General features: G+C 39.4%; 3 protein-coding genes across 13 annotated transcripts in view; 1 reads left to right on the top strand and 2 right to left on the bottom strand.

The window, feature by feature from the left end:
* Positions 1–595, top strand: part of SLC6A4 (solute carrier family 6 member 4) — a 50,744-nt gene extending 50,149 nt beyond the window's left edge. For all 6 annotated transcript variants that reach the window (XM_060204091.1, XM_060204089.1, XM_060204090.1 and 3 more), the window contains one exon: positions 1–595. This exon is cut by the window's left edge and continues 44 nt beyond it. In XM_060204091.1, the coding sequence (XP_060060074.1) occupies positions 1–31 (31 nt within the window). In that variant the 3' untranslated portion in view covers positions 32–595.
* A 3,526-nt stretch (positions 596–4,121) lies between these two features.
* NSRP1 (nuclear speckle splicing regulatory protein 1) lies at positions 4,122–23,721 on the bottom strand. Of its 5 annotated transcripts, none has more exons than XM_060204087.1 (8): positions 23,670–23,687; positions 22,349–22,442; positions 18,699–18,844; positions 9,778–9,834; positions 8,517–8,645; positions 6,796–7,003; positions 6,061–6,169; positions 4,122–5,660 (listed from the first exon to the last, which is right to left on the bottom strand). In XM_060204087.1, exons 4-8 carry the CDS (start codon positions 9,784–9,786, stop codon positions 4,619–4,621), a joined length of 1,497 nt encoding a protein of 498 aa, XP_060060070.1. In that variant the 5' UTR covers positions 9,787–9,834; positions 18,699–18,844; positions 22,349–22,442; positions 23,670–23,687; the 3' UTR covers positions 4,122–4,618. The 5 variants fall into 5 exon arrangements, with proteins under 5 accessions (XP_060060070.1, XP_060060068.1, XP_007520494.3 ...); XM_060204085.1 differs by lacking the exon at positions 23,670–23,687 and adding an exon at positions 23,199–23,440; XM_007520432.3 differs by lacking the exon at positions 18,699–18,844 and having other exon boundaries at positions 23,670–23,721.
* A 7,607-nt stretch (positions 23,722–31,328) lies between these two features.
* EFCAB5 (EF-hand calcium binding domain 5) lies at positions 31,329–135,967 on the bottom strand. Of its 2 annotated transcripts, XM_060204082.1 has the most exons (23): positions 135,783–135,967; positions 134,986–135,048; positions 131,909–131,993; positions 116,589–117,162; positions 101,555–101,711; positions 99,285–99,333; positions 89,765–89,835; positions 81,939–82,094; positions 77,561–77,660; positions 73,944–74,795; positions 70,566–70,643; positions 70,371–70,463; positions 66,382–66,596; positions 65,000–65,156; positions 63,647–63,936; positions 61,001–61,170; positions 60,354–60,579; positions 56,882–57,034; positions 50,883–50,986; positions 47,645–47,898; positions 44,896–45,152; positions 40,978–41,074; positions 31,329–31,907 (listed from the first exon to the last, which is right to left on the bottom strand). In XM_060204082.1, exons 1-23 carry the CDS (start codon positions 135,822–135,824, stop codon positions 31,726–31,728), a joined length of 4,425 nt encoding a protein of 1,474 aa, XP_060060065.1. In that variant the 5' UTR covers positions 135,825–135,967; the 3' UTR covers positions 31,329–31,725. The 2 variants fall into 2 exon arrangements, with proteins under 2 accessions (XP_060060065.1, XP_060060066.1); XM_060204083.1 differs by lacking the exons at positions 116,589–117,162; positions 134,986–135,048; positions 135,783–135,967 and having other exon boundaries at positions 131,909–131,992.
* Between the last annotated feature and the right edge of the window lie 8,212 nt (positions 135,968–144,179).

Genomic DNA, 144,179 nt, shown 5'->3' with positions numbered 1-144,179 from the left:
CTGTGGGGACATGCGCCTGAACGCTGTGTGAAATGTTTTCCCCCAGAAAGAAATGGCTTCCCAAACACAGTCTTCTTCTGGTTCTGAGAAGTTACACCTCACCTTCTCCCCTCTAAATTAATGAGTTTCCAGCTAAGCCTGACAATGAAAGAAACTTCTTCATAAGAGACACAATCCTGAAAGACTATGAGGCCCAGATTCCTGTGGCCTCCTGCCATTTTCTGTGAAATCTCCAGGACATGTTACCATGTTAGACTCTGTGATGAAGCTGGACTGGCCCATTTTGGATGTGTAAGGCTGTGTAAGGGATAGTGAATACCGCCATATAATCAGAATTAGGTTTAGAATCAAGTCTGTGAAAAGTCTCCTGTATCATTTCTTGTAATGATCATTGGTATTTGACATCTGTTTGCTTCTCAAGCATTAACTGTTCATGAATGCATGGATCATGTAGGAGAAAACAGGGATGCTTCTCACTAGCCATATATTTTTTGAATAGCATAGAATTCTATAGCTGGAATCTACTATAACCCTCGACTCTGTGTGCTGCTGTGGAATCAGGAGAGAAAGAAGATAAATAATGTGTACATGTGAACATGTGTGTCTGTGTGTACTGGTGTTTTCAGTGTATCCTTATTTCCATTACAGTTTTGGGTCAACTATAAAATGATACATATTTCCTTTAGTTTTTCCTACTTTAGCAAATTCTACCTACTAAACGGTGTATGTTATTATTTGAAGGATATAGTTATACTACAACCTTCTCCTTTTCCAGTGACACTTTAGCCAACATATCTCCTGAGGACCAGCCTTCAGCAGTTGCCATACTTCAGTGGTGTCTTGTCTTTCTCTATAAATAGTCCAGATAATATTGTACGGGCACATCTGGGCTACTGCATTAGTCACTAAGGCTTGACTATGAACTAACTACTTTGAAGATGGGTGTTTTTAAAAAAAGCATCTTGAGGGGGCCTGGCGGTGGTGCACCTGGTTAAGCGCACACACTACAGTGCGCAAGGAACCAGGTTCAAGCCCCTAGTCCCCACCTGCAGGGGGAAAGCTTCACATGTGGTGAAGCAGGGCTGCAGGTGTCTCTCTCTCACCCTCTCTATCACCCCTTCCCTTCAATTTCTCTCTGTCTCTGTCTAATAAAAAATAAAAAAAATAAAAAATAAAAAAAGCATCTTGGATGGGGGCTGAGTTAAGTACACATGGTGCGAAGAGCAAGAACTAATATAAGGATCTGGGTTCAAGCCCCCACAACCCCACCTGTGGGGGGGGGGTCTCTTCACAAGCGGTGAAACAAGCCTGCAGCTTCTCGTTTTCTCCTCCTCTGTCTTCCCCTTCTATTTCTTTCTGTCCTATCCAACAACAATCACAATAATTGCAACAACAAAAACAACAACAAAAAAATGGAAATAATGGCCTCCAGGAGCAATGAATTCATAGTACAAGCAATGAGCCCCAACAATAACTCTGGAGGCAAAAGAAAAAAAGCATCTTTTGTGTTTAGTTTACTATCCGGTTTAAACTCTGTGCATTTCAAGTGATTGAGTTTGACCATTTAGACTATTTAGCTGAAGTGAGGGAAAAATTTAGCTCTCTCAGATGTATAGATACTTGACCTACATCAAGCTCATCCTCAATTCAAGTAACTGGACAGTCCTGGTTAGCCTTAAATGGACCTCCCTAATCCCTACATGCTTCCTGATAGTCCTGTGGGTCCTCGGATTATTTTTAAGAGTCTAAGACTGATTGAAAAAGGGCTAGTTAAGCGAAGAACCCTTTCACTCCATGTAAAGCCCTTAACACACGAGTAAATTTGGCCCTTGGTGGCTTGTGATTCTCAGAAGCATAGCATAGGTAGAGAATCAAATTTTACCTTGCAGTGTAAGATTTCCTTATCAAAATCTTCAAGGAAATAAAGCTTAGTCAATTATATCTCTCAGTTTACTACATAAGTCAAATCCAATCCTAACAACCTTGTAAAAAAACTTTCACATGGGAGCCCTGGCTCCCCACCTGCAGGGGTGTCGCTTCACAAGCGGTGAAGCAGGTCTGCAGGTGTCTATCTTTCTCTCCCTCTCTCTGTCTTCCCCCTCCCCTCTCCATTTCTCTCTGTCTTATCCAACAAAAATGACAACAATAATAACTACAACAATAAAACAACAAGGGCAACAAAAGGGAATAAATAAAAATAAATATTAAAAAATATTTAAAAAAAAACAAAAAAAAACTTTCACATAATGGAGGCCAGTTTTCAGCCAATTATAGCTCTTCCTCTCTTGACTTTTTTCCCCTCAACAATTTCTGCCTGTCTGTCTTTCGATTTCTGACTGCTTTTCTTCACAGTGTATTTCCTTTATAGATGTTAAGAAATTTGTCAAATATCAAAGGAAAAAGAGGAGGGGGGAAGTTTAAATGTCCCTAATTGACCCACCTTCATAGTTCTCACTCTTTCCTTCCTTCTTCAACCATATTTCCGTTCTAATTGCTTTCTAGCATGCTGAAAGATCACAGAAATGGCACCATATTTAAGGACAAGTGACTTCTAAAATTTTAAGAACTTGCTTGGTAAAGATATCCAGATAAGGCATTCTCCAAAGATATCCTAACTAGGGACTGGGAGATGGCTCTGTAGTAAGGAGCACCCCTTGTATGTGAAGCTCTGAGCTGAATCCTATGCACCACATGAGGAGACCATGAACAGCACCAAGGGAAAGAAACTCCTTGGGGAAGGGTGCCGTACTTTGGTATCGCTCCCCTCCTTCCCCCAATTATATGAAAAGTGCCGAAGACTTTTTTAAAAACGGTTTTTTTAAGTATTTATTTATTTTCCCTTTTGTTGCCCTTGTTGGATAGGACAGAGAGAAATGGAGAGAGGAGGGGAAGACAGAGGGGGAGAGAAAGATAGATCAAGAGAGAAGGGAGAAAGACAGACACCTGCAGACCTGCTTCACTGCTTGTGAAGTGACTCCCCTGCAGGTGGGGAGCCGGAGGCTCAAACTAGGATCCTTACACCGGTCCTTGTGCTTCGCTACACTAGAGCCCGACTCCCAAGTATGTCAAAATTCTTATTCAACCAACTTTATTCTTATAAAAATAACATGGTAACTCTTTATTAGAAAGTATGACATAATAGCACTTTCCTAACAGGATGACCTATTATGGAACTATTTTCTTCATATCATTCATCTTTTTCTTGTGAATTATTTATAATATATGGCTTTAAATGGTAAATTTCAAAGTTTTAGTACAGAAATTCTAGTTTCATTTTGATACATGATGGAAACTATGAGCTGGTTTTTAGGAGCATAAAAATATGTCCATAAATGGGTTAAGTGCATGTGGTGCAAAGTGCAAGGACCGGCATAAGGATCCTGGTTCGAGCCCCTGGCTCCCCACCTGCAGGGGAGTCACTTCACAGGCGGTGAAGCAGGTCTGCAGGTGTCTATCTTTCTCTCCCCCCCCTCTGTCTTCCCCTCCTCTCTCCACTTCTCTCTGTCCTATCCAACGATGGCGATGACAATGATGACATCAATAACAACTACAACAACAAAAAAAAAAAAGGGGGGCAACAGGTCACCTGGGTCTTTAGGTTGATTTCATTTAGATTAAATCGTCTCTAGATTTTCAGTTTTAGCTCAGCTGGCTTATATAGATATCCAATTTACTATCTTGTTAGGGTTTCAAAATAATTATTTAAATGACCTTTTTAATTTTTTTTTTTTTTTTCTGAAAGTGAGACCAGAGTACTGCTCTGCTATTTATGTGGTCCTGGGAATAAAGCCCAAGGCCTCAAGCATACACTCTAAGCTGAGCCACCTCCCTGACCCCTGAAGTGATTAATTAAAAACAAAAACAGGAATTAGCATAAATATGGAACACAATTTTTATTCTTGCAGAGCTGGGACTTTATAATGTATGCATGATTCCACTGCTCCCAGGTCAACTTTGTTCATTTAGAGAGACAGTGAAAGAGATATCAGTACTTGAGTTTCCCGCAGTGCCCTGATACTCTCAAATGGTGCCAGGGCTTGAACCTGGGATTCACGTGTCAAGGCACGCACCCTATATGGTGAGCTATCTAGTTACAACACTGTAGATAAAACACAAGCATGAATAGTACAACACATCACTATTTATTTATATTCAAGTCATTATACCATGAGCTAAAAAGTTAAGAGACCTGTCATCCATATTTACATTTTAATACAAATTTCAGAACATAAAGTACAATAGCATTCTCTCCACTCCATTGTCCAACTCTACATTTCCCCTGATACAGAATACTTAGACAATAAATAGCTTCTGAAACAAAGCCAACAGGGAAGCTATTAAATTATTTAATGATTATAGTGAAACCAATTTTCTTCAAATAACTACTATAGTACTTTTTATACTGCTTGAATATAAAACACAGCACTGATAAGCAAATATTATATATCAATTCAGTCAATAATTCAAGATAAAAGGACTTTTACTTAATTTAAGCAAAAAAAGATTTTGCAAATGTTTTTAAAAATATCTTCTGAAACAGTTAGCATACCTCTTCATGAACACAGCATGTGGCAGGAGTTAATTTCTATTTCTACAGATCCTCCTACTAGGTCAGTCATCAATCATCTTCTTTCTCAATATATGTCTTTGCATTAACCCGTGCCATCTGCCTGGCCAAGTATCGGTCTCTAGCTGACATTACAGTTTCTTCATTGCTCCGTTTTGCAAATTTATTTACTGTCTCATGTGGCCTCTCTTGCTCTTTGCTCATTTCCTGGTTTTCCTCTGTGATTCTGTGTTTTGCGTCCAGTGATATTTCAGAACTAGAGGGCTTCTCTGGCTTGCTTTCTTTGTCCTTTCCCACGTGTCTCATTTTATTGGACCTATCTTGGCCATGAAACTCGTCCTTTGTCCTAGTATTTGGGCAGCTTTCCTTTCTTTCTGAAGATTGAATGCTTACTTCTTTATCTCTGTATTTATCACTGTTTTCGTATCTTTCTTTCCTATGTTCTTCCTTTTCTTTGCTTTTTTCTTCCTTTTCTTCTCTCATACTGTGCTGGTGATATTCATTTCGTTGTTTATCTCTTTCTTGTTCTCTTGGGGTATATTTTTCTCTGTCTTTCTCCCTTTTTGAGTCTCTGTCATTTCTTTCTCTCTGGCTTCTTCCCCTCAGTTTATCTTCCTGTTCATGCCGCTTCCAGTGGGAATCTCTATGACTTGCCTCTCTGTGTCTATGGGAATCCTTTTCTCTTTGATAATCATGTTCAGTGTAATAGTTTTCCTGGCCCCTGGATTGCCTCTGTTGGTACCGATCATCCCTTTTGTCATCACTTTTGTCATGTCCTCTTGATCTGGAACTTTTTGTGTGTCGTTTGCTGTCATGCTCTCTTTCTTCACTAGATGAGCGTGAGTGGGTTTGATTCCTGTGATGTTTAGAATTCTTCTCAGAGGTCTCTGTGCCCCTTTCCCTTCTGCAATTCACTTGATAATTTTCTTCCACTTCATCATCCTCACTGTCCTTAGCATCAAAGTCACTGTCTGCATCTGGGTTATCCTCTACTTTCACAACAGCGTGGAGAGTGGATTTCTCATGTGGTATTTTCTTCTCTGAACTTACTTCATCAGAATAACCCCTTGGTTTCTCTTCCTTTATCTCAGACCTTAAAAAAAAAAATAGCATAACACAAAATGCCACATTATCAATTATACTGAACAAATCAAATACCTAATTTTTTTTCAATACTTATACAGATAGTTATATGTATTTCCTTTGCAACTCCACTGCTGTTCATGGGACTTCCCATATGGTGTGAAGTGTTTGGAACCTAGGAATCCTGTGCATATAAAGGTGAACACTCTACTGGGTGACTACCTCTCAGCCCTAAATCTGTCAGCCTTTAATCTAAGAATCATATTCCTAGCTATTAATGCAATTACATCAGGTTTGGCTGACAACACAATGTGCAATCCCTGCAACTGTCCATCTTTCAGAGAGTTAAAATGATTTCAGTCACAAATCATAAATAGTATCCTTTAAATATTCCATATGCCATGTCTCACCTGGCTTCACGAAAGCTACAAGTTGGTACTTCCTCTTCACCAACTGCTTGATTTAACAAATGCCTGTAAAATCCACTGAGGTCTTTCTGCTTGGTTACATCTAATTGTGCTGAGAGAGAAAAAGCAAAAGAGAGAATATATTCAGTCTTACAGGCAGAGTATATAACATATACAGTATGCAAACTATTTTCCAGGCCAGAAGCTGGCCAACTATAACCTACCCACCAAATCTGCTGTTATTTTTTATACGTATTTACTGGAACACAATCTTGTTTTTAAAATCTCTATTCTCTCAATATATATTATGTATAAAATATATATAGCATGTATATCTGTCCTTACATTACTTTGATCTCGTATATACAAATTATGACCCCAACATTGTCATTCATAAGTTCAGTGATGGGACTAGGAGAGAGCTCACCCAGTAGACCTCACATTCTATCACAAGTGAGGTCCTGGGGTTAAACCCTAGCATGCTGGTTGGCGGGAAGCTCTATATATATGGTAGAGAAATGTAACGGCGAATCTCTTTCTAAAAACTTTCTTACTCTCTAAATGAAGGAAAGGGTGGGGTCTGGGAGGCTGCTCAGTGGTGCAACTCACATGTGCAACTCTCTGGATTCATTCCCAATACCATATCCAGAAAGAAAGCTCAATGACTAAGTAAAGGCTAAACAGATCCGAATTCTACTACTACTGTTTGCTTCTATCCTTCTCCCTCTTTCATTTCACCTTCAAGTGCTGCAGCCCTTTTTTCTCTTTCTTCCTCTTCTGCTCTTTCCTGTAGTTTTTTCTTATATGCAGATGTCACGAATGCCTCTTTATCATCAAATTCTCCCTTTTCCATTTCTCGTTCTCTCTGTATTTTCTTTTCCATTCTTTTCTCTTGTTCCTTTTTCCTGATCTCAACTGCTTTTAGTAAGTTGTGAATATACTTGGGCTAGGTGGGAAAACAAGAAATAAATAAAAATAATTGTTAATATTCTATTTTTAATATGGATTTAACAGGAAATAGCTAACCCAAAATTTGTTGTCTTAAAATTCACTAGCAATAATGAAGGCAGACTATACTAAAATTAAATGTAAAGCACTTATTCAGAATGCTATTTTGCTTTTTTAAAATCTCAAACTAAACAGTAACCAAATTTTCTAGTGTTCTCCTTATCCTTTACTATTATCTTAATATTTGCAAATATATAAATTGAAGAGGCTTCTACTAGTTTTTTATATTAGCTGAAATATTATTTAAAATAGTAGCTTTAATGTATATTTTTATAGCACTACTTTACCTATAGATACTATAGGAGACTACTTCTCTCTCATTAGTAATCTTTAAAAAAAAAAAAAAAATCAATCTGTGCTTGTGAAACAGCTCCTGCCCAATTCTCTTTCAAACTAGGAACATCATATTTAGCTATGTACCAAGCCTTAGCAAGGTAACTAAATGATACAGATGAATATAAATGAGCCAGTTATCTAGATAGGAAGCAATAACAAGATGATAAATCTCTAAGAAACTTGCAGCCCAGGAAGTGGATCAGTGGGTGGAACACTGGACTCAAAGACATGAGGGCCCCCATCAATCGCTAGCATCGCACATGCCAGAGTGATACCCTGTCTCCCTCTCTCCTTTTTCTCACAAATAAAACAATTTTCTTTCTTTCTTTTTTTATTTCTTTATTGAGGAATTAATGTTTTACATTCAACAGTAAATACAATAGTTTGTACATGCATAACATTTCCAAGTTTTCCATATAACAATACAACCCCCATAGGCAAATAAAACATTTAAAAAAAAAACTCCAATAAACATGAATTAAAAAAAAAAGGCAAAGAGACAAAGAAACTATAGAACTGAAGTTCCCTGTAATGTGATGGGGGCAAGACTCAAGCATAGGTCATGTACATGGCAAAGCAGTGCACTATCCAAAAGAGCTATTTTATCAGCCCAAACATGAATTTTTAAAAATGTTTTAATTTTATTTATTTATTTATTTTATAGAGACCATCAGAAATTGAAAGGGAAGGGGGGAGATAGAGAGATACCTATAGTACTGCTTCACCACTTATGAAAATTTCCCTCTGTAGGTAGGGACTAGGGGCTTGAACCTGGGTCCTTGTATATTATAACAGGTGTGCTCCATCAGGTGTGCCACCACCCAACCCGCCAAACAAGAATTTTTTAAGAAACAAACAAACAAAAACCTCAAAATATTATTTGTAAAGATTTAAGAGCAAAAACCAAAATTTATAAAACTATTAAGGTAATTCACTTGATTCTGTTAGGATATTAAATATATGACTTCTTGGGTTCTAAATCTAATTTGTAATATCTGGAACTATGAGGTTTTCACACTTCAAATACCTTATCTGTCAATACTCAACGCTGAAACAAGGTTAAGATACAAAGTAAAGGTGAAAGTCAAAGAAAATTTGCATTTTCAGCTACAAACCTTTCGATCTTTTCCCAAAAGCAATTTAGGGTTATTTTCTTCCTTCTTTTTCTGCATTTCATCATAAATACTGTCATACTCATATACAGTAGAATCTTCTGCAAGGGCCTTCTGGATTTCTAGTTTGGTCTTTAAAAAAAAGTTTTAAAAACATGAGCCAGTTGATATCATAAAGTTTAATTTCTTAAAAAGAGAATGATAAAACAGAAATATATCATTAAGATGGTGTTAATCATATTTTAGACAGAAAGTATGATCAATTTTCATGAGAGCATTTATGTTACAGAACCAGGCTTTTTTGGGTATGTAAATTCAGCAATTTTGAGGCTACTGGGCTTCACGTATTAGTTCATGATAATTCTGTGCCCAATTCCCAGGGATGCAGTATAACAGCAGCTACAAGCTTAAGCTGGAAACGTAAAAAAAGTAGAAAAACTAGCAAATCTTCAGGCAAAATTTGTAATTAGATGTTTGATCTCAAGGAGTAATTGACCTCTTAAAAGTTTCAGATTTCTTAGCACTACAAGCAGGTTTGTGAGAACTAAACAAACACCTGATGGAAATGTTAAAAGCAACATCCAAAATACATGGTGGAGCAACTTTACTGAAAATTATCTGATAATCCTTAGTAGATGAACTTCAAATAATTATAAACTGTGAAATCATTTTGGTTTGACTTTTTTTATTTTTAACAAATTCACTAGAAGAAATTATTAAACCAAATAACCCACTGTCAGAATACATACTGACTCATTAACAACCAAGAGTTTTCATCCACAACACAGTAAAGAAGAGCTAATTCAGGGGCTGGGGAGACAGCATAATGGTTATGCAAGACTTTCATGCTTGAGACTCCAAAGTCACAGGATCAATCCCCAGTACCACCATATGCCAGAGTTGAGCAGTGTTCTAGTAGCTCTCTCTGTGTCTCTCTGTCATTAAAAAATAAAGAAACAGGGCTGGGGACACAGCATAATGGCTATGTAAAAGAATTTCATGCATGAGGCTCTGAACTCCCAGGTTCAATCCCTAGGTACCACCATAAACCAGCGCTGAGCAGTGCTCTGATCTTTCTTTGTCTCACTCTCTCACTAAAATAAAATAAATAAAAGATCTAATTCACTGTGCTTCCTCTTTAAAATGTATATACCAAGTTGAAATCTCTATAAATCAAGAACATTTTATACATTTTCTAAAAAGAAAGGGTCAAGATAAATCTGATACTTGAAATACTTCACCAAACGCATTTAACCCCCCTTACCTGTTTCATTGCTTGCTTCTTTGCAGCTTCCCTCTGAAGGCTTTCACTCACGGAGGTCTATAAAGAGAAAAGCTATTACTGTTCAGGCAAATCAGAAGTTTCTTTTCCAGTACTGCAACTGGTGACTGGTTCCTTACTTAAAGATAGGAGGCAGGGAAGTGATTTAGGCAAGTATAGTGCAGGCATGCCTTGCACCACGCCTGAGATCCTGCATTAGATCCCTAGTGCCATATGGAAGCACCCAGTGCCGTGGAGGGTGGAATGATACTTTCATATCTCATTCTTTCTCTCTCTAAAAATATAAAATAAAAATTGGGAAAAGGAGGCAGATCAGTAGTATCACATAAGTAGCAAGGCCCCAGGTTCATTCTCTGGCAACATATTAAGGAAAAAAGGGAAAATATTAAAATCAACATTCATTCATTTACTTTTTATTTTTATTTTACCAGAGTACTATTCAACTCCGGCTTCAGGTGGTACTGGGCTTTGAAGCTGAGATCTGGAAGTCTCCGACATGAAGGTCTTTTGTATAAGCCATGCTATCTCCCAATCCTAAATTAACATCTTCAGGGTATATTCCCTAAGCCTTAGGAAATATGAATTCTCACTATAAACCACATAAGTTGTGAAAGGATAGAATGCTACCGAAAAAACTGAGGTAGTGTGTGTTTTAAGCCCCAATTTTGCTGCTAAACTATTCGATTTTTGCGGATTTAAATTTGCTTTGTGTGTGCATGTGAATCTGAGTGTTAGGTAAGGGAAGATGAAATCTATTTTAGGTCTCTATTGGAACATTTCAATATTTCACATTCCTTTTAACACCAAAATGGTATTAATTCCTAGCAACATATATATAGCTTTAACATTCAGCATGGTCTTTTTTTTTTAAATATTAATTTATTCACTTTTGTTACCCTTGTTGTTTTATTGTTATAGTTACTATTATTGTTGTTGTATAGGACAGAGAGAAATGGAGAGAGGAGGGGAAAACAGAGAGGGAGAGAAAGACAGACACCTGCAGACCTGCTTCACCACCTGTGAAGCAACTCCTCTGCAGGTGGGGAGTCTGAGGCTCCATCTGGGATCCTTATACTGGTCTTTGTGCTTTGCACTACCTGCATTTAACCCATTGCGCTATACCGCCCGACTCCCCAGCATGGTCTTTAACACATTAAGCTCTTTGTATATGTTTTGCATACCGGACTCTTGCTTTTTTTTTTTTTCCCCCTTCTTCTTTTCCTACCTTTTCTCAATCTGGGCACTGCTGTTACTTTAAAGTTGGTTACTTCAATCTAATTTACTGAACTTGAAAAAAATAAAACATAAGGCTATTTTATTTATAGAACAAACAGACTGAGGGTCTCTTGAATGCAAAGTGTATATACTTTTTTCATGTTTACAGCTCTTTAGAAGCCATCATTTACAATGCAGTAACACAATAAAGGAAGTGTACCAGTTTTATTATCCTATTCTCAGACTTACATCTCTACCACTGCAATAGCACCAGTGGACAAAGGAGTGACTGAACCTAAGCCCATAATGTCATAATGCTTTATTAAAGCTCCTGTGGTTCTCAGACTTCTACCCAAAGGAACTCCAATAATGTCTATTAAAAGTGATGACTAAAACACCAGTAACTTGTTTAGACATACAGTCCTCAACTTCAGTTTATACCACAAAGCAATAGTAATCAAAACAGCATGGTACTGTAATGAAAATGGACACCTGGATCAATGGAGTAGATTGAAAGCCCAGAAACGAGTCCCCATATATACAACCACCTAATATATGACAAAGGAGCCAAAACCATTCAACGGGGTAAAAAAGGTCTCCAGCAAGGGTGCTGGGAAAACTGGAAAAAAGTAAAACTAGACCACCACTTTACACCATACGTTAAAGGCAAATCAAAAAGAATGATCTAGATATTAGATCAGAAACTCTAATTTTACAGCAGAAAACATCAGTGAAACTTTGAAGGATCTTTACATCAAAAATGTATTTGGAGACTCCACCCCCTAGGCCTAGGAAATGAAAACAAGAGTAACTAAATGGGATTACATGAAGCTAAAAGAGCTTCTACATAAGGGTAACCAGGGAACCCAGCAAATGGAAGTTATTTGCACATCACACATCCAATAAGTGGCCAATAACAAACATCTATACAGAATTGGTACAGATCTATAAAAGATGCAAAAATACACTTATTTAAAAATTGGACCATGGCTGTGTGGTGGCATAACTAGTTGAGTGTATACATTACAAGTGTGCAAGGGCCCAGGTTCAAACCCCAGGTCCCCACATGCAGGGGGAAGCAGTGCTGCAGGTGTCCCTCTCCTCTTGATCCTCCCCCACCCCTCTCTATTTCTTTTACATTGATCTAACCTTGGATCCTCACCTCACACTCCTCTTTATGAACTGTCCCTGAATTTCCTGGGCTGAAAACTGGCTCTTCCTAAAAATGCCTTTCCTTTTGACATTGCTCATGGCACATACATATTATATATTAGGAAGATATTACTTCTTCTTGACTGCACTGCTATACACATTAGGTTTTAAAAAAAAAAAATCCTGCTTTGAAGCTTATGTCACAATTGTTACCCAGACTCTCTTCTCTCAATTAATCTTATGAATAGTCTTAATCCTTTGATTCAACTACTCATTTCAATAATTTTTTTTCATTGCCACCAGTGTGACTGTTGGGGCCTCAATGCCTGCATGACAAATCCACTACTCCTGGCAGCCATCTACTTAGCCATCTACTTTCCTTTTCTATTAGATAGGACAGAGAGAAATTGAGAGAGGTGGGGGAAATAAGAAAGGGAGAGAGAGACACTTGCAGTATTGCTTCACCAATCACAAAGCTTCCCTATCCCCTGCTTTAAAATGCATGAGGCCTTGGGTTCAATCCTTGGCGTCCCCTAAGAGCAACAAAGAGGAATAGAGTTGAATAGAGTTGCATGATTTAGAGGCAGTGCTTTCGTCCTGATTTTACTGTCTCATAAGAAAAAAAAAAAAAAAAAGCACTCAATGTTTGACTAAAAAAAAAAAATCTATAAAATAACCAAAAGATTAAAATAAAGGACAAGTAATCAAACAGAGACTAAATTAACAAAATACTAAAAGATAGACAAAATAAAAATCAGATTTTTAGAAAATGCTGATATGATAAATACCACCAAGAAATGATGCTCACTAATGCATTTCAAAATGCTACAGTATGTTCAAAATACTACAGGAGAACCAGGAGATAGCTCACCAGTAAAATCACGTATCTTCCAAGTGTGAGATCAAGTCCAGGTATACCTGGTAGCACCACTGTTGGCACCAAGGGACTCTCCATGAATGATAAAGAGGTGTTTCTCCTCTGTCTACCTACCTCTTCCACCCTCTCCTCTCTTAAGAAAGAAAGAATAAAAAACTTGAAACAAAACAAAACACAACTGGAGAACACGACTAATACAATTAAACAGGAAGGAAAAAAGGTAAAAGGATTAGAAGCGGTAAAGCAGATGGTGTAGACATTTAAATTCAGTAAATTAGTTTAGAAAAACTACCAGATATAAAATCAATAGCCTTGTTCCACACTAGAATAATCAACTGGAAAATATGCTTGAAAATAAGGTGCAATTCATAATAGCAACAAAAAGTTTCAAGGTACATTGGGTAAGGTACAGAACCTAAGAGAGTAAAAGATTATCTCACAACAGTCTAAATGAATGCAGAACTGTATACACCACATTCTTCTTTCAAGAGCACTCTACAAACTGAAGGCAGTTTTAATAAATTAGGAGTTTTACTTAAATTTCCAAGAAATTTCACAAACTAAAATGTCTGTAAACAGAACTACAGATAGCTCAGTCAAGTTAGAAAAATAATAATTTAAGAACCTTTATTTAAAAGATATAAATCTGGGGGCAGGGCAATCGCACACCCAGTAGACTGCAAGTTACTACATGCAGGGGTTCAGGCTCCCAGTCCCAACTTGCAGGAGAGAAATTCCATGAGCCATGAAGTAGAGCTACAGGTGTCTCTATCTCTGCTCACCTTCTCAATTTCTTCTGTCTCTATCCAAAATAAATTAGGGGGCAGGCAGTAGCACACTGGGTTAAGTACACATGCCACCAAAATAAATTAAATTAAAAATACATAAAACAAGAGTTTTTGTGCAGACTGATACTGTCCACTGTATGTTTGACAATTTTCTTCATTGTCAAATTCCAGACAGATGTATAGATGCAGTTTTGAAGTAACTATTTGTTTTGTGTCATAAGTTCTTTGTAATGAAAAGATAAAGCAGGGGTCAGGGAGGTAGTTAAGCAATAGACCACCTGTCTTGCATGTCTGAAATAAGGTCTGAGTCTGATTTCTGATACCACATCAGAACAAAGACATAAAAATAGACATTTAGTGGATGGTGAGATACTCTGTATACTCTCTTAAAATATAAAGACAAAACAAGAAGTAAAAAATAAATAAATAAAAGGAGTGGAGAAAGGAAGATAATTTGAGGCTATAAAGCAAAGAGGAAGATACGGTTAAAAAAAGCTGTGAATATGGTTTTCAATGTTATGTTGCATTAGTCAAAAACAGGTGGAAACGAAAATATTCACTAAGCTTTAGTGAGAACAGTCATAATTAATAGGCAGGGAAGAGTGAGCATAATGGTTTTGCAAACAGACTCTTATGCTTGAGGCTCTACGTTCCCAGGTTCAATCCCCACACCATTACAAGCCAGAGCTGAGCAGTACTCTGATGAAACCACATTTTGTTCCACTGAGAAAAGCAAAACTCACTGTCCAAAGGAAGACCATTAAGCATATTGATAACTAGCAAAATAATACTCAACAGTAAAAGTTTTTGTGATGCTCCTTACACAGATCAAATTTTAATGAAATACACTTAGTAATGCACCTTCCACCCTCCAAGACAAACAACTGAGTACCTAATATTGATACAATCACAGTGACCAAGTCAGGTGTGCAGCATTTGCAGTATAAACTTTATTAGAGTTCAGTTATAAACACACTTTCTCTTGACATTGAAGATGTAGTTCTAGCAGATAAGCCCAAAGGCAGGAAATGAGTCTCCTCCCAAATGCTGCCTCTTATCTTTAAAGTAACCTCAAATTATTACTAAACTAATAAAGTAATTTTGTTTCACAAAGTGATCTGATCTACTTTATTTTCAGCTTTTGATAAATCGAAGAATGAGATGGAGAATTATTGCTTTTTGTCTGACTACACACAATGAAATACAACATGAAAATAAAAGGAAAATTTTTCATGCTAACACTGGAACAGGCAATATCAGCCTGTCAGTATATGATTTTGGAAAAACAAAACTAATCTTATTTAAATTTGGAAGTAAAATTTCTACTATCTTCTAGTTAGAAAGTATTAATTGCAAAAGGATAAAGAGAATAGGCATAATGAGGGATTATTGCATTATTTTTCCTAATAAAGAATCTTTAAAATTAATGAGTTTTTCTAATAAAATGATTCCTTAGCTAGTGGTCAAAACCTAAATTATGTATCAAGACTGTGGAGGTCACCAAAAAGCCAGCTAGCTATCAAATACAACCATTATACACAAAGCAGGATGGAGACAGCATAAGAAACTGCCAGATGATTAATGATCAGGTTAGTGTGCCATGGAGAAAACTTGTTCTTATAATAGCAATCTATCTACCATTTATTATATTCTTATGTACCACGCACTGTTCTAGGCAGTTAAGATATACTATTTTCAATCAATCCTTATAATGAACTTTTAGTAACTACTATAAAAAATCAACACATGCTGTAGCCCCCTCCTTCTTTAGTCAAATTCCTTGAATTGACAAGAAGGAAATTCATCATCAAGCAAGAAAACAAACAACATTACCTTCAGTGAACCAAAAACCTGAGGGACATAGAAGAAACCAAGTTGCCTGTTGGGACTGATTTCTAAAGAACTGGAAAATGGTATGAAGTAAGGGGTACAAAGAGTGGAAGACAAAGAAGATGGACTAATTATAGGTTCTGGGTTAGAAGCAGGTGGGTCCTTATATAATGGCTCCTTTAGAAAATGCTCCTAACAGAGCATTCGAACCTGTTCTTGGTTGGAAACTGTAAACAGAAGTTTGAGTCTTAGGAGCTAGGCAGTAGCGTAGCAGGTTAAGTGCACACAGCACAAAGCACAAGGGCTGGTGAAAGGATCCCTGTCTGAGCCCCCGGCTCCCCACCTGCAGGGAGGGGTTCCCTTCACAAGCAGTGAAGCAAGTCTGCAGGTATCTATCTTTCTCTCTTCCCCTCCTTTCTCTTATCCAACAACAACAATAGTTATGACAACAAGAAAAACTACAAGCACAAGGGCAACAAATGGCCTCCAGGAGCAGTGGATTTTTAGAGCAGGCACCGAGCCCCAGTGATAAGTCTGGAGGCAAAAAAAAAAAAAAAGTATGAGTTTCAATTTATATATACACACATACGTAAGCATCAGATGATAAGTCTCAGCGACACTCGGAAAAAAAAAAAAAAGGAACTTTGTTCATAAAGTCTGCAGTGTGCTCAGCCCTGCAACACATTCCCATCCTTTCCTGATAAGCAGGCAACAGTAGTAAGAGCAAGGAGCTAGATCTCAAATAAAAAGATGAACAAACCAAAAATTCTCATTCATTAAATATTAATAAAATGTAAAGAGGTAAAAAACTTAATTGGAATTATCCTCTCAGAGATAACATTTTGTGATGCTCTGGTTGTCTCTTTTGCAATTTCTCAGTAATAAAAAAGTGAAAAAAAAAATCTTAAAAAGAAAAATTATCAACTAGCTCACCCAGGAAAGTGCATACTTTATTATACACAAGCTGCATGGCAAGGTGTGCAATGACTTCTTAAGCACAGATAGTAAAAAGTAGGCAAATTGAGATTCATGAAAATTAAAAAAATGTGCATCAAAGAACAGTTAACAACAGAATAAAAAGAGAGCCCACAGAATGGGAGATAGCATTCTAGGTTATTTTCAGGGGCCAAGTTAAGCACACAAAGTACAAAGCAAAGCACTGGTGTCAGGGTCCTGGTTCAAGTCCCAGCTTCCCACCTGCAGGCGGGATGCCTCAAAAAGCAATGAAGCAGGTCTACAGGTGTCTATCCTTCTCTCTCCCTCTCTATCTTACCTATCCCTCTCAATTTCTCTGTCCTACCCAAAAAAATATAATAATAGCCACAGGAGCAGTGGATTCATAGTGCAAGCACTGAGCCCCAGTGATAACCCTGAAGGCAAAAAAATAATAAACCATGTCTGACATGGGGCGTATATTCAAAATAAGTTCCCACAACCCAACAAGGCCTTACTGTTCCTGGTTTAACCCCTAGCACAACCATAAATGAGAGTGAAGCAGTGTTTGTGTGTTAAAAATAATATTTAGGGGGGTCGGGCGGTGGCGCAATGGGTTAAGCACATGTGGTGCAAAGCGCAAGGACCAGCATAAGGATCCCGGTTCAAGCCCCCAGCTCCCCACCTGCAAGGGAGTCGCTTCACAGGCGGTGAAGCAGGTCTGCAGGTGTCTATCTTTCTCACATCAATTACTACAACAATAAAACAAGGGCAACAAAAGAGAATAAATATTAAAAAATAATGATCTTTAACAAAATGTAAGAAACAAACCTTGAATTACAGTTCTTTCTTCTTTTTTTTTTTTTTTTTTTACTAAGGGCTAAGAACAGATGTTTCTCTCAAATAGATAAACTAGTGGCTGTAAGTTTATGGAAATGTGCTAAAAAAAAAGGTGTTGGGAGTCAGGCAGTAGCACAGTAGGTAAAGCGCATGCGGCGCAAAGTGCAGACTGGCATAAGGATTCCGGTTCAAGCCCCCGGCTCCCCACCTGCAGGGGAGCCACTTCACAAGCTTCCTCCTCTCTCCATTTCTCTCTGTTCTATCCAACAACAATGACATCAGTAACAACAACAATAATAACTACAACAAGGGCAACACAAGGGAATGAATAAATAAATATTTAAAAAATAATAATTAAAAAAATGTGGTCAACATCATTAGTTACTAGGTAAATGCAACTAAACCCACAGAGAAATACCAATTAGCGGCCATTAAAGTGGTTATCTTTTATAAAATAGTAATGAGTTTTGACAAGCATATGAAGAAATCAGAACTGCTATATACTGCTAGTAGAAATGTAAAATGGCAGTCATTGAAATGTAATGCTGTGGTTCCTCAAAAATTCAAAGAATTAGCACATAACCATGAAATTCCACTTAGGTATATACTCAAAATAAGTGTCAAGTTAGGACAGTGTGGGAGGTGGCACAATCACTGAAGTACTAGACTTGAAAGCATAGATCATTGAAGCACTAGACTTGAAAGCATAGCTCAAGTCCAAGCACTGCATGTGCCACAGTGATACCATGGGTTTTCTCTTTCTGATATAGATTAATTAATTAATTAAAGAGAAGACTGTAAGCAGAAGCTCTTCCCCTCTTTTTGAACAGAGCATGGCTTAAGTTTGGCTTACTTGGACACAAATAGTCACAGCAACAGAAGTAACAATAATCAAAAGATGAAAACAACCAAATGCCCATCAACCGCAGAGCAGATAAACAAAAATACACTGTATATGCACAACAGAGTATTTCTGGAAGAAAGTTCTGATACATGCTACAATCTTAGATGTATGTATCACTGGTTAAAAGTCGAGGACGGTATGCTTAATGACAAATAAACCAGTCAGTTGCAGAAGACAAAAACTGTATGATTCCTTTTGTATGAGTCACTTAGAATAGTCAAATTCACAGGAAATAGAATATTAACCAACAGATTCTGGAATAAGGAAAAAAGGAATTATTGTTCAATGGTACAGCTTCAATTTGGAAAGATGACAATGATTACACAAGGTGAATATACATAACGTCACACTTTTAAATGCTTACATGGGAACTGGGAGATAGCTCATCTGGTAGAGTACACACTTCATCATTCACAAGGTCTCAGGCTTGATTCCTGGCACTACTTGGAAGCACCTGAGCACTAGGGAAAGTCCCACAGATGATGAGCAGTACCATAAACTCTCTTTTCTCTAAAATAAAAAGAATGAAAGCCAGGGATAGCTTATTGAACAGATGCTTTGCCCTGCATGCATCTCAGGCACTATAATGGCATAACATGGCAGTGGGGGAAAATCAAGCACCACACTCACTAAACGGGGTGGAGTGGACCAGTCTAGAAACAGTGAAATCACGTGGGTTTGTTCTCCACAAAATAAAATTAAACAAATGAAAATGCTGGCTTGGGAACAGTAGAATCATGTATGCATAAGGTTCTAGGATTACCAAAATCAAAACAACAACAACAACAAAAATATTTCCTTCACATAAAAGAACAAAAATTCTGGTAATTTCATCTTCATAACCTAGGTTATCTCAGCTATAGATGTAATACTCTGGGACCGGGTGGTGGCTAACCTGACATTACAGTGTGCAAGCCCCTGGTCCCCACTTGCAGGGGGAAAGCTTCACAAGTGGTGAAGCAGGTCTGCAGGTGTCTCTCTTCTCTCCCCTCTCAATTTGTCTCTACCCAATAAAAAAAAAAAAGAATTTTAAAAAGATAAATATGCCACAATTTAAAAAATACCAAAAAAAAAAAAAAAAAAGAAATAATACTCTTACCCTACTGGTAGATAAGACAGAGGTAGTAAGGATTTTTAAATATATTTTTTATTTTCCTCTTTTATTTATTTTTTTTTAATTGGATAGAGACAGAGAAAATTTGAGAGGAGGAGGGAAATAGAGATGGAAAGAGTCAGAGAGACCTTGCAAGTCTACTTCATCACTTGTGATGCTTTCACCCTGCAGGTGGGACCAGGGGCTTGAACCCAGGTCCTTGCTCTTAGTCATGAGAGCCACTGCCTGGCCCCAATAATAAGAATTTTCTAGCCATCTCTCTAAACCCTAAAAGAATACTGATTAATTGGTGTTATTTTCTCTCTTGCAATTTTACTTGTTTCTGTTTCAGTACTACAGAACAGGTCAAGGAATAAAGAACTAGCAAAACAGCACAATTACTTTAAAACATTCACTGATAATACATGATAGTACATGTATTCAGTATTGTCAATTAACTTGAAATTCAGTTCAGGAGCATACAACAAGCAGAAAAAAAATGCCTAGCTAACACTAAAATAACCTAAGTATTCCTGTTATTTTCACAAGGTGCTTTGTCATGTCTATATAAAACTGTAATTTTATCTAACTATAACTGACTATATCCAGAGAAATAGGAAATTATATATGATTATAACTGATGGAAAACCACACTCAAAACATGTTATTGATTCAGATGTTCAATAATGTTGAGATTGATTAAAATCTTAACTTTTCTTACCATTACTAAGTCAAACAGGCTTCCAGTTAAAATAAAATTATTTTTTCATTAGAAAAATGGACCTATGAAGGTTACATTTTTTAAAAAAGAAAACATTTTTTAAAAGATTGTAATTAAAGTAGGAAGAGAAATAGTAAATAAAAATAATGAAAGTAAACTGTGTAATCAGTAAATTGCTATAATAAAATGCTGTAATTACTATCATGCTTATCTTTTTTTAAAACCGCAATGCCAAGAAGTGAACACAGGGTCCTTTTTCTTTTTTTAATATATTAATTACCACATGGGGTGTGTGGGGAGTGAACAAGAGAACCCACTCTGGCAAATGTAATGCAAGAAACCAAACTCAGGACTTGAACATGGGGTCTTTGTACCTGCACTCTACCAGTGAATGACCCTGGTGCAATTCACTGCTCAATTTTATAAAGGAGAAAGAATAAGCGAGAGATCAAACTACTGCCTCACCATCCATGAAGTTCCACTGTCTCTGTCCTTGGTGCTTTCATACAGTGGGATGGAACTTGGAGTTCTCATGCACAGAAGGCATGCACTTTTTACTCGAGCCACCTCCCTAACCACTGTGGCTTTAGTCTTATTTTAAGAGCTCTCCTCTCCTTCAAATTTCACAAAACATAATAACCTACTTAAAAAAATTATACTATTGTTCCAAAATAATCATATTCATTCACAGTTTATATAAAAATAGCTGTGCACAACCTAACATTTTCCTTTGTTTACTTCATGTTTCTAGGTAATTCTAATTCATACACTCGTTCTCATTATGTCTTCTACCAAATGAAATTTACTGTGATTTATACTTTAATATGCCTTGGAAGCTAAATATCTTACAGAAAATCCTGAAAATTTACCATGTATGTTTCTTTGAAAAAATTTTCAGTAGGGGGCCAGGACAGTGGCACAGCACACCTAGCAGTACGTACACATTACCATGCAAGAGTGGGTTCAAGCCCTAGTCCCCACCTATGGGGGAAGCTTCATGAACAGTGTAACAGTACTGCAGGTGTCTCCCTTCTCTCTCTCTCTCTCTCCCCCCCATTAAAAAAAAAAAGACACCAGGAACAGTGGAACCCTGCAGATAGAGCGTCAACAATACTGTTGGTGGTAAAATAAATAATGAATAAAGAAAATGGGTGCCAGGGAAGTTGTTCAGCTACATGCATTAGGCCCTGTGTTCAGGTTTAATGACAGTAACACATAAAAACAAGACAGACATAAATAACAGAATTGGCAGACCAGTACTTTGATCTCAGTCTTTGGTCTTGCTCATAAAAAGAGAAAATTACTAAATTATTATATAAGCACACATTTGAGGTTATGTTATAAATTTTGGACTTCACAAGATCACATTATGTATGTTGCTACAATAAAATACTTCACATTAGATGTTACTGTCATAGTATGATCATGAATAACTTTCTGTACTACTCCAAGTATTACTGGGAAATTACATTTCGCAGACATCCAATAACCATAAAAGTTGTCTTGTAAGAAACTGCTGTGACCCCAGAGGTGGTGCCTTGGATGAAGCGCTGAAACCTCGCATGAGATCTCAGTCAAATCTCATGATATTCAAGCTCAATCAAATCTCATAATTGCCAGATGCTCTAGCTTTCCCTCTCATAAATAAATCTAAAAAGAAAAAAAAGCCAGTACTTTTTTTTTTTTTGCCACTATGGTTATCACTTGGGTGTGGCACCTGCAGAATTCCACTGATGTTGCTGATGGCCTTTTAGTTGTTTTTTATACAGAGAAGTACTGAAGAGACACCTGTGTGCCTACTTCACTAGTCATGAGGCTTCTGCCTTGCAGGTGAAGGGGCTTGAGCCTGGTCCTCACAGCCAGGACATCTAATTGCTCATTTTCAGGAATTTTTACAATTTCATTACATCAGTAATAATTATGACAAGATTTGTGTAACTCCTTAAAATAACGTTAAGTTGACAACTTCAGAAAATAATTCCTAGATTATCCATGAATCACTTATAAAGAAATAAAACATTGGTAGAATTTCTACAAACACTCCCTTTGGTAATCCTACTCCAGATATATTGTACTGACGAGTAACTAAGGCAAGTAAAGACATCAATTTCATAACGAGTAACTAAGGCAAGTAAAGACATCAATTTCATGACTTTAAAAATAGTTTCAACAATGCAGTAGAAAAACATAGGTCCCTTACCTCATCTTCATCATCAGAGTCATTTCCAAACACTGATGGTTTTGGCAAAACAGGGTGCAACCGCTGTGCTTTCTTTGGCAAAATAAGGCCATACCTGCATTTTTTTTGTTTTTGAAATAGAAATCACACCATAAATGTTAATATATATATATATATATATATATATATATATATATATATATATATAAATACGCTCACTACCTGTGTCATATGAAGCTACCAAGACATGTCAATTATCTCAAAACTACAAAATGCCATAAGCTTTTATGATCCCTCTAGGTGGTTATTTGTGGACATAGGCCAAACTCAAAATATCATTTTAACAAAGAGAAGTAACTGAGAACAAAAATGTGTTAGGTGGTGAAATGATATCAACGTTTTTTTAAAAAAAAAAGTTATTGGAAAGTTCAGTTCAAGTCCACTGAAATTTTCAAGAAGAAATCAACAACAACCTGTGAATTGTCCTGGGAATCTAACAAGAGTCAAGACCATCACTGGCTATCTCCCCCCCACCCCAAGTACTTACACATTTTAAAAGAGGTTACTGGGTGAGGCTGTCACCCACCCACCCAAACATTTTCTTTCATTAACTGAGAAACCCAAGTCGCTATGGGGTAAATTCCCATTCCACTATATTAAGCTCACTTGCTTTGTCTCGGCACATTCCACCCCATCAGATCCGATACATTTAGTTTCTCTCTCTCTTTTTTTTTTTTTTTTTTTGTCTTTTAACATCATCATCATCCCGGGAAACCGCATTCAAAGTTTATACATCAAAGGTTCAAACTTCCAAGCACATATAAACGTCTCTTTGGCAATAGCGGACGCCCCCGATTCCCTATATGCCTACCCTTTTCTGTGGCTTCACAACACAACATTCCTAAAGCGAAAAAGGAAGGCGGGAACCAGGACTTGAGCTGCCAAGAACAAGGCCCTCTAAGGACACCAGGAATTGTCTCTCTTCTCATTGCCCCTGAAAGCATCCAACCGGGGAGAAACTCAAGCGCGGGGTAGGAAGCAAGACTGAGGGGCCTCAGACCGAGCTTTTGGAAAATAGAAAAGTCTCGCTCTCTGCCCCTCAGCCTAACTTCCTTTATTTCCTCACAAGTTTCTCCCTCAAACTTCGGGCTTCCATCCTGGAAAAAGGGGCGGGTGGGGGGAGGTTAGGGAATACATGTTCCTTGGGGTGTCTCGCTTTTCCTGGTTTCTATCACTGACGAAACAGCCCCTCCGCTTCCAGCGCACTTTTGCTTCTCAGTCAAACACACAATCGCCGTGGTTTCTCATTTCCCAAGCGGACCCTAACTCCCGGATCACTCACTGCCTGCCCGGAATCGCCATCTTGCTCCCGTCTCCGCCGAACGTGGCGGACGCTCGCGTAACGCTGACGCAGACGTCATCACGTAAACTCTCGCGAGGTTTTAAGGAGCCTAAAGCCTGCCCCGCCTCTGGATACCTCCTTAGAGTTGCTTCCACATTTCTGAATTGTTCAGAAACCCATTGGGTCTCCAGAGACACCCTTGAAAAGAAAGGGACGACAAAATTCTAGTTCTGTGTTTCCCACAGTGTGATCCTCGGGCTAGTAGCATTACATCACCTGAGAATTTGTTAGAAATATTTTTCAGGCCCAACCGCGGAGGAGTGGAACTGTACACATCTGAATGTTAGCGAGCCTGCCGGGTAATTCAGATACCCATTCGAATGTGAAAAGCACAGACGTAGGCCACCCAGTTCATTTAATCCTTTATGAGGTGTTCAGTGAGTATATCTAATTCCACGTAATTTTGCAAAAGGTGAACGTTTATATGCTTGTAAAGCTTCATTCTGAGACCAGAACTGTTAAAAAAAAAAAAAAAGAAAAAGTGCTGTTCACAGTACTACTGGGTATAGGATGCAAAATCATATATATAGTACTTAAAAAAAAATCTGGTCACCCATTTCGTATTGGCTCATTTCAAACTGGCCTCATACCAGTCAGATAGATCTTTTCATTTACTAACTTAAGTTTAAAAAGTTACTATAAGGTAGGGGAAATAGCAAAATGGTTATGCAAAAAAAACCAATGACTGGTGCCTGAGGCTTCCTGACTCCAGGTTCAACCCCCTTGCACCCTCATAAACCAGAGCTGAGCAATGGTCTGGTAAAAATTTATTAGTAATAATATGTTTAGTTTAAAAAACTGAAAGGAAAAGATATAGCTTTGGATTTTGGAGGGTTTGTTTGTTTGTTTGCTTTTTTTTTTTTCCCCCCCCAGGGTTATTGCTGGGGCTCAGTGCCTGCACCACAAATCCATTGCTTTTAGAGACCATTTTTTTCCCTTTTGTTGCTCTTGTTGTTCTATCATTGTTGTGGTTATTATTATTATTGTTGTTGCTGCTGTTGTTGGATAGGACAGGGAGAAATCGAGAGAGGACGGGAAGACAAGAGAGGGGGAGAGAAAGACACCTGCAGACCTACTTCACCACCTGTGAAGTGACTCCGTGTAGGTGGGGAGCCGGGACTCGAACAGGGATTCTTTCGCTGGTCCTTGCGCTTTGCGCCACGTGCGCTTAACCCGCTATACTACCGCCAGACTCCCTGGATTTTGAAGTTCTATTATTAGCTATATTGGCGCTTAGTATTGCTGTCCTCTTTCATTGACTCCTGCCCTTTAAGAAATGACCAGCATTGGACAGGGGAGGTAGTACAATGGTTATGCAGAGACTCCGTTCCCTTAAGGCTCAAAAGTCACAGGTTCAATTCCCTGTATCATCATAAACCAGAGCTGAGTAGTGCTCTGGTAAGAAAAAAAATAATTAAGCTAGCTAGCATAGTATCCTCTTTTGTCATTTCACCTTGGACCTATGTTAGTTACTTTCTTTCAAAATCATGTTAGCATTTTGAACCTAATAACTCAGCTGTGATTTATGGTGATGAACTTGATTTATTGTGGTTGAACTTGGAACTTTGGACCTTCAGATATGAGAGTCTCTTTGCATAACCATTATGCTATCTACCCCCACCCTTATTTATTTATTTATTTAACCAAAGAACTAGTCAGCTCTCAGTTAGTGGTATCAGGAATTGAGTTTGAGGCATAAAAATGTTTTGCATAACATTACTACAACTTAACTAGTTATTAACTATTTCTTTGCTTGGCTATTTCTTAGGTGTTTTTCAGGGTTTAGGGTTTAGTCTTTGACTTACTTGCCACATTATATACAGTATGAAAGCATTAAAATAGTGTATTACCACTTTCCTTTCACATTTTATTCTATTTTTGTTATAAATATACAGTTCAGGGGGACGATGTGAGAGATCACCTGGTTAAGTGCTCATGTTACCATGCTCAAGGACCTAGATTCAAGCCCCCGTGCCCCACCTGCAGAGGGAAAGCTTTATAAGTGGTGAAGCAGGTCTGAAGATGCCTCTCTGTCTCCATCTCCCACTGTATCCCCCTTCCCTCATAATTTATCTTTGTCCTAGCAAATTAAATAAAGTTTTTTAAAAAAATCTATAAATAGATAAGCACAATTTTGTTTTGTTTTCAAATGGTCAGCTTTCTTCCAAAAATATTTTTAAAGGGCTGTGATGTACCTGCTAAAGCTCACACATTAACCATGTGTGGGCCAACAAAACAGCTCAGTTGCATAGCCTGTTGCTTTGCCATATGTCTGACCCAAGTTTCACCATGGCACCACATATACCTATTACATCAAATAAATTGGAAGGAAGCTTCAAGAGTAGTGGAACAGTGCACTTTCTCTTTCTCCCTTTTTTCTATTTCTTTTTGTCTCTATTAGATTTTTTTTTCTCCACCCAGGCTTATCACTGGGGTATGGTACCTGCACCATGACTACACTGCTCCTGGAGGCCATTTTGTCCTTTTTCTTTGAAAGAGTATTTGTTGTTAATATTTCGGAGGCTCTTGTCGGCCAGGTTGGCTTCGCAGTGGTGAACAGAGACGCGGAGACAACGGCTGGGCAGGGAAGCTGTATTTCTTTATTCAGGAACAACGATTCACAAACTAAGACAAACTAATCACCAAACAGAACTCTGCTGTCTCTTTGCGGCGGCGCAAGCACTCTTTCCTTTTCTGTAACTCGGGAACTCTCCAACTCTGGAACTCTGGAACTCTCGTACTGGGGAACCCTCTGAAACTCTTCCACTGTGGAACTCTCTCTTACTCTGTAACTATGAAACTCTTGAACTCAGGAACTCAGGAACTCTCAGACTCAGGAACCCTCTCTCGGGGTTCCTTGGGGCGGGGCCAAGCAGGCCTGCGAAATTAACAGGACTGATCCAATTCTCTTGGCGGGGGAGGGCTAGAACAAACCAATGTAAAGCATACGACAATTCCCCCTTTTCTTTTTAACTAAATGGCTACAGTATCAAGTGTGTGGGGTGAACAGAAACCTATATCGTACAGGCATTTTTTAAAAAAGAAACTGGCACAAACTAAACTTTATCAGCTTAAAAAAACATTTCTTGCCTCTGGGGGGCGTACTTTCTTCGACGGGCATTTGCATGGGGTGGGGAACGGCCTAGAGTCCCACAGGCAGCTGGCTGTAACTTACTTACTATGAAACAAAACTTGTTATCAGCATATCTACTGCACGATCCAACGTTTCTAATAGAGAAGGAATTTGAGACTTTTACATATCAACAACGTCTTTTAACCTTTTGTTACACCCATTCAAGATGGAGACACTCCCTAGGTGTGGGCTGGAGAGGAAACCTCAGGCATGAGAATAATTAGCATAGCCATTGTGCGATCTACCATTTCTAATAGAGAAGGCAGTGGAGAGTTTTACATATCAACAAGTCTATTTAACCTTTTGTTTAGCCTAACTTAGTTAAAATATATTGATTGTTAACTAATTTTTACCTCAGACTTTAAATGTAAGTTAATTTTATCTTTATGAGAATTATGTTGAAAACCTTTTTCATTTAACTTTGACTAGTAAGAATTTAGCCTTAAAGTTACTGTTTACCAAACTTTAAACATACACATAAACATGGTCATTAATACACAAGGAGAGAAACCTTTGTTACGAAGACATGTCATTTTAAACACAAATTTAAATCTATACTGTCTTAGTTGTTGCGGGGGGGGGGGGTTTCACCATCCGGAGGTGGCTTCCCGCGCAGCTTCACTTTTAGGAATTGCAGGTTGCGATATCTGCACAAATCTCTGCGTACTCCAGCTTGTCTGCCTTCAGACCGGACCGGCGGCTGGAGATCTCGTGTGCCCAGTTTTGGCAGGGAGCCCGGGGTTCCGGGAGGCCCGGGATGGTTCCAGAATTTATAGAAAGAGGGCAGGCAGGCCAGTTTTGTAGAAGGCGTGGGCCTAGGTGCCCAGGGGTGGCGGCCATGATAGGCCACCGCGGCCCTGCCCCATAGCCCTGACATGTCTGCTGCCCTGTTTGCAGTGGCCGAGCAGCGTGGAGGGATCACACGTCCAGTGCCCTGCGCCACGCGGTGGAGAGCCGGCTCCTGTGGGCTGGCCTCGGGCTCTTGCGTGTTGGCCTCGGGCTCCAGGGGCTCTTGTGTGCTGGCGTCGGCTTCCTGCGGGCTGCGGGGCTGCGGGTGCGGTGCGCGGGGTTGTCTGGGCGCAGCCGGCTGGCTGGCTGTTTAACCAGGTGGAAACAGCAGCTCCGCGCCTCGCCTCCCTCCCGCTGGCTCTTCCCGCTGGCTGTTCTGAGTTCGCCCGAGCGAGTGGAAACCACAGAGTGGTCCAGAGATAAATGTTCCAGAAACAGCAAAACAGTCTCGTGAAGAAAGAGCAGAGGCCTTTGGAGATCTCTTCACAAGCAGAAGAGAAGGCCATAGTGCATAGGTAGCCAAATTGTCTTTACTTATCTGAGAGATGCGCAGGTCAGGTCCATGTGGGCGCCATTTGTTGTTAAAATTTCGGAAGGCTCTTGCCGGGCCGGCTAGCTTCACAGCGGGTAACAGAGACGCGGAGACAACGGCTGGGCAGGGAAGCTGTATTTCTTTATTCAGGAACAACGATTCATAAACTAAGACAAACTAATCACCAAACAGAACTCTGCTGTCTCTTTGCGGCGGCACAAGCACTCCCTCTTACTCTGTAACTCGGGAACTCTCCAACTCTGGAACTCTCGTACTGGGGAACCCTCTGAAACTCTTCCACTGTGGAACTCTCTCTTACTCTGTAACTCAGGAACTCTCGGACTCAGGAACCCTCTCTCGGGGTTCCTTGGGGCGGGGCCAAGCAGGCCCGCGAAATTAACAGGACTGATCCAATTCTCTTGGCGGGGGAGGGCTAGAACAAACCAATGTAAAGCATACGACAAGTATTAAAGATAGAGGGAGGGAGGGAGGGAGACCTGTAGCACTGCTGCACCAATCGTGAGGCTGCCTCCTGCCTGCAGGTGGGAACCAGGAACTTGAACCCAGGCATTTGTGCTTGGAAATGTGTGTGCTTTACTGGTGTGCCACCTCCCAACCTGCCTCTATTACAATGCTGGAGCCCCAGCACCACATGTGAATGCCATGCAACCAGGGAAAGATCTAGTGCTATAATGTCTTTCCTATCTATGTGTCTCTGTATATGTGATCTAAAAATTAATGGAAAAGTTGGTCAGTAAGTAATGATATCACACATGCATAGGACCTGGGAATGCACAAACAAAAAAGCATACAGTTCAACAATGGGGGGAGAGGAGGTGAATGGGGGACACACTGGGTAGAGCACCAGCCTTGTGTGCATGGGATCCTGAGTTCAGTCTTTCAATCCCTGGTACTACATATGCCAAAATGATGGTTGGTTCTTTCCTTCTCATAAATAAATAGATATATAAATAAGTTTTTAAAATAATAAAGTATATAGTTAAGTAGTTTTTAGTATATTCAGGGAGTTGTGCTGTCATCATAGCAATACTCCCAAAAGAAAGCATTAATTGGGGGCCAGGTGCTGGCACTTTGGGTTGAGTGCACATATTACTATGCTCAAGGACCTCAGTTCAATCCCCTGCTGCCCACCGGTAGAGGGATGCTTCAATAGTAGGGAAGCAGGTCTGCAGGTGTCTTTCTCTCTCCTTCTTTATCTCCCTCTCCCCTCTCAATTTCTTTCTGTCATATCAAATAAAATAGAGAGGAGGAGGAGGAGAAGGAAAAAATGGCTGCTAAGAGCTATGAGTTGGTAATGCTCAAAATAGGCCCAAGCCTCAAAAATTTTTGAGGCCCAAGCCTCAAAAATAGTCCTGGTCACAGAAAAACAAACAAACAAAACATTAATCGCTTCCATTTTCCCAAAGCCTACCAAGTTCAGGAAGCCACTAGTCTACTTCTGCATCCATAGATTTGCAGTTCTATCAATTTTTATTTCACATATTTTGAAACTCTATTATAAGGTATACAAGTGCTTTAATATGCTTTTTAAATTAATTGACCCCTTTTCACTATGAAATGATCACCCTTATCATGGTAATAACCTTAGCTTTGAAATCTACTTTGTGTGATATTATTATAGCCACTCTAGCTACTTCAAAAGTTTTCTTTTGACATTAACTTCAGGAAAGGAAAATAAATATAATTTAGCATACATAGCCACAGTAATGCAAACATTGAACATTGATCTAATCTAAATCACAGTAATAAACAGTTAATAATAATAAACAGTTAAATAGTTAAATGGATTTTATCATAAATCCTTACTTAAACTTGTATCAAGTATAAATAACATCCTCTTCAATAAGAGTAAACCTCTGGTGTTAAGGAATAACACTTTACTTGAATGATAGTTAAATATATTCAAACCAATCTCCCTTGCTGGTTACTAATTTTCAAGTAGTTTCCAAGAGACAGGACAACATGGTCATTGGCACTGTAAAGGCTGAAAATTGCTGGCAAGAATAGTAAGCTGGAAAGTAGGACACATAGATACTAGACCCACCATGTTTCTAACTAGCTTTTGTGATCTAGACAGCTCACTGTTTGAGTCTGTTTCCTTTTATATAAAATGGAGACAATAATATTGACTCTGCCTATCTTGCAAGTTTATTGGGAGGATAAAATGGAATGTGAAAATGCCTCAAACAAATTAAAGTGCCACACAGGTATATGATATTTGCTATCATTACGCTAGGTGCCATTTAGCTAATTTCCATGATAATGTTTTAAATGCTAGCATTTATGGTCCAGGCAGTGGTGCACCTAGCTGAGTGCACACATTATAGTGTGAAAGGGCCCCAGTTCAAACCCCCTGGTCCCTACTTGCAGTGGTGAAGCTTCACTTATGGTGAAGCAGTGCTGCAGGTATATCTCTCTTTCTCCCTATCACCCCCTTCCCTCTCAATTTTTCTCCGTCTCTGTCCAAAATAAGTAAATAAATAAAGTAGCATTCTGCAAAGTTTTCCCCTAAAATGCCATCTCTATTCAAAGTGAAGTCTTTAGAAACTTGTTTTGAAGCCATCAGGATATGTATCTGTCAGTTTAATATTGTCAAGGACATTTTTCCTAGAAATGTGGCTGCAAACGCCTTGACAAATCTTTTTCCAAATATCAAACTGACTTATAGGTTAAAACTGGCCATACAATCAATATGGCCATCTTATCAGAAAAGGTTAAAAGGGACCTCCAATCTCAAATTATAATGTGTTTGGAACACATCACATTTTGTCACCCAAATAAAGAAAATGAAGTTTAATTTCCCAAAATTTTATTAAAAAATAGACTCTTGTCATCAGATATCTTATTGCAAAGATGAAATCTCACCAAAGAGCAGTAAAGCTTGCTGTAATAACAAGCTTTAAACAAGTACAAGTTCTTCTGCAATTTTTGAACTTGAGAATTTTTTCACACACATGTTCCCTGCTCCCCTATTATGCCTGCCTCCCCCCAATCATAGGCAGACATTTTTCCCACAAAAATTTCTTTTCATTAATGTGACATTTAAATTGTTAAGGTAAATGTGGAATAGAGGATGAGTTGATATTCATACAAGTCTTTGAAAAATGAAGAAAACAGTTTCCAGTTCATTTTTTAAAAGCTTTATTACTTGGTACTCTTTTGATGTAGAAACTATCATGTTTTTCTAAATCCTCAGTCTTATCTTTACTTTGTGCCCTCAACATATCAAAATTGCACAGCCATTCATAGTAGTCCCATGGAAGATACAAAGTTAAAACTAAAAGGAAACCTTGAAATATATTTTATAACATACATTTTTAAATCTCAATTCAAACTGGATATATTTTTTAAGATGAAATTTCACCTTATAGCACTTTTGATTTTAGTCAGTGCCGAGGTAAAGTTTAGGAACAGAAAATGCACATAGCACTTCTTTAGAAGTCAGAGTGTTTTAAAGTAAACAAAGAAAACCAAACATGACAAAGCATAATAAATACAATCCCAAGTACACAAGAATCATCCTACGTGCTTTCTGTTGGCATTTTTGCATACATGCAGGAATCAGTCTTGGAGGGCAGTGGGGGTGTGATGGCACTATTCAGTTTCCTAGTAAGCTCAGTGAGAGCTAAACAAATGTGTACCCAGTGGTATAGATATTCAATGATACTATCGCCAAATTCCCACACTTCAGTTCGAGTATGATCTGCATCAAGAAATAGAAATGTTTAATGAGAATTGTTTTGTATTACTATTATTAAAATATAAGTTCTAGTATAATGGCAAAATTTAATTAGATATATTTTGAGTCACCATATCAGAATGCTATTTAATATGTTTTTATAGACAAATGGTAAACAAATTTTGGTATGTTACAGCATGTAACCAAGTAGAGCTACTGATATCATTATGGTAAATCTCAAAACAGTGTTGAGAGCAAAAAGTAAATTGTAGAGTAATAGTTTTGGTATACTTCAAAAACCTACAAGTGACATATTTTTATAAATTTATAAGCATGTCATGAAAATATATCATACATGTCACTCTTAGACATCAGATTTATAATGCATCTTTTAGGGTGGAGTAAAAGAGAATGCAATCAGGGCAGGGTAGAAAGTCTCACTTGCTTCTGTAATACTTTGCTTCTTTAAAAAAATATTTATTGGGGAAGCAATTACAGAAGCCAGACCTTCCACCCTCTGCAACCCATAACGACCCTGGATCCATACTCCCAGAGAGATAGAGAATGGGGAGGCTATCAGGGGAGGGGGTGGGATGTGGAGATCGGGTTATGGGAATTGTGCGGAATTGTACCCCTTTTATTCAATGGTTTTTGTTAATGTCTCCTTTCTTAAATAAATAAAATTAAAACAAATTATTTATTTCTAAAAGATAACCAGAGCATCACTCTGGTACACGCAGTGCTGGGGACCACACTTGGGAATTCATGTATCCCAGTTTATCGTTCTGTCCACCGTGTGCAATCCAGGTTGAAGCCAACTGCCACAGCACTGGAGGAAGCTTTAGTGCTGTGGTCTCTCATTCTCTCACTCTTTCTCTCTCTCTGCTTCTCGGTCTCTAAAAGAAGTCTGACTCAAACATGTATAATGTTTAGGCTGTGCATACATGATTTATAATGATGTAACTAAAAATGTGTTAGTCTCTAACTTACTTTTGAAAAAAATTTTTTAAAGATTTTATTTATTTATGAGAAAGATAGGAGGAGAGAGAAAGAACCAGATATCACTCTGGTACATGTGCTGCTGGGGATCGAACTCGGGACCTCATGCTTGAGAGTCCAAAACTTTATCACTGCGCCACCTCCCGGACCACTGAAATATTTTCTTAAAAAAGGCAGAGATAGGTCTGGAAAGACAACACAGTAGGAGCACATCAGGCGTGTGTGACTGACGCCTGGGAGGTCCCCAACTGATCTCTGGAAACACCATCTGCCAGAACTGAGTAGTGCTCTTGTCTCTCTCTTTCTCTCGTGAAAATAAACTTTTAAATTGTATTTATTTATTTATTTATTTTTTGTTGCCCTTGTTGTTTTATTGTTGTAGTTATTGATGTCAGAGAGAAATGGAGAGAGGAGGGGAAGACAGAGAAGGGGAGAGAAAGATAGACACACCTGCAAACCTGCTTCACCGCTTGTGAAGCGACCCCCCTGCAGGTGGGGAGCTGGGGGCTCGAACCAGGATCCTTATGCCGGTCCTTGCACTTTGAGCCATTTGCACTTAACCCAAAAATAAACTTTTTAAAAAAAAAAATTCAGAGAAATGAGGAGAGGGAGGTGGGGAGGGGAGGGAGACAGAGACCACAGCACCAAAAACCTCCTTCAATACAGTGGGGGCTAGGCTAAAAAATTTAATTCGGGGGGGGGGGGGGAGTCAGGCGGTATCGTAGCAGGTTAAGCACACATGGCACGAAGAGCAGGGACCCCGTGTAAGGATCCCAGTCCACCCCCCAGCTCCCCTGCTGTGGGGTCACTTCACGGGTAGTGAAGCAGGTCTGCAGGTGTCTATCTTTCTCTCCCCCTCCTCTCTCCATCTCTCACTGTCCTATCCAATAGCAATGACAACAACAAAGGCAACAAAATGGGAAAAATGGCCTCCAGGAGCAGTGGATTCGTAGTGCAGGCACCGAGCCTCAGCAATAACTTTGGAGGGGAAAAAAAAATTAAAAAAAGAATTATTTCTGGAGCTGGGTGGTGGCTCACTTGGTTAAGCGCACACATTGCAATGTGCAAGGGCCTGGGTTCAAGCCTCCGTTCCCCACCTGCAGGGGGAAATCTTTGCATGTAGTGAAGCAGTGAAGCAGTGCTATAGGTCTCTCTGTCTCTCTCCCTTTCTATCTCCCCCTGCCCTCTCAAATTCTGGCTGTGTGTATCTGTCCAATAAATAAAGATAATAATAAAATAATAAAAAGATTTATTTCTGCCAGGGACATGGTGTCATATAGGCAGCACAATAAACACTGATGGCCATAGCACCTAAGGTTCCACATTCATTTCCCAGCACCACAAGCCAGAACTGATCTGGCCTCTCTTTCTCTCACTGATATATTACAGATTAAAAAGAGATATGTGTATTTTTTACCTCGCTGCCCATCTAGTGGCTAGCTCTTTCATCTAAGTGCCAATAGCTTCTCATAGAAAAATAAATGTTTGAGGGGACGGGCGGTAGCGCAGCGGGTTAAGCGCACGTGGCTTGAAATGCGAGGACCCTCAGAAGAATTTCCTTTTGAGCCCCTAGCTCCCCACCTGCAGGGGAGTCGCTTCACCTGCGGTGAAGCAGGTCTGCAGGTGTCTGTCTTTCTCTCCCCCTCTGTCTCTCCCTCCTCTCTCCACTTCTCTCTGTCCTATCCAACAACAAACGACATCAACAACAACAGTAATAACCACAACAAGGCCACAACAACAAGGGCAACAAAAGGGAGAAAAAAGTGGCCTCCAGAAGCAGTGGATTCATGGTGCAGGCATTGAACCCCAGCAATAACCCTGGAGGCAAAGAAAAAAAATGTTTTCTAATTAGAAATTATTTTTTAAATATATAGGCATTATATACCAGTTTAATGTATTAAGTTGTAAGTTATTAAATTGCCATTCATAAAATTTACTTTAAAAAAAGAATTTATTTATTTATTCATGAGAAAGACAGGCAGTGTGAGAGAGAAAGAACCAGACATCACTCTGGTACATGTGCTGCTGGGGATTGAACTCAAAATCTCGTGGTTGAGAATCCGATGTTTTATCCGCTGTGCCACCTCCCAGACCACAAAGTTACTTAAATTTTTTTTTATTTATTATCTGTATTTATTGGATAGAGACAGCCAGAAATCAAGAGGGAGGGGGGTAAAAGAAAGGGAGAGAGACGAGCAGGGGAGTAGCTTCACAGGTGGTGAAGCAGGTCTGCAGGTGTCTATCTTTCTCTCCCCCTCTCTGTCTTCCTCTCCTCTCTCCATTTCTCTCTGTCCTATGCAACAACGACAACATCAATAACAACAACAATAATAACAACTATAAAAAACAAGGGCAACAAAAGGTAATAATTTTTTTTAAAAAAGGTTTATTTATCCATTTAAATGAAGACAGAGAGAGAGAGAGAGAGACACCAGAGCACTGCTCATTTCTGGTTTATAGTGGTGCCAGGCCTGAACCTGGGACTTCTGAGCACAAAAAGTCTTGTGCAATGCTGTTGTACTATCTTCTTGGCCCTAAAACCCTACCTTTCAACGCAAACATGCTTACACACACACAGAAGTACTGTTTTTTCCTTCAATTATAAGTGTCCAATAAATGTGAAATTGAAGCAACATTAAATTGTGGAATTTAGATTTTTCAAATCCTGAAAGTCTTTTCAGATTATGCCTCATTAACATTAGTAACAATTATGAATAAACACAAAAACAGATACTGGTCATAAGAACAGATTTAAAAATACCCGATTTGTTTCATGTTATGAGCAATTTAAAACCCATCAGCATATCAACATATACATTTAAAATATTGAAGTGAATTTGTTATAATTGATCCTTTTTTGTATTATTTCCCTGAAATATTTTCATGATAATGCTGTAGAATGCAAGGATTACTTCATTTATCATAATGTTTTGACAGTATAAACCCAAATTAAATAAGTTAGGGGCAGGGGTAGATAGCATAATGGTTATGCAAAGAGACTCTCATGCCTTAGTCTCCAAAGTCCCAGGTTCAATCCCCTACACCACCATAAGCCAGAGCTGAGCAGTGCTCTGGTAAAGAAAAATAAATAAATAAATAAAGCTAGGAACACCCCTAAAATTAGTTTTAACCAATTTTCTCAGCTGTGACAACTCTGCTGTTCTCCACATGCTTTTATTCTGTTATTTCACAGTTGCATTAAGAACCCTGTCCCACTGATGCCTGCCACAGTTTTTTTTTTTTGCATCCTAATGAACAGGCTTCTATCTGCAGCCATTATTAAGCTTGCAGGCCATCTCCATGGTAATTCAAGGTCAGGAGGATGGGGAGATCACTCCTTTTCACAAGCCCGTGTTGCTTATTTCCTGTCTTATTGTTACTGGGGAAAGAAGCTCTGAACCTGTCTGGGCCAAGGTTCTTGTTTCCCTGCCTTTTCCTATGAGAAATTGAAGCATTAACAATTTGATTTCTCTAATGAAGACGCCATAGTGCGAATGGTTATGCACTACTGCCCTCTTGTGGTGAATATATGGCAGCTCTTAGCAATTTAGCAGACAACAAAGCTAGTTTGAAGCTTTAAGCATATTTAAGACTTTTATTTCTTCTCTAACTATAAGAAATTTTGCTTTTTTTCACTCCATCTTTGTGAAAGTCTAATTAAATTGTTTTCAGACACATGAGATATAAAGAATTTCTAGGTTAACCTTTGAATATAATTGAATTCTACTCGGAAACATTTCACAGTATTTATTTTTTTAGTTACAGGAATGCATTGTGCCAAAAGCACTTTAATACAGGATTTTTATAAATATTTTATTTAACAAATATATGTGTTTATATCTGTATTTGTTATTAATATATATAGTGGGTAGAGAGAGAGAGAGCCAGAACATCACTCTGGAACATGGAATGCTGGGGCCTGAACTCAAGACCTCATGCTTCCTAGTTCAGTGCCCTACTCAGTGCACCACCTCCCAGGCCCACTATAAGACTTTCATAAATATTTTATTTATGGATCTCTGCTTTAATATCATTTATTATTATTATTATGCTGCTTCCTGGCATGTCAAGAAAAACTGTTAAAAATGGAGGCAAAAATGTAGTTTTCCTTAACTAAGCTTGAGTGGGACTTTGATCCAGCCTAAACATTGAATTCTTACAATTATCAATATGTTAGGTGTTTATGTATATGGTGCTAGGACCTCCTACATATGGGATCCCACTGCTCCCATCCCAGAACAACTTTCTTATTCCTTTTATTTCAGAGAGAGTCAGACGGAGAGAGACACCACAGTACCACTACACCATCTGTGGATTTTCCCTCTCATGCACCTCTTCACCCTATAGGGCAGCTCTGTACAGTGCACAGACTGCACAGCCCAAAGTAGCAGCTTTGATGCTGTGGATGAAAGTATCCAGGACGTAAGGACCTGAGCTTCACCAGTGAGAGTCCCAGCGAGTGTTCATATCAAAGGATGAAAATGGACTCATACTAAGGCACATCACTGTGAAATTCCACTATCTTGGGAACAAAGGGGTGACTTATTTATTTTATTTTGCCTCCAGGTAATCTCTGGGACTGGTGCCTCTCTGCTGGCCTTTCCCCTTCCTTCCTTCCTTCCTTTCTTTCTCACTTTCATTCTTTCTCTCTCTCTTTCTTTCTTTCTTTCTTTTTTGATAGGACAGAGGGAAAATGAGAAGGGAGGAGGAGGAGGTGTCAGAGTGGGAGAGAGAAAGAGATGCCTGCAGCATGAACTGCTTCACCACTTGTGTAGCCTCTCCCCTGCAGGTGGGGACTTGGGACTTGAACCTAGGTCCTTGCACATGGTAATGTGTGTACCACGACCCAGCCCCATAAAGTGATGATTCTGTAGCTCTTGGAGAAAAAAATTTTTGCCCACCTTCTATTACTCTATCCAGAATACTCTGCCTAAAGTCACCTGAAAACCCATGACCACTTTCTCAAATATATGCTATCCATACTCCTCTTTGGGTCTCTACTGCTCTTAGGCCCTCACTGAGTCTTTCTGTAGGGTACCCCCTAACTTCTCTGTGTCCCCATCCCGCAGGGCTTACATAGCTACAACCTACCAAGAGATGTTCTCAGACCGACAGGAAAGAAGAGTTAGCTCCTATTACAAGTGTGATCAGAATCACTATGCTTTGTAAAATGTTCATTGTTATCAAATGGCCATAATTCCTCCCCATGTAAATCTAAGGGTCTATAAATCCATAGACAGTGGTCTCAGCAGGAGTTGCTCAGGTCCTTCACTTTTCCTTCAAGAGCCCCAGGGCTCATTCTCTTCCAAAGAAAGTAGGATGTAAGAGTGATCTGGCAGAGACATCTATCACCCCACTGATTGCCAGGGTTGATTCTGTTGATTGGGTCAAGGGTATAGGAGTAGCTGCGCTCTCCTACTAGAACTTCCAAACAAGCTCTCAAAGAAACCAGAGCAGTCTTTATAGTGCTATGACTGTCTATAAAGAAACTCATCAACTTCTTCAATAAAATACCACCTCCAAGGATGACAGCAGAGGGTGATGCCCATTTATCAGTGTGTGGAGGGGGGGAGGAGGGAGGGCTGTTGGATTCACAGCTGTAGTTCTCAAGATTCACTTTTCCCCAATAGGATCTTTCCCTAGAAATTTGCTACTGCCACCACCGAGGTGGCTCCAGCAAGTATTGTTGACTGCCCTTCTCCATTCCAGAAGTGGGACAAGACTCTTTCCTTCACTCCTGATTGCACAATTGAGGTTAATTCCACCAACCGTACACAAATAACAAATGTGCATGAAGCACTGAATGTAACCTGCAACTTCTTCCTTTTAGCTGAATCAAAGTCAACTAGGCAGCAAGATATTAAGGGCATTCTTTTGCCCTATCACTATGGACCCTCTTCACAGTATCAGGAGCCTGTATTGGTTATACTTCACCACCTTTTTGTAATCATTAATCCCAGCTGAAACTTGTAGAAAAAAGCAAAACACTGCTATCACAGTTAGTGTTAGTATTAAATTATAATTTAGTTATAATTAATTAATTAATTGTAACAGAGCACTACTCAGCTCTGGCTTACAGTGATGCAGGGGACTGAACCTGAGGCTTTGGTGCCTCAGGCATGAAAGTCTTTCTGCATAACCATTATGCTATCTACCTACGGGAAAACTAGGGTGTACCATTTATGAACTGCTAACACATTTCAGACTTTGGAGGAGGAAATCTACATTCAGCTGTAAAATAAATTCCCTTTATACTGGCAGGAGCCGCTTTAGTTAAAATACTAGATTTAATAAAATACAAAGTTTTAGATATATTACTTTAGATAAAATATTAGATATAATAAAATAAAAGCAATCACATCACTGTGGGAAATTATTTTGGAGATGTAGGATTTGGCCTGAGTTTTAGACCCATTTCCCATGCAACCAGACTCCCATTTTCAATCTAAGTTGTCTGAAGGGAAGAAACAAAAAAGAAAATAATAATAAAATCAATTATATTTCAATTCCTTGTTACATTTTTTTAGATTTTAAAGTTTTTCAACAGTAGTTATTGAGCTAAAAAAACTAGAAATGTGTTCATTTGTCTAGTTAGTACAACTGTTGTTTTGACAAGTGACAAAAGCTATTAAAACTTAGTTTAGGGCTGGGAGACAGCTCTGCTTGTAGAGCACATACCCTAAGTAGCATGGGGTTTAAGGTTAATGTGTTTAACTTCTTGAAAAAATGGTTTCACTGTCAGAAGAAACTTGGGAACTTCTAAGATTACTGTTGAGAAAAAATCTGAAATCTTTTATGATTTCTGATTCAATGCAGGTGAACTTTTTGAATTTTTTTTTGTTTTTGTTTTTCTCCAAGAGCTACAGAATCATCACTTTATGGGGCTGGGTCGTGGTACACACATTACCATGTGCAAGGACCTAGGTTCAAGTCCCAAGTCCCCACCTGCAGGGGAGAGGCTACACAAGTGGTGAAGCAGTTCATGCTGCAGGCATCTCTTTCTCTCTCCCACTCTGACACCTCCTCCTCCTCCCTTCTCATTTTCCCTCTGTCCTATCAAAAAAGAAAGAAAGAAAGAAAGAGAGAGAGAAAGAATGAAAGTGAGAAAGAAAGGAAGGAAGGAAGGAAGGGGAAAGGCCAGCAGAGAGGCACCAGTCCCAGAGATTACCTGGAGGCAAAATAAAATAAATAAGTCACCCCTTTGTTCCCAAGATAGTGGAATTTCACAGTGATGTGCCTTAGTATGAGTCCATTTTCATCCTTTGATATGAACACTCACTGGGACTCTCACTGGTGAAGCTCAGGTCCTTACGTCCTGGATACTTTCATTCACAGCATCAAAGATGCTACTTTGGGCTGTGCAGTCTGTGCACTGCACAGAGCTGCCCTATAGGGTGAAGAGGTGCATGAGAGGGAAACTCCACAGATGGTGTAGTGGTACTGTGGTGTCTCTCTCTGTCTGACTCTCTCTGAAATAAAAGGAATAAGAAAGTTGTTCTGGGATGGGAGCAGTGGGATTCCATATGTAGGAGGTCCTAGCACCATATACATAAACACCTAACATATTGATAATTGTAAGAATTCAATGTTTAGGCTGGATCAAAGTCCCACTCAAGCTTAGTTAAGGAAAACTACGTTTTTACCTCCATTTTTAACACTGAGTTTTTCTTGACATGCCAGGAAACAGCACTCTCTCCAGAGCCTTCTTCTTCTTACCCCCCACCCCCCCTGCCAGAGCACTGCTCATTTCTGCCTTGTGAAGGGACTGAACCAGGGACTTTGGAGCCTCAAGCATGAAGTCTTTTTGTATAACTATTATGCTACCTCCCCTGTCTCTACCACTTACTTTATTATAATAAAAAATTGAAACTATGTATTATTATTATTATTTTTTAATAAGGATTTTATTTCTTTCTGGAGAAGATAGGTGGAAAGAGAGAACCAGTTATCACTCTGGTACATGTGCTGCCAGGGATCGAACTTGGGACCTCATGCTTGAGAGTCCAATGTTTTATCCACTGTATCACCTCCTGGCCCACCTATGTGTTATGTTTCTGCTGGTATAGATTTAGACCATAATTAAGTGGAAACTTACCTTTGATACATCCATATATGAGCTGTAAATTAGCTTTCCTGTTTTTAGCAGTTGGATCGTAGGTACAGATATTCTCTATAAAATGGCTGTCAACATACTGTGAACAAAGCACAAAAGTTGAAAGGGAAGTGTCCAGTTCACCAAATTACAATTCCACTTAAATACATTTTATAGCAGTCAAAACGTATCTGTGATGTCAGACATTAGGATTATGGCCATCCTGGAGTTGAATATATGTGTGTGTGGGGAAGTGAATCGCAATATAATCAGACAGTTTTGGGGATGTCACTAATGCTCTGTTTCTTGGTAGCCTTAAGAGTCAATGTGGGAGGCCAAGAAATAGCTCAGCCAGCAATGTACATACTTTTATCATTTGTGAATATCTCGGTCCAAGCCCCTAGTCATCACATGAGAGCACACTTGCATGGCAAAAGCTTCATGAGTAGTGTTGGGGTTTCTCTCCTCTTTTTTTTTCTTTAAAAATTTTTAAAATTCATCTTTATTTATTGAATAGAAACAACCAGAAATCTAGAGGGTAGGGGGAGATAGAGAGGGAGACAGAGAGATACCCGCAGTACTGCTTGATCACTCCCAAAGCTTTCCCTCTGCATGTGGGGACCTGGGGCTTGAACCTGAGTCCTTGTGCATGGTAACATGCACCACCACCTGGCTTCTCCTCTCCTCTGTCTCCCTCTCTGCCTTTTGTGCTCTAAAATAAAATTTAAAAATCCTACCACCTCATTAAGATATCATTTTTAATATTCCAAGTGGGTTAGTAGCTGCTTCAACCAATATAATGGAATTTATGTCATTATCATGTTCACTTTCTGGAGCTGCCATAAAAATATGACTGACATAGATTAAATTATAGAAGTTTATATTTTTTGTTTTTTATGATTTTGGAGGCAGAAGCTTAATTCAAGGTGCCAATAAAAGTTTTCCCTGAGTCCTCTCTCAGCACATCAACACCTTTCTCACTCGAGTCTTCCAGTGGGACTTTCTGCATTTGGCGGCTTGCCTGGCTTTCTTATAAGAACAATCCCACTGAGATGGGGGATAAGGAGTCTACAATAATATGTTATACTGACCACATATCATTGGATTTGTGTTGCTATTAAACCCCTCTACTATTCAGTTACTGAATTTATATATGAAAACCTGCTTATAGTTACTTATGATTATTTGCTAATATAACCAAATGACAGTTTTGAGTTAATTATTTACTGTAATGAAAGAATTGTTTTGATAACCTCTCAGTTCTGTTTACTTTTTTTTTGAGATTTAAAGTAAAAGATATGTAAAAGTGTGTAAGTTTAACTTTAACATTGATTTGATACATCTGTATGATGTGATGTGGTTACCGACTTAGCATTAGCTCACACCTCTTTAATTTCTCACAATTATACATACATATGTTTATGTATATATAAATTATATATTATTCTGTGGTGAGAACAAGTTAGACCTATTTTCTCAGCAACTTTGCTTTAGTCATTACCTCTTTCCCTACCCTTGTTACTGCAGTAGAATACATGTGTACCTTGTCACTACTAAGAGCATCAGTCATCCACTTTTTTAAAAGAAATCTGTTAAGGATTTTAATAAAACTAAGTTGGTATTATTTACTAGTTTATGCCTCGATCCAGCTTTCTCCATTTGTTAGTTTTTCTTTCTTCTTAAGGAAGTACCATCAACTTAGTTGACAAAGCACTTAGAACTAGAGTGATGAATGAGTAATATTAACACCAGTTAATATGTTTAAGCAATTCTTCTTGGCTGCTATCAAACAAATAGGCAAATTCAAGTGAAGAAACTGTTTTCAGAGAGAAACAAGGAACATTCTTTATTTTCACCCCCCCCTTTTGTGTTTCTTGGTTTTAGGAGAAGTTATTTCATTACTATTAAATCTGTAAATCATAGATGAACTGCTTTTTGGATTTTTTTTTCTGGCAAGGCTGTCTTTACTGGCCTGGTAAGAAAAAAGGGGTCACTCACTAGAGAATTTGAAAGTGAAGTTTAGTGAATGCTATTGATTTTGAAAGTTCCTTCTTTTTTTAGGAGTCATTATACACAATAGTCCTAGTTTCTAGGGGATTAGAGAAATGATGGTCTTCCAGCACATTACAAACTCAATGCTGAGAATCTGGTCTATGCTCATTTCTTTTTAAAAAAATTTATTTATTTAATACCTTTTGTTGCCCTTGTTGTTTTTTATTGTTGTAGTTATTATTGTTGTTGTTGTTGATGTTGTCGTTGTTAGGACAGAGAGAAGTCGAGAAAGGGGGTGAGAAAGATAGACACCTGCAGACCTGCTTCACCGCTTGTGAAGTGACCCCCCTGCAGGTGGGGAACTGGGGGCTCGAACTGGGATCCTTAGGGTCTTTGCACTTTGTGTCACTGGCGCTTAACCTGCTGCAGTACCACCCGACTCCTGGTTTATGTTCATTTCTAAAAATCATAACAAACAGGCCAAGGCAAGCTCATAAGAGTGCATGTCTTATTACTGGAGAAGAGAGACCCACCTATAAGGGTTTTGGCAAATTAAGTGAACTTTATGAACTTCTAAATGTCATCCCCCCCTTTCTGCTTGGGCTGGTTCTAGGAAAATTAAATGCATTTGAAAGAATTTTTACTTCCAGGTAAATAAATGCCATCCCCACAGATTAATAAAATGAAGAATTGTTAGGGGTTGGGCGGTAGCGCAGTGGGTAAGGCACACATGGCACAAAGCACAAGGACCGACATAAGGATCCCGGTTCTAGCCCCTAGCTGCCCAGGGGAGTCGCTTCACAAGCGGTGAAGCAGGTCTGCGGGTGTTTATCTTTCTCATCCCCTCTCTGTCTTCCCCTCCTCTCTCCATTTCTCTCTGTACTATCCAACAACAATGGCATCTACAACAACAATAATAATAACCACAACAAGGGCAACAAAGGGGAAAAAAAACAGCCTCCAGGAGCAGTGGATTCGTGGTGCAGGCACCGAGCCCCAGCAATAACCCTGGAGACCAAAATAATAATAATAATAATAAAATGAAGAATTGTATGATTGTGACTGCTCATTAAAAGTGAAGCACCTGTGAATTAAATAAAGAAAAATCATATTATCTTTTTTTATCAGGTGGAAAACCTCAGTTTTCTACTTTGAACAGATTTTCAGACATTATGCAGTCCTATTTTTGACTGAGTTGGGAACATTTAACCTAAATGTAAAGAAGATGTATTTGCAAAATTAGTATTTTACATATACTGGAGGTAATTACAATATTGAGACTATATGACACAGATGGTCTACAAATGGGTAATTTAGTAATTGTCAGTGGGATCAATGAATTGCGATATTTTTATGTTGATGATAAGACTTTCTCAAATACAATAAAAATACATATCTTGTATTGCTTCTTAAAAAAATATCCTACCACCACTTCTCCACTACCACCACCTCCACTATAAAAATTTAAAAATGGGAGTCTGCCAGGAGCAGTGAAATCATGTAGCTGTGGAGTCCCTGGTGGCAAAATAAAAGTATATTATGTCAGATTTCTTGAATTTGAATTATTTGATTTGTACAATTATAAGTTGCATATGTAAACCCATGTATAATACTCTTCAGCATTTTTTTTTTCTTTTTTCTTTCATTAGCCATCAGTGTTTTTGCTGGGTCTTGGTGTCTGCAATGCAAATGCACTGCTCACAGCAGCCTTTTTTTTTTTTTTTTTAGAGGGAGACAGAAATTGAGAGAGAAGTGAGACATAGAGAGTGAGAGAGACACCTGCAGCACTGCTTCACTACTTGTGAAGCTTCCCACCTGCAGATGGGGGCTTGGAGTTTGAATCCAGGTCCTTGCACATAGCGATGTGCGTGCTCTAGCAGGTGCCTCACTGCCAGGCTTCAGGCTGTGTTTGTTCTGTTTTTGTCTTACCATTTTACATATATCCCAGTCTGATTCTTCCAAATCTGGATGAAAGAACAAGATGATCCCTTTCAGGATGTCATGAACTAGTTTTTCATGGGTTTCCGACACCATCCTGCTGTTTGGCCTTATGATGTTACGATCATAGAGCAGCAGTGTTATAATGTCCATGGGGTTCAGTAGTCTGAAGTTTTCCTGCAGTTCTTGCAGCATGATTCGGAAAAAGAGAATTCCTGCCCGCTGGACTTCTCCTACATGTTCAATCTCTGGAATAACAGAATGCCATCCCATATGCATTACTATTTAATACAATTATGAGTATAATGTAGTAAATTTTTTTTTCAGGAAATTAAAGGCCCTATCCTATGGTTTTAAGCAATCTTGGTTTCTCTAGTCATGAAATAATGAAAAGGTAGCTAACTGCACCTGGTGAGAGTCATAAGGAGATGTTTTGAGGAAATTTGGGCCTAGATCTTAGTCTGAATACCTGTTCTCCCCCTTATTAGTTTGATCATTTATATGAACTTCCTTTTCTCTTTCTGTGAGAGTAGATTGATCCCTCCTTTTGTGAAGAACCGTGGTAATTAAGTGAGACATATATGTAAAAGTGTTTGACTAAAACCTTCCACATAGTGGACACTCAAAAGGCATGGTACTCTCTATTCCTTCCTTCCTCTACTTTCCCTTCCTTCCTTCCTTCCTTCCTTCCTTCCTTCCTTCCTTCCTTCCTTCCTTCCTTCCTTCCTTATTTTTCTTTCTTCTTTCTACCAAAGCACTGCTCTGTTGGTATGCTTCTAAATTCTGCTTCTAAGACCCCTTCTGTTTCATTGGTTTAATCCCCCCTGCTTAACACTGTATTCTATTTACATAACCACTGTTAACTAAGCACCGCCCTGCCTCCAGAGCACTGATTTAATCCTCACTGTTTTGCACGCTTTTTCCTTCTCCCCACCCCCTATCCTACATACATCCTCTTCCGACCTGACAGTTCCACCTCAGGATATATAAGGACAGGATTGTGATTAGAGATAGCTTAGATTGCGCTGCATTCCACATGAATAAAGACTGAACTGTGTACCACTCAGCCATGAGTCACTGGTCGTCTCTCTCTCCTGCCCGCGAAGCTAGCCTGGCACTGCTCAACCTTGGCTTATGGTGGTGCTGGAAATTGAATATAGGTCTTTGGTGCCTCCGGCATGAAAGTCTTTTTGCATAACCATTATGCTATCTCCTCAGTCCTCTTTTCTCTTTGTATCCCAACCTATGTAATAACTAGGAACCTTGGCTTAGTTTTACTCGTGAAACACTTCAATTCATTCTGGCTTGGCAAAGGTTCCCAAGCTTCCTTCTTCTCAGATTGTTGTGTTAAGAAAAATATAGTGTAGGGAGTTGGGCGGTAGCACAGTGGGTTAAACATGTGGCACAAAGCACAAGGATGGGGTAAGGATTCTGGTTGGAATCCCCAGCTCCCCACCTGCGGGGGAGTCGCTTCACAGGCAATGAAGCAAGTCTGCAGGTGTCTTTCTCTCCCCCTCTCTGTCTTCCCCTCCTTTCTCCATTTCTTTTTGTCCTATTTACCAACGAGACATCAACAACAACAACTACTACAACAACAACAATGAAAAACAAGGGCAACAAAAGGGAAAATAAATAAATATTAGAAAAAAAGAAAAATACAGTGCATGTAGAATCACTATAGAAATCTAGTCTTGGTCTTGCCACTGGCTTACAATTAATTTTTTTTTTTTGACTCCAGGGTTATCAATGTGGCTCGGTGCCTGCACTAAGAATCCACTGCTCCTGGAGGCCATTTTTTCCATTTTGTTGCCCTTGTTGTTTATTATTGTTGTTGTTATTGCTATCATTGTTGTTGGATAGGACAGAGAAAAGTCGAGAGAGGAGGGGAAGACAGAGGGGGAGAGAAAGATAGACACCTGCAGACCTGCTTCACCGCTTGCGAAGCAATCCCCCTGTAGGTGGAGAGCTGGGGTCACAAACCAGGGTCCTTAGCTGACCCTTCGTGCTTTGCACCATATGCACTTAACCCACTGCGCTACCACCCAGCTCCTTACAATTGAGCTTTTACATTGATGGGCTTTGACTTTTTTATTTTTAAAATGATTTGTTTTGATGAGTTAATGTCACATAATATAGTGGAAAGAGCACTCAAAGTGTGGTGCAAATCCAGCCATCATCACTTCTTAATTTCATGATTTGGTGCAAGTTGTTTTGTTTCTCTAACTTTACTTTCCTTGCCTGTAAAATGAGTTATCACCTCAAAAGCATGCAAGGAGCAATTGAAATAGTATATTTATTTCCTTATTCAAAAGATTCATTTATTTATTCATGAGAACAAAAGAGAGGAGAGAGAAGCACATGTGGCATTGAGGATCAAACTCAGGACCTCATGCTGGCGAGTCCAGTTCTTATCTACTGCATCCCTCCTAGGCCATGAGACAGTATATGAAAGTATTTGACACATGATGGGACATTTAGTGAAGTTTTATATTCCCTTTATGAGAATCTCCAGTTCTTAAACAGTATGCTTCTAGCTAAGAATATGTGATTCCAGATGCTTTTCTTTATTGTATAGGTCATGCTCATCAGCCCAGGACTGTTCAGGGGATTCCTCTCACTTGGAAAGATCTGCATATTGCAATGCTATTTTTTTTTAAATGTGTCCTTTGTTGCATTGTTAGTAATTTCCCCCAAAACTTATTAAGACCATAAATCCAGACTGTTGGAACATTTATAATACCTAAGACATACTTCCTCTTTACTTCTCCAGATAATTCACCGAGTATTTCATAGCAGGCAGCCTGGATCACTTTCATCATTTTCTGTAGATCTTTAAATTCTCTATACAGCAACATCCTATTCTTGCCAAAGTTAAAGTCAAGAACTCCCAAAGCCTCTCCTGTTTTCTCACGAAGTGGGATGACCATGTGAGTTTCTCCACAGATAGAAGTTAAAACAACTTCTGAACTGTCTACACACTTAAAGAGGAAATCTCTGAAACCAAAAATAGGCATAAGTATGTAAGACACCATTCTCTTACAACATTCCACCTAAACATGTTGAGTAACTCACTTTGGTCCCTACTGTACTCTAACCACACTGATTTTCGTTGCTCTTTCACCTGCCTGGGCCACCTTACTCTTGATTTCATAGGTATCCTCCTGCACTCACGCATCTCCTCATAGAGAAGCCTTCTCTGGCCATGTAATAAAGAGACAGTCCTTGTGTCACTTTCCATCATGATACTCTTCTTTATAACCTTTACTGTACTGACACTCACTTGAAGGTATTTTTTGTTTGTTTATGTATTTCCCAAAGTAATGGTTAAATGCCCAAAGTTCAGGTTTCCTAGAAATGTTTATACAAGTGATTTTGAAGTTATGCTATCAGGAGAAATCTATAAAGGCCTGAGGAAAGTATTGACTAGAATAGGGAAGAGGGAAGAATAAGATTTCAGAAGTCTAGTTTCATCTTGGTTCCAAAGGGGACTCTGGGAGGCAAATTGTGTCCCTCCTTGAGGAAAGGGAAACAGAGGCCTTTTGTCAGTGATTCTAAACTGCTCTGAAGGGGACTGTTTGTATAACTTAGACACCTTCTAGTGAAGGGCTCCCACATATGAATGGTACTTCTCCAAAGAGGTACACTCTACGAGTAGTAGTAAGCAGTGGTACCTGCAGCAGCTACAAAAAGGTATACTGGGGCCTGGGATGGACAACAGCAGCATCCACTTCAGTCGGGGAGTTGAGATTTTCATAGGATTTTCATAGCTTCTTTTGTATAGTGAATATGTATTTTTCTCATCGCTTTCTTTCCCCATGTGTGCATTGACATTGAGGTGTTCCATTAAGGTACTTATAAAAACATCAGCGCTTTGCATGGCCTCAAAAGGGCACATTTAAAGTTCGTTGTGTCAGTTTTATAAAGGAAGTTTAAAATCATGTCTTTTTGCTCCCTTCCTGGTGCTGAGCAACCACTTTGTGTCTTTATGGTAACCATAGTAATAATGCTAAGCTTTCTGGACATAATGATAAAGTTGATTGGTCAACAGAGTTCCTTAAAAAGGCGCCTGCTCTGTTACACACAAGAATCCAAGGTTGTAAGTCGAAGTGTTACATGGACATCCATTACAGTCTTGAAAAACACAAGGAATGATATGGGGGAAATAGCTTAAAATGGATTGAATACTATGATTTGAGACCAGACTAATATTTAATTAACACTGGCACTTAAATGTCAGTTTTATTTATTTTCCCCCTTTTTATTGATTTAATAATGATTGACAAGACCATTGGAAAAGGGGGGTATAATTCCACACAATTCCCACCACCAGAGTTCCCATCCCATCCCCTCCATTAGAAGCTTCCCTATTCTTTATCCCTCTGGGAGTATGGATCCCGGATCATTAAGGGGTGCAGAAGGTGGAAGGTCTGGCTTCTGTAATTGCTTATCTGCTGGACATTATTTTTTTAAGAATTTTTTTTACTTACCTTTACTTATTTGTTGGATAGGACAGCCAAAAATTAGGAGGTAAGGGGTGATAGAAAGGGAGAGAGACAGAAAGACACCTGCAGCACTGCTTCCGTTTTATCTATAGTCTGAGATTTACTGCTGCTTACTCAGCTACATTCATCCTCTAAGATGCAATTGGCCCCTTCTGAAAGAGGTGTGTTCTCAGTTCCTATATGTTTTATTTCTGTCCATAATTTAAAATCACTTCTTGATTCTGCAGGTAAGAGACATCCAAAGTACTCTTGTACTAGGTACATATTAAAGACAACATTCTCTGTTTCTCTTCCCTGTATTTGTCTCAGCCTGCCTTCTTTATTTTTTTGAAGTCTGTCTCTTTAAATAAAAAATACATATCTACAGACTAGTTGACATTAAAATGACTCTGATAGGTGCTGTAGATATGTTTCTCATAATCATGGTGGAGTTTTCTTGAATTCTGTGTTTATAAGAAACTCACAAAACATTATTGGGTGTTGGACAGTAGCGCAGTGGGTTAAGCATATGTGGTGCAAAGTGCAAGGAGCTGCATAAAGATCGTAGTTCGAGCCCCCGGCTCCCCACCTGCAGGGGAGTCACTTCACAGGTGGTGAAGCAGGTCTGCAGGTGTCTATCTTTCTCTCCCCCTCTCTGTCTTCCCCTCCTCTCTCCATTTCTTTCTGTCTTATTCAACAATGACGACAACAATAATAGTAACACCACCACCAATAAACAACAAGGGCAACAAAAGGGGAAAAAAATGGCCTCCAGGAGCAATGGATTTGTAGTGTAGGCACTGAGCCCCAGCAATAACCCTGGAGGCAAAAAAAAATTATTATTATTATTATTATTATTATTATTATTATTATTATTTACCAGAGCACTGCTCAACTCTGGCTTATTGTGGGACAGGGGACTGAATTTGGGACTATGGAGCCTCAGGCTAGAGATTCTCTTTGCACAACCATTATGCTGCCTACCCCCACCCTGCAATTTTAATACAAAATATCAACAAGGAGCCAGGAGGTAGTTCACCCACTAGTGTCCACGGAGAACACCCAGCATGGTAACGTACACACAGCCATAGGCTACAGACCCTTGCTCAAGCCCTAGGACTGAATGGAGACATCATGGATGAAGCAGAGAAAGTTGCATGGATGGTGCTGCTGAGGTGTCTTTCTTTCTCTCCTCTCACTCTACTTGTCTCTTCCTTCCTTTCTCTGACCTGCTCTAATATAAAGAATAAAAATAGCCAGGGGCAGTCACTCAGTAGTGGATGCCCTGAGTTCATTACCTGAAGCACCCCCCACCAAGGATTTGAGGAGGAAAAATGTTACTATGTCCCACACAGACAGGATTTTTCCCTTTAAAATTCTGTAAGAGTCAGTGTTTACTAGTAATGGGCCCTAAGTAGACCCCTCAAATCTACCATCACATTAGGGGTATGTGTTCTGGAATTTAAATAAAACAGACATGGAAGATTCGTCTCATACTTGAAAATGCATGACTTCCTGGAGATGGTTGGAGGATTTCTGTGGATTTCAGTCAGACCCTGTTGTCCTGTAACCATCATTTTGCGTAGAACATATTCTGAGTTCTTAAAAAGAAGTGGAAATTTCATTATAGAAAGCAACAGTTATATTTATACTCTCAAATAAATTTGGAGGAAAATAGAACAGTTTAGGTTAAAAACTCTAACTTTTCTTGTAAGCCATTATTAATCATTAAAATAAATAAATAGTCAGATGCAGAGAGTAGATTGGTTGTAGCCTGGGCCTGGAAGCATAAGTTGATTATTACTGTTGACATACTAGTTTCTACTAGGCAAGATGGATAAGTTCTAGAAAGCTAGCTATAGTTAACAATGCAGTGTTGAGGGGCTGTGCTGTGGTGCACCTGGATAAGCGCATATATCACCATGTGTAAGGACCCAGGTTAAAGCCCCTGCTTTCCAACTGCAAGAGGGACACCCCGTGAGTGGTGAAGCAGATCTGCAGGTGCCTATCTTTTTCTCTCCCTCTCTATCTTCCCTCTCCTCTCAATTCCTCTCTGCCCTATCAAATAAAATAGAAAGGGAAAAAATGGAAAAAATTACCACCTGGAGCATTGTGGATTCACAGTGCTGGCACCAAACCCCAATTATAATCCTGGTGGCAATTAAAACATATACACACACACACACACACACACACACACACACACACACACACACACAAACAGTACAGTACTGAGTACTTTACAATAATTCGAGAGGCTAGATTTCTTGTTAAATGTTTGAAGGAAAAACAAACAACAAATTCTGCTAAACTATAGAACACATGGAAAATTGGGAGGTGATGAGTATGGTTAGTACCTTGATTGTGGTGAAGGTATTTGCAAAACAAACAAGCAAAAAGCCCTCTATCTTTTTTTAAAATCATTTTATTATCTTTATTTATTAATTAGATAGAGACAGTCAGTAATTGAGAAGGAAGGGGGTGATAGAGAGGGAGAGAGACAGAGACACCTGCAGCAATGCTTCACCACTTGCAAAGCTTTCCCCCTTCACATAAGGACCAGGGGCTTGAACCTGGCTCCTTGTGCACTGATGTGTGTGTGCACTCAGCCAAGTATGCCACCACCCAGCTCCAAAACCCTCTATCTTTAAATATGTAAAAAATAAGAAACTCAACAATATGCCTGAAAATGAATTTATTTTCTTTTTCATGTAAGTTTACCTGGACCAAGACACTAGCATCTCAATTCAGTAGTGAGAATCACTTTTTTTTAAATTTTCAATTGACAGGACAGAGGAAAACTGAGAGGAAAGGGAACACAGAGAAGAAGAGAGACAGAGAGATACCTGCAATACTGCTTTACCACTTATAAAGCTTCTCCACTGTAGGTAGGGACTAGGGGGCTTGAACTTGGGCACTTGCACATGGTAGCATACACACTCAACTGGGTACACCACCACTTGGCTCCCATGAGAATTACTCTTACTTAAAATTTCCTAGGAAACCACTTAGTCAGTCAGTTGCAATTATATCTTATTTCTTTTGTTTTTAGTTACTTTTCCCCTTTATCTTCCCAATATCTATTCATGTGCATCTTTCTCATTACATGTTATTAATCTTCAGTCTTTATACTCTCTTACTTTTTCACCTTTGAGAAACTGAATTTTTAATTAATTAATTAATTTATTTTTGGAGCCTGAGCTGACTTTTTATTCAGATAGGCAGAGAGAGCAGGAATGAGAGGAAGGGAGAGGGAGAGAGAGAGAGAGCCCACAGCACCAGTGCACCCTTTGTTGCTGTGGTGCTTCCATGTCTCATGGTTTTAAATGTCATTTATTTATTAATTTGAACTTATATGCTCAATTGCCTATTTGATATCTAACAGACATTTCACATAATAGTTTTAAAATACTAGTAGGTACAAGTTATTTTTTGTTTTACTTTCTATTCATTATGAAAACAATGGAACTTCTTTTCTAGTTATTTATATGAAAGAATTTTCCCCAAGAGTCTAGACCTTGAACATGTGCAATTTGACTTCTCCAGGCCACATTATAATTCAGATAGAGATAGAGGGGGAGACACCATTAACACCAGAGTTTCCTCCAGTGCCATAGCATCTTCCATGTGGTGTGGGCGTTTGAATATGTGAATATATATATATATATCTATTTTCACACACACACATTCACACAGAGATATTTATCTACTCACATCATACAACACTTAGATTATTTCTGTATCTTGGTTATTGGAAATAACACAGCAGGGGGTTTCTGGGCAGTGGCACACCTGGTTAAACACACACATTACCATGGGCAAAGACCCAGTTTGAGTCCCCACGCCCCATGTGCAGAGGGGAAGCATCACATGTTGTGAAACAAGTACTACAAGTGTTTCTCTGTCTCTCTCCCTGTCTATCTTCCCCTCTCAATTTCTCTCTGTCTTATCAAGTAAGGGAAAAATTACTACTGGGAGTGGTGGATTTGTTATGCAGGCACAGAGACCCAGTAATAATCCTGGCAGTAATAATAATAATAATAATAATAATAATAATACTCCTCTCCTTTCTCCATTTATTGATTTGAATCCCCTTGTTAATGGTGTTGGGAAAATTGGGTTGAAACATGCAGAAGAATGAAAATGAACTAGTACTTTTCCCTATATACAAAAGTAAATTACAAATGAATCAAGGACATGGATATTAAACTACACACTATCAAATACTTAGAGGAAAATATTGGCAGAACTCTTTTCCATCTTTGCTTTTTAGGCATCTTCAATGACACAAGTCCAATTGCAAGGAAGAAAAAACAAAAACAAACCAATGGCATTACATAAAATTGAAAAGCTTCTGCACAGAAAAACAAACACCCAAACAAAGAGACTCCTTACAGAATGGGGGAAGATCTTTACATGCCATACATCAGACCAGATTCTAATAACCAAAATATACAAAAAGCTCACCAAATTCAGTAACAACAACAACAAAAATGACTCCATCCAAAAGTGGGGAGAGGATATGAATAGAATATTCTCCATAAAAGAGATCCCAAAGCCCAACAGACATATGAAAAAAACGCTCCAAATTATTGTCAGAGAAATACAAATAAAGACAACTTTGCTCCTGTGATAATGTCATACACCAGAAAGTATAATTAACAACAAATTCTGGAGAGGTTTCAGAGGTAAAGGAACCCTCCTGCACTGCTAATGGGGATGTAAATTGGTCCAACTCCTGTGAAGAGCAGTCTGGAGAACTCTCAGAAGCTAGAAGTGGACATACCCTATGACCCTGTAATTCCTCTTCTGGGGATATATCCCAAGGAATCAAACACACCCATCCAAAAAGATCTATGTATACCTGTGTTCATAACGGCACAATTTGTATTAGCAAAAACTTGGAAGCAACCTATACATCCAACAACAGATAAGTATCTAAGAAAGTTGTGATATATATAAACAATGTAAGTAATACTACTCGGCTATTAAAATAATGAATTCACCCTTTTAACCTCATCTTGGATAGAGCTTGAAAGAATCATGTTAAGTGAGATAAGCCAGAAAAAGAACGATGAATACTGTATGATCTCACTCATGGACAGAAGCTGAGAAATAAGAACTGAAAGGGGAAACACAAAGTCAGAGTTGGACTGGGTTTGGTGTACTGTACCAAAAGTCAAGGACTCTGGAGGGGAGGTCCCTTCAGGACCTGATGCATGATAGTGGAGGAGGATCTAGGTAGGCGGTGAATGTGTTTTACAGAAAATTGAGAATTTTTACACATTTATCAATAACTGTATTTACTTTTAACCATTAATCCCCCAATATAAAGAACAAAATAATCACAATAAGAAATAACACTGCAGTGAACATATATGTGCATGTATTTTACAGATTACTGGTTTTTAAAAAATTATTGTTGTTACTTGAACTGATACCTAGGAGTGGAATTCTAGATCATATGGTAAGATATAGCTTTGATAATTTAAAAAATCTCCATACTGTTTTTCCATGGAGGCTAAACCAATTTACGTTTCTACCAGCTATGTCCAAGAGTTCCTTTTTCTACACATCCTGACCAACAGTTGCTATTTCTGGCTTTTTATTTTTTTATCACAGGGGCTTCAGCACTCCAAGGTGACTTTTCAAATAGAGACAGAGAGGGTGATCTTTTTTATATAAGCCATTTTCACATGCATAACTATCATAAAATAATAGTTCATTCTTATCATGACTTGTATTTACCTGGTGATAATGAACATTTGAAAAATATTTATTTATTCCCTTTTGTTGCCCTTGTTGTTTTTATTGTTGTAGTTATTGATGTTATCATTGTTGTATAGGACAGAGAGAAATGGAGAGAGGAGGGGAAGACAGAGAGGGGTAGAGAAAGATAGACACCTGCAGACCTGCTTCACCGCCTGTGAAGCAACTCCCCTGCAGGTGGAGAGCCGGGGGCTTGAACCGGGATCCTTATGCCGGTCCTTGCACTTTGCTCCACCTGTGCTTAACCCGCTGTGCTACTGCCCGACTCCCGATAATGAACATTTTATGGGCTTGTTGCTCATCGTTGTGTTTTCTTTGATGCAGTGTCTGTTCAGTTCTTCCCTCCATTTTTCAATGGAGTTGTTTGTTTTGTTAAGTTTTGTGAGTTCCTTAGTTATATCTTGTGAATTCCTTATCTACTTTTTGTCAGGAGTATGTAGTGCAAATATTTTCTCCCATTCAGTAGGATGTGGTTTTATTTTATTTTTTAGATTTTTAATTATATTTTTATTTATTATTGGATAGAAACAGAAATTAAGAGGGGAGAGGGAGATAGAAAGGGAAAGAGTCAGAAAAATACCTGCAGCCCTGCTCTACCACTTGTGAACTTTTTCCCCTGCAGGTGGGGACCACCAGGAGCTTGAACTTGGGGCCTTGTGCACTGTAATGTGTGTGTTTAACCAGAAGCACCACAATCTGGCCCATGATGTCTTTTTATTTTAATATTAGTTTATTTTGATGTGCAGCAATTTTTTTTAGTTTGGTGTAATTTATTTATTTTTGTTTGTTTCTCTTGCTGTTAGAATCAAGAATTCAAAGATATCCCTAAGGCCAATATCACTGAATATTTTACCTATTTATTAATTAGATTGAGACAAATAGGCAAAAAAGCAGAGGGAGAGTAAAAGAGACTATAACATTGAAGCTTCGTTCAATGAGAAGGGGGTCCGGGCTCAAAATTGGGTCATACACATTATCCAAGTGAGCTATTTCACCAGCTCTATCTGATTTAATGTTGTTAAATGCTTACAATCCAGTATTTAATCCATGCTGAGTTAACTTTGTGCATGCTGTGAAATTGTGATCCGGTCTCATTCTTCTGTATGTGGCTATCCAGTTTTTTTTTTTTTTTTTTTTTTTAATTTAAGAAAGGATTAGTGAACAAAAGCATAAGGTAGGAGGGGTACAACTCCACACAATTCCCAACACCCAATCCCCATAACCCACCCCCTCCCCTGATAGCTTTCCCATTCTCTATCCCTCTGGGAGCATGGACCCAGGGTCGTTGAGGGTTGCAGAAGGTAGAAGGTCTGGCTTCTGTAATTGCTTCCCCGCTGAACATGGGCGTTGACTGGTCGGTCCATACCCCCAGTCTGCCTCTCTCTTTCCCTAGTAGGGTGTGACTCTGGGGAAGCTGAGCTCCAGGACACATTGGTGGGGTCTTCAATCCAGTTTTATAACACCATTTAGTGAAAGGATTTTCCTGTCTCCATTTTCTGCCCCTGCCCTTTCTTCATTTTGGTCACACAACCATATTAATTTCCCTTTCTGCCTACAGCAGTTTGAAATGGATTACTGTCATTCAGATAAGAAAAGTCTCAAGTAAGGGTCATGAGGAATATGTACATTATTAATTAGCCTAATAGCTGACTAAATGTGGTTTTAAAATATTAGTAATACCTATCATAGAAGGAGTTACCCTGTTAAACAAACACAGTCTTGCTTACCTGCTCTGAACTTGGTTCAACAAAGTATGTAGTGATGGCAGTGATGGTGGGCGCTATGTTTTGGAGCCAGCTGATGCCCGTGATCACAACGTGCAGGATGTGCTCCCGACCATGGACAAAGTGATAGGCAGTGCTGAAAACATTAGAGACACCCTGTAGAGACAGAAAACTTTAATTGTATTTTCTTTCCTTTTTTTGCCTTCAGGGTTATTGCTGGGGCTTGGAGCCTGCACCATGAATCCACTGCTACTGAAGGCTATTTTTTCCTTTTTGTTGCCCTTGTTGATTTATGGCTCTTGTGGTTATAACTGTTGTTGTTGGATAGAACAGAGAGAAATCGAGAGAGGAGGGGAAGACAGAGAGGGGGAGAGAAAGACCAGGATTCTTACACAGGTCCTTGCACTTGTGCCATGTGCACTACCGTCCAACCCACCCTTTCCTTTTTTATTTTAAAGCAAAATAGTAATATCAGTTGGATTATACTTAATCTATGCTAACCTATTTCCTAAAAATACTTATTTCTCAAAAGGTGACAAGGGACCGGGCAATAGCGCACTGGGTTAACACACATAGTACGAAGCGCAAGGACTGCGAAAGGATCCCCACCTGCAGGGGGATCACTTCGCAGGCAGTGAAACAAGTCTGTCTACAGATGTTAATCTTTCTCTCTCATCTCAATCACCCCCCCCCCCACTACCTTTCAATTTCTCTCTGTCCTGTCAAAAAAATGGCCACAGGCGCAGTGGATTCATAATGCAGGCGCCAAGCCCCAGAGGGGGGAAAAAAAAAAGGTGGCAATACAGACTCTACTAAGAAAAAGTTATCAAGAAGTTAAAGGCAGGGCAGAGGAGGTAGCATAAAGTTTATGCAAAGAAACTCTTGTCTCAGGTTAAGTCATCCACACCACCATAAGCCACAGCTGAGCACTGCTCTAGGGAAAAAAAAGTATAAGGCATGCTCAAGCCACATAACTTCTATTTCATAATAGAAAGTTGGGATGTGAGCTATCAGTGAATAGTATCAGAAAAATAAGACAAGTTTTGAAGTAATAAAAAAGCAAAAACTAAAGCCAGTCTTGGGCAAATGGGGAAGAGTTGTCCTCATCTGATGTAAGTATAGAATGTGATGTGTTCCAATGCCTGTATCATGCTAGATTACATGGGCTTCTTTATTCATTTATTGATGAGAGAGGAGGGGGGTGGAGGGTATCACTCTTGCACATGCAGTACTGGGGATTGAACTTGAGACCTCATAGTATTACACAGGCTTCTTCTCCTTCCCCTTCCTCATCCCCCTCCCCCTCCTCCTCCCCTTTCCCCTTTTCTATCCCCATCCCCTTCCCTCCCCCTTTCTCTTCCCCATCCCCTTCCCCTCTTTCCCTTCCTCATCCCCTTCCCCTACCCCTTCCCCTTCCCCTTCTCTTTCTTCTTTTTAGCATAGACTTCTTATAGTAAAAAAAAAAAAAGTGTACAGAGAAGAAATGGGAAGTCCTTCAAATACTTCTTACGTTTCTATCAAGAAATTTTAGGTGCCACAGATTCTTCAAAAACTATTCTTACTTTATGGTTCCTGTTTATTGTTCACTTTTATTCTTTTGTCTTGCTTTGTATCTTGCCGCCTTTCAGCCACTAAATTGCAGATGCTGCTATGATTCTGTCCTGAGTTTCCTGGGCAGAAAAACTTCACGAGTGGTGAAGCAGGTCTGCAGGTGTCTATCTTTCTCTCTCTGTCTCTGTCTCTCCCCCTCTAAGTTTCACCCTCTAGGTTGACTTTTTCAGAGAGAAGGAGCCAAAGCTTCACCTGATATGATAGGGGATAGGCTCAAACCTGGGTCATGTGAATTGCAAAGCAGGTACCTTTTTAGGTGAGCTATTTAACCAGCCCACCTTCTTATTATCCTTAATTCTAGTAAGCCTGTCTTATTACCTAAAATGTTTGGAAAACAAGATTCTACCATTTTATTCAGTTACACATACAGTAAATGGGAAGAGAAAAAAAAATACTATTAAATAGACAGAGTCAGGGACTTATAGGGAACAAATAATAAGAGCCTATTAAGTTTCTGATCGCTACTACATTCCAGTCAAGTGTCTCCTTAATAGCTTTCAGGCTGGTCCCCAGGTTCAATCCTGGCACCACCATAAGCCAAAATTGAACAGTGCTCTGGTCAAAAAATTAGGAGTTTTATAAAGGCCTTCAGTCTTCCTTCATTGAAATTTCTACTCATGAAATTTAAATGCTTCTAGAAATGCTCTATTTTTTTATAGTATTAAAAGTGTCTATCCTTTTTGTGACCTAATTTGAAACGTTAATACTTGAGGAACATATCCTTCATCATAAAAATTATAACTATGGGGCTGGGAAATAGATAGTTCAACCAGTAGAGTACAAATCTTACTATTCACAAGAACTCAGGTTCAAGCCCATGGCCACCACATACAAAGGGAAAACTTCACCAGTAGCGGAGCAGTGCTACGGTGTCTTTCCTTTCTTTATCTCTCTTCTTCTGTTTTTCTCTCCCTCTGTCTCTCACCCTATAAAGATCCATCTCTCCTCTGGACTTAACCAACACCTATGAAACCCAGATAAAACTCTGGCCAGCAAAAAGGAACATATATATTCTTCTTTCAAGAGTTCTGGGAATTCTAAAAATGTTTATAATGCCAACATTTGCTAGAGAGCAAAGGCTTTCTAGATTCTACTATTAACTAAAGAGAATGAGGTTAAGTCCTTCCAAGATGAACAGGAAACCTCTCCAAACACTGATACTCAGAGGTAATAAGAACAAGTATGATGACATCTCTATTACATAGAACTTTATTCTCATGTGATTTCAGGTTTTGCTTTTATTATTAAATTTTAAAATATCTGTGTATTGGGTAGAAGCAGAGAGAAATCAAGAGGGAAAGAGCAGAGAGGGATGGAGAAAGAGAGATACCTGCAGACTTGCTTCACCACTCATGAAGATTCCCCCCTGAAGTAGGGACCAAACGCTTAAATCCAGCTCCTTGCACACTGTAATGAGTGCAGTCAGCCTGGGCTGGGTGGTGACACACTGAATTAATGCACATAGTAAGAAGCACAAGGACATGTTCAAGGTTTCTGGTTCAAGACCCTGGCTCCCCACCAGCAGGAGGGTTAGCTTTACAAGTGGTGAAGCAGGTCTGCAGATGTCTGTCTTTCTCTGTCCTTCTCTATCTTTCCCTTCCCCCTCAATTTCTCTCTGTCTTATCCCCATCCCCAAAAAAAATTTGGAAAAGAAAAACGGCCACAGAAGCAGTAGATTCACAGTGCAGGCACTGAGCCCCAGTGATAATCCTGGAAGCAATGAAAAAAAAAAAAACAACAAACAAACACTGAAAAAAAAATGAGTTCACTCAACCAAGTGTACTGTCGCATGGCCTCCAGGTTTTGCTTTAAACTATGTGAAGCCATTCTGTCATTGTTCTTGAAGAATTCTCCTGTGACGCACCTGGTAGAATCTAATCTCATGAGGTAGGAAGATGTTTATTTTATGGGGATCTCTTAGAGTGTCAACAGCCAAGACTCCAAAGATCCTCATATGTGCATCCTGAAGAGGCAGAGCCAGGAATGATCCATTGTGATCAGTCTTACAGGAATGATTCCAGAAAAAGATGTTTCCATGGTGCTGAACCTGGGGGACATGGATTGGCTTCCCTTCATCCACTACTGTAAAACTGAGGAATAGGATAGGAGAAAAACAGGAGGATTTCAGATTAAATTATACAGGAATATGAGTGAATTCTTCATTTGTATTGCCAGAGAAGATACAATGGCCAGTTTGGAGAGTAACTTGTCAAAAAACCGGTTGAGAATATTACAGAGAAAACATATAAATGGGTTGCAGGAAATATAATTTAAAGAGCAAGCAGAATAATTGAGCTGATATTGTGAATCCCTACATGGTGAAGTAGGTAAGAGTGAACTCTGGAAATGATCAGAAGAAACCATCCAACACTGGAAACCCACCCACTTTAGCATCATTGCTGACTTGAGACATTTCTCTCCTGGGCAGCTAATCGGGATTTCAGTATGAGTTTACTTCAGAAAGGGAATTGCTCTTTAGAACAGTGAAATTAACCTCCAAAAAATTCTTACCTGATCCCCTTCATGTCCCTGTAGAGCACACCATTCAGTACATACGGAGCATCATCCAGAGTACAGGCTACATTCCTCAAGAGAACATTCCCTCTAGAAGGAAGGCGTAGGTTTTCTTCTAAGAGGGATATATGAGCACTGATTTTCTTATTTCCATGGGCTTCAGCATCCTATAACAAAGTCTCTTTTACTATGTATTTTCCAGTAGTCAGAGCTATTCTCCTAATGATGTCTCCTAATGGTCAGCTTGTGTGTCTGACTCTAGTAATTTCATTTTACTGAATAAATGACACAGGTCCTAGCATTAATGGACAGTGAGGGAAAAGGTGACACCACAGAAGTCCCCAAATCTGAGTTTTAGTGATTGGAATGGACACATTTTATGGTTTAGGAACAAAGGAAAGGAAGTAGGGGAGAGAGAAAGAAAGGAAGGAAGGAAGGAAGGAAGGAAGGAAGGAAGGAAGAAAGGAAGAGAGGGACAGAGAGTGAAGGGAGAGGAAAAGAAAAGGGAAGAGTGGGGGATGAAGAAAGCGAGCCCTTAAGTCTGCTCCAATGTAAAGCTTTAGAATTTGGGTCCCTGAACCATAGTCATACTGGGCTTTAGTTAAAGCAGACTAGAGTGTAAAGGTATTTATGGCAGAGAAAAAGGGGAACAGACTTCGTTGTACTCATATTTCCTGACCATCTACTAAGGTGTGAATGTGAAAAAATGTTCTCCAGGAATTCTTAGTACAGTTTAATGAATACACTTGATTTATGTCATTTCAGGAAAAAAATTTCTTTAGGCCAATAAAATATAAACTATATGCAATTACTATTTCTAATTAAAATATCTGAAGTCTCTGTACCTAAAACATTGTTATTAACAATATTATGTGTTAATACATCAATTGAACATGTCCATAAAATGGGAACATGAGAGGGACCAGATGTTGGCACGCCTAGTTAAGCACACACAGTGTGAAGTACAAAGACTTGCTCAAGGATCCTGGTTTGAGCCCCTGGCTCCCCACCTGCAGGAGGGCTGCTGCACATACAGTAAAGCAGGGTCTCAGGTGTTTCTCCCCCCCTCTGTCTTCCCCTCCCTTCTCAATTTCTCTCTGTCCTATCCAAAAAAAAAAAATCAAAAAAGTGGCCACAGGAACAGTGGATTCATAGTGCAGACACCAAGCCCCAGCAATAACCCTAGAGGCAAATAAATAAATAAATAAAATAAAAATAAAATGGGAACATTTGACACTTTTCTTACTATTTGTATCTATTCTCTCTCTCTCTCTCTCTCTCTCTCTCTCTCTCTCTCTCAACCAGTGGAAAAGTCAGCCTGAGAGTAGTAGAATTACACACATCTGACATTCTGGAACCCTCCCCCCCAAAAAAATCTACTGGACACCTACTAGTCCTGCCTGCCTGCCTTTACAGAGTAGGGGGTCTCACACATGCAAAATTTCATCCTTTCCAAACCAATTTTTTTCACTCAGATAGAGGCACCAAAACTTCCTCTGGTGTTGCACTTCCATGAGGTACTGAAGGCAAACCCAGACTATATGTATATCTTACCAGGTTTTTTTTTTTCCTCCAGGGTTATTGCTGGAACTCGGTACCTGCACTATGAATCCACTGCTCCTGGAGACCATTTTTCTCCATTTTGTTGCCCATGTTGTTGTTATTGCTCTTGTTGTTGGATAGGACAGAGAGAAATCGAAAGAAAAGGGAACGACAGAGAGGGGGAGAGATAGACATCTGAAGACCTGCTTCACCGCTTGTGAAGCACCCCCCCCCCCCCCCCGCCATGTGCACTTAACCTGCTGCAGTACAGCCTGGCCCACACCAGGGTTATTTTTTTAACTGCCACCAGCAGTATATTGGAACTCGGTGCTGGCACTTAAATCCACCACCATTTTTTGCTTGTTTTTTTAAATATATATTTTTTAATTTTATTGATTTATTTATTAGATAGAAACAGCCAGAAATTGAGAGGGAAGGGGGTGATAGAGAAAGAGAGAGAGACACCTGCAGTCCTGCCTCACCACTTGTGAAGCTTTCCCCTGCAGGTGGGGACTGGAGGCTTGAACCTGGGTCCTTATGCACCGTAATGTGTGCACTCAACCAGGTGTGCCACCCCACCCGGCCCCCATTTTTTGCTTTTTAAAATTTGTTTTGTTTTATATTGTATTTGACAGGTCAGAAAGAAATTGGAAGGGAGAGGAAGAGACAGAAAAGGAGAGAGAAAGCTGGACACTTTTAGCCCTGTTTCATTGCTCCTGAAGTCTGCCCTGCAGGGCTTAAACACAAGTCCTTGTGCTTGGTAATACATGCACTCAACTGGGTGTACTACTTTAGGCCTGGCTTCCTTGGATATTTTTGATATTAGTTTACTGTCTGTTGTAAATTTATTTGACTCTTAGCACAAGTGCAATTAGGAATCCCATGACATAATTCTGTCATTTATACCTTTCCTCTCTATTTGCCAACCTGTAAATCATTCCAATTGTATTTCTCTTAGACTTTGAGCCATTGTATTGTGTTACAGTGTTGCAGTGCCCAGTGAGTTTTCAAAAGAATTTGGTATTCTCTACTCTTGTAACCATTAAACATCAACTACTATGAGGAGAATTTTCCTCTTATGTTTCATGTTAGAAAACACACCTGGGTGAGGGCCTTAAAAGTCTCACTGTACACGGGCTCCAAGGAGACTCCACTTGTCTCAGCAGCATACTGGATTTGGTGCAGCCACTTGCGTCTGGCACAATTCCTCAGACTCTCAACATGGGTTCTTTCTAAAGCATTCATCAGGAACTCCACGAGACTTTCCAAAACAAGATCTTCATTGCCCCTGAGTTCAGCTACCACCAATTCTATGTATTTCTGAAATTGTTTTGAAGATAACTTCACTTCATAACCATGGTGTGGTTTAGGGAATGGGAAGTGTAGTTTAGCTAAAAAACATAAACACAAAAGCAAGAACTTACCAAAACTTTATTTATCTGTGAGAGGAACTTTCATTCCCCCTTTTACAGAAAATTGAAGTTCTTGAAAATGCTCCCCAGGGAAACCTTAGTGTATTAAAAGGCATCTCTAAGCAAGCAAACTGCTCATAAGACTTATGAGAACTATGGTGGTTATCTTTGGGAGGTGTGTGTGGAGATACAGAACTCTGGTTGTGGGTGTGGTATGGGACTACAAATTGTAATCTCACAATCTTATAACAAACTATTAATAATAATAAAAGCATCTATAGACTGAGCAGAACATCTTACAGTCACTTCCTATGCTGATGCTATATTATATATTTGAAAGTTGCCAACAGAGTTGATCTTTTTTTTTTTTTTTTTTTTTTTTTTGCCTCCAGGGTTATTGCTGGGGCTCGGAGCCTGCACCATGAATCCACTGCTCCTGAAGGCTTTTTTTTTTTTCCTTTTGTTGCTCTTGTTGTTTTATCGTTATTGTGGTCATTATTATTGCTGTTATTGATGCCGTTGTTGCTGGATAGGACAGAGAGAAATGGAGAGAAAGGAAGACAGAGAGAGGGAGAGAAAGATAGACACTTGCAAGCCTGCTTCACTGCTTGTGAAGCGACCCCCTTGCAGGTGGGGAGCCGGAAGCTAGAACCAGGATTCTTCCGCTGGTCCTTGAGCTTAGCACCATGTGCACTTAACCTGCTGTGCTACTGCCCGACTCCCAGATCTTCTATTTTCTTACTGCATGGAGGAAATGGTAATTACATATCATGATGCAGTTATTAACTGGTGCTAGTATGGCGAGTATTTTGTAACATGTAAGTGTAGAAAAATCCACATGTTGAATACCATAAACTTACACAATGGCATATGCTTATTATTTATTAATAAATATAAAAACTATATACCCATTCTAGTTGGTGTGAAGTAATATCTCATGATTTACCTCATGATTTGAGCACAACTAGTGTTGTAGCTATACACTTCATAGTACTGGGAAACTTAAAGACACAACTTAATAGAAAACCTTTTATATTTTTACCTTTTTTCATAGATTCTTTTTCCATTCCTTCCTTGTATGTGTACAAGAGTTGATCAACTTCCTTTAGATCCAGGAAACCTGAGCCATCATTGTCCCACTTCTGAAAGAGGGCTTCCAGAAGAAGTCCCCGTAGGGTGCAGGAAGCCTTGAGTCTAGCCTATGGTACAAAGAGAATAACAAGTCCCAGAAAACACACTGTTCATTGTGCTAGCTGGAACCCTGTATTTATTCCTGCCAAGGCAGTAGTTTTCATAAAAACAGCTTTACTTTAGGATTAATCATGGTATCAGTTGGAAAGGAACATTTAATCCTCTTAAATACCATCTCTCTGTTTTGAACTTTAGACCAAAATTCACTGTTATACCACACTGAATCCGAAAGGGAACTACATTCCCTAAGAGACTTTGTGTGTATGTGGAGAGTCTTGGATTCAATCCTTTCCACTCTTGCTGATTGTTCAGGATGTGAAAACACATGACATGTTCTGCCTGGTTTCTTTGTGAGATGTGTTTTGTAGTAAAGGAGGAATAAATGACAGTATTAAAACACTAAAAAAAATGACTTTGCTCAAAAATTCTTTTTAATATTTCACATACACCTAATTGACATTTATTTTATTTACCTTCTAGGCTTTACTAGGTTGACTTTTATCAATTAGATAATTTAATTATTTTATGCTATCTAGATAGATCTAATTGCCAAAGAAAGTGATATATACCACTTGACTCACAGGCAAAAGGATAGCAACTTCAGAATTAGATTAAGAAGACTCAGAGCTAATGAAATTACTGACCATGGTGGGTGAGTCTACTTTAAGGCTCCCCCCACCCCTCTATTGTTTCTTTACCAAAGCACTGCTCAGCTTTGGTTTATGCTGGTGTGGGAGGACTGAACCTGGGATTTTGGAGCCTCAGGGATGAGTCTTTATACTACCTTCAATACTTTATGTATTTTATAAAAAAAAAAAAAGCACAGAGGTTGTTGATACCAGCTCTATATATGCATTTATTAGCATCCGGTGTACAATTCTACCACTCCCAAGCATTATTTATTTATTTACTAGAGCATTGCTCAGCTCTAGCTTATGATGGTGATGGGGATTGTCAGTGAGGTACAGAGGGATGGATGGATGGATGGATGGATAGATAGATGACAGATAGATAGACAAACTGACTCAACCAGAGAGAGGCTCATCTCTGACTTATAGTGATGCTAGAGGTTGATCCTGAGACTTTAGAGCCTGAAGCATAAAGTCTTTTGCATTACCACTATGCTACCTCCCCAGCCTCACTTGTAACTTTTTAAAGATGAGTCATACAGCTGAGGCTGAAAGATTTATTTACAATGGTGACCTCATTTGTTTCATTGATAATGTTACATACCTGTTCTAAGTCATTTATTTTCTCTTCTTTTGTTTCAGCATAATGCTTCCTAAAAAAGGAAGTGAGAGACTCACTGACACTCAGAGGAGTAGCTTCACCAATGAACATCTCCAGCAGTTGCACAAATTGGAGCAGATTGAAGGACTCTCTATTGAAGGCGCTCCTACATTTTGCTTTCTTGTAAGACTGAATATTTCTGATAATTGAGTGTAGCTCTGTCAAGCAGGAAATACACAAAACAGTAAGGCAGGTTATTTTCTCAAGAGGTAGGGAAAATGTTTGGACACTTATTGTAATAAACAATTGCTACTTTTTCCCCCTTTAGGAATCTATGTTCCCTTGATGAGGACAATACTTTCCCCCAACCTTTTATTTAATTTTAAAAATTGCTGCCAGGAGCAGTGGATTAGAGTTTTGTTGTTGTTGTTGTTGTTTACCTCCAGGGTTACTGGTGCCTGCACTATGAATCCACTGTTCCTGTGGCCATTTTTTTTTTTTTATAAGACAGAGAGAAATTGAGAGAGGAGGAGGGATAGGGAGAAAGGTAGACACACTTGCAGATCTGCTTCACCACTTGTAAAGCAACCTCTCTGCAGGTGGGGAGCTAGGGGCTCATACCAGGATCCTTACACAGGTCCTTGCACTTTGTACTATGTGCACTTAACCTGGTGTGCCACCACCTGGCTCCCTCCTTTTTTAATTCAATAAAACATCTCTCTCACTATCAGTTTAGATAAAGTCCAGCCAATTACTCATACATGATCATAATGTAAACCATTATAGGTCAGTGATCAATAGCCCCAGAATTTTGAGGGGAACTGTAGGGGAAGAATCACTCTTTCTTCTGATATCAGACGAGATCAGGCGTGTTCAGGATGGTATGGCCGTAGACAGAATCACTCTTTATACTCAGATTGCTGAACTTGCAGGTTATTGATTTAGTGATGCTCTCATGGACCGAGGCTGTGTAATGAGTGCCTATATTACCATGTGCAAGGACATGGGTTCAAACTTTCCCTTCTCATCTGCAAGGAGAAGCTTTACCAGTAGTGAAGTAGGTCTGCATGTGTCTATCTTTCTCTATCCCTTCCCAAATTCTCTCTGATCTATCAAGTAAAATAGAAATGAAAGAAATGGGAGAGAGAGGAGGGGGAGGGAGAGAAGAGGGAGAGAAAGAGAAAGACATGGCCTCTAGGAGCCATCTCTTCGTAGTGCTGGCTCTGAGCCCCAGTGGTAATCCTGGTGGCAAAGAAAGAGAAGAGAAGAGAAGAGAAGAGAAGAGAAGAGAAGAGAAGAGAAGAGAAGAGAAGAGAAGAGAAGAGAGGAGAGAAGATCCTCTCATGGATGTTTTTGCAATGATATGGAGAAAACTGCCTAAAACTGAAATTACACAGTGAAGAACAGGACTAAAAGATAGAGAGACATGTTGAGTTTATACATTGAGTTCTTGGCTTTAGCTGTGTCTGAAGTCAGCTACAGTGTGGCTTTATTTAAATAACTCTGTAAATCCCATCACTGAAACCTCTCCCCCAAAGAGTCTTGGCTATTGTCTTTATCATGAAGCTCAATGTTATTATATGAAGCAAGTTTATAAAATGTTAGTCCAGTGACTTGTGTTTATTTGCTAGATCAGTCATTTGTGACCTTATGATTTCCATATGCAATCTAACATGACTTTAAAGTGATCACACATGAAAATGTTTAACTGTAAAACAAACATGAAAGAAAGAAATAAGAGTAGGGAAAAGAAGAACATGAACTACCAAGTCACAAAAGTTTGACTTTTCAAGAAAATATTTTGTTATTAGAAAAAAATTTATTTGACCCAGGTTTAATGGAAGAAAACATTACTAGTAAGAAATAAATGTTGGTATGATTAGTTCTACTACTTTTTTTAAAAAAATATATTTATTTATTGGATAGAGACAGGTAGAAATTGAGAGGGAAGGGGATGATAGGGAGGGAGAGAGACAGAGAGACACCTGCAGCCCTGCTTCATCACTTGTGAAGCTTTCCCCCTGCAGGTGGGAACCAGGGGATCAAACCTGAGTCCTTGCACATTGTAACATGTGCGCTCAGCCAGGTGCACCACCACCTGGCCCCAGTTCTACTACTTATTGATGAAAGAAAATAATAACAACTCTGAAGTAAAGTAAAAGTATCTGCTATGTTACCCTGGTTCAAGTCCAGCCTTCACTTCATTGAAAGACACTTCAGTGCTGTGTTCTCTTTCACTCTGTTTCTCTCTGTGTGTCCTTTTGTCTCTGTCTCAATCTGAAAAAGTCACCCTGAAGCAATGAAACCCCAGACAAATCAAAATATAACAATATAATATAAGTACTTGTTGGAGTAATCATTAGATACACAGTCTGAGAGCTAGAAGCTCCTCTGTTCTCTCTGTTAAGTAGATATTTCTTTTTTGTTAATTGTATGTTTCCATTTTTTCCTTTTATTTGATAGAACAGAAAAAAATTGAGAGGGAAGGTAGAGAGGGAGTAAGGGAGAGAGAGAGAGAGAGAGAGAGAGAGGCAGAGGGAGAGGGAGAGGGGGAGAGGGGGAGAGGGGGAGAGGGAGAGGGAGAGAGAGAGAGACTAACTTCTTTTTTTAAATTTTTTTAATATTTATTTTATTTATTTATTCCCTTTTGTTACCCTTGTTTTATTGTTGTAGTTATTACTGTTGTTGTCATTGTTGGATAGGACAGAGAGAAATGGAGAGAGGAGGGGAAGACAGAGAGGAGGAGAGAAAGATAGACACCTGCAGACCTGCTTCACCGCCTGTGAAGCGACTCCCCTGCAGGTGGGGAGGAGACTAACTTCTATAGGCCTGTTTCACTAATTGTGAAGATTGCCCTCTGCAGGTTGGGGCCAGAGGCTTGAACCTGAGTTCTTGCACACAGTAGTTTGTGCATTCAACTGGTATGCCACCATCTGGCCCCAGTAGATATTTCTTTAAAAGCAAAACTAAATAAAACAGAAAACATTTGTTGATATGCCAATAAGAAATGAACTGAGGACCTCCCATATATCTTATATTGTTAAGCAGCCTCCAGGTTTCTTTTTCTTTAATTGGGGTGGAGGAGGTGGAAAAAGGCATACAATGAGACAGCACAGCTTTACCATTCCTGAAGTTCCCTCAGTGCTGTCTGTGTTGCTCCCACATGGTTCTAGGACTTCTGCATGGCAGTCGCTCTACCCTGTAAAAAACCTCGTGCCCCCCTCCTCTTTCTCTGTCTCTCTCTCCTCCAGAGTTATTGCTGGGGCTTGGTGCAATAACTCCTGGAGACCATTTTTCCTTTTATTTCTATATTATTTGGTAGGGCAGAGGGAAATTGAGAGGGGAGAGAGAAACAGAGGGAGAGAGAAAGATAGACACCTGCGGAAGTGCTTTACTGCTCATGAAGCATCCCAGCTGCAGGTGGGAGTGGGGGCTCAAACCTGGGTCCTTGCACAGGTTTTTGTGCCTAATATTATGTGTACTTAACTGGGTGTGCCACCACCCAGCCCCAGTGTTTCTATTTTAAAAATACATTTTATTTATTGTAATATGTGCACTCAACTGCATGCACCACCACCTGACCCCATAGCTGTTTCCTTATAGGTCATCAGAAACAGAATAGGTTCTCATATATTTGGGTGCAGAATTAACAAGGAAAGCAATAGTTTATATTGACTTCTAATATCTACTATCTGATTCCCATTGTATATACTTGGGTCATAGGTTTGGGGAGAAAAGATTGTAGTGACAGAGTTTAATAATGCACATGCTTTAAAACCAAATAGCATTCAGCAATAGCACATGCTTACAAGTACACTTTCACCAAAAAAAAAAAAAAATCCATATTGCATATGTTTAGATCCACCAGCTCAAGTGGTGAAGACAGAATCCCCCTGGAATTGTGTCTTGGCTAAGTCCATTTTTTTTGTCAAGAGGTACCACAATAAATAACATTCACCTGTTGAACTACCATCTTTGTTATTAATATGTACCTGTGAGTCTGGGGTTGTTATAGATTAAATTTGCTTGTTCCTCATCTTCACAATTGAGATATTTTTCCTTCCAATTACAAGATAAAAGGTCACCTATGAAATACACATTTCATAATATTCAATACTTCAATTTAACTTCACTTTCACACAGTTTTTACTTCAGAGAATAAATTAAATGAAGGTTAAATGACTCACCCGACCATGGCTTTCCTTCTATTGTTTTACCTTTGGGTTCACAGGCTTTGTCTTTCTGATTTTTCTGTTCTGTAGTTTCTAAAAGGTACAAAAAATACTTACAAATGGAATATTATATATCTGACTACATATTCTAAAGTTAAATAATATGAGAAATTTTCTCGCATGTAGAACACCAGAAACTTTTTTTCAGATACTTTCCCATATATACTGTGCCATAATTAACCCACAAAGAAATAACTTAGTACCTCTTTAAAAAGCATTTATTTATTCATTAATGACAGAGAGAAGAGGAGGAAAAAGATAAAGCCCGAGCATCACTCTGGCATATGTGATGTTAGGGGTCTACTTCAAGTCTTCATACTTGAGTCCATCATTTCATCCACTGTGTCACCTCCTGGGCTACCACTGAATATCTTTAGTTGTTGATAGTAATTCTGCTACAAAAGCTATTTGTTATCCAAATTTGGCCAGGCAAAATGAGAGCTACATTTCGTAGCTTCCCTCACAGCTAGGATTCATTATATGCCTCTATTCTGCCCAATCCATATGCAATATGGATTTTTTTTTTTTGATGGAAGAGAAGTGATATTATAGCCACATCTTCTCCTTACCTACCAGTTAGAATGTGGACACAGTGCTGAAGCCTTTGAACTATGTGGTTAGAGAAAACACAAGATTGAAGGAGTATAGATTTCATGGCACTGAGATTCACATAAGTTTTGACTATTATATATGAAAGAAACTCCTATCATATATACATATATATATGTATATATACATACATACATACATATATATATAGTTTTGTTTTTAAGGATTTTGGGGGGAGATACCAGGACCTCTCATATATGTGTTTCAATATAAATAAATAAAAAATCTAGGGGAGTCGGGCGGTAGCGCAGCGGGTTAAGCGAATGTGGCGTGAAGCACAAGGACTGACATACGGATCCTGGTTCGAGCCCCCGGCTCCCCACCTGCAGGGGAGTCGCTTCATAAGTTGTGGGGCAGGTCTGCAGGCGCCTATCCTTCTCTTCCCTCTCTGTCTTCTCCTCCTCTCTCCACTTCTCTCTGTCCTACCCAACAACAAAAATAATAATTACAACAATAAAACAACAAGGGCAACAAAAAGGAAAATAAATAAATATTAAAAATTTTTTTTAAAAAAATCTGGACCCTGAAGGCTGCTCATTACATGCTCAAAGCACTGAGTTCACTTCCTGGTGCCATACACATTTAAAAAATTGAAACTTTTTCAGAATATAGTCTTTCCTTCCTTCCTCCCTTCCTTCCTTCCTTCCTTGCTTCTTTCCTTGCTTGCTGATTAATTTTCCTTTTTTTTTTTTATTTCAGATAAACAAGTAAAAACAAGATGCCACAGTACTGCCGCACACCCATTAAAATTCACCTAATATGTGGTGGTGCTCCCATGTAGTATAAAGTCTCAACTTAGGACGCTGCATGTGTTAAAGTGCGTACTCTAAAAGGTGAGCTATGTCCCAGTCCATGGTGTGTGTGTGTGTGTGTTTCCGCAATACCACTATTTCTTCTGTTTTTATTTTTTAGGACACTTATTTGGGAATCACTGTTAGATACCATCATACAGCCAAACTTAAGTCCTCACTAATATACCATCTGATTGAATAGCAGCTTCTCAAATTTTTATTTGGTACTCCTACTAGTAAGGAGAGCCAGCTTCTTGTTATTGATGTTGTCGTTGTTGGATAGGACAGAGAGAAATGGAGAGAGATAGGGAAGACAGAGAGGGGGAGAGAAAGATAGACACCTGCAGGCCTGCTTCACTGCTTGTGAAGCGACTCCCCTGCAGGTGGGGAGCCAGGGGCTCAAACTGGGATCCTTGCGCTCGACCTTGTGTTGTGCGCCACCCGTGCTTAACCCGCTGCCCGACTCCCATGCTTAGATTTCCACTGCAGTTCTGTGACAGAAGTTCTAGCTAACAACAGACACATTCTAGTTTACAGTGACTGGTTGTTTAATGTCTAGTTTTATGCTTTGTAGCACAATCCTCTTGAGGTTTGCATGACCTCATATATCAGAAATGAGCCTAATTTAAATGTATATTTTTCTGGGGCCAGGTGATGGTTAACCTGGGTAAGAATACATGTTACCATGCTTAAGGACCTGGGTTCCAGCCCTCAATCCATAGGTGGGAAGCTTCACAAATGGTGAGGCAGTGCTACAAGTATTTCTCCCTCCCCACCCCAATTTCTCTCTTTCCTATCAAATAAAAGAAATAAAATGGCTACAGATAGTGGTGGATCATGACAAACAATGAACTCCAGAGATAAAGCTTGTGGCAATAACAGAAAAGAAAGCAAGCAACGAAAGAAATGACTATTATCTGTAAAGGTTTCATTTTTTTTTTCAAATGTGTATGGCACCACGGAGTGAACTCAGTGCTTTGAGCACGTACAGTACAGATGAGCAGCCTTCCCAGTCCAGCTTTTTTATTTTCTATCCCACACTCCACCACTGCCCTCATTTTTTCAATAATGAGAAAGAAGGAAAGACACCACAGTGTCAGAGATTCTTCCAGTGCAGTGAGGGCTGGGCTCCAACCTGGGTTACATGTATGGAAAAACAAGAACACTATTCAGGTAAGCTATTTTGCTGGCTCAGCCCAATTTTGCTTTCTTTCCTTCCTTCCTTTCTTTTTTGGAGGGGGAAGGATGGAGGAAGAGGGAGAGAGAAATAGACAGAGAGAAAGAGAGAGGAGAAACATATAATACTATTCCATCATCCATAGTACTTGCAAGGTGTTATTTATGATGCTCCCACTGCAAGACTCAAACTTAGTACCTCAAGTACGGTTAGTTGTACATTTTACCCAGTAAGCTATCTTCTGCCTCCAAGAAGAGAATTTAAAAACCACTCTACAAAGTTATTTGGAAAAATAAAAAGAGGCTGGGTGGTAGTTTCCCTGGTAGATGACACATGTTACCACATAGATGACACATGTTACCACGTATGAAGACCAGGGAGGGGTGTATCATAAGCAGAGGAGCAGTATTTCAGGTCTCTTTCCTTCGCTTTCTCTCTCTGTCTCTCCTCTCTTCATCTCTCTCTATCAAAAAAAGGAGGGAAGACTGCTGGAAGTGGTGGATTTTTGAGGTACAGAGCCCAAGCAATAATCCTGGTGATAGAGAAGGAAGGAAGGAAGGAAGGAAGGAAGGAAGGAAGGAAGGAAGGAAGGATGGAAGGAAGGAAAGAAGGAAGGAAGGGAAGGAAGAAAGGGGAGAAGGAAAGAAGGGGAGAAAAAGAAAGAAAAAGAGAAAGGAAGAAGGAAGAGAAAAGGAACTATTTTTTAAAAAACTTTACAAAGTAGAATATATATTTTATAGAGAAATGTATTACTACCTGATAAAGAATCTTTTCTGCTTAATGCTGAAGCTTTCTTTTCAATTGCAGGACTCAGGAATATTTCCTTTTCATGTATTTGCTCCTGAGTTCTCTGTTCTTGAGGAGGGATTTCCATGTGCTCAAAGGGAATATCCTCCCTAGATTTCTCACTTTCTCTCAAAATACTATCTTTTTCTGATTTTGAAGTTGAGTCTATATCCTGTTGTTCTTCTGGGACTACCTCTCTTTGTGGTTCTTGTTCTGCAGTTGATTCTTCATATGAGTTTTGTTTTATTTCTGACGTGCGCCTTGAGGATACTTGTTCTGCACTTGACTGTCTCTGAGGTTCCTCATTGATTATTAACTCACTGCTTGATCTTTGTTTTGCATCTGACCCTCTTTGTAGTTCTAGTGTTGATATTGATGTTCTGTTAAGTTCTTCTTCTGTTGACTTGGGGGTTACTTGTTTTGAAATTGACAGTCTTTCTAATTCTTCTTGTTCTGATATAATCGATTTTAGTTCTGGAGTTAACCATAACTGTGAGCTTTCTTCTATGCTCTCTTTGTACTGTTCTTGTTCTCCAGCTGACTCTCTATCTTCTGGTTCTAGGACTGAAATCATTACTGTTTCTTGTTCTTCAGTCATCCTAAGTTGCTGTTCTGATGAACTTGATTTCCTATTTTCATCAAGTTTATCTGGATCTTCTGAATTTTCTAAAAATGTACTTAGGGTTTTGCTAGGATATTTTTCAGCAAGTAATAAATTAATTTCTAAGAGCGTTTTGTCAAAATCTTCATAAATGTGTTTTTGATTATCCATGTCTCCCCAGAACTCAGACAAGTCTATCTCTTCAAATTCAATAAATGGCCCTAATGCAGAAAACAATTAACTAAATAATTGACCTTATAATGCAGAACTAGAAGTATTAAGTGAATTCAAGCACTTACTGAACACAGCGATTAGAGTATAAGACTATTGCTTCAACTAAATAATTACTCTTCTCTATACACACACACACACACACACACACACACACACACACACACACACACATTAAAAAGCAAACATTTCCAAGGGAACATAAAAGATGTTCACTACTGAAAATTAGAAACCAAACTCTTCCTAAAGGGTATAGTTTTTGGAAATGGACACATTTGCTTCTGATAGAGCTGTTTGAACCTAACTAAATGCAAATAGAATTTATTTTCTACTTTAATTTTTCTGAGTTAAACATAGAAGAGAATGGGGGCCACCACACATGTCTTTCCTGTCAAATATCTTCTCAATCTCTGTAATACAAAATGAAAAACTCTATCATGGCAATCTTTCCCTGGGCTATATTTTTCCAATATATACTTTTTCTACTTTTTCTCATTTCTCTTGCCCCTTTCTTACTTTACTTCTCACTCCTTGATTTACCCCCTCCCCCTCCAAAATGGTTCAGATACCTGTTTTGGAATCCTAGGGAAAGAATGGATAGTATTTACCAGAACCATACTGTTAACACGCACGCACGCACGCACGCACGCACGCACGCATGCACACTGGTGTATTGCACCAGAGCAAAGGACTCTGGGGAGGGAGGGGAAAGGCAGGGGTGGGCCCTGGTGCACAATGGTGGGAAAGGCCAAACCTAAGCTGAGAGCAAGTGTGTTCAGCAGGTACCTGCTATTATTAGAAGGGATATGAGGAATCAATTGTAGCTATGTATCGACAACTGCACTATAAGGCATTAACCCCCTAACAAAATGATAAAAAGAAAACTAATAACAACAACAAAAGAAGCCAGGTGTTCAGCACTACAGAGAGTGTGATTCTTGCCACAAGAGGACCCCCTTTCTCCCAAACCATTTCACTGTTAAATTATAAATCTGTGATTTCTATAGTTCTAAACTAATTTATGCAAATCATCCATAAATTTTAAAGTATCCAAGTGATAATTTTTCACACAGAAAGGAAATGCTGATATATTGATACTTTGGAGAAAAAAACTTCATTTAAAGTCTTTCTCTTAAGAAATATAAAACATGGATCTGGATGGTGGCGCACCTGTTTGAGTACACGTTACCATGTGTAAGGACCCAGGTTCAAGCCTCCAGTCCCTACCTACCAAGGGGGAAGCTTCATAAGAAGTGAAGCGAAGCAGTGCTGCAAGTATCACTCTTTCTCTTTCCCTCTCTACCTCCCCTTTCCCTCTCAATCTCTCTCTGTTTCTATAAAAATAAACAGAGTAAAATTAAAAATAAGAAGCTTCTTTTATAAAATGTTTATACTATGGGGGCCAGATGGTGGCACGCCTGGTTGAGTGCACATGTTACAGTGCTCAAGGACCCAAGTTTGAGCCCCTGGTCCCCACCTGCAAGGGGAAAGCTTTACAAGTGGTGAAACGGTGCTGCAGGTGTCTTTCTTTATCTCTCTCCCTTCCTATTGACCCCTTTCCTCTCAACTTCTAGCAGTCTCTATCTAATAAATAAATAAAGATAAAAAATTAAACCTAAAATGGTTATACTATGTAAGAACAGTAAAAAGTGAAGAAGTAAATATGCTTGGGAAAAGAAGATATTTTTCTTAGAAATCTTAGAATTTCGTTTTTTAAGAGAAACAAAAAGAACAGAGTAGAAGTTCAGGAACTCTGCAGTGTTCAAGCATTAAACCTAGTTCCCCACAGATGTGAGTCCTGCCCTCCATTCAGTGAGCCCCTTCTAATCACCACCAAAAATATATATTAGAATTCTAAGTCAGACATTAAAATTGGAATTGCCAGCTTAATTTCCCCAGAGTCAAGTTATTACTTTAAAAAAAATTGTGATTCTAAGTTTATTTATTTATTTTTTGAGTATCTATAAGTGATTTAGTATTAATTTACAAAATTATAAGACAACAAGGGTACAACTTCCTCACTGTTCCCACTACCAAAGTTTTGGGTCCCCAGTCCCTCCATTATAAGCTACAGCAGTTCTTCCAAGGTTGCAAATATCAGTCAACTATTATTTCTACAGCCATCTGTCTACATTTGTACATATTTGGCCTTTATTTTTAGGTCTTATTTTCTCTTCCTTTCCAAGTCACACATACACATATTATTACATCCAAATGCCCCTCCCTTTTTCCTCCACTCTCTCTGTTTCCTGATGGAATTGGAGTTCAGAGCCCTCTGGTCATCTTCCTCTAACATTTCTTCCCCACTGGGAGTATGGATCAAAATTATTTTTGAGGTGCAGAAGGTGGGATTTCTCTGTTGGACATGGGTGTTGACAGGTCGAGCCATACCCCTAGCCTGCTTCTACCTTCCCCTAGTGGTGCAGAGCTCTAAAGCGGTGAGGTTCAGTCAAGTTATTACTAAAGCATCTTTTCATCTGAGTTAATATAAAAACTGAGTTCTAGAGAAGAGATGTAACTCAGGGGTAAAGCACACACTTCAGATCCCAGCACCAAGTTCATACATAGTAAAAACTACAGCTAGTTATGATGATAAATGGGTTTGTAGGAAATGGATGATTATTGACAGGGAAAATTGTAATGCTGTAAATAAGATTTAAATAAAGGAATTCCATGGGGATAGAGTTATCTTATATTAATGTGTTAGTGAACTCTATCACTCTAGTTTAGCCTCCTCCCTTTGAATGATACTTACATTGTCTTGGATTTCGAAGTAAGCATCTAGTTGCTTTTGAACTTCGGTCATAGAACGTTTCCAGCAAGGCTAATGTTCGTTGTCGATCCAAAAACCCAACCTAAGCAGAAGACTTACACTTAATTGTTACAGGAAATTTGAGATATTCATGTAGTTGAAGTATGGCATATTGAAGCTTTTTTAAAATCAATTACCACCACCACCATTGCCTTGTAAGTAATAACTGCATAGTCAAAAGTTAGGAAAGCTGTATCCTGCCTTTAGGCTTATGCTTGATACCTCACTCTTGCACTTATGGCTTGCACTTAACAGATGCTTAACACATATTTCTTAAACTGATTTAACTGCCAATTCGATATATAGTCTTGAGTTTTTATTTAATATGATCTAACTGAACTTCATTCTCTTTCTTTGCACTGTTTTTATTTTTACATATTTTAAAAGATTTACTAATTTATTAGAGAGAGAGAGAGAAAGGGAAAGAGAGAGAGAGAGAGAGAGAGAGAGAGCATATAGAGCATATATGCGGTTCCAGGAATAGAACTCAGGACCTTACATCTGCAAGTCCCATACTCTACTATTGAGCCAATTATTCATCTGCTGCATGATTGTTAGTTTGAGAAAAAAAAATTAATCATGAGAAAATGTGAAAAATAACAAAACTAGAAAAAAAAAGCTTGAGAAAAAAAAAGAAGAAAAAGGGGGTTAGTCAGTGATGCACCCGGTTAAGCACACATATTAAGAAGTGTGAGGATCCAGTCTGAGCCCCCACTCCCCACTTGCAGGGGGGAAGCTTCACAAGCGGTGAAGCAGGGTTGCAGGTATCTCTTTTTTCCTTCTATTTCCCACTCCCCTCTCAATTTCTATCTGTCCTGCCAAATAAAGAAGAGAAAGGGGGGGATAAAGACTAACACTGGTGCTTTCAACTCCCAGCAATGATGACTGGTAACATTTTGTAGATATATTGAGTTTTCAGAAAAGTCATAACACATTTTGCATAGAAAGATATAGAAAATACCTCATGGCTTTTCTGAAAATCAAATACTTTAAATATATATTACTGAGTACATAGTGGATATATCTTTAAATTACTTTTAATTATTCACCATTGAGATCTGATTCATGTATGTAAGGAGATATACTTATTTATTTATTTATTTATTTATTATTGGATAGAGACAGAGAAAGAAACTGAGAGGGGAGGGGGAAATAGGGACAGAGACAGAGGGACACCTGCATCCCTACTTCAGCACTTGTGAAGCTTTCCCCCTGCAGGTGGGGATCAGGGGCTTGAACCTGGATCCTTACATACTGTTGTGTGTGCTTAACCAGTTGCACCACTGCCTGGCCCCAGGAGATATACTTTCAGTAGTTTCTTCTTATCTCTTTTTCCAACACATTCACTCTAGTAAATGACTATATGTCTTTTGAAGACTAGGACAAGATCTATAGTATGTGTTTATGGTAGCCTAACAGAATTCTACCTCAGAAGAACCATTTTTCCCTTCAGCCAGAGTTCTGGGTGTGTAAAGTAATTTAAGTGTAGGAACTAGGTAAGAAACTTATTTTCCATTGTAGTATCTCAGTTCCTCACATGTTTGTCCACATAGTTAGAAATTTTATTTAAATACCTGTAGTGGTCATTTAATAGACATCTTATCTATTTGATTCCTAAGGATGCCATGATCACTATAGAAAATCCATGTGGGCAAAACATCCAGATGGATGTTTTCCTTATTTCCTGCTGTTCATTGTGGTAATTCCATATATATATATATATATATATATATATATATATTCAGGATTTAGGTACATATAGTCACAGTAAAAGCCCTAGAAAAACTGACCCTATAATAATCTGACCTTTGATTAATTAAATCAAAATACTATTTATCTGTGATGGCATTTATGAGCATTAGTTTTGTCCAGTAGGCCTTGTTTCTGGTGGTTAAATGTCATGTGTCCTTTATGACTCTGAAATCCTACCCCTTTTTGATATCAGAAAGCCTATTTCAGTGGGAGTATCTCTCACTATTGTCTCTAGTTATGAAGGAAAGCTACCAAAGAGCTTCTGCTTCTGCTTCTTCTGCTGCTGCTTCTGCTTCTCCTCCTCCTCCTCTTCCTTCTTCTTCTCCTCCTCCTCCTCTTCCTTCTTCTCCTCCTCTTCCTTCTTCTTCTCCTCTTCCTTCTTCTTCTTCTCCTCCTCCTTTTTCTCCTCCTCCTCCTCCTTCTCCTCCTCCTCTTCCTGCTCCTCCTCCTGCTCCTCCTCCTCCCCCTTCTCCTCCTCCTCCTCCTCCTCCTCTTCTTCTTCTTCTTCTTCTTCTTCTTCTTCTTCTTCTTCTTCTTCTTCTTCTTCATTGATATCAGGTTCCCCTTTATTAATGCATTTCTCAAGGTAGTGTCATCTGGGTCTTCATGAGGGATATGGTGAGTATAGACAGACAAAGTATGAGAAAAATCAACTCTAACAATCTTGTAAACCCCTGGCTCTGTTCCTCTATAGTATGCCAAGAAGGTCCTATCATCCCAAACACATTGAGTACAGGCCATATTTCTTTTTTTTTTTTTTTTGACTTTTTAAAAAAATTTCTTTATTTGGGAATTAATGTTTTACATTCGACAGTAAATACAATAGTTTGTACATGCATAACATTTCTCAGTTTTCCATTTAACAATACAACCCCCTCTAGGTCCTCTGTCATCCTTCTTGGACCTGTATTCTCCCTACCCACCCTCCCCTGAGTCTTTTACTTTGGTGCAATATGCTAATTCCAGTTCGGGTTCTACTTGTGTTTTCTCTTCTTATCTTGTTTTTCAACTTATGCTTGAGAGTGAGATCATCCCATATTCATCCTTCTGTTTCTAACTTATTTCACTTAACATGAATTTTTCAAGGTCCATCCAAGATTGGCTGAAAACAGTGAATCACCATTTTTTATAGTTGAGTAGTATTCCATTTTATATATATACCACAATTTGCTCAGCCATTCATCTGTTGTTGGACATCTGGGTTGCTTCCAGGTACAAGCCATATTTCTTATAGTGGAGTTGGGAGACAAACCCAGGGCCTCAGTCATGCTCAATAGTGCTGAACTCTTCCCTCATCTAATTTTTATTTTCTATTTCCTACAAACAGATGGGAGTAAAGGGAGAGAGAGAGAGAGAGAGCTATCTCCAAAGCTCTCTGTCCCTGATGCTATTGAATTCAGACTACCGAATGAGTAGAAGTTTCAGTTAACCTAACAGATAATTAACCATTTCCTATACTCCAAATACTGTCCCTAAACAAATCTTCTAAGTATAATATTGATTCGTTTTGAGCTAATCAAAGTGGAACCCATCCTCACAAGTTCAAAAAAATTTTAGCAGGTAGAGACCAAAAGAGGGCAAAGAACTGTCCCACCATTTTCATGATGTTTTATTGATTTTTTTAATCCTTCTTGTTTTTATGCAGTACTGGAGATCAAACCCAGGGTCTTATGCATGCAAAGTATGTTATCTACCACTAGATCACCTCCCTAGCTTCAGTTTTATGACCAGTTCCACAAGTATGTCCTAGGTTTCTGCTACTATGAATTAGAAAAAACTTGCTATTCTCTCAGAGTACCAATCACCTCCCAGTACAGATCTGAGTAGTATTCCTGGGGCATGCTGAAATATAACTGAAATTTTGGGTCTAAAGTTAAGGTGAGGTGAGCCTAAGTACAGGTGAGCCTTGAGGAAACTAGACAACTCCTTGAAAACTAGTTGTCTCAAATGAAGACATTTTCCTTAGATATGGAATCTAAGGAAAGCAAAATTAATATTCTCAAATGGAAAGAAGGAATTGCTTCAGCTACCAGTAGAGACTTAGGGAAATTTGTGATTCAAGTCTTAGTTTCCAGTCAAAAATTAACCATTTCAAATGTCAGGTATCTGATTATAGTTTGTATATCATTTTCCCCCTAGCAATCCGTTTTCATTACTAGTCCATAAGAGATTGGAAAAGAGAGTAACACCATTAACAATGGTAACCTGAAAACTGGTTCTTCTATTATACATAGTTTCAGAAACTGCCTTAAGAATACTACCTTACCAGGAGTCGGGCGGTAGTGCAGTGGGTTAAGCGCACGTGGCACAAAGCGCAAGGACCAGCATAAGGATCCTGGTTCGAGCCCCGACTCCCCACCTGCAGGGGAATCGCTTCACAGGTGGTGAAGCAGGTCTGCAGGTGTCTATCTTGCTCTCCCCTTCTCTCTTCCCCTCCTCTGTACATTTCTCTCTGTCCTATCCAACAATGACATCAATAACAACAGTAATAACTACAACAATAAAACAACCAAGGCAACAAAAGGGAATAAATAAATAAATATTAAAAAAAAAAAGAAAACTACCTTACCTTCCCATGGTCACATTGCAGGAAAAGTTTGGCAAACATATTCCTCTGCATGTCGTTTTTAATTATTTCCCTGAATTCATCTGCATAGTGGCAAAGGTGTTTAAGGAGTTCCCCAAACATTTCACTTTCAAAGTCTGCAGTGTGCAAGGAGATGTACTGCAGAGAACAAGATAATAACTTATTAATTATTATTATTATTTTGCCTCCAGGGTTTATCGAGCTAGGTACCTGGCCTTTTTTTCCTTTTGTTTTTTCTTTCTTTTTCTTTTCTTTTTTTTTCTACTTTATTGGATAAGACAAAGAGAATTTGACAAAGAGATAGAGGGAGCAAGAAAGACACCTGCAGACCTGCTTCAATGCTTGTGAAGTGTCCCCACTGCAGGTGGGGAGTGAGGGTTCCAATCTGGGTCATTGAGCTGGTCTCTGTGCGTAGCACTATGTGTGCTTAACTGGTAGTGTTACCGCTCACCCCCTATAACATGTAAGCAGTTGTCTGCTGGGGCCAGGTGGTGGTGCACCCGTATGAGCACACGCACTGCCATGGTGCAAGGACCCAGGTACAAGGGGGGAAGCTTCACCAGCAATGAAGCAGGTCAGCAGGTGTCTCTCTTTCTCTCTCCCTATCTCCTCCTCCCCTCTCATTTCTCTCTGTCCTATAAAAAAATAGAAAGAAAAATAAATAAGTAAAAGGAAAATATGGGAGAGGTGGACTAGCAGTGCTGGCACCATAACCCAACAATAACCCGGTTGGCAATAAATAAATAAATAAATAAATAAATAAAATCTGCTGTGATCCCAGGAGATAACTCATCTCCTAGACCACATGCTTTACCATGGATCCAGGGTTGAGCCCCGGCACCACAGGGGAGTACTCTGAATGCTACCAGAGGAAGTTCAGAGATGATGAAGTGGTGTTATGATGTCTCTGCTTCTCTCTATCTGAAGTAAAAGAATAAAAAATCTAGAGAGAAACAGAGAGAAAGTTGGCCTGGGAGGAGTGATATCAGCATACATGAGGACCCAACACCATCAAAACAAAAGTTAACAGCTGCAACTCATTGCTATATAATGAACTTGTCACTTACATAAAGCATCCTTAGATTAGTTGCTCTACAGGCTGTGCTTAGAGAAAGGTAATCAGTACAACTGATGGCAAACACCACTGGGACATTTTAGGAGCAGCTTTATTCTAGATCACACCAGCATTATTTATGAACTCACAGTATAAAACAGTAACAGTTATAAAATGTTACTTGTAATTTTTAAATAATTTTTACATCTTTTTAAAAATGCATTTATTTATGGTTTATTATTAAATAGAGACAGAGAGGAGGAGAGAAAAAAATCGAGAGGGAGAGAGACAGAGAGAGACCTGATGCCCTACTTCACCACTTGTGAAACTTTCTCTCTGCAGTTGGGGACCTGGGGCTTGAACCAGGTCCTTGCACACTGTAATGTGAGTGATTAACCAGGTGTGCCACCATCTGGCCTCAAGTTACTTGTAAATTAATACTTACAAAAATTAGTGCAGTCTTTCACTGTAAAGATGATATATAAGAGTTTGTGTTTTCCAACACTGGAAGTATTCATTTACTGGGATGTAAGTAAAGACTGTGTCTTTATTTGCTTTTTGCTTTCTGCTACTATAGTGAGTTATTGCAGTGATTTTTTTCCTTTTCAAAATGTATAGTGATTGAGAGGTGGTGCAGTGGATAAAATGGTGGACTTAAAAAAAATAAATAATAAAATGGTGTACTTTTAAGCATGTGGTCCAGAGTTTGATTTCCAGCATTACATATTCCAGAGTGGTTCTCTGGTGTTCTCTCTCTTTCTTTCTCTTCCTCTTCCCCCCCTCTTTAGTGAGTAAATAGATCTTTTTTTAAAAAAAAGAAAATATATAATCTAAAAACATCTATGCACTTGAGCCCTTTCTCTAGATTCTTATTCAATCAAAAATGGGATTATAAGCTTAGAAGGTATAACACCTCTGTATTTTTAGTAGATTTTGACAGTAGGTTTGTATCCTTTTGGCTTCTCAGCTGTGAGAAAGAGATATTTCTCTTTAGCCTCATCATCACTGTATATTGCTTTCTCACAATTATGTAATTATGTCTGCCTGTTAATTCACTACGTGAGAAACATTACATTCTTGGTCTATAGTTGCCTGTATGTATCTTGTGATAAAGAGAAAAGGATCAATGCACTTAAAAAATATATGGGGAGTTGGGCGGTAGCGCAGCCGGTTGAGTGCACGTGGTGCCAAGCGCAAGGACCAGCATAAAGATTCCAGTTCGAGCCCCCAGCTCTCCCCCTGCAGGGGAGTTGCTTCATAGGCAGGCAGTGAAGCAGGTCTGCAGGTATCTGTCTTTCCCCCACTCTGTTTTCCCCTCCTTTCTCCATTTCTCTCTGTCCTATCCAGCAATGACGACAACAATAATAACTACAATAATAAAACAACAAGGGCAACAAAAAAGGAATAAATAAATATTTTTTTAAAAAAATTGAAAAAAAGAATAAAATTTAAAAAGGATATATGTACTTAAAAAGCCCGAGTAAGTTCCCCCAATGTTTGAACTCAATGTACACACACATTAAATTGTACCCATAAACCTACAGGCAAACATGGCAGAGAACAATACATTTTTTGCCTTGAAAGGTAAGAATTATACCTTCTAGGAGATTTACTATATATTTAATAACCAAGGATCTAAAAGCAGACTTGTAAAATAGTTAACTTCAATTTTCATCTACTAGAATAAAACATGACAGGTAAGAGGTTATAGTCAACAAAAAGAGTACTCTCTTCACTATCCATCAGAAAACAGAAACTAGGAAAATAATTAGTCTATGGAGGCACTTGTGGCCATCCATCCATTTTCTCCATTTATCTTTTTTCTGTATGAATTACAACCCAAAATTCTCTCATTTTATTCACACTTGTTTGATCCTGAGCACCAATTACCCTGTTCATTGTATATTAAAGAGATAATTGAAAATAAATATCGAGAGAAAATTGCATGACATAAGATCTCCACTAGGTGGCACAAGCATGTAACAGGTTGACCTTAGGCGAAGCATATTTACGTTCCTTTCAGTTTCATTTAAATAAGTGTTGACAAAAAAAAGCCTTAAAACAGATCTCTTAAAATGTGACTGTTTCAGTCCAGGGAAGCCTGGCCGGCATCCTGATGGCATCTGGAACCTGGTGGCTGAAAAAAGAGTTAACGTACAAAGCCAACCAAATTGTTGAGCAATCATGGACTCAAGGGTTGGAATAGTGGAGAGGAAGTGTTGGGTGGGAGGGGTACTCACTGCAATCTCTAGTGTACTTCCTGGAGCTCCGCTTCCCCAGAGAGAGGCAGACTGGGAGTATGGACAGACCAGTCAACGTCCATGTTCAGCGGGGAAGCAATTAGAGAAGCCAGACCTTCCACCTTCTGCAACCCACAAGGACCCTGGGTCCATGCTCCCAGAGGGATAGAGAATGGGAAAGCTATCAGGGGAAGGGATGGGATATGGAGATTGGGTGGTAGGAATTGTGTGGAATTGTACCCCTTCTACCCTATGGTTTTGTTAATTTATCCTTTCTTAAATAAAAAATAAATTTAAAAAAGTGTGAGTGTTTAGGGAGCCGGGTGGAAGCACAGCGGTTAAGCGCACGTGGCGCAAAGTGCAAGGACCGGCATAAGGATCCGGGTTTGAGTGCCGGCTCTCCACCTGCAGGGGAGTCACTTCACAGGTGTTGAAGCAGGTCTGCAGGTGTCTTTCTCTCCCCCTCTCTGCCTCTCCCTCCTCTCTCCATTTCTCTCTGTCCTATCCAACAATGAAAACATTGATAACAACAACAATAATAACTACAACAATAAAACAAAGGGAAAATGAAAAAATAAATATTTTAAAAATGTGAGTGTTTCATACACTACTTCTATATCATAGAAGTAGTTCAGTTGTTTACCAGTCATATAGATAAATATTTTTAATAAGTCTATACAATAATTACACATATTAAAATAGACATTAAGGGGCCAGGATCTCCAGGGTAGTTTACCTGGAGAGTACTCCTGCTTTGTCATGTACACGACCTAGGGATGTACTATGTGCACTTAACCCGGTGCACCACTGCCCGCTCCCCCACAAGACCCAGGTTTGAACCTGACCTCCACCACACTGGAGGAAGCTTTGTAATATCTTTCCCTCTCTCCTTCTGTATCTGTTTCTCTTTTTCTACCTGAAAATTTTGACCTACAACAGTAAAACCTCAGTGGAGAGAGAGGGAGTGGGGAGAAGAGAAGAGAAGAGGAGAGAAGAGAAGAGATGAGGAAGAGAAGAGGAAAAGAGGGAGAAAGAAGGAAGGATAGATGGAAAAATAATTACAGGGATGGGAGAGTTCATCAAGTAAATGCACACTTTGCATACTTGAGGCCCTTGGTTTGAGCCCAAAACACTAAGAGGGAGCACCATGGATAGCACCCAGGGAAGCTCCATGAGTGATGGACAATGCTGCTAGTGTTTCACCTCTCTCTGTCTGTCTCTCCCTCTCTACACTCGTTCTCTCTCAAAGAAATAAAGAATGAGAGGAGCTGGGCAATGGCACCCTTGACTGAGTATACAAGTTGCCCTGAGCAAGGACTTGGGTTCAAGTTTCCAGTTCCCACCTGCAAAGCTTCACAGGTGGTGAAACAGTGCTGTAGAGTGTCCCTATTCCTGTCTCCCTTTCTGTCTTTCCCTCTCCCTGTCAATTTCTCTCTGCCCTATCAAATATATATGTGAAAACCTTGTTATATTCTAACTCCCTCCTCTTCAGTTTTTCACAATAGACTGAAAAGAATTGGCACTCATTTTCCCTTGAAAGCTTGGCATTCCCATTTAGTGCCAGGGGCTCAGATCTGGATTCTTACTCATGATAAATATATGCTCTACCCAGTGAGCCATCTCCCACTTTGAAAATCAAACATTTCAAATGGGTGAATTGTAAGGTCTATGTAGGAGGCTAAATAATAGCCTTCAAAGATGACAGTTCCTGGGAACCGGGTGGTAGCGCACCAAATTAAGCGCACATAGTACAAAGCGCAAGGATCCAAGTGCAAGCCCCTGGTTCTCCACCTGGAGGGGAGTCACTTCACAAGCAGTGAAGCAGGTCTGCAAATGTCTATCTTTCTCTTCTTCTCTATCTTCCCCTCCTCTCCATATCTCTCTCTGTCCTGTCCAATAAAAAAAATGGCCTCCAGGAGCAGTGAATTCATAGTGCCAGCACCAAGCTCCTGCAATAAACTTGGAGGGGAAAAAAAAGAGAGAATTGCCTTGTTTGAGTAATTCTAACAACTTTGGAAGCATAAAGCCATCCTCAGTTTTCTGATAGTTGACTCTGGGTTAATTTAAGGTAGAATAAATTATTGGCTTGGTGAGAGAGATTTAGGTTAGGAATCGTTCAGGAGACGTCTTAGGGTGGTTGGGTCATTAGTTTGGGCATGGATGCCAAGTAGATAAGGACAGTCTAGGAAAACACAGAATGTAACTGAGACGGAATTGACAAATTATTATTGACATAGCAATATTTTTCTTAAAAAAATTTATTATCTTTTATTCATTTGATAGAGACAGCCAGAAATCAAGAGGGAAGGAGGAGATAGAGAGGGAGAGAGAGAGACAGACACCTGCAACACTGCTTCACCACTTGCAAAGCTTTCTGCCTGCAGGTGGGGACCAGGGGCTTGAACCCAAGTCCTTACTCACTGTAACATGTGTACTCAACCAGGTGAGCTACCACCTGGCCCTGATACAGCAATCTTTTAAAGGAAAGGTCCAGAAACTCTCAAGAAAGAACTGTAAAGTTGTGCATTGAGCATAGTCATTATTTTCAATGGAGTAAGAGTGTAGGAGAAGAGGAGAAACTATATTAACTAAAATGAGAGAGATATCAAGGGGAATTAGAGAAAAAGCATGGCAAAACATAAAAACAGGATCTGGAAGGCTTATGACTCTGATATTGTTAAATAGCTTCTTTCAAGTATTTTGTTACAGTAAAACCATACTTTCCCGGGGTGGACTATCCAGTAGACTTTGAAACCATGCTATGCAAATTACTGAACTGCAATTTAAATTACTTAACCAAATTGCAAATTACTTAATCTTTTTGTACCTTGGTGTTTTCATCTGTTAAAGCAGAAGAATTAAGATTACCCAATTAATAAAATGAATAGCTTTAGTATGGTGCCTGACACCTAAAAGTAGTTAAAAGATTTGTATATCAATATTATTTGTATGGCTACATTTATTTACTTTGAGAAATAGCTACATTTATTTAATATGGGAAACTTTAAAAAAATGTCTTGGGTCTTGGCAGTGATGCACCAGCAATGTGCACACGTTACAGAGGACAAGAACCAGGGTTCAAGCCCCTGATTCCCACTTGCAGGAGGGAAGCTTTCTGAATGGAGAAACAGGTCTGCAGGTGTCTTTGTCTCTCCTTCTCTCCCTCCTCTGTCTCTGTCTCTGTCAGAAAGGAAAAAAAGTAAGGTGGGAGGGGAAGACTTTTGGGAGTGGTGGACTCATTGTACAGGCACTGAACTGCAGCAATAATCCTGGCAGGAAAATAAAATGTTCTGCAAATAGCACTGGTGGAAATTGTTGGGGGTATGATAAACAGCATTGTTGCTGCTGCAGTTAATAGCAAGCACTGTATCACAAGTTGAAATATGCTGACAGAGTAGATCTTCAAAGTTCTACCACAAGAAAAAAATTATATTATTTTATATGGTGATGTGTGTTAGCTAGACTTAATTTTCATGATCGTTTTGTACAGCTGCAAGTGGCAAATTATTATATTGTGTACCTGAAACTAATATAAAGTTGTTCAATTTAAAAACCAAAAAATTATAAGATACCTTTAATTACAAACTGTAATCTAATTTCACGGGAGTTAAATATACTAAAGTGTATACTTTAGAATCTATACAATAAGGTAATTATGCTTTCATCTAATTTTTTAAAAATTTATTTATATTTATTTCTTTTATTTTCCCTTTTTGTTGCCCTTTTATTGTTGTAGTTACTGATGTCATTGTTGTTAGATAGGACAGAGAGAAATGGAGAGAGAGGGGGAAGACAGAGAGGGAGAGAGAAAAAGAGACAACTGCAGACCTGCTTCACCACCTGTGAAGTGACTCCCCTGCAGGTGGGGAGCTGGGGGTTTGAACCAGGATCCTTACACCGGTCCTTGCACTTTGCGCCACGTGCACTTAACCTGCTGCGCTACAGCCCAACTCCTGCTTTCATCTAATTCAATTCTAAATTAACTTATGTGTGGCACCTACCGAAGACAATTCTTATATAACATGGTGCCAGAAAATTAATCCTAACTATGAGTATGTGTGATATCGCTGAACTTCTTCCCTGATCCAATTTGTTTTCTTCTACTTTTGGAGGAAGAAAGGGAGAGACACCATTCCACCATCCTTGGAGTTCTTTTCTACTGTGAGAACTAGCTTCTTTTTTTTTCCCCACAAGGGTGCGTGATTGGGTTTGGTGCCTGCACAACTACACTAATGCTCCCATGGGCTATTCCCCCTCTTTTTCTCTCTTCTTTTCTGCTTGTCTTTCCTCCCTTTCCCTTACCCTTGTCTCTCCTCCCTTTTCCTTCTAGAGAAAGAGAAAAGAAAGAGAGAAAGGGAAAGAGAGAGAGAGAAAGAGGCTCCTGCAGCACTGCTATGAGGGGCTGGAACCTAACTCCTTGCATATAGTAATGTGTCTGCTTCACTGAGTATGCCACTGCCTGGCTCTTCTGGTAAAATAATCTGATTCAAACTCTGAATAATATAACTTCTTACCTCTGCAAATTCCGTTTTGTTGAATCTTGGATCCAATGAATCAGCAACATTTAACTGTTCAGAATATTTTTCTGATTGTGAAACATAAAGGTTATTTGCTAGTTAGTTTAGATGTAATACATTCATATTCATATTTACATAATAGTAATTTTACTTTTTAAAATATTAACTTTATTTATTGAGAGAGAGAGAGAGAAAGAGAGATGGAGAACCAGAGTATCACTCTGACATATGTAGCACTGGGAATTCAACACAGGACCTCAGAATTCTGCCTCTGTGCCACTTCCCAGGCCACATAATAGTAATTAAAAAACAACTAAGCCAGTTCCAGAGGCGGGGCTATGAGCAGCAGCAGATCTCTTTCTCTCCTCTCCTCTCCTCTCCTCTCCTGGATCAACCAAAGTAGACCACCTGGGACCGAAATGAGACAGGACTGGAACGACTATAGGAACCCACCAGGTCACCGGTGAGTGTAAACACGTGTGGCTGGTGACAGAGAGGAGCCTAGGGAGAGATTAAGTGGCTGGTAACAGCCTGGCAGTTTGTTAGTTGAGACACCACCTCCAGTCTGTTCCACCAATAAGGGGACAGCTGAGGGGAGGAGAGGACTTCCCGGAGACTCACCAAGTGCAATTCTAGGTCTCCATCGCTACTGCCCTCAGAGTTTGGAGCAGCGGCAGGGAGGGAGGCCAGGGGACAGACATCTAGCCAGGAAACTCAGGAGAAGACCTATACCTCTGTGGCATAGCAGTGAGGCTGTGAAGGTCTCTTTGCATAACCAATGGAGTATCTCTGCCACACCCTGCTAGACTGTCATTCAGACTACATGGAGGCATCAAAACCTTCTCAGACAAGCAACAGTTGAAGGAATCAACTATCACCAAGCCTGCCCTGAAAGAAGTTCTGAAAGCTCTTCTATAAACAGGCAGACCACCATAAATAGATCATATATCAGAACACTATAAAACTCTACAAGAATGGTGTTAAAATATCTTCAATCTTTGATATCAATAAATGTCAATGGCCTGAATTCACCTATTAAAAGACACAGAGTGGAAGATGGATCAGAAAATACAACCCAACAATATGCTGTCTACAAGAAACCCACCGAACTCAACAAGACAAACAAAGACTTAAAGTGAAAGCATGGAAAACTATCATACAAACCAATAGCCCACAAAAAAGGGCAGGAACAGCTATTTTCATATCTGACACAGTAAACTTTAAAATAGATAAGATTAAAAAAGATAGGAATGGACACTACTTAATGCTCAGAGGATCAGTCAATCAAGAGGACTTAACAATTATTAACATCTATGCACCCAATGAGAAGCCATCTAAATACATCAAACGTCTACTGAAAGAGCTACAGCAATATATTAACAGCAACACAGTCATAGTAGGGGACTTCAACACCTCACTCTCTCAACTTGACAGATCATTCAGGCAGAAAATCAATAAAGACATAAGGGAGCTAAATGAAGAGATAGATAAACTAGAACTCTTGGACATTTTCAGTCATTCATCCCAAGAAACTGGAATACACATTTTACTCAAATCCACATGGGTCATTATCAAGGATAGACCATATGTTAGGCCACAAAGATAGCATTAGCAAATTCAAGAGCATTGAAATCATCCCAAGCATCTTCTCAGACCACAGTGGAATTAAACTAACACTTAACAATCAACAAAAGACTAGTAATAGTCCCAAAATGTGGAAGCTCAACAGTACACTACTTAACAACTACTGGGTCAAAGAGAAATAAAGGAAGAAATCAAAATGTTTTGAGAGTTCAATGAAAATGAAGACACAAGCTATCAAAATATTTGGGACACAGCAAAGGCAGTACTAAGAGGGAAGTTCATAGCTATCCAAGCACACATTAGGAACCAAGAAAAAGCACAAATAAACAGCCTGATTGCACATCTTAAAGACCTAGAAGAAGAAGAACAAAGGAACCCTAAAGCAACCAGAAGGACAGAAATCACTAAAATTAGGGCAGAAATAAATAACATTGAGAATAAGAAAACCATACAAAAGATCGATGAAAGTAAATGTTGGTTCTTCGAAAGAGTGAACAAAATTGACAAACCTTTAGCCAGACTCACAAAACAAAAAAGAGAGAAGACCCAAATAAATCGGATACTAAATGAAAGAGGAGATATCACAACAGACACCACAGAAATGCAACATATCATACGAGGTTTCTATGAACAACTATATGCCACCAAACTAGAGAACCTGGAAGAAATGGACGATTTCCTAGATACCTACCAACTTCCAAAACTAAGTAAAGAGGAAGTAGATAACATGAACAGGCTCATCACAGCTAATGAAATTGAGACAGTTATAAAAAATCTCCCCAAAAATAAAAGTCCTGGACCAGATGGTTTACAAATGAATTCTACAAAACCTTCAAAGAAGAACTAATACCTCTACTTTTAAAAGTCTTCCAGAAGATTTAGGACACTGGAGTACTCCCTGCCAGCTTTGACGAAGCCAACATCACTCTGATACCAAAAGCAGACAGGGACACAACCAAAAAAGAAAACTACAGACCAATATCTCTGATGAACATAGATGCTAAAATGTTGAACAAAATTCTAGCCAACCAGATACAGCAGTATATTAAAAAGATTATTCATCATGACCAAGTGGGGTTTATCCCAGGCATGCAAGGTTGGTTTAATATACGTAAATCAATCAATGTGATCCACCACATCAACAAAAGCAAGACCAAAGACCACATGGTCATATCAATAGATGCAGAGAAAGGCTTTGACAAAATACAACATCCCTTTATGATCAAAACACTACAAAAAATGGGAATAGATGGAAAATTCCTCAAGATAGTGGAGTATATATATAGCAAACCTACAGCCAACATCATACTCAATGGTGAAAAACTAGAACCATTTCCCCTCAGATCAGGTACTAGACAGGGCTGCCCACTATCACCATTACTATTCAACATAGTGTTGGAAGTTCTTGCCATAGCAATCAGGCAGGAGCAAGGAATTAAAGGGATACAGATTAGAAGAGAAGAAGTCAAACTCTCCCTATTTGCAGATGACATGATAGTATACACAGAAAAACCTAAGGAATCCATCAAGAAGCTTTTGGAAATCATCAGGCAATACAGTAAGGTATCAGGCTACAAAATTAATATTCAAATGTGAGTGGCATTCCTCTATGCAAACACTAAGTTAGAAGAAATTGAAATCCAGAATTCAATTCCTTTTACTATAGCAACAAAAACAATAAAATATCTAGGAATAAACCTAACCAAAAAGTGAAAGACTTGTATACTGAAAATTATGAGTCACTACTCAAGGAAATTGAAAAAGACACAAAGAAGTGGAAAGATATTCCATGTTCATGGGTTGGAAGAATTAACATCATCAAAATGAATATACTACCCAGAGCCATCTACAAATTTAATGCTATCCCCATCAAGATCCCAAGCACATTTTTTAGGAGAATAGGACAAATGCTACAAATGTTTATCTTGAACCAGAAAAGACCTAGAATTGCCAAAACAATCTTGAGAAGAAAGAACAGAACTGGAGGCATCACACTCCCAGATCTCAAATTGTATTATAGCGCCGTTGTCATCAAAACTGCTTGGTACTTGTTAAAATTTTCGGAGGCTCTAGCCGGGCTGGCTTGCTTCACGGTGGTGAACAGAGACGCGGAGACAGTGGCTGGGCAGGGAAGCTGTATTTCTTTATTCAGGAACAACGATTCACAAACTAAGACAAACTAATCACCAAACAGAACTCTGCTGTCTCTTTGCGGCGGCGCAAGCACTCTCTCTTTTACTCTGGAACTCAGGAACCCTCTCCCTTACTCTCGAACTCAGAAACTCTCGCACTCTCGCACTCTCGAACTCCGGAACTCAGGAACTCTGTCTAACTCAGGAACTCAGGAACTCTGGCTAACTCTGGCACTCTCGAACTCAGGAACCCTCTCCCTTACTCTCGAACTCAGAAACTCTCGCACCCTCGCACTCCCGAACTCCGGAACTCAGGAACTCTCCGACTCCGGAACCCTCTCCCAGGGTCCCTTGGGGCGGGGCCAAGCAGGCCCGCGAAATTAACAGGACTCATCCAATTCTCTTGGAGGGGGAGGGCTAGAACAAGCCAATGTAAAGCATACGACAATTCCCCCTTTTCTTTTTAACTAAATGACTATAGTATCAAGGGTGTGGGGTGAACAGAAACATATATAACCAAAACCAGCATGTTGCCAAGGGAAGGCCTGAGGGGGCCATATCTGAAAAAAAAAAACATTTCTTGCCTCTGGGGGGCTACTTGCCTCGACGGGCATTTGCATGGGGGCGGGGAACGGCCTAGGGTCCCAAAGGCAGCTGGGGATATATCCTAAGGAACCCAACACATCCATCCAAAAAGATCTGTGTACACATATGTTATTGGCAGCACAATTTGTAATATCCAAAACCTGGAAGGAACCCAGGTGTCCAACAACAGATGAGTGGCTGAGCAAGTTGTGGTCTATATACACAATGGAATACTACTCAGCTGTAAAAAAATGGTGACTTCACCAACTTACATTGAAAATGGATTCCAGAAGAATTTAAAGACGGGTGCTGTCTTTGTTGATCTCACAGCAGCCTGTGACACGGTCTGGCACCGTGGTCTCCTACTCAAGATCTCAAGATGCCTGCCTCCATGGGTGGCCAACACTATATCTTTTCTTCTCCAAAACAGAAGATTCCAGGTGCATCTGGGTGACAAGTCTAGCAGATGGAGACTTGTCTCAAGTGGCCTCCCCCAGGGCTCTGTTCTGGCTCCTACGCTATTTAATATTTACATCAATGACCTCCCAGAAACTCCTTCAAGGAAGTTCATCTACGCCGATGACATCTGCTGTGCAACTCAGGCATCCAAGTTCGACATCCTCGAGGAAACACTCACGAAAGACATGTCTCTGATATCTGATTACTGTAAAAAATGGCGACTAATCCCTAGCACTGCAAAAACGGTATCATCTGTTTTCCATCTACACCATGCCTTGGCCTCGCGTGAGCTTAATGTGCAGCTTGGCGATGCGAGAATCCGGCATGAAGCCCAGCCAGTCTATCTTGGCGTTACTCTCGATCGCACTCTGTCATTTCACGAACATCTCATAAAAACTGCAGCAAAGGTGGGCACAAGGAATAACATCATTGCAAGACTGGCCAGCTCCTCATGGGGCACGAGCGCTTCCACACTACGATCATCATCTCTGGCATTATGCTATTCCACTGCAGAATACTGTGCCCCAGTATGGTTCCGTAGCCCCCATGTCCACTTGGTCGATTCCAAATTATACTCCTCCATGAGGATAATTTCTGGAACCATCCGTTCCACCCCGGTCCCATGGCTGCCAGTTCTTAGCAACATCGCCCCGCCAGATATTCGTCGGGATGCGGCATCATCTAAGTTCATTTCCCACGTCTACGCTCGACCGGACCTGCCAATATACGCGGATATCTTCGCCCACCCTGTCCAACGCTTGACGTCTCATCACCCAATCTGGTCCCCTATGCCTACACTGAACTTCTCTGTTCCAGACTCTTGGAAACAGAGTTGGCAGTCAGCTGAGGTAAAGAACAAACACCTCATCACAGACCCCTGCAAGCGTCAACCCGGCTTTGACCTGGCACGTTATGATTGGGCCCTCCTCAATCGCTATCGAACAGGCCATGGCCGGTGCGCCGCTATGTTCCATCGCTGGGGAGCCAGAGACGATCCGAACTGCCCCTGCGGCTCCAGACAGACTATGACCCACATAGTCAACGACTGCCACCTCTCCAGATTCAAAGGAGGTCTCGAAACTTTACATCAGGCTCAACCTGACGCTGTTGACTGGCTACGGAAGAAGGGCAAATGCTAGAAGAAGAAAAGAAGAAGAAGCCTATCTTGGACCTTGAAAAATTCATGTTAAGTGAAATAAGTCAGAAACAGAAGGATGAATATGGAATTATCTCACTCTCAGGCAGAAGTTGAAAAACAAGATCAGAAGGAAGGAAAAAAAAAAAAAAACCACAAGTAGAACCTGAAATGGAATTGGCGAATTGCACCAAAGTAAAAGACTCTGGGGTTGGGGTGGATGGGTGGGGAGAATACAGGTCCAAGAAGGATGACAGAGGACCTAGTGGGGGTTGTATTGTTATATGGGAAACTGGGGAATGTTATGCATATACAAAGTATTGTATTTACTGTTGAATGTAAAACATTAATTACCCAATAAAGAAATAAAAAAAATCAAGAAAAAAAACCCTAAATTATGTGTATAGTATCTATAATATTTACAATAAAGCAAATGACATTTTGAGGGATTACATTTCAACTACTACACACTATTTTTTCCTGGCTTTTCTTTTGTTTTTTTGGTGGTGTATGTGTGGGGTCATCACTTGAGCCTCAGTGCTCTAAGATGACTTTTTCAGATAGAAAAACAGATCAGGGAGTCAGGCGGTAGCGCACAGGGTTAAGCGCACGTAGCACGAAGCGCAAGGACAGGCGTAAAAGATCCTGTTTCCAGCCCGGGCTCCTCACCTACAGGGAGAGGCGGTGAAGCAGGTCTGCAGGTGACTATCTTTTTCTCCCTCTTTCTGTCTCTCCCCTCTCTCTCCATTTCTCTGTCCTAACAATGACGACACCAATAAAAACAATAACTACAACAACAATTTAAAAAGGTCAATAAAAGGGAAATAAATAAATAAATATAAAAAGTAAAAATAAAAAAACAACAGATGCAGGGAGCCAAGTGGTAGTGCAGTGGGTTAAGCGCACATGGCGCAAAATGCAAGGACGCAGCATAAGAATCCGGGTTCGAGCCCCTGGCTCCCCACCTGCAGGGGGGTCGCGTCACAAGCAGTGAAGCAAGTCTGCAGGTGTCTGTCTTCTCTCCCCCTCTCTGTCTTCTCCTCCTTTCTCCATTTCTCTCTGTCCTATCCAACAACAACCACAATAACAACAACAGCAATAATAACAACAATGATAAACAACAAGGACAACAAAAGGGAAAAAAAATTAGCCCCTAGGAGCAGTGGATTCGTAGTGCAGGCACTGAACTCCAAAAAATAACCCTGAAGGCAAAAAAATTAAAAGAAAGAAGAAAAACCAGATACAGAGGGGGAAGGATGGCAGCACACATTACCATGCTCAAGGAAGGACCAGGTTCAAGTTCCCACTCCCCACCTACAGGGGGGAAGGTTCACAAGCAACTAAGCAAGTGCTGCAGGTGTCTTTCTGTCTCTCTTCCTCTCTATCCTTCCCCTTCCCTCTCAACTTATCTCTGTCCTATCTAAAGAGAGAGAGAGGAAGAGAGAAAAAGAAAGGGGGAAAATGGCCATCAGGAGTAGGGGTTTTGTCATGCAGTCACTGAGTCCTAGTGATATCCCTGGTGGTAAAAATAATGATGATGATGATAATAATAATAATAGAAAGATAGAGGCAGAGACAGGGAGGCACAGAGAGCAAGCATAGCTCCACATTTTCCCTCAGTGTAGTGGGGGTTGGGTTCAGACCTTGGTTTTACACATTACAAAAGAAGAACACTATCCTCATGAACTATCTTGCCCTCTTTTTCCTGACTTTAATTTATCTGAACAACCCACATACATACAAGAACATATATATACTTTTCTTTTTGTCACCAGGATTATTGTTGTGGGTTGGTGCCTACAAGGCTCCGCTATTCCCAGAGGCCATTCATTTTGTAGGCGGGGACTGAAGCTTGAACCCAGGTCCTTAACCATGGTCATATGTGTACTCTGTCATGGGACCCATGACCTGGCCCCCATGTCTATATTTTTAATGACCAGTCTGATCTAAAGCAGAAACAAAATGTACATTAAGAACATCAAGTATTATAAGACATTTATATGGCTTATGCTGGTACTTATATTAGCAGATCCTAAAACACAACACCTCTATTAACTCTGCTTTTTTAATACTCTCTTGCAGAGGGTGGGGATCAGAAGATGACTCACCCAGCAGAGTCCACCATGTCATCACGCTCAACGCTTCAAGCCCCCTGCCATCACCACGTGGGAGCACTTGCATGAGTAAGTTTCATAAGAGGTAGGGTGGTGCCACAGTGTCTCATCTATCTATCTGTCTGTCTGTCTATAACCCTTTACTTTTTTTTAACATGGAGTTTTTAAAATATTTTTTTATATTAATGGGAAAAATAGGAGAGAGAGAGAGAAAGAACCAGACATCACTCTGGTAAATGTGCTGCTGAGGATTGAACTTAGGACCTCATGCTTGAGAGTCTAGTGCCTTAGCCTCTGTGCCACCTCCCGGACCACTACTTTTTCTTTTTTTTTTTTTTTTCAAAGGAGTTTATTGTGCGGGTGCTAGCCCCAGCAATAACCCTGGTGGCACACACATCCCCAAAATACATTTTTTTCTGTCTTTAATGAAATAATATACCATCAGGTTATTTTACCAAAAGATTCAAAGAATACAAATTTAGATGCAGAAAACATGTAAGTCTACCTTTCCCCTACCAGACTCCCATTCCCTGCTGCCTCAGAAGTCACCACTCTCAACAGTTTGTTGTCTTTTTTCCAGCACCGATTTTGTGCATTTTCATATGTATACATATATATGTACACATACATTTTGTTTTTTATATATAAGTATAAAAATGATCTATAACTTGATTTTTATCTTTATCTATTTACTTAATTTTGCTTTTATCTATTTAACCCTTCATCTGTAATCTTTTCATAAGGGATCTAGAGCTCAGGGAAAGGTTAAGGAGGTGAGAATCATCAGTTGATGTCATGGATTTGAATAAAAAACCCATGTCTGTATAGTTTATAGTGGATAAAGTGACAATGGACCAACAAAAGTCTAACTCTGAGGCCTGGGACATAGCACAGAAGTAGCACACCAGACTTTCACACCTGAGGTCCCAGAAGTCACAGATCCATTCCCCAGTACCACCATATACCAGAGCTGGGCAGTTCCCTCCCTGGCTTCTCTCTCTCATGACAAATAAATAAAATCTCATTTTAAAAAAAGAAGAAGACAACATTTAAAATGTAAACTAAAAGAGAACCAAGAAACAAAACTACTAAGAGGTGATCAATGAAAAAAAAAATCAAGAAAGAATGATGCCACAAAAGTTAAGGAAAAACTTTTATGGATAACAACATGAGCAATAATAGTGAATGTGTCTGTTAGTTTGAATAAGTACCATTTAAACCTTATTGACCTTAGCAAGAGACAAAAATGCAAACTGTATGATAACTCAAAGTGAAAGACTTAGGATAATATAATAACTCCTCGTACTTCTAACAGTAACTCTTTCTCCTTGTTATGGCTGGTTATATAAAGCTTCTACATTCTCCATCTGGAAAGAGCAAAAGAGTCTAAGATCATCTACAAGAGCCATGAATAACAGCTATACAAATGCTAACTCTGTATTTAGCATCCCTCCCTCCCATCAAGAAAGGAAAGAAAAATAGAAACAATACATAATTTTACAGCTTACCAAGATGCGAGCCTGGTTTTTGAAAAAAATCAAGGAGAGTATTTTGAATCTGAAAATCAAAGAAAAGGGATCATATATTATTACTGTATTATTATATTGCAGCTTAAGTTTAAAGTATTTTAATTAAAATATTTTATTTGGGGGCCAGGCAGTAGCGCAAGTGCACACAGTGTGAAGCACAAGGACCAGCACAAGACCTGGCTCAAGGATCCTGGTTCTATCCCCCTAGTTCCCCACCTAACAGGGTGGGGTGGATGGAGAGATCCTTTCGCAAGCAGTGAAGCAGGTCTGCAAATGTCTTTCTCTCCCCCTCTCTGTCTTCCCTCCCCTCCTCTCTCAATTTCTCTATGTCCTATGCAACAACAGCATCAACAATAACAAAAAAGAAAAAATGGCCACCAGGAGCAGTGGATTCGTGGTGCAGTCACTGAGCCCCAGTGGCAACCATGGAGACAAAAAAAAATTTTTTTTGATTATTTTGGATAGAGATAGAGAAGAATTGAGAATGAAAGGGGGAGATATAAAGAAAGAAGAGAGAGTCACCTGCAGCACTCTCTCATCACTCAAGAAGCTTCCCCCCGAAGGTGGAGTGGGGAAGTTTGTGCATTGTAATGTATGTGCTCAACCAGGTGCACCACCGCCCTGCCTCTCTAGGTTATTCTTCTAATGCAGGAAAAGAAACATTAATAAGTAACATTTAGCTTATAGGCTATTTCAAGGTATATGAAATGTTTTCCTGTATATATCCTCAAAATTTCCCACTTGCCATCCCATCCCCTCTACTGGAAGATTTCCATCCTTTATCTCTCTGGGAGCACGGACCCAGGGTCATTATGAAGTGCAGAAGGTGAGAGGTCTGGCTTCTGTAACTGCTTCTCCACTGGACATGGGCGTTGACTATCCTGCTCCTTTTTAAGACATTCCTAGCGAATCTAGGCATTGGAGATGATGGGACTTTGGCAACCAGTTTGGCAATTCAAAGAATTCTTTTTATTTCCTTGTTCTTCAATTACAAAAAAAAAAAAAAAAGAAGAAGAAAAGAAAAAAAGAAAAAGAAATTTTAATGATCTTCTTGGTCCTTTAAAAAAATGTTGAAAATTTGACTGTATTCTCCTCAGGGCATATCCTATGGAGCGTTTTTGTTTTTTTTCATACCCTACTTGCCACCTGTATGACTTCTTTAGTTTAGGCTTTTTGATCATTTTAAATCAATTTTAATATAAGTTTTACAATTTTTGGTGTATATTGTATAAGCATTCGCTAACACATAAGTGTTTTGCAAATATTTTCTTAGTCTGTGGGTTGTCTATCGTATATTTTTTAAATAATTTTTTATTTGCCACTAATAGTATGTTACAAGTTTTTTATTTTTATTTTTTAATAGGACAGAGAGAAATTGAAGGGGGAAGACAGAGAGGGAGAGAGAAAGATAGACACCTGCAGACCTGCTTCCTCATTTGTGAAACATCCCAACTGTAAATGGGAGCTGAGGGCTTGACTCAGGACCTTTGCACAGGTTCTTATACTTAGTACTATGTGCACTTAACTGGCCTCCAGGTGTCTGTCTTTTTCTCCCTCTCTCTCTCTCTCTCCCGATCATCTCTCAATTTCTCTCTGTCTTATGTTATAAAAATTAGGGGAAGGATAAAAGGCTGCCTGAGAGATGTATTTGTAGTGCAGGCACCAAGCCCTAGCAATAACCCTGGTAGCAAAAAGAAAGAAAAAAATGAAATCCTGGTGATATTTTGTTGAGTTTTCAGGTGATTTTGATTGCTTTTCCTAGCTCATCAGGGAGAGCAAAGCAAGTCTGTTGTTATTCCATAGCCACATCTCTGGAAGTCCCACCATGGTTTATTTTTACAACTCAGTTTTCTTAAAATTTTCTATTCTAAGATCTTTATTATTTTTTAATGAAAGAAAGAGAGGTGAAGAAGAGGGAGAGGGAGAGAGAGAGAGAGGGAGACCAGAGGTATCAGAGCACTGCTCAGTTCTGGCTTATGGTAGTGCTAGGGACTGAACCTGAGACCTCAGAGCCCCAGACATGAAAGACTTTTGCACAACCATTATGCTGTCTCCCCAGCCCAGCAATTCCTTTTCAATCTAAAATATAGTTTGTCTCTAGTAAGTGTTCTCATAGCTTTCTTTATAGACCAAAGGAGAAAATGTTTCAGACCTCATTTAGAAAACCTGAAAATATAGAGGGAGGCTTCCAGCACTTCACTGAGCATTCTATTAATCACTCCTTACTGTTCATATGTCCCCTTTCTTACCACTGCCATAGGAATCCTTCCTTTCGGGTCTAGAATCCATTCATCAAACTGCTCCTGCAGGGCCTGTTTCCTTGTATTAACCACCTTGACTTTGACTTCTTTTATGTTTTCTCTTTGTTCTCGTTTCTGTTTAATATCTTCCTTTATCCTGCTAACTCTGAAGAATGTAGAGAGAGAAGACAAATCGAGTTAAGCCCACTTGAATTAGATTTTAATTCTTCAAATAGCAGGATGTAAGAGTTCGGGACCTCATTTAAACTCCGTGCCAGTCTTTTCTCCCTGAAGCCTTCCTTGACTCAAGCCTGTAGTGATTCCTCTGTCCCCCAGCACTTACCGAATTTCACATTCATCAGAAACTTCCTTCTACTATCATTTGGCTTTTTATAAAGGTAGACTTTATTTTACTTAATTAAATACTATAGTTAAATTTGAAGACTAGCCCTAAAAGCAAGTCTGAATGCAGAGCCGGGTGGTGGTACCCATGGAAGAGCACACACATGTTGCCATGAGCAGAGATTCAGGTTCAAACTCCCTGTCCTCATCTGCAGGGCAAAGGCTTCACAGGTGGTGAAGCAGTGCTGCAGGGGTCTCTTTTTCTCTCTCCCTCTCTATTTTCCCTTTCCCTCTTGATTTCCTCCTATCTACATCCAATAAAATAAGACTGAGTGTACAGAGGTCTTAATGGGCCTCTCCTCTGGAACCAGCAGTGCATTCATAACAAGGATCTCAGAATTTGGACCAGAATTCTGATTTTTGTGTAGGAATATAGACTGGCAAGATAAATTACTTGGTTATCCACTCATTTTTCGAAACAAAAGCCAAGTGATCAGCCTTGACACCCTCTGTTTCCTTATAGATTATTTTGTCTATTGTTAGTCGTATTGACTTTCTTCTCTCAAATGAACACACACTTTACCTTGCACAAGGACCCAGGTTTAAGCTCCTGCTCTCCACCTGCGGGGGATGCTTCATGAATGTTGAAGCAGGACTGCAGGTGTCTATTTATCTCTATCTCCCCATCTCCTATCAGTTTCTCTCTGTCCTATCAAATAAAATAAAAAAGACAAAAAAATGGCCTCTTGGAGTGATGGATTCATCATGCTTGCCATCAGTAAAAAATGATGACAAAAAAAGACGACAATAAAAAAATAGTGGTTTACAAGACTGTAAAATTTTATAGTTCCACCCTGTACCCACCACCAAAGTTCTGTGCCCCCTGCCCTCCCAATGATAACCATCATACTTCACTGCTCTACTGCATCAGTCTGCTGCTGATTGTTATCATTTCATCCACTCGTGTCCTCTTCTTATATGTAACTGAACCAATTTTAATATTTTTATTTATTTATTATTGGATAGAAAGAAATTGAGAGAGGAGGGGGGAGGGAGGGAGAGAGAGGAAGATAGAAAGGCACCTACAGTCTGCTTTACCACTTGTGAAGCTTTCCCCCTGCAGGTGAAAGCAAGGGTCTTGAACCTGGGTCCTTGCTCACTATAATGTGTATGCTTAACCAGGTGTGCCACCTCTTGGCCCCAAAATAAGTTTTTAAAAGTTTGATCTTATCATGCTATTTCCCCAGTGTAAAACATTTTTGCCTTCTGGGTCATTGTTGGGGCTCAGTGCCTGTGCTACAAATTCATTGCTTCCGGTGGCCTTTTTTTTTTTTTTGGATAGGACAGAGAGAGATTGAGAAAGGAGGAGAAAATAGAGGGGAGAGAGAAAGTTAGACATCTGCAGACCTGCTTTACTGCTTGTGAAGCAACACACACACACACACACACACACACACACACACACACAAGGAGCTGGGATATTTGCACAGATCCTTGAGCTTCACTCTGTGTGCTTAACCCGGCGCACTACCGCCCGGAGCCCCAATGTAAACCTTTTCAACCATATTCCTTTACTCTTAGGATAAAGACCAAAATCCTTAACTGTACCTTCCTCGTGTGACCTGGTTCCTGATTTTCTTTCTAGCCCTGACTCTTGCTTCTTCCCTCCTCCTGCACTGTGTCCCAGGCACACGGGATTTCTTTCAGTCGTTTAGACTTACTGTGCTGCTTTTCACTACCCATCTTGTCTTCAGTCATCTTTCTACCTGTATTGCTATTCTCCTTCCTCTTTACTTTGACAAATCCTTACTAACTTTCCAAGCAAAGAAGTACACAGTGGTGAAGAATTTATTGAATGCTTCACAGAGTAGGAAAATTCTGAGGATTTTTAAGTGCTAATAAGGGAGCTTTACAATGCTGACACTTAAAGCAAATGAAAACTGTCATGCTGTGTGATATAGTGAGTCCATACATGTGGGGGTAGGTAGAATAATGGTCATGCAAAGAGACTGTAATGCATGCCAAAGGCTCCAAAGTCCCAGGTTCAATCCCGGGCAACACCATAAATCAGAGCTGAGTAGCGCTCTGGGAGGGGGAAGTGAGTCTATATATGGTTAAAGTAATTTCCATTATTCAATAGTTTAAAGTCTCCAGTTGGCCTAGGTGCAGAGTGTAGCAATGAACTTGCATGTTTGTGGTCCTTCCTTCCCCATCACATATGCCAGAGTGATGCTCTGGCTCTCTCTTGATAATAAACAAACAAACAAAATGAGCCTTCAGTTAAGCCCAGTAATGGACTGTTCTCCTTGGGTGACTCAAAGTTCATGGCCAGTTACCTATTCAAGCTGGCCAGAACAAATTTTGATAAAATCAATTTAATTTTATATAATCTAGGCAAATAGATGGAAGATTTTCTTAGCACAGTTTGAATAAAATTTAGATTATCACAATTATAGGGAAGCATTTTTTATTTTCAGAAGTGTTTTATTAGTGATTTAATATTGATTTACAAAATTATAAAATAACAGGGGTATAATTTCATGCTCTTTCCACCACCAAAGTTCTGTGTCCCCCATTCTCTCTATAGGAAACTGCAGTGGTTCTCCTAAGGTCACAGATATGGGTTAACTATTATTTATCTATCTATCTCTATATATATTTATTTCCTATTTATTCTATGGTCCTACCATCTCTTCCTAAGTCACACCTACTCCTATTACTACTTCTGACTGTCTCTCCTTCCCCCCCCCCCCTTTATCTCTCTGGCTCCTGATGGAATTGCTTTTCAGAGTCCTCTAGTCATCTTCCCCTAACATTTTCCCCCCTTTGGGATTATGGACCAAAATTCTTTTTGGGGTACAGAAGGTGGGAGTTCTGGCTTCTGTAATTTCTTCCCTACTGACATTGGTAGGTTGATACATACCCCCAGCCTATTTCTATCTTAGGGAAGCATTTTTACTTCTATTCTTTGATAGTTTGATCTCAAAACACTTGTTAAGATGGTGAAATTCTTGCTGTATAGCAAAATACCTCAAAACAGTAGTGTAAAGCAATAATCACTTATTTGCTCATGATTTTGTGGTTGGTAATTCTGGACTGGACTTAGGATATGTCTTTGTTTCACATGGTATTAGGTTTACTCATGCATTCCAGAAGAAAGCAATTGATGGCCTTAACCACTCGTCATGTATGCAGTGTTAGTTTTCAAAAGTAAAGGAGGTAATTGGATCATTATTAGGCAAGCCTAGATTCATTTCCAAGGTGTCGGTGGACAGGCTCCTAAATTCAATGAGAGGGTAATTCCCAGTATTCAAACACTTTTTCTCCAGCTTTATTGTAATTTTGTTGATAGCACTTTTCAGCTGTTTGTGGCATGTTTGTTAACAGCCCACTGACCTCAGTGAATCGCATGGCCACAGTTACATACAAAAGGGGGCACCTCAGAAAGGGAGGAACTGCAAAATTCCATCACATACAAATAGGCATGCATATAGGAAAAGAAGGAACATGTGACCATTTTTGCATTTTACCACACTGCAGCTTCTCCTCCTTTACAGTCTCCTTAAATGTGAATTTATATTTAGAATCTACTTACAGATTATGTCTACGCTACACCACCTGAAGGTAAGAGCTTTGGATGCTGTTGATTACTGTAGATGTCCTCAAGAGAAAACACAGACCACAGAAAAGAAATTATATTCACCCCCTAAATGAGTTATATAATCAATTTAAAATTCATTTAGATTATGTTTAGAGTCTCATGTACAATGACCATAGAGCACAAAACTAGGTTTTGTTTCTATATGTGGACATTAATAAGTGGGAGGAAATGATGTCTGCATTAAAATCTAAAGGATACTCAGGATTTAGCCAAGCAAAGAGAGGAAGAAAAGTATTTCAGGCAGATGCAAATATGGCATAAATCCAATTTAGTAAATTCATTTTTGTGTTTCAGTTGATACACAATAGTGTTTACTTGTCTGTGCTACGTTGAGTTCTAAGCTTTGTAGCAGCTGATTGGACACTGGGTGCCCAGTAAATGTTTGTGTAATGAGTGAATTAGTTATTGACTTAGTGAGTAATTGAGCAAGTAAATTAATGAATAATGAGAAAAAGCTTTTAAAAGAGGATGACACAGAATAGAACCATGGAGTAAGAAATTGAGGAGGATGCTGACAAAGGGAATGAAGAAAGAAGACAGATAAAGCAGCAGGAGAAAGAATTAGGGGAGAGCAGGTGAAGTGAATTAGCAGGAGGGCTCTGAGATCAGTGGTAGAGATTTTGCTGCTTAGCAGTTGAATCAGAGAAACTTAGCACTTGCTTAAAAATGCTAACTAGACCTCCTGCAAGTCTGAAACAGGCTCTTCTGCACTATTAAACCACCTGTCCACTTTATTTCAAAGTTCAAGTTTTATTTTTTAAAGATTACTGTCCATCAAGAGAACTGTGAAGGTCTTCTATGGGCATAAAATAAGACTTTTCGGTTCTTTGGATTATTAGAGATATCCTCAATTTACCAACTGTGTTTTGTATTTTAATTTATTTTAACCAGAGCACTGCTTACTTCTAATTTATAGTGGTACTGGGGATTGAAAGTGGTATCCCAGAGTCTGATGCATGAAAGTCTTTTGCATAAATATTATCCTGTCTCCCTGACCCAATTTACCAATTTTTACTGAAAAATCTTTTACGATTCAGAATAGGTCAGACTGCCTTAATCTTCACTGGAAGATGAATACCTGCTTCAAATACTATTAGAAAATTGTATTTGAAACTAAAAGGTTATTATTATTACTATTGTAAGTAATTTTATTATTACAATCAAACCAGCTTGAAGGGGGTTTGAAGTCCCAATAAGTATGATGAACATAGTAACAATTAATATTACAACTCTTTTCCCATTCTCAACCTGGATTGTGCAACTGAGTCATACAAGTGTAACAGATAGAGTAAATTCAGAAACTGTAGGGGCAGTAACCCTGCTGGCTGGTTGAGAGCACATGTTACCATGTTTAAGGACTTGCTCAAGCCCCCAGTCCTCACCTGCAGGGAGAAGCTTCAGGTGTCTCTTTATCCCTTACTTCTCCATCTTTGTCTTTATCCAATAAGTAAAATAAAACAAAATAAAATAAACTGTAAAGTATTTGATTCTGGCTAGATAGAGTAACACACTGAGAAATGGAGAGTGTATATACAACTGTGTTGGTAAAATTAGCTATCTTTTCATTATATAGCCTCATCCAGATTGTATAAATACCTCAGGACAAGAACCTTTTTTTTTTTCTCATTTAAAACGTGGTTCAACATTGAGTACTCAGCAGTTTTATAAATATCTAATGTGCTGCTTTGCTAAATATGAAAACCCAGGCTCAAGCCCCTTCCCCCAATTGAAGGAAGTTTGGTGCTGCATTCTCTCTCTCTCTCTCTCCCTCTCTCTCCCTGCTTCTAGCTCTGTATCTAAAGTAATAATAAATTTTATTATTTTTTTTCACTGAGACTTCATTAGTCTGGGCTGACTTTTTCAGATAGATGGTTATGCAAAAAGACTTTGATGCCTGAGGTACCAAAGTCTCAAATTCAACCCCTAGCACCACCATTATTAGCCAGAGGTGAGCAGAAAACTGGTAAAACAAACGTGTGTGTGTGTGTGTGTGTGTGTGTGTGTGTGTGTGTGTGTGTGTGTAAGAGAGAGAGGCACCACAGAATTTACTTCCACATAGTATACCAGGGACTTGAGGCTGGACTGTACACATGGCAAAGAAGGTGCCCTCCTAGATGAACTATCTTGCCAAGCCCTAAATTCGAGTTAATAACTCAAGTAGCAAACATATATTGAACTCCAACTCATATCAAGTACTGTGATCAATTTTGGATATAAAATGATAAAAAATAGTCCTTGTCTACAAAGAGATTGCAGTAAATTAAATAAACAGGGAGAATAGCTTAGCTGAGGGAGCACAGGACATGCATGCCAATTTGAACCCCAGTGCCACATTCACCACAATGGTGCTCTGGCTTCTCTTTCTCTCAAGTGAAACTCAATCTCATATGAAATAAATAAGATAAGCCTTTAAAAAATCAGCTATATTCAATGTGCTAAAAGCTGACATAAGTCTATAAATATTTCAGGAATATATAGAATGAATACACAATCCAGACCAGATGAAACAGAAGGTATCCCAGAGGAAGTTGAGTTGTCTTGAAAGATAAAGAGATTAGCTATCTAGAGAAGGGGGGGATGTTTTAGACAGAGAAAGCTGACACTCTGAATTAAAGGTAAGGTTTGATGTTTGATGTTTGATGTTTGATTTGTTGATATGTAGGAAATAACAGTAATGTGCATTAAAAAATGTAGCACAAGGACTATGAGGTGGTGTGGGGCTGGCCACTCCGAGTCCCACCCGCTTCCCCAAGCCTTTTGGGAGACGGAAGTCAGAGCAGCCCCCCAGGGGGTCCTGGGGTAGCTCCGCGTGCAGAGGGCAAAGTGCACAGAGAGACAGGGCAGTCAGCTCTGGGAAAGCCTCAGTGGAACAATTCATTTATTGAAAGAGAAAGCAGGTAAATATATCCATAATTTGGGGTAGGGGAAGGTTGGGGTAACCATTAACCCAAACATAGAGCAACACAATGCATAGTCACATTTTGACCAACAGATTGTTTGATCACAAGTAAAAGGTTACCATACAAAGTTTGGTCACAAGCTTTACAATGTACATTTTTCCAGAGATAAATTGCAGGCACTTTAGGGAAGCAGTGGGGAAAGGGAGGCAGCTGTGTAATCATGATGTTTGCTGGCGGTTTTAAGATTAACCACACACAATAATCCATGGCTTTTAATTAAAGAAGGAAGGAGGGGAGGCGGCATGTGTAGAAAGGCACCCATGTCCAGGGGTCCAGCCATCATAAATTCCAGAGACAGGGGGTGGGGGGACTTGACCAGAAGGGAAAGTTGGGGGTCAACTCGCTTGGACCTAATGGAAACAACACCTGGACTTTCCAGGACAGTGGGCCTCACTCTCCAACAAGGTGGCTCATTTGGTAGCTATCATGCCATAAGTGAGGATGTGGGATGTGGATTTAAGCCCAGGCACCCATAGGAACACCTTTGATGTCACCTAGGGAATACTATGGATGGTGGAGGGGTGTTGTGTTGTCTTTACTCTCTGTCTGTATGTATCCCCTTCTCATTTCTCTCTCTCTTAAAAAATTAGGGGAGTAGGGCAGTAGCACAGCTGGTTAAGCGTATGTGGTGCAAAGTGCAAGGACTGGCTAAGGATCCTAATTTGAGCCCCTTGCTCCCCACCTGCAGGGATGTCCCTTCACAGGCAGTGAAGCAGGTCTGCAGGTGTCTATCTTTCTCTCTCCCTCTCTGTTTTCCCCTCCTCTCTCCATTTCTCTCTGTCCTATCTAACAACAACGACCTCAATAACAACAACAATAACAAATAACAAGGGCAACAAAAGCGAAAATTAATTTTAAAAAAAGGTAAGTGACACAGCAATATGACACGTGTGAGGTCTTGCATTCACTCCTCAGCACCTTATTTTTTATTTTATTTTATTTTGTTTTGTTTTATTTTATTTAGAATGCAGTCTATCTGACCCAGAGGGAATATATCATAGTTTGGTGATCTGAATTCATTGTCACTGAACACCTCAGAACTAGTGCTTGAACACTTTAAAGCTGACTTTGAAAGGATTTTTATTTTCAAATAAGGTTATCCAATTCCAACTGAACTATTTACTTTGAAGAGTAAGAGGGTCTGTGGCCATACCCCCTGAACATGCCCAATCTCATCTGAAGAGTAAGAGGAAAGCAGAGACCATCAGAGCAAGAATATTCCCTATTGGAGGTCTTGAGAGAATCTGTTTTGATGGTATAGGGCTGAGATACAATGGCATATATAAATAAGGTAGTAGCATGTCAACTTTTCAATCTGTCCTTTTCTTAAACAAAGAAAAAAAACCATGCTTTCTTTCAAAGATACCAGTTAGTGGCATCTGTTCAAAACAAATCAATAGGTTTATCTGGAAAATCCTAAGAGTATCTGGACACTTGGATAATAGTAGGTATAGACCCTTTTGGATCATCATACCTTCTCAGGCACTATGCTACCTGTCCAACCTTAGCTGAAATCTTCTTCTTTTAATTTGGTTTTTTTAAAATTGTTTACAGTAAATATAGTTGTTGATACATGTGTAAAATTCCTTAGTTTTCTGAAAAATATGCTCACTCCCAGCCTAGTTCCTCCTCTACCATCATGCACCAAGTCCTGAAACACCCCCTCCCCCAAAACCCTTTACTTTGGTACAATACATCAAACCCAATTCAAGTTCTGCTTTGTGTTTCCCTTTCTGTCCTTTTAAAAAAAATATTATCTTTATTTATTGGATAGAGACAGACAGAAATCAAGAGGGTAGGGGGAGATAAAGAGTGAGGGAGAGAGACAAAAAGACACATACAACACTGCTTCACCACTTGCAAAGCTTTCCTTTGCCCCTGCAGGTGGAAACTGGGGGCTTGAACCTGGGTCCTTTTGCATTGTAATATGTGTGCTCAACCAGGTGCACCACCACCTGGCTCCCCTGTTCTTATTTCTCAACTTCTATCTATGGGTGAGATCATCCTGTATTCATCCTTCTCTTTCTGGCTTATCTCATTTAGCATGTTTCCTTTGAGCTCCCTCCAAGATGAGGTGAAGAAGGTGATTTCACTTTTTTTTCCTCCACGGTTATCACTGGTGCTCGGTTTCTGCACTATGAATATGCTGGTCCCTGTTTGGGCTCCGGATGCCGGGATAGCGTGAGGGTGCTTCTTCCCGAGCAAGTGCTCTCTGGGTTAGAGAGAACTCGACTGGAGCCAACCTAGGCTGCTGCATGGGAGAGGGATCAGGAACTCGTGCTGGGCTAGCATCGCAGGAGAAAGACTCTGGGACTCTCGGAGCCGGAAGGCAATTCCAAGTGTGTTTAATCAGAAGACCAGCTGTATTTATACTCAAGTAGGGTGGAAACAGGATGTGACGTAGAGAGGGTGGAGCGAAAAGAGACTGGTGGAAATCAGGGTGTGACTAGGAGAGGGGGCAGAGCAAAAAGAGAGTTTGAACCAGTGGGGATTAAACCAGTGCCCTTCAGGCAGGGTAGGTAACAGTGGTTATGTAAATAGACTTCAGCGTTTAAGCAGGGGGAAGCTGGCGTACTGCCCAACATGAATACACTGCTCCTGGAGGCCATTTTTTCCCATTTTGTTGTTGTTGTTGTTGGATAGAACAGAGAGAAATGGAGAGAGGAGGGGAAGACAGAGGGGGAGAGAAAGATAGATACCCGCAGACCTGCTTCACCACTTGTGAAGCAACCCCCTTGCAGGTGGGGAGCCAGAACTAGAACCAGGATCCTTGTGCTGGTCCTTGTGCTTCATGCCACGTGTGTTTAACCTGCTTGGCCCCCAAATTCATCATTTCTAAAAGCTAAGTTGTGTGTGTGTGTGTGTGTGTGTGTGTGTGTGTGTGTGTTATATCATATCTTTCTCAACCACTCATCTGTTGTTGGACACCTATCTTGCTTTTTAACATTAAGAGTGATCCATGTTGCTGAAGCAGAATTCATCAAGTTGCAGGGTGTGTGCATGTGTCATTAGCATAACATCCAGGGAGACCATGGTTTCATAATTTATAAGTACTTGAATTTCTCAGTACTTAATAATAGGATAGGTAAATGTGTAACAGAGTATAGTCTAGAGATGGACAAGAAATTAGTCAGTGTATATTCATTATTGTTATTATACTTCAGGTTGAACAAAAGTTATTTGGATAAAGCCATTGAAGATAATAGTCACTCAAATACTTGTTTAAAAAAACACTTCTGGTATTTCTGCACTTCCTTTTGGCATAATTTGTTTTATTGCATTGATAATATATGATATTTAATGTGGTAACCAAGGGATTATTATTAATACAACCTGGGGATTTAATACTACTATCACATTGACAAACACTCATGGGATTTCCTAGCATAATATAAGCACAAGGGGTTGGCTCAGTAAAGAAGCAGCAGCTGATAAGGATTTTTGTCTAGGAAGTCACTGTCTCTCGGCAACTGAGGAATATCTATCAAAAATTAAATATTCACTCAGTCTTGCCAGATTCCAGTGCTGAAATCTTGTTAGGATGGATGAATTAAACATTTTGAGAACTTTTAAGTACACCCCCCAAAAGAGAATACTTTGAAATAAATCTTCAGACCCATTATAGATACCATATGCCAGTAGAAACATACATAATGGATTTTGTCACAAAATCTGCATTTAAGTTCCTTGACTGCTGTACATGAGTGAATTTACAGCAAATTATAAGTAAAATAAAAGCCTCTATCTCTTTCCCTTTTTTGTTTTTACTCTGCTTGTGTAGTCTTAATGCTTGAGTATTTACACTGACTTGTTTTTCCTTTTATGTACTGTGGTAAAGATACTATCTGGAACAGTTCATGATTTTTATTTTCATGGATTAAATGTTCCATTATTGAGGGTTGGAAAATGGAGCACCTGGTTAAGTGCACACATTACCATATATAAGGACCCAGTTCAAGCCTCTGCTCCCTACATGCAGGGGGATGACCTTATAATCCTATTTTAAAACAATTATTTAAAATAGAACAAATGTTTTTCATTATCATGTCACAATAAGGTAGTATGACTTATAAAATATACATACCCAAGCACTGGTAGAATCAAGAGTTAGAAGGAAAAGATGCCAATGTATACGGGCCAGGGATACAGCTCAGTAGCTTTGCATGCATAAGGCTCTGGGCTCCATAGGCACCAAAACAAAACACAAGCAAAAATAAAGAAAAAAGAACCCAGGAGGTAGCTCAACAGTAGAGAGCATACCCTCTGTGTGTGGGAGCCTGGGTTCAGTTTCTGACACCACATGGGAGCACCATACCCACCACTAAAGATATAAATGGGTGGAATTCTCTTTCAAAATATTGAATACACAAAACCCCAGTGATAACCCTGATGCTAATAACAAATTAAAAATATGTAATAAATAAAATAAATATATATAATAAAAATTGAACCAGGGAAGCAGTGGTATTGCTCATGTGGCAGGCCCTGATTTTGTTCCCCAGCATCACACACAAAAACCTATAACATATGAAGAAGCACAAAACAACACAAACCTAACTTATTTATGAGTTTTGCAAAATTACAAATAAGAATTAAAAATCAGGTGGGGGTAGATAGTAATGGTTATGCAGAGACTCTCCTGCCTGAGGCTCCAAAGTCCCAGGTTCAGTCCCCTGCAACACCATAAGCCAGAGCTGAACAGTGCTCTGGTAATGTAAAATAAATAAATAAATAAACAAACAAATAAGAATTAAAAATCCTGGGGGTGGTATGGTGCATGCAGTTGGCTATGCACCATGCCCAAGGAGTGGGATTCAAGCCCATGCTCCCCACATGAGAGGTGAAGATATCTCTCTTCCTCTCCCCCTCCCCTCCCCTCCCCTCTCAGTTTTTCCCTATCTCAATCCAATTTTTTTTTTTTTTTAAAGCAGACTGTTTTGCTAAGAATCTTGGATACCCAAGCTTTAGGTTAATAGACCTTGTGCTTCAAGTGATTCTAAACATCCAAATTCCTTGATCAAGAAGTACCAGTAAACTAAGCTAATCCTCTTATTACTCTTATGTTATTGGTGGACAATAAAACCTAGACCAGAGTTCTAGTGTCTCCGTTACTATTCTTACTGTAGGGGACTGGGCAGTGATGTACATGATTGAGTACATGTTAAGATGCATGAGGACCCAGGTTTAAGCTCCCAAGCCCCCACCTGCAGGGGTAAAGCTTCTTGAGTGGTGAAGCAATGCTTCAGGTGTCTCTCTTTTTCTCTCCCTATCTCCCACTTCTCTCTTGATTTCTCTCTGTCTCTATACATTAAATAGATAAAAATTAAAAGTTTCTATTCTTATTATAGACATTGATAAATGCTTGGAATTTTGTATACTGATTTGAGTTTTATATATCCCTAATAAAAGGGAGGATTTGTCAAACATTGATTTACAGTCTTGACACTAGTTCCCAAATTGAAGTATTTTTATGGAAATAGTTCTAAATATAAATTTAATTCATTGTTTTGCAAATGAAAATATTCTTTAAGCTCTCTATTAAATTTGATAGCACTGCTCTCTGCTTCTACTGAAATTTTTCACTACTACCAAAGTTAGTCATTTGATTTCTTTTTAAAATATATATCATTTACCTATTTATTTATTTTGGATAGAGACAGAGAAAAAATGGGAAGGAAGTGGGGGAGAGAGATAACCTGCAGCACTGTCCTACCACTTGTGAAGTTCTCCTCCACCCCCACAGGTGGGGAGCAGGGCTTGAACCTGCATCCTTACACATGGTAACATGCGCTCAACTGAGTGCCACTGCCTGGTCCCTCATTTGATTTCTTTAAGTTACTGGTCTTAGCAAACAATAATAACCTTCTGCATTCTTAGAGTTTGTGATCCAGAAAACTGAGGAAGAAACCAAATAGAACTTTCAGCCAAATATTCAGATAGTTCTGATCTCATTGGTAAGCAGTCATACTATGATAAAAATTTTTTCAACTGAGAATACACATTCCACAAACAAAAAATAGAACAGAGTTCTGTACATGCCTCTTACTTTATTCCAGAGTAGTCTCTCTCTCTCTCTGTCTCTTTCTCTCTCTCTGCTGTTTTTCTAAAGCTTCAAGTAAGATGCTTACTCTGTAATAAAGACAGCAATAAAACTAGTCAAAGACTTTGGTTCCTGGAGTCTAGGAGATTGCTCAGTGAGTAAAGGTCATAATACATAGTATGAGTGAGGCCTGGGTTCATTCCTCAGCACCACATAGAAGTGTCATGAAAAGAGTGTAGAGTTGTTGCTATGGTGTCTTCCTTCTTTGTCTCTCTCTTACTAGTTGAAAAAGTAGCCTGAGACTAGTGAAATCACACATATGGGAGACCCTAGCTCATCTAAAAAGAAAAAAAATTACTCTGAGATCCCAGATTTCATCCCCCTCAACACCATAAGCCAGAGCTGAGCAATGCTTAATAAAATGAATGAAAACACGAATGAATGAATGAATGAGTAAAATTAATATTAAAATGAAAACATAGGTGAGCTCTTTCAACATCTTAAAATGTAACAATGACTCAAAATCCAGAAGCCATAAAATTAGAGTAAGTAAACTGAATTGCATTGAAATAAAATATAAATATCAAGGGGGGAATACATTTATAACTCATTAACACAGTTTTGTATAAAAGGAAAAAAATAATAATCTATATTTTCATTAACCTATGTTTGCACAAAGAAACTCTGGAAGAAGTTCATTGAAAATTTAGAACGGTAATTACCTAGGCAGAGGCAGAGGATAGAATACTTGGAGAATAAGGATGGGAGAGAAGCTTTTCATTGTATAAGACTTTATACATTTTGGCTTTTGAGTCAGGTGAATATATTACCTACCTAAAATGTTGGGGGGTTTAGTTTGTTTTTGATGTTTTCCACCAGTGTCATTTCTGGATTTATGCCTACAGGACTGCACCACTTCTGGTGGCATTTTTGTTTTGTTTTGTTTTTTTAACCAGAGAGTAAATGACAGAGGGAGATGGAGGGAAAGAGAGACATACAAACAGGAGAGACACCTGTAGCACTGCTTTACCACTCATGAAGCTTCCTCCCACAGGTGGGGCCCCAGGGTTTGAACCCTAGTCCTTGCGTATATTAATGTGCCTTTTGGATTTGGCACCACCTGGGCCAAGAAAAGTTACATTTTTTTAAAAGTCCTTACTCTCATATGCACTCATCTGGAAAGCTTACTTTCCTATGTAAGGAGACAGAAACAAATAACCAGACACTTGGGATTCTAGTGAGATAATTAAATATGTGGACCTTACTTCCCTTATTAGTCTTCATGGTGCCTTGTAAAATAACTCATCCAGGGCGTGGTAGTGTACTTTTTTTTCTCATTTTTAAAAATTTTTTATTTATTCCTTTTTGTTGCCCTTGTTGTTTTATTATTGTAGTTATTATTGTTGTTATTGATGTCATTGTTGTTGGATAGGACAGTGAGAAATCAAGAGAGCTGGGGAAGACGGGGGGGGGGGGAGGAGAGAAAGATAGTAGACACCTGCAGACCTGCTTCACCGCTTGTGAAGCGACTCCCCTCCAGGTGGGGAGCTGGGGGCTCCAACCGGTATCTTACGCTGGTCCTTGAGCTTTGCACCACGTACACTTAACTCGCTGCGCTACCGCCCGACTCCCAGTACTGTACATTTTGAAGAGATTTGAAATTTTACTCCCCAAATACACCTTGAAAATCTACATTACCTCAGTAACATTTTGAAAAACTTTTTGAATAATTATACTATTACTTATTTTAAGCCATGTTTATGTTATGTTATGTTCTACTTGCTTTTCAATGTAAGGAGCTAGATGGGGGGAAGGCTGGATGGTGGCACACTTGGTTGAGTGCACATGTTACAGTGCCCAAGGACCCAGGTTCAAGCCCCCAGTCCCCATCTGCAGGGGTAAAGTTTCACAAGTGGTATCTCTCTGTCTCTTTCCCTGTCTCCTCCTTCCTCTCAATTGCTGGCTGTCTCTATCAAACAAATAAAGATGAAAAAAACTTAAAAGAGCTAGCTCATCAACTGAAATCATAAGAAAGTGTACCTGTTGCAGGTGGTGTTGGGAACATGTACCTTCAGGTGTTCCGTGACTTCTTTCATTACTCTCTGATAACCAGACACTCCTGGGTCTTTGATGTAGTTAGGATTGTTTCTCATTAAATATTCACCCAGATAATTAATTGGATCAAACTTGGTTGGGATGTCAACTTTTGTCAAAATCTTCTTTTCCACTTGCATTAACATTTTTTCCACTCCAGGAATTAATGTGGGCAGGAGCTTGTCAAGCAAATATGCACGCATACTCAGGGTCATTTCTTCAGTATTAAACCACTGTTTGGCCAAATCATCCTTAGGGAGCTTTGTTTTAGTCTGTTTCTCTAGCTCCTTTTTCAGATTGTCCTTATATATTATTTTTTGTTGCATTGCTTGGGCTCTTGCATCTACTCTTTCAAAAACAGCTTTTTTCCATGATTGTTCTATCTTTGGTTTCAGTGACATTTCCTCTAAATTGAAAATCACCTTTGCAGGTTTTTTAACCACAACATTCTTTGACTCTTCAGTGTTGGGTTCATTTATTGACTCAGTTGAGAGTTTTGGTTCCTTCTCCAGGTTTAGTTCTGGGGTGAGGAAGGAATAAATGTAAGAAATATTAGAAAGAAACTTTACACCATGTTATTTTTAGAATACTGTTAGAAACAAAGATTTCTGCATCCATTTTATGATGTATTAGGAAATCAGCTGAAATTAACAGAATATCAGAAGACAGTGACTTTAACCATAGACTTTTACTGTTGACTTAATAGGGAGACATTCAGCAAATCAGTGTTTTCATTAATTATCTGTTACTTAATTAAGTCTATTTTGTGTGTGTGTGTGTGGTGAGGGCCTTGACTCTTGGGTCATATTTTTCAGTCTGTTTATGTTGGGGGGAGGGAGGAATGGGAAGCTAGATCACTTTTCAGGTGTATATATAGTGCCCATGATGGAACATAAAGCCTCACAATACAAGTCCTGTCTGTACTTTATTGCTGAGCTCCCTAGGCCACTGTTTGTCTCTTATTTATGTATTTGTTGCCACTAGGGTTATTTCTGGGGCTCATTATCAGCATGAGGACTCCACTACTCCCTGTAGCCTTTCTTTTTTCTTCTTTTGATAAGTGGTGCAAGGCACACACACAGAGAAAGAAGGAAATACAACTGCAGCACAGCTCTACCATTTATAAAGCTTCACCCCCACAAATGGGAGCCAGGGACTCGACCTCATGTCCTTGAGCATGGTAGCATGTGCTCTGTCAGATGCACCACCACTCAGCCCCAGGCCACTATTCTTTATTTAATTTTTTTAAAAAAAATTCATTCTTATTTTTTTGCGTAGAGACAGAAATCAAGAGGGAAGGGGCAGATAGAGAAGGAGAAAGAGAAACACCTGAAGCACTGCTTCACCACTTGTGAAACCTCCCCCCAGAAGGTAAGGACTGGGGGCTTGAACCCCAGGCTTTGTGCATTCTGATAGGTGTACTCAGCCAGGTGTGCCATCACCCAGCCCCTTTATCTACTTTTTGTGCTTCTACTTCAAATAAGTACTACTGCAACACCAGACATCACTCGTTTCTTGTAAATGCTGGGCCCTCCACGTGTACAGCTCCACTGCTCCCAGGTCTATTCCCTCACATACACACATATTATTTTTCAGATAAAGACAGAAAAAGGGTGTGTCACCTCTGGACTGCTTCACCATCCATAGAGCTTCCCCTGGTTTCACAGTGCTCCTATGTGGTGCCAGAGCTTAAACCCAGGACTCTTCACATATATGCCCCCTTCTGGATGAAATATCTCCGAGCCCTCGACATCACTTCTTTTAGAAGACCTGAAAACTTCCCAAGGTCTGTTTTACTCTACAAGAAGAGAAAACCCCAGTTTCCAGTTCCAAGACTTTACATTTCATTGACCCTAACTAGATTACATGCCCAACTCTCACACAATAGTTGGTAAAGGGGAGGGCACTACTATGAGCAGTTTTGGGTGATCTTAATTTATTCCTTCATGTCAGCATTTAGACCAAGTTCTCTTATATCAAGCAGTTTCCATCTGCTTCAAAATTAAAGTTCAGTTGGCAGGAAAAATAGTGAGGAAATGTCTGATGATTAAGCAGTGAAGAGCGTCTACCACACATCTATATTTAAAAACAGTTCTCCCCACTCTCCAATTCTAACCACTTTCCATTTTTAAAAAATGCGGTACAGACCGGAGAAATACCTCACCAAGCAAGGTGCCTGCCTGCCTTGCCATGCTCTCAGACCAGGTTCAAGTCCCAGTGACACATTGGTCATACTATTGTGCTGGAGGAAGTTCTGGTACTATGGCTCTCTCCCTCTCTGTCTTTCTATCTGAATGAAAAAGCAGTCTGGGAGTGGTGAGATCACATATACTTGAGGCTCTGGTGTGTTAAAAAGGAAAAAGCAGGATGGAGATATTAAACCAAGATAGCAGACTAAGAATAGGTGCTTAGGTCCTTCCCTACCAAAATCTCTGGAAACGACAGAAAAGGATGTGTGCATATATGCACGAGCATTCTAGTGTTGTTTTTAATGTACAGGTATCCTTTTGTAACTGCAAGGAATTTGGTTGTTAGAATCAGAACACCAGGGTTCAAATTCCAGACCGAACATTTACTAACCATGAGACTTAAAACAATTTGCTTAACTTGTCAAACTCAAGTTTATACTTCTATAAAATGGTAACAATAATTATACTCTGCAGGAATCACAATGATAACATTGTATATATCTTTAAAATTCTGTAGTTATCATTGGATGAGCTTAATCAGAGAATTTCTAAAATGAGGACAGGGCAAGAAAGGAATCTTATGCAATAATTTTAAGGACTAGGCAGAGAAAGGACACTAACATAGAAATCTGAGAGAGACTAGAATCATTAGAGAGACAGGAAAATAGGATAAGTTAGAATCACAGAAACTACAAACAGAGGTTTAAGAAGGATGTATAATTAAAAACACTTTCAATTTGGGCAACAGGACTTCAATTCACAGAGCTTAAGAAATAATGCAGCCTGAGAGGTGGTACAGTAGATAAAGCATTGTCCTTTCTAGTATGAAATGCCAAGCACAGTCCCCATCATTGCAAATGTAAGAGTGCTGCCTTGGTTCTCTCTCCTCTTCCTCACCCTCTCATAAATAAATCTTCTTTAAAAGATGAAATGCATTTGCTTATATAGCTAGAAAGTCCAGAGGTGTATCTGGTTTTAGGTGTGACTGAAACCATTTCTAGTTTCTGTTTTGCTCTATTGAATTAATTTTTAGGCATGTTTTCCTCACATGTTAATAAGATGTCACGAACAGGTTCATATTTATTTACATAGTCCTTACAACTGTTGTTGTTTTTTAATTTATTCCTTTTTGTGGCCCTTGTTGTTTTATTGTTGTAGGTATTATTGTTATTGTTGATGTCATCATTGTTGGATAGGACAGAGAGAAATGGAGAGAGGAGGGGAAGACAGAGAGGGAGAGAGAGAAAGACACATGCAGACCTGCTTCACCGCCTGTGAAGCGACCCCCCCTGCAGGTGGAGAGCTGGAGGCTCGAACCAGGATCCTTAAGTGGGTCCTTGCACTTCATGCCATGTGGGCTTAACCCGCTGCACTACCACCCGACCCCCACTTCCTATTCTTTATCCCTCTCTGGAAGTATGGACCAAAATTCTTTATGGGGTGCAGAAGGTGGAAGGACTGGCTTCTGTAATTGCTTCTCTACTGGACATGGATATTGGCAGGTTGATTTTCTTTTTTAAAATTGTGCATTCATTTGTTTACTTAGGATAGAGAGAAATTGAGAGGTGTGAGAGACTTACAGCACTTCTTAACCACTCATAAAGTTTTCTCCCTGCAGGTGGGGACTAGGAGCTTGAACCTAGGTCCTTGATGATTATAACATGTGCACTCAATAGGTGGGCCACCACCTAACCCCAACCATTAATTTTCTTTCTTTCTAGATAAGTGGGCAATTCTTTCAAGGAGTATGATTGTGAAGGGAAGGATTTATCTTTAACAGTGGTTAGGCATGACCATATTTGGTAAGTGAGAGAAAAGGACCCATACAAAGAGGAAAATGGAAGCTTTTAGCAGAGAAATTAGATGCTGGCTGCCAGGGTCTGAGGAGATAAGAGTGATCAATAACAAGTAAAAGACTTGCATGAGAAGCTTCCTACCCTCTAACATTTTTGTACATTTTGGGGAATAAACTATTAATAAATATTACTAAAACCTAGAAATAGTGAAATCATAGGTGTGATTATACATGATGAAGGTTTGAAGCAAATATAATGCTAGAAAAAATGAAACTGCAAATACATATATATATTTTCATGGAATATATGCCAAGTCCATCTGGGATTGAAGACAATTTCTTTTATTTTTTTTTATTATTGGGGAATTAATGTTTTACACTCAACATGAAGACAATTTTATTGGCATCAGCACAGAAAACTGTATAACTTTTTCCTAGCAGAAGTGGCTAGCTTAGCCTGGGAGCCCAGGCCTTAGCTAGCTCAGGCTTCGAACAATAAACTATCAGATTTTTTTTCCACACGCAGGATTGCTGAGGTGACTAGAGTGAAAATTTTGATGAGGATATTAAAATGATTTCTCTGATGTGCGTATGGAGGTAAAGTATTGATACTTTCATTTTTTTTTCAAATACTATCCACTAGTCAGTTTGATTCTTTACACTGAAGAAAATTATCAGTGCCCAGCAGAACAACAGTAGAATCAATGTCATTACTATTAAAGTTTTTGTTTCTGTTACTTTGTGGATGAAGGAGAAAAAAGAAAAAAAACCCACAAATTTTAATTTTTTTATTGCTACCAGGGTTGTCAAGGGCTTAGTACTGACATGGATGAATCCACCACTCCTGGCAGTCATGTTTTCCTCCCCCTCTTTCTTTTATTTTACTAGACAGCGAGAAATTATGAGAGAGAAAGAGATACACTACAGTACTGCCTCACCATTTGTTTAGCTTTCCTGTAGGTAGGGGCCAAGTATAAACCTGGCTCCTTGCACATGCTCACGTTCCCTCAACACATATTTTTTCAGGCCACAGTCTGCCCCCCAAAATTATTTAACACACACTATTTTAACTTATCTAGAAAGTAGTGACTGAGTCATGGTGCAAAAGACTCAATAAATAGTGCAATGAAAGGAGAAGAGAACAGAACCTCCATGCTTAGAGTTTTTTAAACTTTATTTATTGTGAAATATTTGTGACCTGCAAATATGATTATATAAGTAGCTTTGTATCTACTCATTGCTTAAGGAAAAAGTTACTTGAGATGTAGGAGAGGGGTCAGGCAGTGATGCACCTGATTAAGTGCTCATATAACAGTGTTCGAGGACCTTGGTTCCCACCTGTAGGGGGGAAGTTTCATGAGTGGTAAAGGAGAGGTGCAGCTGTCTCTCTGTCTCTTTCACTTTCTCTTTCCTCCTTCCCTCTCAATTTCTATGTCTATATCTTATAATAAATAAATTCATGAATAAATGTTTTTTAAAAAGAGATAATAGGTGACAGCTCACCTTGCAGAGTATATGCCTTACTCTGCAGCTCCAGCTTACTTCTTTCTTATTTCATTGTATGACTGTATTGCAATAAGTTTATTCATTCTCAGGTGAGAGGCTACCCACACATTTTTAAAACTTGTATTTAAAATATTTTCCCCAGGAACCTTCATTAGCAGTGAAACATTAATATAGCTCTCTCTTTCTCCCTCTCCCTTCTCCCTCAATTTCTGTCTCTATCAACAAAATGGGGAAAAAAAGAAAGAAAAAAATGGCTGCTAGAAGCAATGGATTCAGTCACTGAGCCTCAGTAGTACTAAATAATAATAATAATAATAGTAGTAGTAATGTTTCCCCTCATGGGTCAGGTGGTGACTCACCCAGTAAAGCACACACATCACTATGTGAAAGGACCCAAGTTCAAGACCCAGTCCCCACCTACAGTGTGTGTGTGTGTGTGTGTGTGTGTGTGTGTGTGTGTGTGTGTGTATGTGTGTGTGAAGCTTCACAAGCCGTGGAGCAGTGTTGCAGGTATTTCCCCCTTCCTCTCCCCTCCCCTCCACTCTACTCCCCTTCATTCACTTCCCCTTCTCTCCCTTTCCCTCCCCTCTCCTACCCCTATCCCTCCTCTCCTCTCTTTTTCTCTGTCCCTCACCCTCTATCATAGGAAAGAAGAAAAAATGACTATGGGGAATGGTAGAGTTATGTAGGCACCAAATCCCAGTAATAACTATGGTGGCAAAAAACATTTCTGGGAGTTGGGCAGTAACGCAGTGGGTTAAATGTAGGTGGCACAAAGCACAAGGACTGGCATAAGAACCCTGGTTCAAGCCCCTGGCTCCCCACCTGTAGGGAAGTCATTTCACAAGCTGTGAAGCAGGTCTGCAGGTGTCTATCTTTCTCTCCCCCTCTCTGTCTTCCCCTCCTCTCTCCATTTCTCTCTGTCCTATCCAACAAAACAATAACAACAACAACAGTAATACCTACAACAATAAAACAACAAGGACAACAAAAAGGAATAAATAAATACTTAAAACAAAACAGAACAAATTTCCATCAACTTTACTCTGAAGAATATCTTAAGTTGCTACATAAAGTGTATCCATCTTTTTGTCCATAAAGAATAACATCACCTATACACAAATCCTTGAAAAACCAATATTTCATCTAAACAGTGAAGTTTTAAGCTCAGTAATGGATAGTATTTATGAACTTCCCGCTTAAGTTTTGAATTTCTACTGGCTAATTCACTTATTCAGATATGGGGAAATAAAAAGGGTATAGTAACGTGCTCTCCCTTATTTCTTAGCTATGTTTGCAAACCAATTAACCACTTTGTGTGTGTGTGGGGAGATACTATTCCTTTTTGTCACAGTGCTTGTCAATATACTATGTTTTTATTCCATATAAATGTAAAACAGACAATTCTTTTGAGTCTGTAGGTTCTAGTGTACTCTTTCTGCTTTTACTATCTTTTGCATAACCAAAGGCGGGTAGGTAATCCTTCTCCTCCTGTCTTAAGTGTATTGCTACAGCTGCACGGCAACTTAATATCTATCCATTTGCCATGGCTCATTAATAAAATTGCACGTGAACTAGAGCATACTCTATCATCAATTCAGCCTGCTCTAGTGTGCTTGGCGATTATAGGTTGCTACACAATAATCCTACTACTTTCATTGTCTCCACTGATACGCAGAATGAAGTAGACATGTGTTTCATTACAGCTTTAGTCAAACACTTTTCTCTTAGAACCATAAAACCAAGAAAAGGGAGACACAGCAAATAAGGGTAAATAAATCAGAATTCTGAACAAGTCTATTTGAAGCAATCTTTTGATCAGTCAACCTCTGAATTCAACATCATAAATTACAGCACTGTCCCAAGGACAAATTAATTCAGATGTTCAACTGAATACAGGTCCAAACAGGTACTGGGATTTTAAAGCAGGTCTGTGCATTAATATTCTTAAACCTTTTACACATAGATGGATTCTTTATATATTCACTCACTAAATAATTATTGATGCCTCATTTTTTAAAAATATTTTTTTAAATTTATTTATTTATTCCCTTTTGTTGCCCTTGTTGTTGTTTTATTGTTGTAGATATTCTTGTTGTCATCGTTGTTGGATAGGACAGAGAGAAATGGAGGAGGGGAAGACAGAGAGGGGGAGAGAAAGACAGACACCTGCAGACTTACTTCACCGCCTGTGAAGCGACTCCCCTGCAGGTGGGGAGCCAGGGGCTCGAACCGGGATCCTTAGGCCGGTCCTTGCGCTTTGCGCCCGCTGCGCTACCGCCCGACTCCCTTTGATGCCTCATTTTAAGCACTGTAATTTTCTCTCAGATTTGTCTTATAAACTCTTCATAGAATAAGAAGTCTTTCAAATTCTTCCCCAACATATACACCTTCAACCTTGTGTTAATCCACCTTATAACACTAAGACCTATTCAGATACCATGGGCATAAATACTTTCAACTAAATAAGTAATGACACAAAAGAATTCCTTATTCACATCTTGAAAAAATTAGTCGTATGACATACAACACTTCCTGACCTAAGCAGATGGGTGTGATCTCAGTACAACATTATTGAAGGGTCTAGAGAGGAATGAATTATAATTCACATTATGATAAGTCTTAGCACAATCTTTCTTCACAAGAAGACACATATTATTAGTGGGACTGACTGCTTGATTAAACTGCTGAAAATTGACCCAGCAGGGATACCAATGACATGTGTGATGTTCCTTTTAACTGACTAGGTCTTATTGTACATTTTTCTTAGCATTTTTACATATTATAAAATGACTACTGTGAACAGGAAGAAAAGAAGCATAATTAAACATTGCTATAATTAAAATCTAATATCTACAGGGAAAGTTTCCTACAAAACTTTGTTAATCTTAGGACTGTGTAATAAGAACTAGGCTAAGCAAACTAATAGTTTAAAATCAAGAGTTCTCAAAATGTAAGTTAAGTTCATAGGCTGAGAAGTAGAATAACGAGGATAAAGAAATGAAGGATTCATGGGCCAGGCAACAGTGCACAAGGACTCAGGTTCAAGTTCCTGGTCCCCACCTGCAGGAGGAAAGCTTCACAAGTGGTGAAGCAGGGCTGCAGGTGTCTCTCTCCCTCTCTGATTCCCCTACCCCTCAATTGCTCTCTGCTTCTATTCAATAATAAATAAAGATAAAAAGAATATTTTAAAAAATCTTAAGGAAGTCGGGCGGTAATGCAGCGGGTTAAGCGCACTTGGCACAAAGCGCAAGGACCGGCATAAGGATCCTGGTTGGAGCCCCCGGCTCCCCACCTGCAGGGGAGTCGCTTCACAAGCGGTGAAACAGGTCTGCAGGTGTCTTTCTCTTCCCCCTCTGTGGTCCCCTCCTGTCTCCATTTCTCTCTGTCCTATCCAACAGCGACGACAATAATAACTACAACAATAAAACAACAAGGGCAACAAAAGGGAATAAATAAATAAAATATTTTTAAAACTTTAAAAAAGAAATGAAGGATTCACACAGTACCCTTGACCACATATTTTCTTTCCTTTCTTTCTTTTCTTTTTCTTTTTTTCTTTCTTTTTTTTTTTTTTTTGGCCTCCAGGGTTATCGCTGGGGCTCAGTGCCTGCACTATGAATCCATTGCTCCTGGAGGCCATCTTTTCCCTTTTGTTGCTCTTGTTGTTTATCATTGTTGTTATTGCTGTCATTGTTGAATAGGACAGAAAGAAATCGAGAGAGGAAGGGAAGACAGAGATGAAGAGAGAAAGATAGACACCTGCAGACCTGCTTCACCACCAGTGAAGCGACATTCCCCCCCAACCCCCAAGTGGGGAGCCAGGACCTCGAACCAGGATCCTTACACGGGTCCTTCAGCTTTCTGCCATGTGCACTTAACCCTCTGCGCTACCGCCACACCCCCCAAGCACAATATTTTCTATTCAAATAGGTATTTGAGTGCATTCTGTTTTCTGCCTGATATGTTATATCATTTAAACTTTGGCAGGTATAGAATAGGAATAAAGACACTTCCTTTGACATATTGATATTGTAGCAGTTCTTCCTACGTCTATACACACACACACACACACACACACACACACACATACACACTCTACAAATGAAGGTTCAGAATGTTAGGTTTAGTTAGGGCTGGTCACTACTGAATAATTACACTGCATTGCATTTGATATCACACAAAAAAAAGCAACTGGAGTATTTTTAGTATACATCATATGCTAGGGTGAACTGACTTAAGCCAAACACTTCCCACTACCACACATTGAAAAGCAGTACTAGAACTGAAACTGAAAGAAGAGGAAAGGTCAAAAAATTTTTGAGTGACACTTATTTTAAGAAGGCAAAAATTTACATGACAGAATACATGTGTGATGTTTTGCAGATGAAAATTTGGTCATGAATTGATTAAAGTGAAGATATAGTTAAGTATATCATGGGTTACCTAGATAAAAATTCTGTATCTTATGTTTAAAATAAAAGAGAGTTCATTTATAAACCTGACCCATGTGATTAAGAGAGAGAGAGATGAAGGGTTTCCCGGAAGATGGTGGACTGAGAAGCTGCTAGTGGCTGAGCTCTGACCACATCTCCTGGAAACGGTAGGATTTTCTGCCTTTAGCAGGCCAGCCCATAAGGGATCCTAGTGGTGACACCAAGGAGGTGTCTATAACTTAATTTGGGTTAAGAATTAGAGTAGGGAAAAAAGGGGAAAAAATTTTTTTTCTTCCTTTTAATTTTCAAGCATACCTCCTTCCCTGCCCCCCCCCCCCATAACCAGTCCCTGGGGACCAGCTCCTAGCAGGATCCCCTGCTAGGAGCTCCTTTTCTTTACCAAATTCCTGTCCCACCGGGGAGTATCATTAATTCTAAGTCTATACCCTTCTGAAACCTCTGGCATTTTTTCTTTCTAAGTAGCCAACCCCCCCACCTCACCCCACATAGCTAATTAAATAATTAAAAATAAATACATTTTAAAAAAACCTTTCCTTTCACTGCCCTTTTATGACTGTTCTTTTTCTGTCTTTTTCTTTTTTCTCTCTCTCTCTTTCTTTTTTTTTACTTTTCTTTTTCTCATTCTTGTCATCCTTTCTTCCTTAATCCTACAGCTTCCAAAGTCACAGCCCCAAGCCCCCACACCACCAAACAGGGTGCTTTTTTGAATTCACTGATACACATTTGGGAATTTGCTTTCACTGCTCTTTAATTACAGCTCTTTTTCTTATCTTTTCCCTTTTCTCTCTCTTGTCTCTCTCTCTCTTTTTTTAATCTTGTCATACACTTCTTCCTTCTTCTTTGCCTTTCTGAATTTGTGAATTATTTTGGGGAAGAAATCGGACTCAGAGTGGACTCTCTATGTGTGTATCTCTGCTCTAGTTCCCTTTCCCCTCTTGTTACCCCTAGAATATACAGTGGATAGTAGATATGCATAACTGTCTATTCTTGCTATCCTCTCTTTCTTTTCTCTTTCTTCACTGGGATTTGGTTACTATTTTTTCATGGACTGGAGAAATTGTTTGGCTAACTGGTAATGATTAAACTACTTTAATACTTGCTTCAGTTGCTACTGTAATTCCTGAGGTTGGTGAGTGCAATTGTCATAAAGGTATTTAGTACAGTGTTACTTGTACTCAAGACACAACAACTGAGGAACAACAGAGCATAAAAAAAGAAACACATAAATCAAAAAAATGGGTAGATCAAAAACAAATAAAACTGCTACTCCAATTAATGAAGACAAGAGCCCAGAAGAAACTACAAATCAGCCAGAAGTAACCATAGATAAGAAAAGTATGCAAGCAATAATAAACTTATTAATCACAGAAATGACAACAACATTGGAGGAAAGGAATGGCAGTATTAGGGAAACAACAGTTGAGACCCCCAAGGAAAATACTGATTATCTTGAGGCAATTAGAGAACTGAAAGCTGAAATAGCTGTAATGAAGAATGAAGCTGAGGCAAGGGAAAGCAGACTAACAGAAGCAGAAAACAGAATTAGTCAGACAGAGGATGAGTTAGAGAAAACGAAGAAAGAGGTGAAAGAGCTTAAAAAGAGATTGAGAGACACTGAAAACAACAACAGAGACATATGGGATGATCTCAAAAGAAGTAACATTCGTATAATTGGCCTGCCAGAGGAAGAAAGAGAGGAAAGGGAAGCAAACATTCTAGAGGAAATAATAGAAGAAAACTTCCCAGACCTGAATAACAGAAAGGACATAAAGATTCAAGAGGCCCAGAGAGTACCAAACAGAATCAACCCAGACCTGAAGACACCAAGACACATCATAGTCACAGAGAAGAAGTAAGGATAAAGAAAGGATCCTAAAGGCTGCAAGAGAGAAACAAAAAGTCACATACAAGGGAAAACCCATAAGACTATCAGCAGACTTCTCCACTCAAACTCTAAAAGCCAGAAGGGAGTGGCAAGATATCAAGCCCTGAATGAAAAAGGGTTTCAACCAAGGATAATATATCCTGCTAGACTTTCATTCAAACTAGATGGAGGGATCAAAACCTTCTTAGACAAACAACAGTTAAAGGAGGCAACCATCACCAAGCCGGCCCTGAAAGAGGTTCTAAAAGACCTCTTATAAACAAGAACATCACTATAATACTTGCAATATATCAGAGCAAACAAAATTTTTTTTTGAACAATGGCACTACAATACATTAAATCCATAATATCAATAAACGTCAATGGCTTAAACTCACCCATCAAAAGGCACAGGGTGGGGGGATGGATCAGAAAACATAACCCAACCATATGCTGCTTGCAAGAATCCCATCTGTCACAACAAGATAAACACAGACTTAAAATGAAAGGATGGAAAACTATCATACAGGCTAACAGACCACAAAAAAGTGCAGGAACAGCCATTCTCATCTCAGACACGATAGATTTTAAATTAAATAAAGTAATAAAAGATAAGCAAGGACATTACATAATGATTAGAGGATCAATCAGCCAAGAAGACTTAACAATTATTAACATCTATGCACCCAATGAGGGACCATCTAAATACATTAAGCACCTACTGAAAGAATTTCAAAAATACATCAATACTAATACAAGAGAGAGAGATGAATTAAATGTGTGTAGTGTTGATGGTGGAAGGTGGGAATGAGAAGGAGATAAAATTATGAAATTGGTGGTGGAGAAGGCAGATGGAGCAAGACCTACCACAAAACTTTGGTTTATTTTTATTTACTTATTATTATTATTATTAGAGAGAGGCAGAGAGATAGAGTGAAAGAGACCACAGTACTGAAGCTCAAACCTGGGTCACACACATGGCAAAACAGCACATCATCCAAGTGAGTTATTTTGCTAACCCAGCCATGAAACCTTTTTTGAAGTTAGTGAAGCTGAGGAAATGGTACCTAAGTTTAGAAAAATGACGAGTTAAGCATGAAAAAATGTGATTCTTAATGTGTGTGTATCAGGATGTGTGTTAATAAGAAGAGATAGTAAGTAACTATATATGATCTTTTTTTTTTTTAAGGATTTGTTTATTAAAAGAAGAATGAGAACGAACCCTTTGGCATATGTGATGCTGGGGGTCATACTTGGTACTTCATACATCAAAGTTCAGTGTTCTATCCCCTGTGCCAACTCCTAGGCCTCTTGTCTTTTATTTTACCTTTATTTTATTACAGTGCCAGGTAATGAATTTATACAATACCAACAAGCCACCTCCCTCATCCAGCTAGTACTCTGTATTTTTTTGTAGATTTTTTTTTCCCAGAGAACTGCTCAGCTTTGGATTATGGTGGTGTGGGGAGCTGAACCTGGGACGTTGAAGCCTCGGTCACAAGAGTCTCTTTGCATAACATTATGCTACCTACTCCCACCCTACTGTCTCTCTCTCTCTTTTTTAAGACAGAAACACCAAAGCACTTTCCTACCATCTATGAAACTTAATCTGTTTCAGTCCTTGGTGCTCCTCAGTGTGTCAGAATCAGACTCGTGAACTCACACATAGTAAGGCATGTGTTCTGCCTGCTGAGTTATCCCCTAAATCATAAACATTACTTATGACTTAGAAAACACTTTGAAGAAAAAGAAGTACTTGAAAGTTATAACTAGAATTCATCTAGAAACTCTTAATTTAGAAATACTTTAGGACCCTGGGAGGTGGTTCAGATGGTCAAGCGTATGTCTTACCACACCTCAGACCCTGGCTTTGACCCCCAGTACCTCATGGGAGCAACAAAGACAGCACCAGGGAATTTCCATGGATATTGAAGTGATACTTAAAAAAAAAAAAAAAAGAAAGAAAGAAAAGAAAAGAAAGAAAAAAAATGGTCCAGGAAGCAGCTCAGCAGTATAGTGGGTTTATTTCCTGGTACTTCATTTTCTTTTTTTTTTTATTTTTATTTATTTTTTTATTCTCTTTTTAAAAAATATTTATTCATTCCCTTTTGTTGCCCTTGATGTTTCTTATTGTTGAACTATTACTGATGTCGTCGTTGTTGGATAGGACAGAGAGAAATGGAGAGAAGAGGGGACGACAGAGAAGGGGAGAGAAAGATAGACACCTGCAGACCTGCTTCACCGCCTGTGAAGTGACGCCCCCTGCAGGTGGGGATCCGGGGGCTCAAACCGGGATCCTTTTTCCTGTCCTCGCGCTTTGTGCCACATGAGCTTAACCCGCTGAGCTACCACTCGACTCCCTGGTACTTCATTTTCAAAAGGAAGAGAATACTAAATAATTATTATTGTAGCCTGGGGAAGTAGCTCAGTAGTAGAGCATAAGACATGCAAACATGAGGCCCCAGTTCAATCCTTGGTATCACATGTGCTGTAGTAATGCTTGTTTCTCTCTCTCTCCCTCTCTCTCTCTTTCTCATTAAGTAAATATATCTTTAAAATTTATCACTGTAACTTATTCTAGCACCAATTAAACATGCAATACTTGCAAGCTGAATTAAGGGCAATTTCAATTAATTTAAATTGTTAAATTTTCAACGTTGTGAAGAATTTTGTCCTATACGAAGAACTATAGTGAAAGGGGGCAGGGTTGCCTTCTTCGTCATATACATCTTAAATCTGCATAATTATCTGAAATTTGGGTGGGGTTAGAAGTCAAACAGGATAAATGTGAAATCAAGTATATGAAGTTAAAAAAAAAAAAAACCGAAAATCAGTGGGAAGCCAAATCACTGGGGTTCTTCACTTAGTTCTGTTTTATCTTCATCTATTTATATTGTGTTGTCTGCTGAGGCAGCTCTTAGATATTTTTTCTTTTTTAAAAATTTTTAACGTATATTTATTTATTTTCCCTTTTGTTGTCCTTGTCGTTTTTTATTGTTGCTGTTGCTATTGGTGTTGTCGTTGTTGGATAGGACAGAGAGAAATGGAGAGAGGAGGGGAAGAAAAAGACAGACACCTGCAGACCTGCTTCACCGCCTGTGAAGGGACTTCCCTGCAGATGGGGAGCCGGGGACTCGAACCGGAATCCTTATGCCGGTCCTTGCGTTTTGCGCCACGTGCATTTAACCTGCTGCGCTACCACCTAATTCGCCAGTTAGATCTTCTATTGAAGTACAAGGTGAACAGTGTTAATAAAAAGCATTTAAAAGTATTAATAGAATTAAATTGAAGGTTTTTAAAATACCCCTGAGATATTTTACTTAATTTACTTATCATTGATTTACTTACCTAGCTACTTAAATTTAGATAGAAAAAATCTTGATGAATGCATTTCCAGAGAAAGATTAATACTAGTTTTAAGTACTGCTATGTATGAGGAAGGGCTAATTCCCTACCTTGAGAATGGGTTTCATCTGTTGCTTTTCCTTCTGTACTGTTATTGATGCTGGATATAGAACTGTCTGGTACATCCTGTGAAATCTGAAAGGAGAAAAGAAACATCAACTTCAAAATGAGTTGCTTTTCCTCAACATTGTATGAACTCTTTCCTGTACACACTTCGTAGGATTAACCAAGCATAAGTTTTGATAGGATTTAGTGTTGTGTGTTAGGAGCAAACCAGTAATCACAGTCTTTTTTTTTAAAAAAAAGTTTGTTTATTTATTTGTTAATGAGAAAGATAGGAGGAGAGAGAAAGCACCAGACATCACTCTGGCACATGTATTGCTGGGAATTGAACTTGGGACCTCACGCTTCAGAGTCCAATGCTGTATCTACTGCACCATCTGCCAGACCACAATCACAGTCTTTTTATTGCATTTCATAAGGTAAAATGAATTGGATTGGCATAATATGTCACCATACTTCCCTATTATAGCAAATACGCTAATATCATACTATCATTCCAAATATACATTAATCCTTGAATTGTGCAACACTTTCTAGAATGCAACTTGAGACTACAACATAGTGAAAACTAAGCCTTTGAAAGTGCTACTGGGGAGCCCAGAAGGTGGTGCAGTGACTAGAGCTCTGGACTCACCAGCCTGAGTTCCTAAGTTTGATCTCCAGCATTATGTGTGCCAGAGTGCAGCTCTGAATCATTCTCTATCATAAATAGAAAAGTAAATGTTTTTAAAAGAAAATTCTATTTTAAATATGCATTTATTGTTTTTTAATTTGAAAGGACAGAGAGGGAAATTGAGCAGAAAAAGGTGATAGAATGTGAGAAAGAAAGGGAGACACCTGAACCACTGCTTTCCCACTCCTGAAGCTTCTCCTGCTGCAGGTGGGTATTGGGGGCTTGAACACAAGTCTGTGTGCATGGTAATGTGTGCATTCAACCAATGTGTGCTATTGCCTAGCCCTGAGAAGTTTCTTTTGATTTCTTTTACTATTAGAATCACTTTTTGAGTAAGTGAGGTAACTTGCTTATGAGTGACCCAGGTTTAAAGTCCCAGTACACCAATATGGAGGTATGGAAAAAATGTGGGTGCTGTGGTGTCTCTCCTTCTCCCACTCTCTCTTTCTATCTGAAAATGTTTGCCCATAGTAATGAAGTCCATCACTGCCCCCAAAAGAAATTGTTCTGTATTTATTCTGTAAAGAAAAACATTTTCATTTTAATTGAGGAAGTTAAAGGTTAGTTTTTTTTTTGGTTTTTTAAAAATTTTTTATTATATTTATTTATTTTCCCTTTTGTTGCCCTTGTTTTTTAAAGGTTAGTTTTATGAGTAAATGACAAATACCTGTTTGTACTCATAGTAAGCTTTTAAAATAATGATAGTACATGTATTATGCCAAAACAAAGAACTCTGGTGAAGGAAAGGAAGGAAGGAGGTGAAGAGGGCATTGGGGTCCTGGTAAGTGATGGTAAATGAGGACCTAAGTAGGGGGTGAGAGTGTTCTACAGACACCTGTCATGGGGAGAAGAGAAATTATACCCATGTGCCAACAACTTTACTACAAAATAGGAGCTCAGTAAAATGATAAAAAAATGAATCTTTGGCTAACCTTAAAAAAATGACAACAGGATGTTCTTAGGATTCTTGTTATACAAGATAAATTACATGATAAATTCACATAATTATTTTCAACTGGGCTGGGTGGTAGGTCCTAAGTTAAGTGCATAGAGTACAAAGTGCAAGTACTGGTACAAGGGTCCCTGTTTGAGCCCCCAGCTTGCCACCTACAGGGGGGACACTTCACACGTAGTGAAGCAGGTCTGCAGGTGTCAATCTTTCTTTCACACCCTTTATCTTCCCCCTCTCCTCTTAATTTCTCTCTGTTCTATCCAACAACAATAGAAAAAAAAATGGCTGCCAGAAGCAGTGGATTCATAGTGCAGGCAATAACCCTGTAGGCAAAAAAAAAAAAAAAAAAAAACCTTAAGAAAATGTCATTCTTTTACGGATAGACATGGGCCCTAGGTCAGAGTGGTGTGGTTTATACCTAACAATACCTATATACTTTTCCCTTATTTGGGAGTTACTCTCTGCCCTGATCCAGCTTTCTACTCCTATTCCAACTCTGACACCATTTCCTCAGACATTACCTTCAGCCCACCTGCATGTTAGCTGACAGGCTCGGGCAAAACTTAGTGAAGTCATGGGCCCCTTGGAATATATCTAAAACAGACCTACTAGCTTTTCCCAAATATGGAAACCCAAATCTCATCTGGTATATTCTTACCTCTAGATTCCTGCTTACTAAGCAATTTGTTCTGCTTTATATCTTAATGCTTTTCAGCCACCAAGTTGAAGTTGTTACCATGAAGCCAACCTGACATCCTTGGGCAGATGACCTCACCAATGTATCCTGGAACACCACCTCTCCAGAGCCCTATCCCACTAGAGAAAGATAGAAGCAGGTTGGGCTATGGATTGCCCTACCAATGCCCATGGCCAGTGGAGAAGCAATTACACAAATCAGACCTCCCACTTTCTACACCCCATAAAGACACTCCCAGAGGGATAAAGAATAGGGAAGCTTTCAATGGAGAGGATGGGATGTGGAACTCTGATGTGGGAATTATGTGGAATTGTACCCCCTCTTATCCCACAATCTTGTCAATCATCATTACATCACTAATAAAAAATGTTATCCTCCAGTGAAATCTTATATTTGTTTAAACATAAAGTTGTTTTAGAGGTGGGCGGTAGCTCAGCAGGTAGACTACGTGCCTTACTATGTATGAGGCCCTAGGTTTGATCTCCAGTACCACATGTGAACACCATAGAATAAATTACCTGTCTATGGACATTTTTTAAAATAATCTATTTTTTTCTTATGGACAATTTCTGCAACTGAATCATATGAGTCAGTTTAATAATTAACTTGAACTGCTTTTTCCATTTGCAACTTTGCCTTTTTGAACACCCACATCTTTTAGTTCCCTCTCTTATGTGAAAAAAAATTAACTGGTCCAGTTTACTTTCCAGTGTTAACATCTGATTTTTCCTGACAACTGTACCTCAGTAGGCTCTTTCACTTCTGCTGGTGTTGGTTTCTTCTCTTTGTCTTCTTTTACATCTTCCTAAAATGGAAATGGTGTTAATAATTCCAAAACCTGAAAGGAGCTGAGGCAAAATTAACATTTCACACTCTAGTATAACAAGTTTTTTAATTAAAAGTTTATGTATATATTTAGTAAGCACAGAGATATAGAGGCAGAGAAAGAGAGGGAAAAGAGAAGAGGGGGGGGGAGAGAGAGAGAGATCATCATGCTGAATCTCTCCCTTCAATGTAGTAGGGGCCAGGTTCAAATTTGGGCCACACACTTGGCAAAGTGGTGCATTATTCAAGTGAGCTATTTCACCAGCCCAGTTTAAAACATTTCATAGAATGAATAAACATTGTACCCAACCAAATCGCACTAAATAGTTGCATTAACAAATTTGAACAATAATAGGCATGTTTTATATAAAGAACACCAACCAACAGGAAGTAGGTCATAAAGGCCCAACTACTAGTTAGTTATACACTTTTTCCTACATTCTTGTCAAAACTTGATGACAAGCTGGGGAAGTGATTCAGCAGGCCTAAAGCTTTAGGCACCACAGCAGATCCCTGGCATGACGTATATCCAGAGCAGTGTTTTAGTCTATCTCATCAAATAAACAATTCCAAAAAACAAAACTAATACAGTATACTTCAGCAAAAAGAGAAGTAATTAAGTGACAGACTATGTTAGTGCCTCTTAGTTTTTTCCAAAGAAGGTTGAATCTCCAATCTGCTCTTAATGGTCAGAAACCTATGTAGGCCAGATACCTGAACAGGCTTGGGTTCCTCTTGAGGTGTAGACTCACTCATCTGGACCCTTAGAATATAGCACCAAATAGCAGGGAAAGGAAGTACCAGGCTAGGATTAATAATAAAATAGGAGAAAAATAAAGAAAGAAACAACAAAAAGCACTCTGAAAGGTCAAAACCACCCTCTACCCCCACCCCCACTGCATCCCACCATTCTATTGAATGGGAGTAAGTTCTCAACTGCTAACCTTTTCAAACTGTACTACTGTTATTACTGTTGTTACTGACCAAAATTAGATTAGTGCTAGACCACTGCTCAGGGAAATAGGAAAACTAATCACCACATTATTGTTAAAAATAATAATACTATCCAATGATAGTAAGACAATTGAATGTTTAAAACATACTTTTTAAATTGTTGAGATAAAAGTGAAATTTTGAGAAAGCTTAATTCCTGTGAAGAAGTCAGAGGAGTAATCTTACTAAAAATAATTTTTGGAAGGGGACCTCTGAGGAATATTATTTATTTGGTTTATTTATTTATATCAGGGGGTTGTTCTGCAGATACCTATCACAGGGAGATGAGAAATGATACCCATGTGTCAACAACCATACTATTACCCACTAACCCCTCAATAAAATGATAAAATGATAATAGCAAATAAAAGATAATTATCAGACCTCAATTTTATTACAAATGACTAAATTCAACCACAGATAATCAAAATCACTGTTATGCCAAAAGTCCTTTAAGAGTTTATGTATATATGCACAAACTATTTTACTATAAATCATAATCCTCCCAATAAAGAAAAAAAAAGATTCTGTGTATATTTAGACAAGGTGCTATGTGAAAATCAAATTTTTAAACATGGAGGCTAGGTTTTAAGATTATTAAATCTGGGTAGTCTTTTTTGAAATGGTGTTTAAAATATGCTGAAGTAGTCATGCTTTTATTAACATGTTCTAGTTGAATTAATAAAAAAAAATTCTGTCTTTGGAGAAAACAGATTGCAATTCTTAAAAATATCAGACTCAAAGCCTCTTCAAATTAGTTTATAAATAATAAATAATGTTATATTTTTGATAGGTCTTAACTGTACATTCTCACAGGTTGCTTATGGTGTACATCTTCTGAAGTTGTTAAGAAGCTTCCTCTCATTTTTTAAAAAATCTTCTTTTGTTTAGATGCACCTATAGACGTTCAATTAAATCTTTATTGGATACCTTCTATATGCATAAATCTTAGTGTTAAAAGATGAGTTTTTTGTTTTTTTTTAAGAAAGGAGGCATTAACAAAACCATAGAATGAGAGGGGTACAATTCCACACAATTCCCATAACCCGATCTCCACATCCCACCCCTCCCCTGATAGCCTTCCCATTCTCTGTCTCTCTGGGAGTATGGACCCAGGGTCGTTGTGGGTTGCAGAGGGTGGAAGGTCTGGCTTCTGTAATTGCTTCCCCGCTGACTGGTCAATCCATACTCCCAGTCTGTCTCTCTCTTTCCCTAGTAGGGTGGGGCTCTGAGGAAGTGGCACTCCAGTACACATTGATGGGGTCGTCTGTCCAGGGAAGTCTGGTCAGCATCCAGAACCTGGTGGCTGAAAAGAGAGTTAACATACAAAGCCAAACAAATTGTTGAACAATCATTGACCTAAAAACTGGAATAGTGCAGATGAAGTGTTGGGGGTATTCCCTGCATGCTCTTCTGTGCTTCTGCTTTCAGGTATATATTTTTCCCCTAGTTTATGGGCACGTGTGAAACTATGCTGTATCTCAGGGGACCTGGACTGTATAAGTACCACGCGCTAACTGATTGCGCCACTGGAGCTCTAAGGGATCTGGACTATATCTAGGTTTGGGGACTTTATTGGGGAGTGGGACACCTGGAATGGAATTAGAGAAATTATGAAATTAGACACCTGGAATGGAATTAGAGAAATTAGAAACTATGAAAGGAAAGGTCTCACCTGAGTGATGAAGCTGAAGGGTTGTCATTCCACACCTGAAGTCTCTGGTCACAGTCTGAAGTGCAGCATGCTGGGGTGGCACTCGTTGTGTTGATTAGGTTGTGATCCGCGGATGCAATATTATTTGATTTGGATTGAGAGAAGCATGCAGAAAAGTGGGCCCCACCCTAAGGTTCCAGGACTGGGGGAAATATAGGCTCTATAGTGGAAATGTAAGATTCCTGTTGTCTTAGGGTTCAAGAAGACAATGGATAGTTATTGTTATCGTCACATTATTTGGTGATAGGGTTAAGTTTGGAAAGTCCCTTTGATAGGGTTTGGGGTATAGTACCCAGCATCTTGTATATAGCTGTGCTGTTGGTTGCTTCTGTTCTCCCTGGTCTAGGCTTTTGGGAGAGAACATATCAAAGACAGCCTATGTATTATAAAGACTCAGTCTGTGTTTTAAGAAGTTCTAGACATATCATCAGTTTTTCGCCTCTCATATTAATTAAATAGTGGTTTATATAATGTTTACATTTTAATAGGATTGTACATAAACATCACTCCCACCAGCAAAAGACTGTGTCCCATCCCCCCCGCCCCCCCACCCTCCACCGTGCCGGGAAGCCAGAGGATATGAACAAGACATTCACTTCAGAGGAGATCCAAAAGGCTAACAAACATATGAAAAATTGTTCCAGGTTGCTGATTGTCAGAGAGATGCAAATAAAGACAACACTGTGATACCACCTCACTCCTGTGAGAATGGCATACATCAAAAAGGACAGCAGCAACAAATGTTGGAGAGGCTGTGGGGACAGAGGAACCCTTCTACACTGCTGGTGGGAATGTAAATTGGTCCAGCCTCTCTGGATAGTAGTATGGAGAACTCTTACAAGGCTAGACATAGACCTTCCATATGACCCAGTAATTCCTCTCCTGGGGATATACCCCAAGGATTCCATAATGCCCAACCAGAAAGATGTGTGTACATCTATGTTCATAGCAGCAAAATTCATAATAGCTAAAACCTAGAAGGAACCCAGGTGCCCAACAGCAGATGAGTGGCTGAGAAAACTGTGGTATATATACACAATGGAATACTATGCAGCTATTAAGAACAATGAGCCCACCTTATCTGACCCATCTTGGACAGAGCTAGAAGGAATTATGTTAAATCAGCTAAGTCAGAAAGATAAAGATGAGTATGGGTTGTCCCCACTCATCAACAGAAGTTGAGAAAGAAGAACAGAAAGGGAAACTAAAAGCAGGATCTGATTAAATCGAGAGCAGGGCACCAATGTAAAAACACTGTGGTGAAAAGATGAGTTTTTAAGGGCACCGGGCAGTAGCACACCAGGTTAAGTGCATATGGCACAAAGCACAAGGACCCAAACAAGGATCCCAGTCAGCCCCAGGTCCCCACCTGCAGGGGTCACTTCACAAGTGGTGAAGCAGATCTGCAGGTGTCTGTCTTTCTCTCCCTGTCTCTGTCTTCACCTCCTCTCTCGATTTCTCTCTGTCTTATTCAACAATAGCAATAACAATAACAACAAGGGCAACAAAATGGAAAGGGGAAAAAAGGCCTCTAGAAACAGTGGATTTTTAGTTCAGGCACAGAGCCCCAGCAATAACCCTGGAGGCAAAAATAATAATAATTTTTTTTAGTTAATGAGGGAGAAAAGGATAAACAGATGCAATCCAACCTACAAAGTGCATAAATAGAAGTACATCCACACTGTTAATATGTAGAGTAGTGAACTAATTTTCCCAGAAGATCAGTGAAGTTTTATCAGAAAAAAAAATAGATTTTCAATCTGGATTGTAAGGGACTAGTATGAAATTCTTTTGTGTAAAGGGGTGTTATGTATTTCAATCAGAATAAAGAATAAGCATGAGAGAATGAAATGTCAAAAGATAAGGTTGAAAGGTAACTTTCCAATATATTAAGTTATACATGTTAAATCAAGGCTTCTGAGATTCAATATATGAGCTTAAGCATAAAACAACTGTAATGAAATTGCTATTTTTAAAAAAGGTGGTCTCGGGGGAGTCAGGTGGTAGCGCAGCAGGTTAAGTGCATGTGGCACAAAGTGCAAGGACCAGAGTAAGGCTCCTGGTTCAGGCCCACAGCTCCCCACTTGCAAGGGAGTCACTTCACAAGCAGTGAAGCAGGTCTGCAGATGTCTATCTTTCTCTCCCCCTCTCTGTCTTCCTCTCCTCTCTCCATTTCTCTCTGTCCTATCCAACAACGACATCAATAACGACAACAATTGTTGTTGAGCCAACAACAAACAGATGTTGTTGTGCGCAGGCCGCGGAAAAGAGAGAGGTGGTCCGAAGTGAAGAGGAAACACAAATCTTTATTTGTGCTGGCACCTCAGAGTTGGGTGCTAGAGAAGCAGGTTGGACCATGTGGAGGTAGTGAAAATGGCCACCTCACGCAGTAACCTTTCCTGCGTCTGAACACCGGAGTAAAGCACTGGCAAGAGAACGAGGTGCGGAAGAAGAAGGGCTTTTATAGGAGTAGCTTTCGCAAGAATGGGAAGGGGGAGGAGTAACCATAGCACTCCAGGATAGGATAATAACTCTTGTGAGAATGGGAGGGGGGAGGAGTGACCAAAGCACTCCAGATATTGCGGGGATATAGACAATGTCCTGAGGGCATAACATGGTGAAACAGGCACTCCGAGAATGTCCCAACTCTCACGGGAACTAGCAGTAGCCTGAGGGGACAACATGGCAGATGTGACTGCATCGCATAATTTCCCAGCATCTCCCCCTTTCCTTTTATCTAATGCCCAGGGCAACAGTGTGTAAAATCTATGAACTACTCAGGGTCAGTCTATGAAAAACCAGCAACGTGAAGGGAAGAAAGCTGCTGTAAAACTGTATAAAGTGTCCAAAGGGTATGCCAGCAAGTCCGATAAAAGTCTCAGTCCAAAGTAGGCGACTAGGGGGAAAAATGACAGGGGATGAAATGCTGCATGAGGAAGGTCAGCCTCTGGAATTCCGCTTTTCTGTAGAAAGTGAGCTGGAACCACCAAAACATGACAAGTCAAAGCAAAAGCAGGAAAAGCAGACAGGCAGATTGTTGGTATGCTTCTAAAAACCCCTTCTGTTTCATTAGTTTAATACCCCCTGCTTAACACTGTATTCTATTTACATAACTACTATATTCTATTTACATAACCACTGCAGGGCATTGGTTCAATCCCCACTGGTTCATGATATATTTTTGTTCCGCCCCCTCTCCTTGTCACACTCTGATTTTCACCAGTCACTTTTCTCTCCACCCTCTCTATGTCACATCCTGTTCACACCCTACTTGGGAAGTATATATAATGACAACATTGTTCGTTTTAGTTTGAGTTTAGCTTAGCTTGGTATAGATTGCACTGCGTCCTGCATGAATAAAGAGATACTGCGTACAACCCAGCCATGAGTCCCGGGTCGTCTGTTACCCACCTGTGAAGCCAGCCCGGTGAAAACAAGAAACAATAAAAACTACAACAATAAAACAACAAGGGCAACAAAAGGTAATAAGTAAATAAATAAATAAATATTGGGGAAAAAAAGGTGGTCTTGGAGCCAGATGGTAAAGCACCTAGTTAAGCACACACATTACAGTCAGTGTTCTAGGATCTAGGATAAAGCACTTGCACCCCACCTTCAGGGGAAAAGCTTCAGGAGTGGTGAAGCAGGGCTGCAAGTGTCTCTCTGCCTCTTTCCCTCTCTATCTCCCTTCCCCCTTTTAATTTCTCTCTACCTCTGTCTAATTAATTAATGAATGAAAAATAAATAAATAAAAATAAAAAGGAGGTTGCACCAAAAATACTGAAATTGTGAGCACCTGTGGAAAAAGAGAATGAAGGTAAATTCTGCATTTTAAATATTACTTTTGTGGTCCGGGAGGTGGCGCAGTGGATAAAGCATTGGACTCTCGAGCATGAGGTCCTGAGTTTGATGTACCAGAGTGATGGCTGGTTCTTTCTCTCTTCCTATCTTTCTCATAAATGAATAAATAAATATGTAAATTCTTTTAAAAAATTAAATATTACTCTTGTGGGAGTACTTTGCTGCCCTTCACTCTAGCGTCTAGATATAGTCAGACATGGTCATACCCTAAGCCATTTCCCTCCAGTTTTACCTTTCAGTACGTGCAAATGGCTTCTGACTGTAAGCACTTGCAATTCTGTTTAAGGACTTCAAGTCAGTCCAAATGTGAGCATAAGTCAGGCTAGAATGATTGAGAGTTAATATGGCAGAACCCTCAGCCAGTGGAGGGTGTGCAGTGGACACAGTATTGGATTCTCAAACATGATATCTCAAGTTTAAGCCATGGCATTGCATGTGCCAGAGTGATGCCTGGTTCTCTTGTCTCTCCCCTCTCCACTCCATTATGAATGAATAAAAACATCTTTAAAAAATGTTTTAGAGGGGTTGGGTGGTTGCATGCCTGGTTGAGCGCACGCATTACAATGTTCAAGGACCCAGGTTCGAGCCCCCAGTCCCCACCTGCAGGGGGAAAGCTTTGCGAGTGGTGAAGCAGTGCTGCAGGTGTTTTTCTGTCTCTCTCCCTTCTCTACCACCCCTTCCCTCTAGATTTCTAGCTGTCTTTATCCAATAAAGAAATAAAGATAATAAAATTAAAAAAAATGTTTTAGAGGCCAGGCTTTGGCACACCTGATTGAGCACACACATTACCTCCCCTCTCCCCCGTTTGCCTGCAAACTTATCGTTGGGGCTCGGTGCAGCCATTTTTTTCATTCTGTTGGATAGAACAGAGAGAAACTGAGAAGGGAGTGGGAGATAGAGAGGAGAGAGAGAGACACTTGCAGATCTGCATCATCGATTGTGAAGCTGACTCTACAGGTGAGGAGCAAGGGCTTAAACTGGGATCCTTGCACTTAGTACTGTGTGCGCTTAGTACCATATGCACTTAACCAGGTGCGCCACCGCCTATCCCCCTCTCCCCATCCCTTCTCATTTCCTCTCTAGCTTATCTAATAAAATCAAGAGGGTAAAATAAATAGATAAATAAATAAATAAATAAATTTTGGCTTCTGGGAGCAGTGGATATGTAGTACTGGCACCAGGCCCCAGCTATTGCTGGAAATTTTTTTTTATTATTTTGTGCAGTATACCAAACCCAGTCTAAGTCCTGTTTTGTGTTTTCTTATTTTTCAACTTCTTTTAAAGTTATAATTAGTGATTTAATAATGGTCAAGAAGACTGTGGGGATTCCTCTAAGTGTTTGATAGCTCCTAGTCTAACATCCAAGTCCTTCATCCATTGGAATTTACCTTTTAGTGTGGGAAAAGGTAGTGGTTCACTTTCATTCTTCCTCATGTTTTAACCCAGTTTTTCCAACACCATTTGTTGAGACTCTCCTTTCTCCATTTAATAATTTGAGCAGCCTTGTCAAAAATTAGATGTCCATAATTATAGGGTCTTAATATTTTTTTAAAAGAAGTTACAAATATTCCCATGAGTGGCACATTTCTGATGTATGTTCTCTGTTGCCTCTGAGCACTCCCCAGTGGGGTTGAAGCTAGTTGCACACCTACCCTATAAACTCCCTTAACCAAAATATTTACTTTATTTTATTTTATTTATTTTAATTTCTTTAATTTTTTAATTTCTTTATTGGGGAATTAATGTTTTACATTCGATAGTAAATACAATAGTTTGTACATGCATAACATTTCCCAGTTTTCCATATAACAATAAATCCCCCACTAGGTGCTCTGTCATCCTTCTTGGACCTGTATTCTCCCCACCCAACCACCCCAGAGTCTTTTACTTTGGTGCAATATGCCAGTTCCAGTTCAGGTTCTACTTGTGTTTGCTCTTCTGATCTTGTTTTTCAACTTCTGCCTGAGAGTGAGATCATCCCATATTTATCCTTCTGTTTCTGACTTACTTCACTTAACATAAATTTTGCAAGGTCCATCCAAGATTGGCTAAAAATGGTGAAGTCACCATTTTTTATAGCTGAGTAGTATTCCATTGTATATATATATATATATATATATATATATATATATATACCACAACTTGCACAACCACTCATCTGTTGTTGGACACCTGGGTTGCTTCCAGGATTTGGCTATTACAAATTGTGCTGCTAAGAACATATGTGTACACAGATCATTTTGGATGGGTGTGTTGGGTTCCTTAGGACATATCCCCAGGAGAGGAATTGCAGGATCATAGGGTAGGTCCATTTCTAGCCTTCTGAGACTTCTCCAGACTGTTCTCATAGAGGTTGGACCAATTGACATTCCCACCAGCAGTGCAGGAGGGTTCCTTTGACCCCACACCCTCTCCAGCATTTGCTGCTGTTACCTTTTCTGATGATGACATTCTCACAGGAGTAAAGTGATATCTCACTGTTGTCTTTATTTGCATTTCTCTGACAATCAGAGACTTGGAGCATTTTTTCATGTGTTTCTTGG

This window comes from Erinaceus europaeus, chromosome 12 (assembly GCF_950295315.1).
Source record: "Erinaceus europaeus chromosome 12, mEriEur2.1, whole genome shotgun sequence".
NCBI classification, from domain to species: Eukaryota; Metazoa; Chordata; class Mammalia; order Eulipotyphla; family Erinaceidae; genus Erinaceus; species Erinaceus europaeus.
Note: the sequence above shows the minus strand (reverse complement) of the source record. Positions and strands in the feature narration are given on the sequence as shown.

Excerpts from the sequence above, each read along its gene's own strand:
- NSRP1 (XM_007520432.3), bottom strand. The coding sequence starts at position 23,689 with ATGGCGATTCCGGGCAGGCA. Across the intron at positions 22,443-23,669 it reads ATGGCGATTCCGGGCAGGCA|GTATGGCCTTATTTTGCCAA; the intron begins GTGAGTGATCCG and ends AAAAAAATGCAG. Across the intron at positions 9,835-22,348 it reads ACTCTGATGATGAAGATGAG|ACCTCCGTGAGTGAAAGCCT; the intron begins GTAAGGGACCTA and ends TTCTCTTTATAG.
- EFCAB5 (XM_060204082.1), bottom strand. The coding sequence starts at position 135,824 with ATGAGTGAGTCTACACCTCAAGAGGAACCCAAGCCTGTTCAG. Across the intron at positions 89,836-99,284 it reads AAAACCAGGCTCGCATCTTG|AAAAATATTCTGAACAGTTA; the intron begins GTAAGCTGTAAA and ends TTTCACAATCAG. Across the intron at positions 70,644-73,943 it reads CAGAAAAGATTCTTTATCAG|AAACTACAGAACAGAAAAAT; the intron begins GTAGTAATACAT and ends TGTACCTTTTAG.